The following is a 144,179-nucleotide window of genomic DNA, read 5'->3' on the forward strand; positions in this document are numbered from 1 at the left end:
CTCTTTTCTCCAGCAGCAGTTGTCCTCCCTATCATGTAGAAACAAAATTCTTTTCCCTGTGGGACTGAAATTTTTAAAAAAAGGATTGAAACTTGACCATTTCCTAAGCAGAATCCTTACCAAGGAAATACACTTACTTGGAGGGCAAATGAAAGATGAAAGGAATATAATACAGTAAACTGAGGCACTAATCAAACTTGCGAATTCTCTACATTTTCTCATTTCAGGAAGGTTCTCTATTCTTTAAGGTAATGACTTCAGCTATGACATGGCATTATGAATGGTACATGGAATCCCTGGAAGCAGGACCTTCCTGTTCCTTCTTTGAGAAGCCAAGGGAAAAAAAGCTAGATTAGCTATGAAGCCTGGTCTTCAGAGAAGAGATCTGAGAATGATTTGGCTGTGGGGCAGTAGGAATAAGCTGGGGTCCTAGGATGAAATGAAGGGTCAGCTGCTTCACAGAAGATGATTAGAGGAATGGGGAAGGGAGAAGGGTTAATTTCTCTTTTTCAGGAGTGAGTTGTTCTCTCTCCATCAAACACTCCCCAAAATTAAACCCAGTGCAGAAGCCCTGGACATAAGCACCATCAAGCTAAACTTCTTCAGTTTTATTTGGAACTCTTCTTGTCCTATTTCTCCTATTTGGCCCATTTAGTTTATCTTCTCTTGTCCTGTTGTGTGTGCACTTCAATCCTGAGGTCTTGGGTAAGAATTCTGTTTTTTATTTCCCTGACCAGTACTTAGCACATTTCAGATGTAGAAACTGAGTATAGCAATATAGGGAGCATTTCAGTGAAAGCATAATAAAGAATATTGGATGCATCTACACATGCATTAATGAGCTTTTCCTAATGTGCATTAAATTTAGTACCTCCAGGTGCCTGTACATGAGCATGAAGGCTGCTCTGGCTCACTGTAATTATAGCAATTGCCATGCTCCAGCAGACTCAAATTCCAGTGTGTCAAAGCAGCCTCTGCTCTCATATATAGGTATCCATAGATACTAAATAAATGCGTATTAGGCTGCCCTGATGTGCAGTAGCACAAGTGCATGCTTTTTAGGTAGACTATGTTACTGTGCTTTAATGCGCAGTAAAATAGGTTACTACACATTAAAGTGCATGTGTAGATGCATCCAGTATCTTTCAATATAGGCTTCTAAGGATTTAAAAGTTTTAAGAGCTGTTTAACCAAAACAAAATTTTACTTTTCATAATGTGTCATATTATCACTATTATGACTGCTTACCTGACTTCCAGGTGTTTTCACTTCAGGAAATTGTGATCATGTGTTATACCAGAGAAGTTTGATTTTTAAAATGGTATTACTATTTCTGTGCAAGGCAGATAACAGGTACTCTTCCCATGGGTCTATAATGAAAAGTAATTGTAATTATATTGTGGGTTTAAGTGATGTTCAGCCACCATAAACAAGGTATTTCAGTTTGAGAAGCACACCGTAGATGTCAGTTTGTGTTTCGTGTGTGCCTATTCCAAGATACCAAAGGAGTTGAAGTAGGTTCATAATGGATGTCATTGTTTGCTGTAGTTAAAACAAATAACTTTTTTAGTCCTCTGTGTATGAGCATAAAATATTGTGTGACACATCCATAGATAAGACATATGTAGCTGTTGCTCAGTATCTCAGGCATGGTACTATGCAAATAAGTTATTGATTTTCTTATAGGTCAGTAACAAGTCATGTATTAATAAGCTGAAACTCATTTCATAGTTACGTGCCATATGAAAATTTTCCCTCTGTGAAGCATACTGTGGTTGCTGGACAACTTGCAACATTTCTGTAGCAGTTAGTGTTCTCTTCTAAGTGTCAGTGTTGAGTTATTGATAACAACCCAAACCCTCACAAAGCATATGTCATTAAATCAACAAAAACTCTACATAAACTATAGTGCTTTGTTTACTATAATCCTAGTTCAGAAGGTTGCCCTTAATGACTGCATTTACTTGTACTTTCTGAACAATAACTCTTATGTTACAGAGTTACGGAAAGGAAAAAAAAGCCCCCATGAATAATAAGATTAATATAATTTGTTTCCTTAGTGTTGCATGAACACCAGTGGAGTACTGACTGCTGTCTTAGTAGGACAGCAGCTACAGCAAGGAAGATGAACCAGATCAGTTCTGGCTCTGTCCCAGGAGGAACTTCTTTAGACTACAGTAGAAAAGGGAAACCAAATCAGTCCACCTGGGTGACTGGGTTTCTGGGGAAGCAGAAGAAGACAGCACACAGGAGAGACTGAGCTCCTGTTTGGCAGGAGTTATGTGGTGCAGACCCTGCTGTACTCTCTTATCAGAAATTACTTGGATTACATCCATATATTCCAGAATAGTCTATTGATTATTCTAAGGAGATAAATATGCCATCAATTTTAGGGGCCTAAAATTTTCCATGATGTTTTTAAATCTCTCAAATTATGTAAAGCTTTTCCATATGTAGAGGTGTCACTGCTTTAAAGTGTTGTGAAAGTATGGCTTTCTACCATTTGGAAGCTAGATCGTTTCTTTCCTGATGGTATGGAAAATCTGTGTTTATCCTTGCAGACTTTGAGCCATGGACCCTTGAAAGGAGCCACAAAACTAGGATTGAATATTGCTTGTCCTGTCTTTCAGGTTACTGTAATTTTGTGGGGAAAGGGAAGAAAAAATGACACTCTTTGATGTTCCTCGAAGATTTGCAGGAATAAATTTGAATAAGCCCCAGGGAGATGGATTAATGGGAAGATTGTCAGAGAAGTTATCAAATGTGCATGACAAATGTAATTTATCAAGTATCTCTTCAGGTAACCACATGGCTCTGGCATTTATCACATGGCTATCATCACCATGTATGTAGTTCTTATATAAATTATAGAAAATGTGAAATAGACTGATTTTTTCCTCTCTCACCTCTTCAACACTGGTGTAATGGAGTTGCTCCCAATTTGCAGAAGGGAATCAGGCCTCATATGGATATACTTATATTTATTATTAACACTAGATGAGGACTGCTTTGCCCAGCTGGGAAAGTTTCCCCTTTAAAAAAAAAAAGATATATTTGAATGCCATCACCACTATTTTGATTTATTTATCATCTTTTCATTTATTCTTTCCTCTTGCATCTGCCTCAGAATGTCCTTTAAAAACAATTAGGAGCTATTCACTGATTGGTTTAATTACATATAGGATCTGTCACACAAGACTCTAAGTCTTTTACTTATAGAGAGAAAAGAGAATGATGGTAAACAAAGAGAAAATGGAAGACAAAGTAGAGTTGCACTTTATGGACTAATTCATTCAGAGATGCATGGATTTTGTAGGCTACAGCGAGTTTAGTCAGATACTATGAAGAGGAAACAGATGCTGAGGTCATATAAACCAGGGTTACTGCACTGAAGAGCACACACCAGCTGCTGAAACTTCCTTAGCCTGACAAAGGGTTTTTGAACCCAAAAGCTTGCTTAATAACTTTTCTCCAACTATTTGGGTTGGTCTAATAAAAGATATCAAATTCACCCAAGGAACCTTGTCTGCCTATGCACTGACAAAGAGATTCATACTGGTTAAGTGGCTGGGTTTCTGTTTGTGAAATTCTGTGGTTGCTTCAAGTATGTATTCATGCTACCTCAAAGGATATGTTCATTTTATTTTATTTTATTTTATTTTATTTTGTTAAGAATGTTTATAGGGCCCTTTTCACTCAAATTGGTATATTCAGGCAAAACTTATGCTATTATTATTATTATTATGTCTAGTATCTGTATGGGAAGGAGGAGAACATTCTCTTGTATTAGGGAGTGAACAACTATGCTGACAGGAAATAAAATCAAGAGGTAAACACTCAGTCCATGAAGGGATTTAAGTAGTGTAATGGTCAAGTGATTTACTAAGTATTTGTTGAAACAGGGACTAGAACCCAAGACTCACATCTTATAGGTGAACATGCCAAGCACTGTTGTGTTTTATTCACACTTGTGCTATCACAATAAATATTTAATTATTGCATGCAAAGTGGAATAGCAGTAAGAAGAGGGATTGAGAAATGTCAACCCTATTGTCTGCAAAGTAGAGCATTCACCTGCATAGCACAGGTTCAGATCATATGACAGAGAATGGATTTGAGTCTGAGTTTCCTCTATCTCTAACCACTTATTTTTTGTATAAAAACATGGAGAAGGCATCTCCCAGGCCACTCTGCTCAGCTTAGCTCCTGAGTGTTATGATAGATAGCACTCTGAGAATATCTATATGCTGGTACCCTGTAAGCACGATAGGCAGAGGAATGTATAATATATAGATTCTAGTGGGGCATCCATTTGAGCTAGGTACTCAGCCTTCCAGCCCTATCAAGATTTAGGTGCATAGAAGCAGATCTTTAGGTGCCTTGAGAACTTTGCTGTAGGAAAATTCTCAAGACACCTATGGAATATGGATGGTGTCTGCAGGGGTAGGTGGCTGCTGAGCAAAGAATTTAAAAAAAGAAGAAATCTACCTTCTAAAATCCTCTAAGAGACTTTGTATTTCAGTGTATTGGACTCTGGGGTAGCAATAAGGGAAAGCAGACTTGAGTCTCAGCTCTACCACTTTCTTGGCTTAGGGTAAATCTCTTTATATCTTTCTCTTTTAGTTCCTTTATTTGTGAAATGCAAGCAATAATATTCACCTCACTCTGTACTAGGACCATGGTGTGAGATAGCTAGTTGACATACTATCAAGGTTATCTGACAAGGAATAACTAAAAACCAGACCCTATTGCCCAAATAAGTCAAGTAAACATGAAATCAGACTCAAAAGATAGAGTATATTGCCTTATAAATGCACACTACATCAAACTGAAATGTACATGAAAATTTGTATATGAAAAACATCTCAGCACTGGGTAAACTTCACAAGTTTTGTTTTGAAAGATATATTTGGGAAATACATTTGTGCAATTTTGCCCCTTTGAAATATTATATTTTGTGAAATCAGCAGTACAATGATTTTCTATCAGAAACACAAGAAAACCTGTGTTTGCTACTTTTCATTGTGCTTGCTTCATCATCCTTCAAATATATGATTTTTTTAAAAAGAATTTTCATAGGATATGTTTCAGTCAAAATAGGCATATTCAGGCAAAGCTAATGCTGTTGCTGATATTATGCCTATTGTCTATACGGGAAGGAGGAGAAAAATCCCATGCAGCCTCCCTTCTCTTGTACATCAGTGCTAGCCAAAATAGTCCAGTCTGAAGAACAGGAAAGAAGCATGTTGCCTGTCTGTGAATGCCTGATGCATTAAAAGAGCCAATTTCATAAAACTGAAAATGATTGTTAAGCAAATCATCTAGAAGAAATAATTTAAAGAAAAACATGAATGATGGTAGAAAACTGTTTAAGAACATTTTACTATACATCTAAAAAGCTACAATCTCCCAATGAAGATAGGCTATGCTTAATTTAAAAAAACGCAGAAAACACAACAACAACAACAACAATGACGGTGTCTTGGATAGTTATAAAAACAGAGTATTTTTAATATATGAAACAGAAGGAAAAGGGGACTTGACAGTAAGAAATCAGAAAATAAGAATTGTAAAAAATTGATAAGAGAAGCAAAAGGACAAAAGGGCTAGGTACAGACAGTCAAAAAGGCCAAGGCTAAATCCATTCAGTCTTAGCAGGTTAGTCTAAGCTGCACAGATTAAACCAAAACAGAAGTGAACAGACATTTACCGGGGTTTGCCAGGGGGGTGGGGGGTGCAGTTCCCCCCTGTAGACTGGGCTGCATCCCTAGACCGGCTTGCCACCCCCCACCCCCTTGTCAGCCAGCTCTCACTGCTCCAGCTAGGGAGCAGAGGGGTGGGGCCAGCCCTGCTCTATGGAGTAGACAGCATGGCCCAGCCTGGGGCTGGAAAGCATGCTGGGATGCAGAGGGACTGTCATTTAACCTGGACCAGGAAGGGGTCTGGGACAGAAGTTTCATAAACTGGGTTTCATGGATTCATAGGTTCATAGATGTTAGGGTCAGTTAGGGTCAGTTCATAGATGTTAGGCACCTTAGTAGGTCATCGAGTCCAACCCCCTGCCTGGGCAGGAAAGAGTGCTGGGGTCAGATGACCCCACCTAGGTGCTTGTCCAGTCTCCTCTGGAAGACCCCCAGGGTAGGGGAGAGCACCACCTCCCTTGGAAACCCATTCCAGATTCTGGCAACCCTTACTATGAAGAAGTTTGGGTTGACCCATATAAGTTAAGTCTGATATTATATTCAACTAGGTTTATCTTAAACCAATTTCAGTCATTTTGAAACTGGTTTATGTACACTTAATTTCTGTTCTGTTACAGGTTTAAACTGGTTTCTGATGACTTAAGCCAGGTTATGTGTAACTTCTGTCCCTAGCCAAGGAGAAATCTATAGTCAGCAGAATTAAAGACCACAAGGATTTTTAAGTATATTAGAAGCAAAAGAAATCCAAATAATGTTCTTGGTTCATTACTAGATGGAAATGGTTAGATTGTCTATAAAATATAGAAAAAACCATAGTATTTAAAAAATACTGTTTCTTGTTTGAGAAACAGCCAGGTGGTGTGGACATAGCATGATGATGATAAAACCCTTTCCATTGCCAAAGAAACCAGGGAAGATGTTAAAGAACAGCTACTAAAGGGAGGCCTGCTTTACTATGTGCTCAACAGATCAACTATTAAGGGCTGTCTGACTGTGAGGGAAAGGGAGACAGGTAGAAAAGAGTAGGGAAAAATAAGGCAAAGATTTTTGTACATCATCTTGCTCAGTGAAGATTCTGTGCAATCTAAAGTGCTCCTGAGGCAAGCACACTTCTGGCTCTCCCTCCCTACTTACAAACTGTTACAGCCATGCACAGCTGTACACATATGAGCTTCCTCTCTTGGGGGAGCAAAGAGCAACAGAAACAGTGAGGACTCGTACCCTTGAATTGCCCCAAGCTCTACAGAGCATTTGTCCTTGAGTAGCAGAGCAGTTGTCCCTGTGTAAACATATTTCAGTAAATAACATAGCTAACTTAGCGTGCATGGAGTTTCTCGGGCAATGTGTTTACTGTAATTCACATGAATGCATATAAATCTGTACTAATACAATTTACTAGGTGCAGTGCTTGACTCAGTAGGTGTTAACTTTGATTTAATAGATTAAATATCCAATTCACCAGGTAATTCACATGTTTCAACAGGTTTATAACTGATTCAGACTGTGAGGTATCTGTCAGTGTTTATTTATTTTTTTCCAAAGGGTGATTTATCCATTTTAGGATGAACTGTGTCAAGTGCTCCATATGGTATATTAATTTCAATGTGCGAGATAAGCATTTTACCAGCAATGTGTACTATCTATTTTAAGATATTTATGCAAGCCTTTCTGAAATTTTAACAGAAGAATCATACTGAAAATAGGTTTTAAAGTGGATTTTATAAAGTTTTTCATTTATTACTTTCATTCTCCAAAATCATTCTGGGTTCTTTACAGAAATGTAAAGACTATGAAGAGCATTCGATATAATTTTAGTGATGCCCCAAATGGGTGACAAGCAACAAGGGGGAGGGAAGGCAGGATGAGAGTTACAAAAAATAAGATTGTTCTCTTCTGGGAAATGCAAACTTTGGTCTTCTCTTGCCTCTAACCATTTTAGTTTTCCTTTAACTCTGTGTCATATAGGAGATACATTAAGACTGAATTTTCTGGAGGTGTATACATTATGAGTAGGAAGTGGTTTGGCAGACAGATACTAGGAAGGCACTCCTTCCCTAATGTATTTGTCATGGAAAAAACAAAAAGACATGGAGGCAGGAGTGGACAAAAAAAAATTGAAAGAGCCATAAGACCCTCCTTTTTTAGAAGAGCCAAGGGGGAAATGGTAATGTGACAGGATGCAGGTTACAATTATACATGAAATGCTGTTAATCTGCAGGGACAACAACTTCACACAAATAAGATGTTGAGGTAATCATAGGTTTGGCTCATCTAGCCCAACCCTTGCAAAGTTGTAGGAATTGCTCTTAAACTACTACAGATAAAGGCCTGTGAAGTCTCTTCTTGAAGATGTCTAATGGAGGAGATCCCACAACTTCCCAAGGCAGGTTGTGCCATGCCACTGTCCTACTCTTCTTATAATTAGGAAGCTTTCTTTTTTGAGGCGTCTAAATCTGTTTTGCTGGAACTTAAACTAATTGCCATAGGTCTTACTCTTTGAAGACGTTAACAGTGATAGCATTTCATAGAACACAGCATTTAATAAGTGCATCACAGCTAACAAATAGGAGTTCATCAAGAGCTAACTCCTAAACATGAGCCACCAATGCGATGCTATAGCTGGCAAAGTGAACAACACTCTGGCATGCATCACAAGCAAGACTAAGGATATCATCCTCCTGCTCTACTCAGCATGGGTGAGGCTGTAGCTGGAGTACTGTGTCCAGTTCTGGGTGCCACACTTCAAGAGGGATGTAGCATGCATTACTAAAGCTAGAAAGAGTTTAAAGGAGGGCCACACAAATGATTACAGGTCTCGAGAACTGACCATATGAGGAGAGGCTGAAGGACATGGGACTGTTCAGCCTAGAAAAGAGAAGACTCAGGGGGAACTTGGTGGTAGCCTTTAAGTATATAAGGGGCAAACATCAGGGGCTAGGAGAACATCTGTTCACCAAAGCACCCCCAGAAGAAGACTAGGAATAATGGTTATAAACTAATAGAAGATGGCTTCAGACTAGACATAAGGAAAAAACTTATTTATGGTTTGTATGTCCAGAGTCTGGAACTAACTCCCCCCAGAGATGGTACAGTCACCTTCCCTGGAGATCTTCAAAAGATGACTGGACGCACACCTTGCTGGAGTCATCTGACCTCAGCAGTCTTTCCCGCCTTAAATCAGGGGGGCTGGACCTGATGATCTTGTGTGGTCCATTCCAGCCCCTAACATCTATGAATCTATGAATCTAAACATGCCACTATGTCTGCTCCATGGTAACAGCATCCCCTAGCATGCCTTACTCAGTATCCTTCTGCTGTCACTCCTGAGACCTCAGTCTTCAGCAGTCTCCAAAAGTCCCATTGAGGAGTCTCAGCATTTTGATTGGCAGACTGTTTCAGTTTTGAATGCTTCCTGATTACTCTAATTACTTTGTAAGAAGGGGGTAGTTTGTTATCCATTTTTGTTTCATTATACTTTTAATTAAATGACAGGGTTCAGAGGCACTCTGGTTTGTAAAAGTGCCCACTATATTTTGGGGTAGAAAAAATAATTAATAAATGCTCATGCAGAACTGGAAGTTCTGATATAATCTTGAAGGTACTTAAACCTGTACTTTTAACATTATCTTGCTATAATTTTGCATATCTACATGCCAACATAAATGTGAACTCACATACACATATGTATTAAGGACTGTGTAAATAAATAGCTATGCCTGCATTTTAAAAGCCCTCGCTTTCTCATTTACATAAAGTGTAGTGGTTGTTATAGACAGAATGGATTGTCTAACATTGTTTGCTTAAACAAACGTTTTCATTCAGATATAATTTATAAATATATATAATTTGTGCTATAGCGTGACAAACACATAAAGGTGATATTTGACATACTGCTGAGCTCTTGTGGTTAGATTATGCCAATATGGTCTAAGTTTTACCTTTTTTACTGTATGATTGAAGGTATTAAAGGTAAACAAAGCACGGATACCATTCTGTTTTTGTACTCAAAATGACCTCCGGCTTTATTAGTAATGGAATCTTATGACATCATCTTCTGACAGTCATGATCTTTAGCCCAGTTTGATCTAAACCAGACTCCTCTGGAATGATATCATTAAGGTAAATCCCTGAAAAGAGAGCAAACCGTTTTAGTATAAACCATTTAAGGGTATTAGGTTACTGGGAATGATTTCACTTTTTTTTTTTTCTTGTGAAGTACAAACAATTTCAAAATTGCTGTTAATGGAAAGGCATGACCACACTTTTATTTATTTATTTATTTATTTTGCCAGAGAACCCCCCCCCCCCCAAAAGCTTCTTAAATCATTTGTAAATATTTACCTCTTTTAAACTAATTTCAGCAGAGGTTTAAATTAATTATGATATTTGACTTAGTAAATGTAAACTAAGCTGGGTAACAATATTTGGGTAAGATAATAATTATTTTTTTCTTTTGTTTTTTTCCTTTTATTATGTGTGTGAAGCCAGTTGTGTGTGTGTGTGTTGATCTTTAGAAAAAAATCCATGGGTTTTGTGAGGATCTGTGATATTTCACCTCAGCTTTCCAAATAAGCAATTGGCCCAAGGGAGGTCACACAGGCATATCTTTGCACAGTGTAGTCTTTATTTTTTCCCCCCAGAACTGTCCCTAAGAGTCTAACTTACTTCCACTGATTAAGAATTTGAATGAGTCACCAGTGCTTTAAAAGAAAATATTGCCACAGGTGTTCAGGGCAAAGGAAAAAAAATATGTCCCAGAATTTTCATTGAAATCAAACCTAGATGCGAGACTGAAGAGCAAGAGGATTCTGGATTAAAAATCAAAAACCGCACTTGGTTCATAATTCCTTCCATTACCATTTGGGGGATAAAAGGTGCTATCAGCATAGGCACCTGAGTTCATCCAGGACACAAGCCTTTAAATCACCGAGTTGAAATGAAAATTATAGAAGAAAATAAACCCCCTTGACAGCAAATATAAACACATACAACTGAATAATTTTACATTTGCCCTCTGAGTAAGCATTAGTTTTAACTTGATTGATTAGTTTTGTCAACGTTTTTCCCTGTAAGCAAAGTGTATACTGAAGGTGTCAAAACGATATCCTCTTTAGCTTAACCCTGATTTTTTTGTCATTTTTATTTCTTTCCGCCAGGTGTTTCCAATAGTTTTGACTGTGAGATAACCCAATAATGCATGATTAATGTAGCCATCATAAAGAACATAAACAGTCCTGGAAACAGAAATCAAAGTTCAGATATGGATGCTACACTAATTGCTTTTAACAAGTGCAAAAGAGGGGTGAGAGGAAACCTGGTATTGAATTTTGTATTGCCAAAGAGAAACTGACCAGCGATAACAGAAGCATCAGAAACACAAAGTGCAGAGAGGTAGCACTTTGCACAGGAAGTATCATGAAACAGCCCATGTCAGCCCAGTAGTAATTGGTCCTTTGAAGTTTCAAATGTGAGAAGAGATGAACATTCATCTTTAAAGTGTGCTGAGTCTCAGGGATTGCTTTTGGTTAAAATAGGAATGTGCAGTTATTTGAAACCTGACCCTGAGGTCTCTAAAAAGTTTGGCTTAGGTTGTGCTAGTAGTGACCTTGTAAATTTAGACAGCTGCTAGACTACTGCTAGGAGCAAATTATTACAGCAATTGCGATTTTCATGACTAGCATAAAAGCAAAGGGCACCTATTTAAGACTTACAGGGTCAGCTTTCACATTTACAATGTTGCTGAGAAATAGAAGCTTTGAAACCTCGCGAGAATAAGACTCTAAAACTTTGAGAGTCTGCATAAGACTAGGAGGGGAAAAAGAAAAAAGACCCAAGAAGTGTGAAGTATTTTCTTTAAAAACCTGGCATTGCATAGCTGTAAAAATGTTCTAAACATTATTTTAAAATAATTTTGATATGAGAAATAGAAAAGATCTTACATAGTCCACCATCTTCCACTAACCCAGCATCATGTCCCTAGACAGTAGACATACTAAATGATGAAGAGAAGACAGAAAATATGAAGTGGTCATTTTTGTTGGAATATTTTTCCTGCTAATTTCCTGGAAGGGAAATGCCAAAGGAGAGCAAGGAAGAGTTTGATTTCACAATGAAATATTTGCAACAGATTACCAATGCTCTGTTTATTTTCTTTCACAATTGGACTCCAACAAGGCCTGGATGTGAATCTCATATCTGGATTCTGATCTGACTTAACAGTTTGAATCAGTGTTTTCATGGACAGAAATCAAACACTAAATCTGAACACTTGGAATGTTGAGTTTGGATCTAGATCCATTTCTTTTTAATTTCTTCCCCAGTTATGTGGCTTTGGCATCAAGGTTTATATATTGTGGCTATCCTGGAGACAGAAAGATCAAATCTATTTCTGTTTTAGAAGTCCAAATACACTGAGGAGGAGAAAGGATTGGAGGAGACAGCAAACCCAAGGAGAAAGAGTCCCCATTTTTTTTCTCCTTAGAGTTTCAGTTTGTCTGGTCAAACCAAGAGATTTCTTTACTTAGGTTTTTTTCCCTTCCAGTTTTCAAATAATAAAAATAAATTATTTTCCTTCCATCTCTTATCTCATTAAAATGTATTATTCACTACAAAATCCCTGGGTGAATTCTTGCCAAGATTTCATCACTTTCACACCAAAGTCCACTTGAGAACCACTGTAGGTGTTTTTGCATGTTTGCAATGCCCGTGCTGCTTTTACAGAACTGTGCAGGATTCCAAATATATTCTGATTGTACTTGCTCATCATCTCCACTGAAATGTATTGTTCATTGCCCCCAATAACTTCTACACTGTTATTTCAGCACAGTACATAGGATAATAGATTGGCAACTGTTTTGTATTTCAACAGTGGGACAGATATTGCCATATGTGGTGATTCATAAAAAGGTTTGGCCCCATTTAAATAGCTCAGCTATTGGCATGCTTCAATAATTCCTTGTTGATATTTTCCAATTTGTCAGCCGGCAGAGATTTTCTGTTTCAAATGACACGGGCTCTATCTGATAAGCATTGTTAAGGTATATTTGGTGGTAATTCTTTCCACACCTCTGCTGTCTCTTCCCTGAACCCAGCTTTGTGGTAGTATCTCTATGGCAATAAAATAGGCCAAGATAACATTAACTTTTAATTCCTTGGCCCAGTGAATTTTGCACTGGATTTATAAGCATGTCTTTCAATGGAAGCGCCCAAGCTCATGCCCAGTACCTTATCATGAGACAAGTTCTGTGAGCCAGGCATTGCATTCTCCTTATGGGGAAGGGATGAAGGAAAGGGCACAGGTGACTTTTTAAATACACGGCTGATCAGGTACAGGAATCAACTTCCCAGTGATTAATGTAGGCAGATAGATAATAGATGAAAGGCCTTTAAATTGATGACAAGTGACATGTCTGAAACAGTATATCTGCAGTGAGAAGGGGCAGTTAGGGGAAGGATGTATAGATAGGGGTGATGGGGCTAAAGCAATTGGCTAAAAAGTTGATCTGTGCAATGACATTCAGCATGGAGAGAAACGGAAATACTGCACTAATCAAAGGCATTGCAGTAATCAAAATGCTAAATGAAAGGTTGGATGAAAATTTAGCTCAGTCTTTGAACCGCAGAGGCCATATGTTAGAGATGCTCTGCAAATAAAAAAAAGCGAAAAAGAAAAAAAAAAGAAAAAAAAGAAAGCTATGTACCAGTGGACAGCACCGGTACTGGAGCTGCATCATCTGGTTGTGCGGATCTGGTTGTGTGTCACATCAAACTGTTTCCAAGTGACATATGGCCTACAAGCTATAAATTCACATCTTTGCTATAGAATGAGGTTTAAATTACAGGCTTGAGTGACAGGCAGGATAGTGATGTTGTCCCCCAGGACTGAAAAAGGAGGTGGCAGAGAAGGCTTGAGGAAAAACTGAAAAGTTCTATTTTAACCACATTGAGCTTGAAATATTAGTGGAACTCTTATCCCAAAGCCTCCCCTGAAAAATATTGCCTGGCTTACAAAATACGCATGGGAAGGGACATGCAGGTAATTTTTAGAAATGTTGGCAGAGAGATACCCTATAAAAAAAGGGACAGGCCATCCTTTGGATGCTTTCCCTGGGCATTGGGAGAAGCCACTGGAACCACTGGAGACTGTGACATTGAAAATAAAAGGTCATTAAATGAAGATGGAGCTTCTGGAAATGGGGTGACTGGTTTGCACATTGGACTTTGTTTTTTTGCTGTGTTCTCTATCCCACTTTTGCAAATTACTTCCTTTTCCTCCTTCTTTTATAGCTATCAGTCTTTCTTTGTGGAAGGAGAGATAGGGAGGTTTGAAAGTGGGAAGACTAAGGGAATGAAGACGATGCAGATGACAGAGCTTTCCAAGAAATATTGATCATATGGTGAGCCCATCACATGTGGTTATATATGATTCCGTGCTGACACCATTTCCTTCCTCCTTGTCATTTCTGGAGTAAATACTGGGAGCAATATGGAGAAATCTTTTCCTTCAACTATAAGTCACCTGAAACTGTTGCTACTGCTTGCTGATGGTTCATAGCAGAAACTGAAGAAATTCTACCACAGGTGAGGCAAGTCTTCTTCATCTACTCAGTAACAGTTCTCATGTTCCTTGGCATTACTCTTATTCCAGAACCTAAAATCTTGCAATGATATAATCATCTCAATTTCCATGATTATCATTCAAAACAGGTCATCAGGGGGAGGTAGGTGCATCAAGAAATGAATATTAGAACAACCTCTTACACTGCCTCTACTTTGATCCAAATGGGCAGAATATTATGGCAACCGTTGATCCTTCCAGATCATGGTGTATACATAAGAGGTCACGCAGACCTTCAATGCATATGCCTAGGTAGGAGTTGTTGGAGGCTTCCAAGACCTTCCATCCCCTTTAGGCCACTAAGACAGAACCCAAAGGCCAAACTGGGTATAGACATTTGGTGCCTCCATGCCTGTAGTTGTTTAAGTACCCAGGAATTGAACCCAGGTTTGCTGTGTGGCAGACAAGGAGTCTACTGCTGAACCACAGGGGATGGTGGATAGAGTAACCAACTGTAAAATGCATTTTGATCAGGAAATCTCTTCTGGCCTCATTCTACACACTAGACCTGCCTCCAGTTCTTCACAACAGAAAAGTGGTGTTATTTTTGTTCACTTGATGCTGGTGAAAACAATATTTCTTAACCATTTTCCACCTTAGTATCTTATAACTAAGACTCGTCAGACCAAGAGATATCTGCTTACAGAATCAGCTGTAAAATTCAAGTTTCTTCATCAATTTGTATAATACAATTATTTCAGACTATCAATATTAACAATACTATTCTGATACTGAATGCTGGTGAGGGAAAACATATGATATGTTAATATGGTTTTGGATTATTCTAGTGGAAGTGTGTGACACCTATATCTAGGGTTGCTTAATAACTGGTATTATAAGTTCTTATACTCAGTTAATAATATCTTTGTCAAATACTCACTCTTCAGACTAAAATGTTCCATATTTGACCTCTGCCTTAGAATGGATTTTTTGCAAGTTTTCAGCACAAAACAGGCAAAACCATTTCCAAGAATGAGGTTAGGGGGAAAATAGCTTTGATGAGGGTTCTCCTTCTTCCACCAACCATTTCTTTAAAGAGTTCTCTGGCACCTCTAAGGTCTGGAAGAGGAAATTATAATTTTGAAGGGTTTTAATGATGGGGTTGAAAACAGCTTTTTGATGTGCATGTTAAAACTCATAGAGATTAAGTTCCCTAAAATCAACATTTTTGCCAGCTCAGTAGAAATTTTAGGGGCTTTCACTTTAAGTCTTTGAATATTCATTAATTTCATGATTTTTTATTTTTATTTTTTTTTTGTATCAGAAAGGGCTCTAACACTTTTTTTGTTTTGATCTTGGCCAGTGATTCCTGCATCTAGGTCAGTACCTTGCAACCGAATTAGTGCTTTTAGACATATAACTACTCTTTATTTATATGCTGCATATGATCTGTTACATTCCAATGGTTAACTGTCCTGAGTTAAATATTTTCCTCTTGCTTCAAGTTTTAAATTTTCTAATCCAGCCACTGGATTGTTTATGTCTTTTTCTTGTAGATTAAAGAGTCCTCACATATAAAAAATCTTCCCACTTATCATTGGGTATGATTAAATTCTACTCTTAACCTCTGAAGCTAAAGAGATTAAGCTCCTTTGGTCTCTCATAGTAAGATGTATTTTCTTACCCTGGGATCATTCTTGTAGCTCTTCTTTAACCCTCTCTAGCCTTTTTGGAGTGTAGACACAGAACCAGACAGTGTTCCAGTAGTAGTCTCATCAGCACTGTATTGAGAGGTAACTTCACCTTTCTAATCTTAATTGGTGCTCCCCTGTTAATACATGTCAAATATCCTATACCGTAAGACTGTCTTCATGTATTTTGCACAAAGGCACAGAAATAATGTTGCAACACTGATCTTTGTTCTGACATTTTCTAAATTTTGAGTGGTTTGAGGGTTTTGTACCCCTTGCAGTCCTCAGTGTAGATTGTTTCCCCCCCTCTTAACGTAACAGGCATGGTATCTAGGAAAAATACTAAAGAAAGATTAAGGAATTCAAAAGTGCCTGGAGGAGTTAGCTCAAACACTCCTTTGCCAAAAGATTTTGGTTGAATACAAATGCATTTGCAGTAACACCACTTGTCAAGGCTGAGGGCCTAACAAGGCTGAGGAATGTATGCATGGGGGGTTGGAGTATGGGATTTGGCCTTTGTGCAACTCTTGTTGCCCAGAATGGAGCTCAGATGATGATCACATGTTCATTAAGGTGACACAAACTCCCTTCAAGTGCTATTTGCTCATTCTTTTCCATTTTAAGGAAGACATAATTTTATAGCAGGCTTGCTTCTTCCCTCCTACTGATGAAGTTATCACTCTAGCCTTTATGATTGTTTTATATTTGTAAGTGACACTAAGTAATGTGTATTCATATTCTGCTGTTTCTGACTGACACTTCACACACAGTCCTTTCACTCTCATCTCAGAAGTGTAACAACACTGTTCACTATATTTTGGTTGTCATTGGAGATGAAAGTCATTCCTAGCAAAATCTGCCATCAAACTGGCAGTCAGAGAATAGCTGACATCAAGCACAAGTCCTTATCTGTCAAAGCCCTTGCAAGTCACTATTTGAAAAACCTATAGTATTGCATGCCATTCACACCTTATGGTTTCACAACATATATCTGTACACTATTTTTGGCCTACTATTTAATACCTAAGGCCTGTCCTGGGATCTCTAGTTGGATATTCTCTTGAGATGATGTATGCATTTCTTTAGAACAAATTGGTTGACTAATTTTTGTTAAAAGTGAGAATTTGCTTCTCTGAAAATTGCATTTTATGTACATTTGATGTATTTATATAAAATGAAATTTGACTATCTTTCTTTGTCATTCATTGCTTTACAGAATGCCAGGCACCATATCATCTAGCTAATGAACGGTGTAAGAGGACAGAAGGACATCATAAAAGTTGGTGGTGCTGGAGTGATGTAGTCTAGGAACTATGTGAGAGGTAAGGATTTTTGTAGGTCATCTGATCAGATGAAGAATGCATTTGGTTTCTGATACAATGTGGTGGTGATGTAGCCATTGCAAACCTTCACTTTAGTGTCTAAAGAATGAATTTGCTGGTGGAGTATTCCAAAGTTAGGTTGATGGGATGGGTGGAAGTTTTTAAAGTTCTCTAAAGCAGTGGTCACCAGCTGGCTGATCCCAACTGACTGGTCGATCAAGGAGCCCCTGACAGTCGATCTTAGTCTGGGGGGCTAACCCAGGATGCAGTCTGGGAGTGGCAGGACTTAGGAGTGAAAGGACACACATGGCTGGGTTGAGCCACACTCCCTGCTCCCGGGGGCAGGCTGAGTGAGTGGAACAATTCCCCACTGTGCCCCCTGCCACCAGGTGAGTGGGGCTCTGGCTGGGCTGGGCTGGGCTGGGGTGTGTGTGGTAGATCCGGGATTGCCCTTCACTTCAAAAAGTGATCTTCACCATAAAAAAGTTGGAGACCACTGCTCTAGAGATGTGTCTCATGTGTCCATTCAATAGAGATGTAATTGATTTATCTTATGTAGATCAGAGGGATGCGAGGGCTGCTGTGTAGGAAATGGATTTCAAGGTCTGTCATAAATACGTTGGCATATTGGGGGTGTATCAGGAGGGTATGTCAGGGAGGCCATACTTGTGGTCATGGCAGGGTCTCCATGTCTCTATCCCTCTCTGCCCCTCCCTTTTATTTTTGTATTTAGATTTCCCCCTCTCCTTATACACAGCTTTGTGCACATCCTTTTACAGTATCTTATCAAGTGAGCTTCAACCCACAAAAGCTTGTACACACACACACACACACACACACACACACACACTTTGGTTAACCTATAAGGTGCTAATCGACCCTGTCTTCTACTTGACTTTAGACTAATATGACTAAGTACGTCCCTCTACCATCAGGTCCAGGTGACAACCCCCTCTCCCCCCCTCCCACGTCCACCTCAATCAGAACAGATAGATAAGCTGGTAATTGTTGCCTCAAAAACTGATTATAAACCAAACAGATTGCACAAAGGACCAGGAGGAGCTTCTCCATGAATACTGCCAAAGCTAGTTCAGAGTTGTGCCTTAGCCTGAGTCTTGGCTGTGTGACTTGTATAGTAAGCTATTAGTATTTACAATGATTAGGTACTCCTGGAGCCACATTATCACTGCTTACCTAGGAACAAGAAATTTAACATCACTGTTATTTTTTTTGTTTATAATGTTGGTCATTAGGAGAGGTGTATTAAAGTCTGTCAATACATTAAGAACATTACAAATGGAAAGAACCAATCCCAGCCTACCATGTTCTGTACAAGCAGCAATATGTGCCATGAACCATAATAAAAATAACTGTAATAAAACACAGCTCTTTCCTAATGGCTATATAAGGTATTCATTATAATTCAATATAAGCATAGTTCTTCTGCACTGTATTTTCTTGTTAGCTTTAAAAACAGGTGATTCACATTTTAGGAAAAAACACAGGTCATGCTTTTTTTTTTTTTCATTCGATTAGATTAGTACCACAAATCCTTAGGTTCTTCATACATATTGAACTACTTGAAGTTCTGCTGTCATATAACAAAACCTACTCAAATCTTTTTTACTGGTTTCTCAGGATTCCTACTTGGCTCTGTTTAATGTACATACTGCCAGTGTTATCCTAGGAAGGTTGTTATTTCTAGAAGTTTAACTCAAGAGCTCTGTGATGCCTTAAGGTCAAAACTCACCTAATAGTACCTCCCAGTCACAGCTACATTATCTTGGTAATTAATCACGGTAAACTCACACATTTTTCAATTAGTCTTCTAATAGTAATAATAATAATATGAAAATGCATCGAACTACTTATTCTTCAGATATTGTTTACATTTCTACTGCGGGCTTCAAATGAATGTAGATGACTATGACATATTTTATTTTGTTGCTACCAGTCTAAAAAACAATTTGTTTTCATCATTTTCTATACAGTTTAAAATAAATACACACAGATATAAATTTATATTTCTTAAATACAGTACAGACAAAAATTAAAATAATAGAACAGTGTGACACACACACACACACACACACACATATACAGACACACACATGTATGTAACCCTTCTGCCAGGGCACCGGTTGGCAGCAAAAAGGGCCGGGATCAAATTTCAGGGTACCTCATAAATTATACCCATGGCTCAAGTCCCCACCCAGAAAATCTGGGAATATTAAATTTGCTGGGGTGTCCTGTGTAAACAACCTGCCCCCCCCCCCCCCCCCCGCAAGCAGTATAAACACAAAAAAACTAATCCTTAGGTTCACTGTGCCGCAGGGAGCTGTGTGATATTGTGGGTTCTTCTGTGTTGCAAGGGGCCCCTTGTTGTTCCAGGAGAAGTGGTAGAGTGCCAGAGAAGTGGTAGAGTGCCCCGTTGCTCCCACAGACAGGCTGTGTGTGTATGTGGGAAGTGACTATGGCTCTAGCCAGCATGCATGCACCCGAAAACTTCCAGGGTGAAATATACGGTCTGCTGAAACAAAACTGGAGGACAAACTCCAAAAGAGGCCAGGTTGATTAATGGCTACTGCTGGCCCAACCACACAGCTTGACTCATGGGCGACTGGTGCCTCCTGATCCTTGGGGGGGCACAAGTGGCTGATCGCCGACTGAGGGGGCGGGGGGCCCCCCACCCGCTGATCCCTGCCGGCAGCAGAAGTGCTGGTGGCAAACCCAGAAGTGCCACCAGTGCTTCTCTCAGCACCCCACATTCTCAGGGAGGGCACTGACCGTCATCCCCCAACTCCTCAGCTGGCTTGACTGAAGCAAAGGACCATCAAAAGAAACAAAGGGGAAAAGCCAGGACTACCCCCTAGGCCTAGGCTATAGGTAGTTTGGGTCCACATCTCCACTGGGAGGAAAAAAAAGTTGCAAACCTCAACCCTGGCCCAAAGCTGTCAGGATCAGAAATTCTCAGATTTTACCTCTGTTTAAAACTGCCAGGCCTAATTTCTGGCCAGCTGACCCAAGGAACAATACTCTCTTCCCCAGTATTAATCCCTTAAAACCACAAAAAGAGGAAGAAAAGGAGGAGGGAAGGGTTCCCAGACACTGGGAGAATTCTCCTTCTTTCTCTCCTCTACCAGAATTTCTCTTTTTGCTATCTGCAAATTCCTTCTCCCTTGGAGGAGACTTCCCTCTTCAGTAACCCATAGCAGCTTCTCCCCTCCCCAAACCAACCTCACTTTATATCCCCCTGCATGACATCACCCCGGCCTTGTCCAGTCAGGGAATACCACAATCTTTCTCCTAACCAATCTGCCTGGAGGATCTTCTGTTTCCTCTGGCCAATGAGTCTAGAGGGTTTTACATACTTTGCTCATGCCCCAGGTTGCCACATGCTGAGCACATGGCCAGAACAAAAGGAACCATCTTGCCCATGTAAAAACACAATATACAACAACCCAAAGCACACACTTTACCATACACAACCCTGAGTGTATGTGGGTATTATATATATATATATATATATATATATATATATATATATGTGTGTGTGTGTGTGTGTGTGTGTGTGTGTGTGTGTATAAAGTAAAATACTGCATTCCAACCTTCTGGATATATTGTGAGCATGGCATGTGGTATTACAGGTTTCCTCCAAAGTTTTATATTCTTTTCTGGTCCTTTACTACTGGATTTGCCACTTTAATTTCTTTGTGCCTATGCACAGTAGCTGCAAAATTAAATAAGATTAATTAGGAAAAGGAAGTTTGTGGGTAAAGGATAACTTATCAGGTTACCAATTAGAATTTGTTACTGAAACCAAACACAAACATATTTCTTTTGCAATAATATTGAAAAGCTGCATGCATATACTTTTCAAAAAGTTAGTTCTCTTAGGAGCACTAGAATTCAGTTACTGCAAAAGAATGTACCTTTATGACAGACTCTGAACTGGTTAGCCTCTATATAGGAATTCATTAAATCAATGACATGTATTCCATGTAAAACTTCTTACTTCCCTTTTGCAGAAGTACTATCAATCTCTACCAGTGAAGGCAGGTAGATACAATTGTAAACATGTTTATTTTGGAAAAGAAATGGCTTGACTAATGGCAACGATAAATATTGATTTGCATTTTTAACATTTAATTTGTACTAATAGACTGTTTCATTTTATGAATATAAAAGCAACCATCCAAAAGTTAAGGTAGTACTGTGGTGTACTGGCATATTAATTCCTTGAAGTTCCCCAGTCAAAGACAGAACTGAGGTGTTTGCTTTGATATTTATTCAATGATGTGAGCCCTAACTGGACTTGAGTCAACCTCAAATATTTCATAGAGCAGTAGGTTTCTTTTGAAATGGAACAATGTAAACATGCTTTCAGGTGTTGTATAAATAGTGAAACTGTAACCGCATAATATTTCTTTAAATTAACATGGTGTTAATAATTAATGGAGAGAGGGGTCATATATAGGTTACCTGGCAGAACAACAAAGCTGTTTCTTAAAATGTAGGAAAAGGAATGAACACATGAAAAAGTGTGGAAAATATAGAGTTGAATAATCAAGCAGATTTAGAAACATCCCTGGATACCTAAGAGAGACTTTCAAACTCTCTCTTTCTCTTTCTCTCTCTCTCTCTCTCTATATGCTTCGCCTAAAGTTTTTTTTTCCCCCAGCACATACAGTCACCAGTTCCACTGATAACTATAAACCTACAAAAGTTAATTAAAATAATGCAAAATTTGAAGCCTCAATATACATTTGAAAATTATGGGACATTAGCTATTTTTATAAATTACCATCCAAAATCAATTCTGAAATTGCAGTGAAGAATCTTTATTTCTATATAGAAAGTACTGACTGAGTCAGACTATTTAGATGAAAAGGGTAACTCAAAAGTGACTGGAAAGCAAGCAGTAAAATGTAGTTATATATATATATACCCCCCCCCCACAAACTTCCTTTTCCTAATTAATCTTATTTAATTTTGCAGCTACTGTGCATAGACACAAATAAATTAAATTGGCAAATGCAATATTAAAGGACCAGAAAAGAATATAAAACTTTGGAGGAAACCCATAATACCACATGCCATGCTCACAATATATCCAGAAAGTTGGAATGCAGTATTTTACTTTGTTCCTGAACAACTTAAAGAGTTGTATTGTACTCCAATATTCAGGCCCTTCAGCATCCCATATTACTCTTCTAATGGAAATGTTCCTAAGAACTGATCTAGTCTCCTGTGATGGCTTGTGATAATCATTAATATATCAAAAATGGAAATGATTTGATCATTTAGGGTTTTTTAGGGTGCATAGAATGAATATGCAAAAGAGGGGAAAAGGGATTCCTTCCTTTCCTGATTTTCCTGGAGAATCCCTTGGCAGTTGAGGTTTTGTGCTTCCTTAGCATTGTTCTTCCCATTTTTTTCTCAAGATTTCAAATTATGAAGGAATTAATTCATTTCATCTGTGCAATAATTTCGTTGAAAGTGTGATTAATTCAAACAAAAGCCAGTGCTTACGACTGTTTAAAACTAACTCTCCATGTAAGTTAAGGTTCCTCTTACATTTTTTCTCTGGTGTCAACCCCTTCCAGTTTGTTTTAATGTTGCATATCTTTCCTTCAGCAGGAGTAAAGGACTGTTGACTATCTCAGTGTTATTATGAACCTGATGTTCCAAAAATCAAAATTCATATACTCAAGTGCAATGGGGAAAACTACTAGGATTCAGACAGTTTAATAACCCAGATGAAACCTTTCTAACAGAAAATGAGAAACGTGTTTGAACTCTTTTGTTACTTTAGAGAAATCTGCCATTGTGCTACAACTTGAAATGTGGAGTACAGTTGGCGTATAGGCTGTTTGTGTGGAATGAAATTTTCAGTTGTATGACTATTCCACTCATCATCTTTTCATCTGCACTGCAGATCAGCATTTCTGAATGTATTGCATACATATGTTTGAACTCTTGCTGCTCAGTGGGGAACAACCACATTTGCAAATAGGAAACTGGAACTGCAATTCTGACAGGAAACAGGTTTTATAAGAAAACTCACCAGTCTTTTTTCAAGCAGCTGACAAAACAAAACAAACAAACAAACAAAATCCCCACTGGGATTTCAATATATAAAGCTAAAAATACACAATAAAGGTCTGTTTCAAGGGAACACTTTTGCTACTGAATGACTTAGGGGAGTCAGTTCAATGGTGTTTTATTTAGTTTATTTCCCATGAATTTCTGAAAAACTTCTGAAACTGTGACCCAATTTTTGGTTTAATTGTAATGAAAAGACACCCGGTGTAAGGAAAACATAAACCTGAACACAAGATAAATTGTGCTAATTTCCCAGGATCTTTAGCACTACATCATTTTATACAGAGGTCAGTATTACCATCTTTACGTTGTTGCCCTGGTGAATATATAACAATCTTGTGGTGTTTGAAGTACTTGTTACATGGTATGTAACAAATTGCAAAGGAGTCCCTGCAAATTTTAGGCCAGAAATGCATGTGATATAAACTGTTATGCCTCAGTTAAAGTTGATGGACTCAATAACAGTTCTCTTGCCTAGCACTACAACTCATACCTGTTCTGTACAATTGAACTTTCAGTTCAATTTCCCTCTTCTTCCCCACAACTCAAGTCTAAATCTGTTGCTCCCTTTCAACTCTTGGTCCTAATTTACTCTCCTCACACTCCAGATCTGCTTCTACATTTGAATCGGACAGCTTCCTTCTTCATGTAGTGTGGGTGTCAGCAGGCTCATCACCCAGAGAGACTTCATGCTTTCAGCCTGGGCTCAGGCTACACCAACTCAGAGTTGTAAAGAAAGTCCTGATCAGCTTCAGGGTGGGGAGGGGCATGCTCAGTGTGGACAGAATATTCAGGAAATTAAGTGGGGATCTGTAGCTCCCAACTTAATACTACTTAATACTAATCTACTTAATGCTGATCATACAGAATTCAAAAGTTATTACACAGGTGGTCAATACCACTGAATAGATATGGGAAGTAGAGTGCAGAAAGATCAAGTGTTTTGGCCAAGCTGACCTAGCAGCCTGGTGGCAGATCTGAGAGTGGAAACTTGTTCACTTACATCTCAGCCCAGAGTTTAATCCACAAGCCCCATTGCCCGGTACTCCAATGAGCATATGAAAACTGATATTTCCTATGCTGATATAGACTGCTGTTTTTAAAGGCTCATAAGTTGCCAAATTTGGGCATATTTTCAGAAGAATCACCTCCTCACTAATGTTTTTTATTCCCTGATCTAAAGCATGTCAGTGCTAAGAGCTTCTTAAAGAAAAGGTCAGAAGAATTTATTATAGTCCAAACAACATATTTTTCTTAACCTTGTCCTCAGAAATAGTTGAAATGTTTTGACTGAAGTTTTCCAGTAAGCTTCAACCTGAGGCTGACACCCCACAGAGAAAACTTCAGTTTGAATGAAAGTTAAAGTCTGTTAGGGCTATATGCAACTGAAAACAAAACATCATAACAAGAAGTTCTCAGACCTAACTAGAAGATGTAAAACAACCCATTGCATTAGTCTCTAGTCGGCAATGTCTTAATAAATATGTACAGTTTTCAACTAACATGTATTAATTTTTGCTTAAAAATAATTTAAGCTTGATAAATTCCTATACAAACAATGGGACCCCAAGATAGCTAAATTATTTTTAGAATAATTTCTTGCAGCCTATCATCATGTGTTTTCTTTTTTACCATCCACTTCCCACAAAAAATATCTTCCTTCCAACCACAACATGCAGCCATCTTCTCTGACCAGGTATAGTATCTAAAAAAGTATGCTTTCTTGCTTCGTTATATAAAATTTCAAAATTCTCTGGTTATGAACCTATTTCAATTTAATCTCACCTTTGGTTAGGCTCTTCTTTGGGGTCTGTCTTCCCTTATTTTTGTCACCCCAATATCTACAATATCAGCTTTATAGATTCCCTCTACTGTTCTCTTTCTTCCATAATATCATTGTGCCTGAAAGATTCTTCTTGTTCTTCCACACCACAGGTAACAAGCATATGGCCTGTGGGCCAGATCCAGCCCCTGGAGCCATGCCATCTGACCTTCAGGACTTCTGGAGGGTCCAGGAATTCAGAGGTAGGACAAGACAAATTCTGGGGTAAGTAACCCCGTTGGAGACTTGTTTCAATGGCGTTGGAGCAAGCAACAGCTGCAGCAACCACCATGGACCTTTGAGCTAGCACGCAGCAGTTAATACCATCACCACTTGCCCCACTGCTGTGGGTGAATTCGGATCCAGGACTGGGGACCAAAGAATTGGCACCCCTTCTCCACACCATGCAACTGCCCTCTCTTTCAAATTTCTTCTTACAATCCCCTTCTTTTATCTTCTATAGAAAGTGGAATGAGACATATCAAAGCAGTACGTGAAAAATGTCCTGGATCAGGATAGGAGTAGTCTTGTGAATCCCTAGCTTTAGCTTCTGTGCAGGGATGAGGAGTGATCTTACTGAAGTAGTCTAAAAGTGGCCTTTCATGTGTTAACGGGAATAATATCAATGGAAGCATGCTATAGTCATATTTTATGTAAATATAGTGTGAAATTAAATATTCAAGGAAAGGAAGGCGTTAAAGTACATGTGAAGTTGACATTTTTATGCAATTTTGATCATTTTGGTGAAAATATTCTTTTTAACGTTTTAATGTCCTGTTTCATTTCCGTGTTTCCCCTCCCCTCAAATAAGACAAACAAAATACTATTTTGCTTTCCTTAAATTTTACACACATAATATAAAATAAATCTAAAAGGATTATAGAATCCTCCTCTAGTATCTTCCTTTTTAATTTGATTATTGATTCCTCCTCCCCTCTACCCCAATTCCTTCATCATCATCCTTTTCAGACTCTGAGACTAGCTAGCAGAAGGTGAGCAGGTTTTTCTAATTCACTGACTGCCAGAATACTTCTGCAAGCAGCTTACAAGTCACAGCGCCCTTGAATCTTAGGTGGAACTCCCACAGATACCATGAATTCCATGAAGTGAACATGTGTAGAATATATCCCAAGAGATCAAACATGTCATCATTTGGAACTAGGGACTCTCCATTGCAACTAAAATTGTTTTCTTGAATTTGCTTCCCAGGTGGCATCTTAATGATATTTTTAAATGAACAGACAAACTATGCTTTGCCCTGTTCTTGCACATTTCTATTTGTTGATGGAACAGGATCCAAATGAATTTATATGGATGTCATCAGACATGAGCAGGGTTAATCTACTTAGGCTCAGGTGAGTTCATTTTAGTCTTGATTCACTTCATTGCACATCTATAATGGTTATTAACAAGCTTAAGGACCTTTGGGAGCTTATGGATAACAATGCAGCACCACAGAAGGTGGGAAATCATTATCCTAATAAGGTTGGTGTAATAATTTGTAGTCACACACAGTTTCCATACTAATCCTTGGGGCTGGCATAGGTCACTAGGTCTGTAAACCTTTCATCAACTTTATACTTTTTTTGCTTTTGCTCTTTAATTAATGAATATATAGTAACATGAAAGTAAGATATAAAGAAGGTAACATATAAGTTTTTCATGCATGACTGGCAAATTTTAATAGCTTGATATCTATATTAATTTTAAATACCGTCTTTACATTGAAACTTGATTCTATCTTATTTATTCATTTTCTATCCTTTGACTTGATAATTAATGTGTAACATCTAAAACAGAATGTGATAAAACTCCACAATCATCTTTAAAATTAGTTACCACCTTTTGTCATGCTTCATAAAATATAAAAATAGCTCAATCTTCTTTTATATTTAATTATTTAATGGTTACTGTATTCAGAAGTGGTCTAAATGCAAATGTAGATATATCATTCTTAAAAATCTTTAGAAAGAGATTTTACTGATCACTGAAAAATATCTTAATAGAAAAGTTTGTGTTTATCTGGCATTCAGAGCACACATACATGCAGTACAGTACAGTAGTTCATCACTGACATTTGAATCATGACTCATGATATGAGGGCACTAATTCTATGCCACCTATTAGATGTTGAAGTGGAGTTAGGTGCCTAAATGTAATTCTGTTCCACCCTGTTCCAAGTTCCTGAAAGTCCATTAACGCATCCACTTTTGTAACACCTGCCATCTGACCACTAAGGCTGAGTTTCAAAAAGACGGTAAGGAGGAAAACGAACTGCCATTTTTTTTATATTAACTGTTTTTAAGGATTCCATCAGAGTAGAAAAGAATTGTGTTTAGGCATCTCAAGCCACTTACATTAACTGAGAATTATTGGACTATTCTTTTCCAAATGAATGGGCACAGTTGCATTTAGTTCACATTGCTGGGATTCATCTGGTACACACTGGACATGTCTACATGAGATGTTTTACTGCTTAGCTGACTAATTGCATGGTAAAACATTACCATCTATATGTGCCGATGCTACTGTGCAGTCAATTAGTCAACTGCGGGGTTAGTTTTCTACCTGCAAATACAGGCAGCAAATTAAGCATGCAGTAGTGACTGCACAGTAGCCCATGTGTAAATTTCCGATGGGGAGCAAATTTGCTCCTGGTCATTTCAGGCAACAGGGGACAGGAGAACAATTCCCTCCCACAAGAGCCTGCTGCCTGGGTGGGCTTTGAGCTCGGAGCCTGGGCCATGACAATGTCCCCTTGCCCTGGCAGCAGGCAGCTCCTGGCCCCAGCTCTGTAATCAGAGTGGGGGCTGGAAGATTGCTCCCTGCCCCTGGGAGCTGCCCGATTGCTGGGGTGGGCTCTGAGTGCAAAGCCCAGCTGGGATAATGTCTGCCTGCTCCAGCAGCAGACAGCTCTCAGCCCTGGCTGGGAGCTAATCAATGTGGAGACCAGATTCCCTTCTGCCCCCCAATCCTGGTGATGTGGGGCTCCTGGCTCCCCACAGGAGCAGGGAGCTGAGCAGTGCCAGGACTAGGGAGCTACTGGTGGGGCAGGTATCACGAAGCCCCTGGGTGGGTCACTGCTAACTGCCCTCCCCCAGTGGGACAGCTCCTGGCTTGCTGTTAGCTGCCCCACTGGTGGATCGGGAAAGGGGGCTGGGACCTGCCCCTCCCCCTCAGTTGTTTCCCAGCCCCATGTCCTAAACAGGTGATCAGAGCATGGGGGTTGGGAAACAGCCGCAGGGGAGGGGACTCTTCTGCCCCCCTGCCCTCATCACATGGGGCTGTGTAACAGCTGCAGGAGAGGGGACTCTTCCCAGCCCCATGCCCTGATTGCCTGCTCAGGACACAGGTCTGTGAAACACCTGCAGGGGAGGGACACAGACCAGAGCTGGCTGGGACCTGCCCCAGATGGGGACAGGCCCTAACCATCCACGGGGAAGCCCTGCTGGGCACACAGCATGTCCCCTTGTGCTCAGGGTGGGAAAGCTCTACAGCAGTAGCTCTCCTACCTCTTGTGCATCAGGACTCCTTCTGGTCTCCTGTCAGCTGTCTCCTGGCCCCCTGCTCCCTGCCAGCCCCTGGGTGCTGCAGGGGGGCAGAGCTGGGTGGGAGAAGCTGTCTCTGGACTGCTCCCATTGGGAGCAAATCTGCTCCCAAGAGGAAGCACATGTAAAAGTCTATTCAATTAATTGCATGTTTAGACACACCCACCACGGAGAAAATAAAATCCTGTGGTTGATATTTACTAATTTCTTCTAAAAAATTGTGTAGTATTATGTGACTCAACAAATGTTTATTTGAGTGAGATTCAATAAAGTACTTAAGGCCAGATCCAGATTGGCATCAAAGGTGTCTTCATATAAAATTAAGCACAACTGAAATATAGGCATCTTACCCTAGGAAAATGATTCAAATGGACAGGGTTAAGCACCCATGATCAATATGGAGTGAACAGGGAGAAAGAGGTGTCTCTAAAGCATAGTGCTGAATACCTGGATGCTGAGTAGGAAAGCACCTCAAGCTTGCCAGTAGGTAGCACTGAGGATGCACCTGAAGTCCCTTCCCTCTCTGGGGCTCAGCTACTTGACTCAGGGATGCACAGCAGGCACCTCATCTCATTCAAGACAGTGTACTCAGGGGTTATAAATCAAGGGCTAAATTCCATTTACCCGTATGCACCTAAATGGCACATGTATAGTCATGTAACTGTACATTGGGGCACTTCAGCACAGTTTGAGATTCTATTTCCATCTGTGGCAAAACAGGATTTTTTCAACTTAGAATGAAGGAGGGGCTTGCTACATATTTGTCCAGCATCTTAGTGACACTTGCTCAGGGATCTGGCAATTAAGACTGTAGGACACCAGACTCAAACTGGGCTTGAATCTCTGGGTATCTATACATGTGCTCCAGGAGTGTTTAATTAGGTCTGCTCCAATGCACTGGAATTACAGTGCACTGGAGCAGCCTCCCTGCTTGTGTATAGGCTTCCCAGTACAGTTTTTCCCGCTTCCCAGCACAGTGCTCTAACTACTGGACAATGCCTGGAGCCCCCTTCAACCCTTGTCTTGAAGCAGGACCATTACACTTAATATTCACTGGAGAAAACAAATTAAAAAAAACCCACTGGGATAGTTTCTGTCCCATTGGCTGCAGGGACCCAAGCTAGAATGTAGGGCTGCTCCCTTCCAGGGTCATGTCTATGTCACTTAACCAACTTCATTTGGCTTCCTATACTTGTGGCCCTATGCACCTTCCTTTAGCAGGGCAAGGGGAGTGGGGAAGGAGAATCACCCACTTGCCCCCTCCTCCTTACCTATAGCATGCCAAAAAGTCCCAGTGACACTGGGTGATGCTGCCAGAACACTAAACATGGCATGGTGAGTAACATGGCCCCGGTGCTGCAGCCAGGAAGTCTCCCCTGGGAAACAATGACTGCCAGTGAGAGAGGCCCTGTCCAGCAGTGCCCCAGCCAGAGCACTGAGCTCCGGGGAGCCTAGGACCCAGGAAGGTGGGATCCTTGGCTCTAATTCACCTCAGGGGTCTTCTTCCCCCATAGGGGGTATGAGCCACAGCTGGGAAGTGAACACAGGTGCTGACTGGCTGGACAAGCCCAATGACAACTTCTAAGGGAGGCCAGAAATGCTGTGAGGGACCCATGGACACCAGAGAAACTTGCTGGTGGAGTGGCAGCTAGGCTGCCCACATTTCTTAATTTTGGAAGTAAACACACTGCTAGGGATACCCGGCATGAACCCTAGGAGGTACTGTTAAGGTGCTCCAGCTGTGACACTCAAAGGGTGATCAACGTAGCAACTGGAGCCGAGTTCAGTGTGACCATGGAATATATGGAGGCCTGTGGTGAGGGTGTAGGGATGGAGGAGCTCCCAATCCGCACCCCATAAGAGTCTTGCCAAACATCATCTCTGAACATCACCAGTTTGATGAGGGGCTGCCCTGACTCAGCGAACATTGTCTTCCACTGAAGCAGAATTCTCCATAACTTCTTCCATCAAGTCATGACAGGGGAGTGCCTCAGTGGGATAAGTTTTTTTTTGTTTTGTTTTTTGTTTTTCCCAGAGAGGACAATTGGAGGGACAACCAGGCCTCAGAGCCAGCATTATCACACTTCTCTTTTTGGCTGCGAGCTTCAAGTGGTAGGGTGAAGGTAGTTTTAGGCTTATACCAAAGTTATGGTATAAGTGGCACTACTAGCTAGAGCACTTGCCCAGGGAGTGAGCGACCTCATGCCTAGATCCTCCTGAGCTTGAGGGAGGATATATCTACATTTCCTATTTCCCAGGAGGGTGCCTAAACAGCAGTTGATTGAACTGTTGGGAGAGAGATGCCTTGTGATGTTGTGCCAATAGGCCAAAAGATAAGCGATAGACATGGGCCCAGAAGACAAGACTTGGCTGGGCCCTAATGATAAGGGTACTCTCCTTTGAGGGCAATCTTGTGTTTACAAGCAAATATTATTTTGCTTGTTATCCGATATAAAATTCATAACCAGTTTAGGAGCAGGCATCAGATATTAGGACTTCAACCTCTCAGCTAAGGGCCTTAGTCCCTGGCCCTAACACAACAAGCCTTTCTGGGAGCTGAGACAAAGTGTAGGTGCCTACCCAGAGATAATCTTGCTCACAGAGCAACTTAAACAGGGTTTAGATTCATAGATTCATAGATGTTAGGGTCGGAAGGGACCTCAATAGATCATCAAGTCCGACCCCCTGCATAAGCAGGAAAGAGTGCTGGGTCTAGATGACCCCAGCTAGATACTCGTCTAACCTCCTCTTGAAGACCCCAGAGTAGGGGAGAGCACCACCTCCCTTGGGAGCCCGTTCCAGACCTTGGCCACTCGAACTGTGAAGAAGTTCTTCCTTATGTCCAGTCTAAATCTGCTCTCTACTAGCTTGTGGCCATTGTTTCTTGTAACCCCCGGGGGCGCCTTGGTGAATAAATCCTCACCAATTCCCTTCTGTGCCCCCGTGATGAACTTATAGGCAGCTACAAGGTCGCCTCTCAACCTTCTCTTGCGGAGGCTGAAAAGGTCCAGTTTCTCTAGTCTCTCCTCGTAGGGCTTGGTCTGCAGGCCCTTGACCATACGAGTTGCCCTTCGCTGTACCCTCTCCAGGTTATCCGCATCCTTCTTGAAGTGTGGCGCCCAGAATTGCACGCAGTACTCCAACTGCGGTCTGACCAACGCCCTATAGAGGGGAAGTATCACCTCCCTGGACCTATTTGTCATGCATCTGCTGATGCACGATAAAGTGCCATTGGCTTTTCTGATGGCTTCGTCACACTGCCGGCTCGTGTTCATCTTGGAGTCCACTAGGACTCCAAGATCCCTTTCCACCTCTGTGCCACCCAGCAGGTCATTCCCTAGGCTGTAGGTGTGATGGACATTTTTCCTCCCTAGGTGCAGCACTTTGCATTTCTCCTTGTTGAACTGCATCCTGTTGTTTTCTGCCCACTTGTGCAACCTATCCAGGTCTGCCTGCAGCTGTTCCCTGCCCTCCGGCATGTCCACTTCTCCCCATAGCTTTGTGTCATCTGCAAACTTGGACAGAGTACATTTCACTCCCACGTCCAAGTCGCTGATGAAGACATTAAAGAGTATCGGTCCAAGGACTGAACCCTGCGGGACCCCACTGCCCACACCCTTCCAGGTCGAGACCGACCCATTTACCACGACTCTTTGGGTGCGACCCTCTAGCCAATTCGCCACCCACCGGACTGTGCAGTCATCCACATCACAGCCTCTTAACTTGTTCACCAGTATGGGGTGGGATACCGTATCGAAGGCCTTCCTGAAGTCTAAGTATACGACATCCACCCCTCCTCCTGTGTCCAGGCGTTTCGTAACCTGGTCATAGAAAGAGACTAGGTTGGTCAGGCACGATCTGCCCGCCACAAACCCATGCTGGTTTCCCCTCAGCATAATTTGCCCTGCCGGGCTCTCACAAATGTGAGCCTTGATAATTTTTTCAAATACTTTACCAAGGATGGAGGTGAGACTGACCGGCCTATAGTTGCCCGGGTCCTCCTTCCTCCCCTTTTTGAAAATGGGGACCACATTAACCCTTTTCCAGTCCTCCGGGACTTGGCCCGTGTGCCACGAGCATTCGAATATTCCCGCCAGTGGCTCTGCAATGATGTCGGCCAGTGCCTTCAGCACCCTCGGAGGGAGCCCATCCGGGCCTGCCAACTTAAAGGTATCCAGTTCTTCCAAGTGAGTCTGCACCACCTCAGGATCTACGTATGGAAGTCTGGCGCCTTGCTGCTGCCTCTCTACAACCCCAGTGAGAGACTTGTCATGCCCCTCACTTAGGAATGCTGAGGCAAAGAACTCGTTGAGGAGTTCAGCCTTGTCCCCCCTATCTGTCACCAATTGTTTCTGCCCATTTAGCAGGGGTCCTATTCCTCCCTGGGCCTTCCTTTTACTCCCAATATATCTAAAAAACAATTTCTTGTTGTCCTTTACTTGGGTTGCCATCCTCAGCTCCATGGTAGCTTTGGCCCGCCTAACTGCCTCCCTACAAGCACGAGCAGAGGAGGTATATTCATCTTTAGTGATCTCACCCTGTTTCCACTTTTTATGTGCTCTCCTTTTGGCCCTTAGGCTGCCCTGGATTTCTCTGGTCAGCCATGGAAGCCTCCTGGCCCCTTTCCCTCTTTTGCCTCGCTCGGGGATCGTCTTGCTTTGTGCCCGAAGGATCGTTTCCTTTAGGCACAGCCACCCTTCTTGGGCACCCATCCCATCAAAACTCCTACTCTGCAGTGCGTCCTTGACTAATCGCCTGAGTGCATTGAGATCAGCTTTCCTAAAGTCTAGCACTTTCACCCTACTAGTTACCTTACCCACTCGCCGTCTTATGTTGAATTCTATTATAAGGTGATCACTGTCTCCCAGATAGCTACCGATCTGGAGGTCCCCTATCATGTCATCTCCCGTTGCCAATACCAGATCCAGTATGGCATTCCCCCTAGTGGGACCATGCACCTCCTGTGTCAGGTGGAGGTCCTGTACACAGGTTAGAAACCTGCGTGAGCGATGGGACCTTGCTGTCTGCGTCTCCCAGCAGATGTCCGGGTAGTTTAGGTCCCCCATGACTACCGCCTCTTTAGCTTTTATGGTCTCCGAGAGTTGCCTCAGGAGCCCCGCATCTATTTCTTCCCCTTGGTGTGGGGGTCTGTAACAGACCCCTACCACCAAATCCCTTTCTCCTTGCCCCCCATGTAGCCTAACCCACAATCCTTCTACTTCCTCAACCTCGGATTCTGTCTTGATGAGAGTTGATGTGTATTGCTCACTGACATAAAGTGCAACCCCCCCACTTTCTTCCCCGACCTGTCCTTTCTATACAATCTATAGCCCTCAATATGTACCGCCCAGTCATGGGATGAATCCCACCAGGTCTCTGTTAGCCCCACTAAGTCATAGGTGTTTAGTGCAAGCAGGAGCGCTAGTTCATTCTGCTTGTTCCCCATGCTCCTAGCATTAGTATATAGGCACTTGAGCCCTGCGACTGGTGCCTTTGCTGCCCCCCCACTCTAAGTCCCATGGGGCCCATTGTTTCTTACCTTCTTGTTTCTTACCTGTTCTGTAGTGCTGGCCTCCCCATGGCTTTCAGGTTCCCAATGTTCTCCTTCTTCAGGCTGGGCTGTCCTTGTGAATGCCACATGGTTTGGTGGTCCACAGCTTCCCCTGCCCTCGTACTCCCCTCCCCCCAACGAGCCTAGTTTAAAGCCCGCTGGAGGAGATCCGCCAACCTAGAAGAAAACACACGCTTACCTTTGGGGGACAGGTGAAGCCCATCCCAGCTGAGCATGTCCCTCGTCGTGATGTGCGGGTCATTGTCCAGGAAGCCGAAGCCTGCCTCGAGACACCACTGCCGAAGCCTCCAGTTGGTCTCTCTGATGCAGTTCTCCTGCCGTCTTCCTCGTCCGGTCACTGGTAGGATGGAAGAGAAAACCACCTGGGCACCAAACTCCTTCAGCACGCCACCCAGAGCACAGTAGTCTGCCATCAGGTGATCGGGGGTTCTCCTGGCCGCATCATTAGTACCCACATGGACTAGGACCATGGGGTAATAATCGGTGGGCTTGATCCTGGCCTGGATTACCTCCGTCACATCCCGAAGTTACCTCCGTCACATCCCGAATGTGACATGAGATGCCCAGCTGCTCATGTGAAGAGCCTCCAGGGAATCTTTTTTTTCCTTTGTGATGCTCTGAGGCTATGCAGCAAAGACTTCAGGAACCGAAAAAATGAACAAGAGAGAAATATTTCTTAGCTTAGTAGTTAGGGCACGTGGCAAGGAGGGGAGAATCCAGGGTTCTGCTCCCAGGACCATTTTTTCTATTGTATACTCAACAATCATTGGATATAATAAGCAATCCTCAGAAAAGGGACCAGTACCTAGGGTGTTTTTTTCTGTAAATTGAGTTTATTCCAAGGGTTCATACCAGTATATATCTGAGTATATGCCAAGGGTTCATACCAGTACGTATGAGTCTTAGAATAATAATTTATTCTATATTTCATGTCACCATTGCAGTAGTCAAAAATGGTTTTCACCATGTTATTTTGTTTTGAAGACCAGTAGCCAGATTATATTCTATCTACTGGACATCTAAATACTGCAGTTGCCAAAGCATGATTCTGTTCCACCCTGCCCAAGTCCTGGAACTCCATTAATGCATCTACTTTTGTAACACACCATCATCTGACCCTTAAAATTCAGTCACAAAAAGACCAGTGAGGTGGATGAGGACCCATCCACAACTACTTGAAAAGGGTGAATTAGAATCACACTTAAGCACCTAAGTCAACTTAGACACAAAATAGGTGGAATACAATTAGGCCCTTTGTGTTTGGTACAGAAAGTATCATGATGATGCTCCATATGGTGCAACATGTGGTTGCCTGTGTTCTAAATGACACAACCCATTAACAATACTTCCTTCAAACTCTGTAAAAGACACAATTTCTTTATCAGACAGTATATCCAGTATGATACAATGCTGTCACATATAATATGATGTTAAATGCACAAAAAATGTTCAACAGCAGATATTCCTTCTGTTTTTCACATATGAATTGTAGGCTGGATAAATACAACAGATAGCTATCAAACTCTGGCTAACCTATGATGAATTAATTTTTGTTTTATGGTGTGAAGTGTGATGTAGATGGCCAAATTTAGAACCTTAGATGACCAGGAAAAATTAGTATATCATACTTAGTAACTTAGAGTTGTAAAAACTCTATTAGAGCTACCTCTACCTCCTAGAAATGGATTAGAAGTATGCTTGTCTTTTCTAGAGTTGTAGACGCAAAGAGCTCTCAAATTGCTAATTACTACTGCCCTTGAGATTACCTGGAGTAAATTGCTCTAAGGCGAAGTTAATCAGGCTGAGCTGATTTGAAAATACCCAGCTTTTCTGAGCAGTCTATAAAATATTCTTTCCTAGTTTATCCTAAGTTCTCATGTTCTTCTCCCCATGCTAATTTTATTAGCTATGTCTCCCCACTGAGTAGTGAGCCAACTCTTCCCTTGGATTTCCTCCTCTTACTAATTGTATTTATAGAATGTTTCCTTGTTTCCTTGCATGTCCTTTGCTACCTGATTCCTGTTTTGTGCTTCAGTCTTTCTGATTCTGTCCCTATAGGCTCATGCTGTACCTTTATACTCATCCTTAATAATTTGACCTAGTTTCTAATTTTTGATGATCTATTCTTGAGTTTCAGGAAGTTCAACAGCTTGTGATTTGCCAAGCTTGGTCTCTTACTTAACTTCCTATTGTCCTTTCCATTGCAATGCTTTCTGCTTGCTTAACATTGTTTTTTTAAGAAATCACCAACACCCCTAAACAACTTTTTCCTTTAGATTTGCTCTCCGTGAGACCTTAAGTTCCATTTTTGTCATTTTTTCAACTCTTCTGCCTTAGTGCCCTTGCCAAATGTCTTTATTTGGCTTTATTATCCCTCCTTTCCTTCCTAAGACTCAAAAACTGTATAATTCCATAATTCCAAAATCACTTTCCTTTCCACTTTCTCATTCTCCACCAGTTCCTCTCGCTGGTCAAAGTTGAACTCAGACCTTTTGATTGCTTTTTCCTCCCTTTGTATCAAAAGAGTTGTCCCTGATGCATTCCAAAAAATCTTGTGAGACAGCATGGGTGGAACCTTGTTCATTTTATGTGTCCTGATGACACTTCCCCAGCTGTGTAACTTCTGTTTTTGGCACTTGGGCCGCATCCACAGAAGCATGGAGGTTTAGGTTTCCTGGGGACAACTAGCAGCAGCATACCTTATGCCACTGCTAGTTGTCCCCTGGTAAACCTATGCCACACACCCTCTGGGCTGTCCCCAGCAACCTTAACTTGGGTCCTGGGGGCCTCCCAGAGCTGCAGCAGCAGTGATCCTGCTTCTTAGAGCTGGTCAGCAACCAGTTGTGGGGGGCTCCTGGAGCTGCAGCAACAGCAACTATGTCTCTCAGTGCCCCTGCATGCACCACTCTGCTTTTGGGGTGGGGTTTAGCAGGTTTTTTTGACCCCTGGATATCTAGGGGCCAACCCCTTCCTCCCCACCCCCTGCTGCTCCCTTGCAGCATAGAAAACACCTGAATATGTGGTATGTGGCGCTGCAGACATGCCTGCGGTACCACATACCACATGACCAAAGTCTTCTGGATACAGCCCTAGGGTTTGAAGTCCCATTTCACATTCAGTGTAGATGCACAATCATTGACACAACTATTAAGCATATGCAGGAAATTGCTTTCTGGCTGGGCTGGTGTCTGGCTCTGCAGTCACATACTTGGCCAGTGTAAGTTAAGAGGTATAGGAGGACAACAGATAAGAGGACTCACTTGGAGTGGGAGACCCAAGTTATAGGTCCATGGGGTGGCCTACATGTGCAATTATTGCAGACCACTAAATGATGGAGCTTATTGCCTTGAAGTTTTTCATTCCTAGGCTCACCATTTGAACGTGTACCAGGTAGCAAAAAACTTTGGAGCAAATTGCTCTGCAGTTTATTCATGCACACCACATGAAGCCTGGTTGGAGCAGTCCAGGTTGGCAGGAGACTCAGGGGATCAGTTTGCCAGGCCAGGGCTGCTCCAGCCAGGCTCCATGTGCTGTTGGGGGTTGGCTGGGTCACAACATGCCTCAGTGCAGGGCTAGCTGTCAGATAGCCCCTACACTGAGGCACCCTGTGCTCCACCAGCCACAGAGCAGCACATGGAGACAGGGGACCAGGTGGCATGGACACCGCATGCCCCCGGAGGCTTGGGGGGGGGGCACGGTGAGATCCTGCAGGCAGTGGTGGCACTGTCAGCAGTGGGAGCATTGCAGAGGCAAATGGGGAGCTCCTGCAGGCAGCCACAGTGCTGTCGGTGGCAGGGGGGTTGGTGAGCAGTGGTCAGTGACCACCCGCAGACACCGCCGGCAGTGTTGGCAGTGGCAATCACAGACCACCTGCAGGCACCACCGGCATTGTCAGTGGTGGGGGGGTGGGAGTGGGGAGCAGCAACTGCCCACAGGTGCTGCCGACAGTGTCAACGGCACCTTTTCACAGGGGGCGCACCACCATGCTCATGGGGTGCACATGCACCCCCTACACATTGCCAATGCCAGGTGGCCCAATGCTGCTCCCCCATCCACGCATGCTGCAGAGCCCCTGCATGAGGCACACTGCACCCCAGCCAGCTTCAAAGCAGAGAGCCCGGCTGGGGCACAGTGTGCCTCAGTGTCAGGTCTCTTCAGGACATGAAGCTGCTCCCCTATCTCCATGTGCTGCAGAACCCTGTTACAGCAGCAAATTAGTCTGCTGCTTAGTAAAGCATCTCATGTAGATGTGCCCCATGTCACCCAGATGAAATTACATCTTTCCTACTTTCTAGCACAATACTCTGACCATGTTTGAGATATCTTTCCAGCACTCCTGCAGCTGGTCCCCTGGGCAACCAAGAGATGGGGCATCAGCCCCATGGCTCCAGCCATGGCTCAGACATCACAGAAGACCCAGGCATCTGGGGCTGTGGGGAAATGGAGCTACCAGCATGTGACATTCACTATGGAACTGGATCTACACCTGTATTCCACCTGTTAAGCATGTCAGTAGTATTAAGCACCTTAGTGTGATTCTATTTCATTCTGCTTGAGTCCCTGAAAATCTGTTAATACAAAAAGTGGGTGGATTTTCCTCTTCCTCATTGCTCTTTTGTGACTCAGTCTTGAGAGTAAGATGGCAGTTGTTACAAAAGTAGGTAACAGATTTCAGGGACTCAGGGAAGGTGGAAAAGAATCACACTTAGGCTCCTAAGTCTATTAGATGCCTAATAGGTGGAATCAAATATTTCCCTTAGTTTGCTCTTGCATTCAGCAACCTCTCTATGGAAAATAATTATGCCAGGCTGGTGGAGGGCCACTGTTCTCTCTGCTCATTGCTTATTTGTCTACTTGTACTTGCATTTACTCAATTTGCACACAAAATTGCAAGATGTACATAATTGCATAACTAAATTATTTAATCATCTGTCTTTTGTAGCACGGCCATTACATTTAAATTTTCACACCTCATGGAGATGAAGACTAATCTGCTTTCTGTCAGTTTAAGTTTGGATGGTTTCCTTCATAATCATAAAATGTAACATTTTGTAAACTAGAAGATTGCCTTTTGCAGAATTTTAGCCAACCATGGTGACTGAATGGATATTCACTGGGGCAGGATTTATCCTATTATCTAAAATATTTATAAGACATCTGTATATTTGTACAGATTGTATATGAGATTAAATTATGCTTCTTTTATCAGTATGTAGGAGGTAGAGGAGAAATAATTTCTAATACTTCTTGTTCAACAATGTTCATAAAGAGTCTCACCTCATTACCTCCCCTTCCTCCTCTTTAGCCAGGTTTCTCTGCTGCTCCTCAAACCTTACCCATATTTCTAAACATGGGAAAATTAAGTAAGCAGTTATTGGGAAGAATTCTATAGTTATGTCATTTTCAAGTAGCAAAATAAAGTAGAAATTGTCTAATTATATAACAAATCCATATTTTAGACCACATTCAAAGCTGGTGCAAATTTACACATGGTTCAACTAACATGAATGGAGCTACACTAATTCCCATCAGCTGAGAATCTGTCAGTTAACGCACATTTTAACTTTCAGCATGACACAGAATTTCTCCTAAATTCTTCTCTCAGTTAAATATGAACCAACAGCTAGAGTACAAATGCTCAGTGACACATTTCCCCTACTACTGGAATTTAAACTGGAGGCAAATGTAATTTAGTTGGTACTATATTTCACAGTTCAAGGAATTTGCTGAATGCTTACTATGGCCAAAAACATTTAGTTGAGATAGTGACACCAGCAGCACTGTACTCTGACAGAATATTCTAGTATACAGTACTTAACAGAATTATATTTGGGAAATAAAAATGAAGTGTAGATGTAAAATATGTTGATCCTAGTTCTGGGTGATATTTTAAACAATTACAGATGGTGGCGTACTAGCCAGTTATTGACAGCAGTATCAGCTTTAGAAAGCATTTTGACAGGTCTCATCGTACAATGATTAATTACTGCAAAGCATTCCAATTTCCTCTCTCGTACAGCTCATGGCTCAGGGTAAAATCTGTAGCTCTTATTACACTATACAACACAGGAAATGTCTTTTCACTGCTGTATCCAAGGACCAATCAGAAGTGCAAAAGCCAGTCAAATAAGACCCACTGTGGTAAGCTAGTGTTGGAAAGGCTTTTTCTCAAGGGACCAAAGAAGGAAGGAAGTTTACATGGCTTTCCGTTTCTGTATTTGTTTTAAATGACCAATAACCAGCAAACTTTCTGAGCAGGACAGGTGGGTATTGGTCAGGTCAACTCTCAGTTATATGTACAAAGGCAAAGGTGCGAGATAGGAGTAATTATGAGTAAAAGAGAAGGGTCCAAATGCCCATCCCTGAATTATTTCAGTCCTCCATCAGGAAAAGAAAATAAGCAAGAAACAGCATGAAATAAGCAAGGAATGGCCTATTTTGATCAGTTTAGTTTTAAGGAAAGAGAAAGGATGGTTTCTATGTGAAAAATTAGTCCTTTAAGCCTAGTTCTAGATATGGAAGGGTTTTGCATATCCTCTTTTCTGTTCAACCAGGAAGTTTCAGGAAACTCAAAAGAACATAAGAACAAAATAACTGCCATTCACTGGGTCAGACCATAGGTCCATCTTGTCCAGTATCCTGTGTCACATAGTGGCAGAGTGGATGGTGAAAGGGACAATGAACTTGGTATGGCCAGCATTTTTTTTCCACTGTTCCTTTCTCATTTGCAGCCTCCAGCACTTAAAGTTTTGGAAGTTCTAATTCAGAGGCTGTATCCCTAACTCCTACACTCAGTAGCTACCAATGCCCCTTTTCTCCAAGAATTTGTTCAATCCCTTTTTTAACATAACTAAACTGTCACCTTCCACAACATCTGGTGGCAATGAGTTCTGCATTTTAATTACATGCTGTGTGAAAAAGAACTTCCTTTTGCTAGTTTTGAATTTACTACCTACTACTTTCATCTTATGACCCTAGTTCTTGTATTGTGAGGCAGTTCCCTATTTACTTTCTCTTTGTCATTTAGTATTTTTTAAACCCTTATCATGTCCCTCCTTAAGCACTTTTATCTAAATTGAATAGGCCTAGCCTCTTTAGTCTCTGCTCATATGGAAGCCCCTCCATACCACTAATCATTCTTGTTGACTTTCTCTGGTTCTTCTGTATCTTTTTTGAGGTGTGGGGATCAGGACTGGGCACCATATTTAAGGTGTGGATGCACCATGGATTTATAAAGGGGCATAATGATAAACAAACCCCTGTAGTGTCAGGCACAATTATTACAGCCAGTGAGGGATTTACTTTATATTGAGTGTCTTAGGGGTTAGGGTCACAGGCCAACAGACCAACAGGAAGGGACAAATACAAGTACAAAGGCATCCAAAGTATAATAACATACACTTAGAGGACAAGTAAATAGGTAGTGGTCAGGACCGCTGGGGTACATACATTCAGCTCATAGAGTCCCATGCCCACCCCTGGGGATGTTCCCAAGAACCAGCCTTTAGTCTAGAATCGCTCTGTGCAGGTGTGTAGGTTGGGGATCTTGTGCAGTTAATCTGTGGTTCATCTGAGCTGTGCAAAATCTCCTCTCTCCTTCAGTCTAGCTCATAGCAGCACTATCACCCCCAGGGCTTATGGCACATAGCCAGCCAGGGCTCAGGGGTCACCACCTCTTCCTCCAGCCCCTAAGGTTTTCTGGGCTTTGCAGTTCAGCAGCAGGGCTCTACAGAGTTTTTTGTCACTTTCTCTTTCTGCTTCCAGGTGCCTCTGGGATTTGTAGGCCATGGTCAGTCAGCAGGCCTCCAAAAGGTTGCTCCCCTTCTGTCACACACTCATATCACATTTTTAGTGTACACAATGCATACATTACAATACTTTCCTCACCAAATCAGCACCAAGTCACTAGCATCAAGAAGAGGATATACAGGGAATGCTGATAGCAATGATGCAGTGTCAGGTCTGAATCTGTTTCTTCATTGGCAAGGTATGTCCACTGCAATCAGCAGAAATTAGCAGCAATTATTCAGTCTTCTTGAGAGATTGGCTGCAGAGATCCGTTGTGGGGGAAATCCCTCCGGGCATTGAGGTCTGCTGCAGGGACCACCCCCCTGGGGAATCAAGGTCTGCTGTGGGGAGACACCCCCCCCACCCAGTAAGCGAGACTGGTCGCGGGGGGCATGTGCCCCCCTGACTAAGATGGCACCAGTTGCCTATAGCCAAATTCCCAGCTTTTGGGAATTCTCACCTAACTATTTATCTACTAGTCCAGGGCCTGCAGGGATTAGTGATGGACTGCTTTGTCCTGTTCTTTGTCTGTAGCACCCAGTTTATGATTTTGAAGATTGGAATGCTTTCATGTAACTAAGATCTTTTGGTTTAACATAGGACTATCAGAATGCAATGGTCCCTCATCCAGTGAAGTCAGGCTAAATGAACTGGTACTCCTTTTTGGCCTTAAGCGCTATAAACAAAATAATAAAATCTTCTGTTTTAATGGATTAGACCAAAATGAAAAACCAGAAAAACTGATTCAAAATCATCATACCTCAGCCTCTGGCATGGATCTTTGAGAACTCCTGGCTCTCTGATGAAGTGCCTGAAGATAAGAAGAAGGCCAATGTGGTGCCTATCTTCAAGAAAGGGAGGAAAGTGGATCCGGCAAACTACAGGCCCATCGGCCTGATCTGTATCCCGAGGAAAGTTTTAGAAAAGATTATCAAAGAGGCCATTCTTAACAGACTGGCTGATGGCAACATCCTGAGGGATAGCCAGCATGGGTTTGTTGTGGGTAGGTCTTGCTTGACCAATCTTATTTCCTTTTATGACCAAGTGACCTATCACCTGGACAAGGGGGAAGAGATTGATGTCGTATATCTTGACTTTAAAAAATCCTTCAATCTGATATCCCATGATCACCTCTTGGCAAAACTGGCTAACTGCAGCCTCGGGTCCACCATGATCCACTGGCTGGGGAACTGGCTCTGTGGTCAGACCCAGAGGGTGGTGGTTGACCGAAGTCAATCATCGTGGTGCTCTGTGACCAGCGGGGTCCCTCAAGGCTCTGTCCTTGGACCTATTTTGTTCAACATCTTCATTAATGATGTAGACATTGGTATCAGAAGTGGACTGGCCAAGTTTGCTGATGATACCAAACTTTGGGGTAAAGCATCCACACCTGAGGACAAGAGGGCAATCCAGGCTGACCTTGACAGGCTCAGGAAATGGGTGGATGAGAACTTGATGGTGTTTAACACCAAAAAGTGCAAGGTTCTCCACCTTGGGAGGAAAAACCTGCAGCCAGCATTCAGGCTTGGCAGTGCTACGCTGGCTACCACTACGGATGAAAGGAACTTGGGGCTCACAATTGACCACAAGATGAACATGAGCCTTCAGTGTGATGTGGATGTTAGTAAAGCGAACAAAACGCTGGCTTTCATCCATAGATGCTTCTTAAGCAAATACCAGGATGTCATTCTCCTATTGTACTTGGCCTTGGTCAGCTTGCAGCTGGAGTACTGCATCCAGTTCTGGGCTCCACAATTCAAAAAGGATGTGGAGAAGCTTGAGAGAGTCCAGGGAAGAGCTATGCACATAATCAGAGGTCAGGAAAACAGACCTTATGACGAGAGGCTGAGAGCTATGGGACTCTTCAGCCTGGAAAAGCGCAGGCTCAGGGGCGATCTGATGGCCACCTATAGGTTTATAAGGGGTGTTGACCAGGATCTGGTGGAATGTTTGTTCACCAGAGCACCCCAAGGGATGACAAGGTCGAATGGTTATAAACTCCTCCAAGACCGTTTCAGGCTGGACATAAGGAAGAATTTCTTTACTGTCCGAGCCCCCAAGGTCTGGAATAACCTGTCATTGGAGGTGGTTCAAGCACCTACTTTGAATGCTTTCAAGAGAAATCTGGATGTTTATCTTGCTGGGATCCTATGACCCCAGCTAACTTCCTGCCCCTGGGGCAGGGGGCTGGACTCAATTATTTTCCATGGTCCCTTCCAGCCCTAATGTCTATGTCTATGTCTAAAATATTTAGATACATGATAAATGTTTTATTCAAGTGTTATTCTGTAAATGAACTCTGAGGAATTTAATTTTACCTGTGATACATGCTTTTTCCTAGTGGGAATGTGATGTGCAATTAATATGCATGAATAAACTCTGGATCTTATTGTTCTGGGGCACTGTGTCTTCACATGTGCCCAGGACCACAGCATATTGAGCTGGGTCAGAGCAGCCCTGGCTGGCAGGGGAGTCCAGGGATCAGCCTGCCAGCCTGGGGCTGCTCCCCCTGGTTCAATGTGCTGTGCAGGGGCTGGCTGGGGAACAGGGATGCTTCAGCATAGAACTAGCCAGCAAGCAGACCCTAGACTGAAGCACCTTTATGCCCAAGCCAGCCTGGGCAGGGTCAACATGTGCACTGCTGCAGAGTTTTTTTAATCTGCAGCAGGTTAGTTCTTGTAAATACAAGTACTATTCTGCTGCAGAGTAAATTCATTTACTCCAGCCTAATAGGAGCAAAGTGACATGTGACATTTACTGTGCAGCTAATTAGTCTATTGCACAGTAATCATCTCATATAAATGCACCCAGTGGGTGTCTCTACATACATGTGCATTTACATCGGCTTAAATTTACTGCATAGTAAATTACTGCACAGTAAGGGGGAATAGGTCGGCATTTACATGTGAAGGCATTAAAGTGCATTAATGCTGTGTGGACTGACTGGGATTAAAGTAAGTCCCAGAGCAGTCCCCACACATAGTGTTACTGTGCAGTAAGGTGTCTACACATGTGTTACTGCACAGTAAATAATTGGGCATAAATTTGATACCAGCATGATGCTGAAGGTGGCGTAAGTCACCATATTTACTGTGCAGTATGGGTGTGCACATGTAGACACATGCTCATACTGTGCAGTAATTTCAGTTACTGAGTCATAAATGCACGCATGTAGACACGCCCAATGAAAAGAATCAATATTACTTTTTCTTGTCTAAGAAAAGAGAAGAAGTAGGCAAGATATCATTGAGTTAGTTACTTGTGATGGTCTTTACTATGGAAATAGTCTAGCAAGAGGAAGATGAGATGATGTGAGACCCAGGTTTTCTCTCATTTAAGCTATTTTCATTCTGTCTCCAAGATGAAAATGAAAATACACCTTGGGAACGTATTAGAGGTGTGGGCTCTTGCATAACCTTAAAGCAGTTATACAACAGTAGTAAGTCAGGGTGCTCCTGCATTTCTTCATTGCATGGAGCAAAAGAGCCTCCCACAAATTTGTTCTTATACATCCAAAAATACAGTTTAATTCTGGGTAGGGTGACAATGTAGTGGAAGAACAGGAAAGTAGGTGCAGTCAGCAATAAAAACTTTTTCTTGTGGTGGGATCAGCCTGAAAATTGTAAGTGTCTGGCCAATAACATAGAATACACTTGCCAGGAGCTACTAAGAAGAGGAAAATAGTTAAAGAAATAGATTGATAATTCCTCAGTGCTGAAGAGAGAGTTAAGAGGTATATGGGAAAGAAGTCACTATAGAATGGCATTAAGAAAAAGAGATTTGTGAAAGTCACAAAAATAATTGTGGAATGAGTGTTCAGTAAAACCACCTATAAACAGGGAGTGTCAGGGGAGTTTGTTTTGGGGGTTTTTGTGCTGTAGAATACCCTATATTTCCAACATCCTTATTTAATTGCCTCCTTTGTCTATTGGATTTCAAACCCCCAACTATTTTGAGAGTGCCATAGCTGCCAACCTATAGAATCTTCATTGGTATGGGTAGGAAGAACTCCCCATCATTCTTTATGAATCTTGTCTACAGTTCAGAAAAGATATCAGAATTCATGGTGGCAGAGAAAGAACACTAGAATGAGCATACTTATCTAATCTCATGTTTTAGAATATTCACTGGTGGAGAGGGGAACTCTGGATTCCAGTCCCTCTGCCCAAAACTGTTTATGTGTGTTACATCAAACCATAGGTGACTGGTGCCACCTTAGTTGGGGGAGGGGGGTCACATGCCCCAGTGACCAGTCGGCACCCAGGGGGGGCGGGGAGTCCCCCTGCAGCCAACCCTGCTGACTGGGGGGGGTCCTCCCACAGCCAATCTTGCTGCCTGGGGGTGGGGGGGTCCCCCACAGCTGATCACAAAGTGGCCAATCGCTGTGGCCACTTCCAGAAGTGGCTGTGCCACTCCCTGGCTGGCACTCACATGGGGGGCACCCATGCTTCTGCCTGCCCCCCCCCGCCCATTGCCTATGTGGCAAGCACGGCCAGTCAGGGGCTGAACCAGTGCTCTCAAGGGGTGCACGTGCACCCCCATGCACTCCCTACACATCGCCACCGCATCAAACAATTGTCAGATAATGTACACCAGTAGTGGAAACCTGCACTCCCCTGATCCACTGAGTGTCCCAACCACTAGAGTAAAAAGTAAAATTCACTCTTTGAGCAGAATCCTATTTCACTGTATTTGGCTAAGTAGCACAAACATAAACATGTAAGTGGCACATTTCGGGCACTTTATGGTACAGTTTGGGAATTAATTTTGCCTAGAAGCAAAATGGAATCATCCTTTGTGCCTACCTGCCAGGAATAAAATGGAAGGAGGAGCTGTTATGTCATTCACCCAGGAAGTAGGAGAGCTAGGTTCTAGTCATCTCTTTCCTACAGAGTGTTTAAACTCGAATCTCCAACTGCTCTGTGCAGTTCCCAAACCAGTAGGTTCCAGGACACACACTTTCCAGAGACTTCTTCAAACTTCCTTTTGAAGATGACCCATCATACCTTACATTTAATGTTCTTTTAAATAAAATGTAGGGAGAGTAGTGAGGAAGTTTCTGCTCCCTTGGTAGTAGCAAGGTGCCACACCAGAAACCAGAGACCCCTCCGAGGCAGGGCAGTGGCTTCTTCACTAGAGCCACACAGACGCTGGTTTGGAACCTCTTCCTCCTGGCCTCAAATATCTCCATCTCTTGGATGAGCTATTGGGTTAAAACTTGGAAAGGCTTTCCTCCTCTTTTCATCTGGCATGTAACCACCTCCTAGTGAGGAGTTTTTGCCCAGCTACCATTTCAGGACTTACCTGACCTATCTGGGCAAACATACGGTATCATATACCTTCCCAGCCACAGCATAGCCCTAGTGAGCATACCTAGGGGATGTGTGGACATGTGTATGCTGGGAGCTAAATCACGAACTGTATCTAAGTGCCAAAACTTCAAGTTGTGTGGCTCTGTATGGGCTCTTTAGCGGCAGAAAGTGGAAAAGGATTTAGCTCTTTATCTGTCTCTTCCCACCAAAGAGTTCTGATTGTTTTCCTGAGCAGGGAAACAGCTTCAGTAAGGGGATTGGAGATGTCCCCCACCCCATGACTATTCCAGATGTATAGCCTAATGTCTATGGTGTACTCTAGGGAGGATGAAACTGTGGGTTTGAATCTACTCAAGCAGAGAGGGGAACTGAGCTATGTCTCCCACATCCTGGTGAATACTTTATTCCCTAAACTGTCATCTAACAAGGAAGAGAAAGAGCTCTTCTATTTGGATTTCAAAAGAAAAAAGTTACTCCCATTCTATTTTTGTAAAAGGTAGAGCACTTGCTCTCAGGAGTGTGTCTGAGCTTTGAATTCTGAGGACGGAGGTGCTTCCTCTTATGACTGAGTAAATCACCTTAATCCCATTGGAGGATTTAAGACAAACCATCTCTGGGAGTACCAAATTCCTTACCCAAAATATAAATCTATCCTTGTTCACCTGCTTGCAGTCATTTACATCTTGCTCTGCAAATATGTCAAAGGAGATAGCTGCAGTGTAAAATGCTGCTCAGGAACTATGTAAGTAGCAGAACCTAGTCTAGTTTCTAAAAATCATTTTTGCCACCCACTACATCAGTACATCAAAAAATCAACTGAACTGTAAAATAAATATTAAGGCAGTCAAGATTATATAGTAAAATATATATTATAAACCAGTACTGATTATAGCTCATGGTAACAGAGTGGCAAAGTTTAATGTTGCGTGGGCCTTAATGATGTGCTCTATTATTTCATCTGATCTAAAAGTTACACTTCCTTTTTTTTCACCAATTATTATCATCTGGATCAGTTGTTTTCCTCCTGCCTTTTGGTACCTCACAGGTTTTCTGTAACCAATTGTCAACTACTATTCTCACTGTCTGTCTGATAAGTCCCTTAGTTCTCAAGGAAGAAAATTTTCTAGACAAATCCACTTGTAATATTCCAAATATTCTCTTAGCTGTTCATGTACAAAATCTATTTTTGCATGGTCCTTTTCACTTTCCAAATATCTAAATTTCTATAAAGAAAGGAATTTTGTATCTGAGCTGCTGTTGAATGATCATTTATTAATGAGCCTAGTTTCCCTCTGGTATTTCATTTTGTCTTCCTATATTTACTTGTAAAAGATTGTTTCCTTTCACCAAAAAACAGTTCAACAACACTGATTGCCAACACTTTATTCATAAGCCTTTATGTTTGCCCTTATGTATCTGAGAAACCCTTTTTTTACATTTGTGCTTATTTTTTTCTACTTGGTCAATCATAGTAGTTGCAGCGTAAATGTTTGAGACTATGGGATTTTACCTATTTTTCTCACAAGTGTTTTTTGTATCCGGGTTGTCTGATCAGTCATCTCTGGTTAGTCACTATATATGGTTTCTACTCAGTGAACAGTTGGCCTAACCTTTATAAATAGGAGGGATTACTGAAAAAATATATCATTGACTCTTTCAGGGAGAGAGTGATGAACACAGTGGAGAGGTAAAGCTCTAAGCCCTAACCCTGCAACTTGTTATCTAATGCTAGATGCCTTCTAGGAGACATCCAGTATGTTTCAAGATATTTGAAATCTTTTGTTGTCATCTTTTACATGGGCCACAAATGTATATATAAAACACATTTATATTCAGTTATGTCTGTACTCACAATCCTTAATAGTGTGACTATTTAAGGGAAATACTTTCCACACAAACACTGGGTCACATACAAGTATCTGCTAAGAAGTAGCCTCATGATTTAAAAATGTCACTGCACCACCTGAAGAGATTTTATTTGGTTGATCTTTGGCAGTGTAGTGATGTGGCCAGGTACCTAGGGCACAGGACAGCAACAATTTATGATTGCAATTGGGCAGCTGGAGCTAATATGTGGTTACCAAGAGCAGTCTATTTTGCCCCCTGCCCTCCTCCACAATGGTACCCAGAGCAGTTGCTCTGTTGCCCTGCCTTAAATACACTGCTGTTGATCACTGTTTGGTAAGGAGAGCATTGTTATGGGGAAACTTGGTAGAAAAGCTGGGTATCTGAAAGGACCAAGGCTAGAGTACTTCAAACATTCAACAAATGTGTTCCTTGAATGTTCACAAAAAAACCAACTTTACAGGGGAAAAAAAAGACCCTGATTAGGACAAAATATTTGTGCAGCTGTACTATAAATTCAGCACCTTCTACACTTTTCAGAGGAGTTCCATTTTGTGTAATGTAGGTACATGAGGCTTGTCCTCTGTGGTGCCAAATAAACTGCCATCATCTTTTTTCTCTCTTTTTTCTCTCTCTTTGTTTTTCTTTGCTTTATCTGTCCTTTTTTTTCCCCCCCCTTTTTTTTTTAGTAAGATGGCTCATCTCCTTAGTCTCCTTACAGATATAATCGGACCTCTTTGGGGCAGGGTTGCATATTCTAATGCAGGTGATATTAGTGCACTTAGGACAAAGAAAAAAAAATAAGTCCATGTTCTACATGCTGAACCTTTGAGTTAGCATCTGCACACTATTTATGTGGCCAGGTGTATTAGAGGCCATAGAGGGGAATGATGTAGAAGTCAGGGAGATTTCAGAGAGATTTAGCAAACTGCAAACACACACATACGGTAGATCTGGGTTTTGATCTTGGATCTACACATTTTTCCTTCCCAATTCATTCCCCTTGCTTTGATGCATTGCATACATTATAATAACATGAAAGGGCTCTGTGTTTCTAAAAATCAACTGTTTCTTTATTAAAAGAACTATTTAAGGAGGTGCTACATCTACATCTAGCATTTCAGCTATGTGCAAACATGAACTTGCAGACCCCCCCCTCCAAACTTTTTCCTCCTAAAGCTTTCATTCTTTCCTCTGTGCTTCATGCAGTTTGGCATTTTTAATGTAACTGGTTCTGTTGTTGTTGCTGAATTGCTGGGGCCAGGATTTACTACTTCTAGGACATGGCCTTTACCTTGATTCCTTTGTGGCCTGTTCAGCTTTGTATTCTTTCAAACAGGTTAGTCTTTGAACCAGTCTCCAATTACTGCTTTGAGTTACTTCTGTTGACAAAACACTTCCTTCCACCACATTGCTGCTTTAATTCTTTTGGGTGGTGTCCTTCTCGTCCTCCTTGTTGTTCACATATCTCATTTCTTCTGACTCTCCTATGTTAGGCCAGTAGGTTATTGAAGCTCTTTCTATGCCCTCTTGTTCTCTCAATAGAGGATTCTTGCCTGGCTCGTATAATCATCGACAGGTAGGGCTAGAAGGGCTTTCAGTGTAGTGGATCAGGATTTAGGTGGTCAAAGTAGGTCACCTGTGCAGTGAGGAAGAGTCCTGAGTGGTCCAGAAGTCAGGGGGCAAGTGGAGTCATGGGGTAAGCCAGGTCAGATACCAAATCGTGAAACAAAGTTAAGAGGATGGAGCCAAGGTCAGAAGCAAAATTCAGAAGCCAAAGGCAGTCTGCTGTTCAGAGGCATTTGTACATGACATGAGGGTTTAATTCTCCCTAAATTGAAGCGGTGTTTTTTTTTAAATCACTGCTTCAATTTAGGGCAAAGTAAACCCCTGTGTTGTGTACACCCATGTCACAACCCAATCCTTACCTGCCTCTCCAGGAGCACATCTGTGATGGGCCAGCAGCAGGGATGATGCTCAAGGGCAACCAGCATGGTTTCATCAGGGGCAGGAGCTGTCAAACCAACCCAATTGCTTTCTACAATCAGGTCACAAAATCACTGGAAGCAGGTGTCGCGGTAGATGTAGTCTTCCTGGACTTCAGGAAGGCCTTTGACACTGTCTCCCACCCCATCCTCATTAAAAAGCTAGGCGACTGTGGCATTGATGCCTACACAGTCAGATGGATTGAAAATTGGCTGAGGGGTCATACTCACAGAGTGGTGGTGGATGGGTCATTTTCGACCTGGAGGGAAGTGGGCAGTGGGGTCCCCCAGGGCTCGGTCCTTGAGCCTGCACTGTTCAATTTCTTTATTAGCGACTTGGACGATGGGGTGAAGAGCAGCGTGTTTAAATTTTCAGACAACACCAAGATTTGGGGTTGAGGTGGGTATGCTAGAAGGGAAGAACAGATTACAGCAGGATCTGGACATGTTACAGGGGTGGGCAAATGAAAATAGGATGGGATTCAATACTGACAAGTGCAGGGTGCTGCACTTAGGCAGTAGGAGCCAGCAGCATACCTACAGGCTGGGGAACTCCCTTCTCAAAAGCACGGTGGCAGAAAGAGATCTTGGAGTCATTACTGACTCCAAGATGAACATGGGCCGACAATGCAAGAACACGGTCAGTAGGGTTAACTGTACCTTGTCCTGCAACCAGAGATGCATCACAAGTAGAGCCAAGGAAGTGATCCTCCCCCTCTATGCGACACTGGTCAGGCTGCAGCTGGAGAACTGCATCCAGTTCTGGGCACCCCACTTCAAGAGGGATGTGGACAGCATCGAGAGGGTCCAAAGGAGGGCTACTCGCATGATCCGGGGACAGCAGGGCAGACCCTATGAGGAGAGGCTATGGGACCTTAACCTGTTCAGCCTTTGCAAGAGAAAGCTGAAGGGAGACCTGGTGGCCATCTATAAACTTACTAGGGGGGACCAGCAGGCTTTGGGAGAGACCTTGTTCTCCCGAGTGCCTCCCAGAGTAACAAGGAATAACAGCCATAAGTTGCTAGAGAGTAGGTTTAGACTAGACATCTGAAGGCACTACTTCACAGTCAGTGTGGCTAGGACCTGGAACCAACTTCCAAGGGAAGTGGTGATGGCTCCTACCCTGGGGGTCTTTAAGAAGAGGCTCAACGTTTACCTGGCTGGGGTCATTTGAGCCAAGTTTTCTCTCCTGCCCAGGGGCAGGGGGTCAGACTAAAAGATCTACAAGGTCCCTTCTGACCCTACATCTATGAATCTATGAATCTATGAGACTGAGCTGCTGGTGGGCAGAGCGGTCCCTGAGCTATGCGGGGGAGGCTGGTGCTTCCCTCTGCAGCAGTGGCACCCCCCGCCCCCGGTGGCACCTTCCCGCAGGCACCTTGCTCAGTCATCCTGGGGGGCACTGCAGCCATGGAGGGAAGCACCAGGTCCCCACATGACTCAGGTAAGAAGGCAGGCTCTGGGGAAAAAGATCAGGCTTGCCTTCCTGGCTGCATGTGGCAACTAGCAAAGCCCAGAAGCTGAGATAACCAGATACCCTCCACTTGCACTGCAGTCTGGGGACTGCAAACACAACTCTACACATCACATACCCCAACCAGAAAACCAAAATTCCCTTTTCTATCATCCTATCCCCTCTGAAGGTTCATCTCAGCTCCTTTAATAGTTTTTCATAACCAAGCCAGTTGTGGATCTCTGCTTCATTCTCCTGCTTCTGGGCATGGTCCTTTCCAACTTTCACCTGCTTTGGGCTGCAAAACTCTTCCTGTGATCTCAGAGCAAAAGCATGTGTGAATACATTATCTGGTTTGTCTGAGGCAAAATATGCATCTATTTTAGTGTGTTAGCTACTAAATGTGTTGGAGATACCCCAGAGTTCTCCATCTTGCACACCCAGACTCATCCCTCATTTGGCATGTGGCAGAAGCACCATGGCATTTGCTCCTTCTCATTATTTTAATTCCTATATGCCAGCCCATTTGCTTATCACTGTTGGATTTTCTGGAGCTTCCCCTCAGAGATGTAGAGGTATTATAACATGTTGATGGATATGTACTTTATTCCACAGTTCTATTTGCCTTGCATACTGGAAAATATGCCTACTTGGTGCATCAGTCACTAGTAGCAACTTTCTAGGCAGTACCCTATCCTCATCTTATAGCGCAGAAGTCTTAGTAACAACTTTGTGGTCACTTAGGTCACTGAATAGAAAATTGTCCTTGATACCAATTTTACCATTTCTCTTTTGTGTCTGTCTGTTTTCTGCCTGTTGACTGCATCATGTTTCTTCTCCTCCTGAGGCTTCACATTATAGCTGTAGCTAATCTACAGTGGTGTTGTACTTTAGAACTGGTGCCTCATTTATAATTTTCTTTACTCTTAAATGTCTGTCTTGGGTTTCTGGTCACTCCTATGCTGCATCATTATGTGTTAATTGTCAACATGTTAACAGATCTTTGACTAGTATGAACAAAATTTGAGCAGGTAGTTTTCCATCCTCAAAATTTCTGGATTGCCCTCACATCCTTACATTTTCTTAATAGTTCTCAGTTTCCAGGGTGAGTCTAGAGCCCCTATAATTAGGAGACATGCTTTGTGGGGAGCCACAGTTCTCCTCAGCCTGTTTGAATTCACCTCCATGTTCTGCTCTCAGTCTCTGATCAGGAGTTGTTGCAGCTTACTGTCATAGTCCAATGATGTCTCTCTTGTCTATGCTTGCCCTCTAGAGCCAGATCCAGATGTGCAGCCATGTGTGTGGCTTGTGGTGCTGCAGACCTCTTTGTGGCACCACAAACTGTCTGTGCTGCACATTAAACTGTTCAGGGTGCTACTAATTTGCAACACTGGGGCAAAATTTGCTACTGGGATTTCCTGATAGCAAAAGAAAAAAAAAAAAAGAAAGAAAAACACAGTGCAAAGCACACCAGAGTGGCATGCACTGGGGCAAATGCAGAGATGGGACAATGCAGAACCCCCATGATGAGGCACCCTGTGCCCCAGTCAGCCACTCACTATTTGTGCTGCTGCAAACTCACACTCCTGCTCCGGTGGACATGCCTAGCTGTCTATGGTTTTCAGTCCCTTACTGCCCAGCTGTGGGGGATATTTCCCAGGTTTCAACTACTGTAAACTCCATGTAACAATAACTTTTGCTTCTCATTGATGCCCTACATTTGCCCATTGATCTCAAAATGGTTTTGATGGTTTCAGCACTTGGTAACATTTTATTTTAACTTTTCATTTTAATTTCTTATGTTTCTCTTAAATTGCTTGCAGGTGCTGGTGAGATTATATTATAGCTGGCTGCAGCTGGAACAGAATTGGTCACTGACCTAAGTTATTAGTTGCAAATATGCCAGAAAAATGTCTACCATCCTTCTTGTGCATCGCATGTACATTTGAGATCTACTGGGGGCATCTACATGTGCTGCTATGGCACCGTTGTTACTGCGCTGTCATTTAGTACTTCCTTTTGGAAGTACTAAAAGATGGCGCAGTAAGAGCCAGTACTGTGCCATGCATACCATGCATTTTTATTTTTAGGCACTACATCACCATAGCAACATGCTATAATGAGGGAACGTGTTGCTACAATGACATAGCTGTGGCATCACAGTTTTTTGACTGTGGATGCTATGTCATCAGAGTGTGTTGCTTTGGCAACGTAGCATCATGTGTAGATGCAGCTACTAGGGGGGTGCGAAGCAGAACCTGTTCGATTAGGATTCAGATTCAGTCCAAATCGGGGACAGTGATTTGATTAGTTGATTGGGATCACTGTCCCTGATTCGATTAGGCCAAATCCAAATCTGAAGATTCAATGCTGATTCAGAGAATCAGCAATGCAGCCATAGACACAGCTTTAAATGTTTTTTCTACATACCTCGAGGTACCAGCGCGGCTTGTGAATGCTGCAATCCTGGGGCAGATGGAACATCTCACAGGAGCATGGGGGGCCCCCCCACATGCTCGGCGGTGAACCCGGAAGTGGACCGGAAATCTGCTGCTGAGACAGCTGGGGAGCCCTCCGCACTCCTGTGGGACACTCCATGTGCCCCAGCATCGCAGCATTCACAAGCCGCCTGCTACCTAGAGGGATGTATAAAAAACATTTAAAGCTGTATCTATGTCTGAATCTTTCCAAATCTCCCCAAATTGATTCGGAGAGTTTTAATTTGATTCATACAGATTAAAGGGTCCTCTGATTCAATTTGGATTCAGAGATTTGTCCACCAAATCAGGCCAAATCTCCGTTGAATCGAATCAAGGACCAAAGCTTCACACAGCCCTGGCAGTCACTAATACCAAACTTCTGGCATCCTCCTCTTCATTGGAAGTCTCTATCTATTCACTCCTCTGTCCTAGAGGATGCAGAAAAATGTGGGGTTTTTTTATTTAGCAACATCTAAGTTTATACTCGACTTCCAAAAAACACGGTTTCATTTTCAGCCTTGGACTAAAATTCATATATTTACTCATAAAACATGGAATGACTTTTTCCATGAGGAATCTTTATTTGATTCTACAGAATATCTGTTTCCCATGAATTATGAGAACAGAAACAGATTTAACACTCCTCATTTAGAGTATATCTAAGTAGCTATCAATTATATCCAGTTATAATTCTGGTAGTCTGAATCTTTTGAATATGTTTTATATTAGTTCCTTTGTCTCACAGCCTATTTGATTAAAAAATAGAATGAATCCATGTTACATACTGATAGCAGACCAATATAACTTGGAAGACTGAAGTGCCTGCTGTTTAACTTATGTATCAAATAGGAAACTGCTGTTTAATGGCTTGCTGTCCAGAGGATTATAGTTTCCTATCTCTTTACAAGCAAAGACCAGTAGCCATTTGTCTACAGAAGACAGGGGAATTATAAATTCCTGGCTCTGAGCCTAGTGTTGGTGAATGAATGACTACTAAATATATAGACCTCAACTCTGAAATCTAATGTATGTTATTTAGCAACAGCTATAAGAGCTCTATGTCACGCCACCTGGCAGCAACTATATAGAGGAAAGCTTCCAAATCATTGTTTTTTCAAAAGTGAAGACTCCATTGGGAATATATTGGAAAGAATTTGTCTGAGTTGAGGATATTAGGATTTTTGGGACCATTCCACCCAATTTATAAGAAAAATATGCATAGATGACCTTATATACTTCACTGTTTTGCAACGGGAAATAGATGTTGAGAAGCTCTTTAGAGAATCTTCAAAACACAATAATGGATCTCTTCATAGTCGTTAGACCTTCAGTCTTTTTCTTCATTTTTATTGTCCTTAAAAGGTTTTGATTAAAAGTTCAAAGATGCCCAATAACTGTAGAGATCCAGTAATGTAATGTAGAGATTTCAGTATCCACAGGGATTCAAAATTTAGTTCTATTAGTTACATTATACTTTACTGTTACACTAAACTGCCACTGCAGTGTTTTTGTATTAGTTGTCAAAATAAGTCTTCACATTTGTATTTGCAGCAGAAAGTGAAAGAACAAGTGAAGCTCCTTTCTAATAAGGATGTCGTATACCATCCAGGGTTGGATGTCGTATACTTAGACTTCAGGAAGGCCTTCGATACGGTATCCCACCCCATACTGGTGAACAAGCTAAGAGGCTGTGACGTGGATGACTACACAGTCCGGTGGGTGGCGAATTGGCTAGAGGGTCGCACCCAGAGACTTGTGGTGGATGGATCGGTCTCGACCTGGAAGGCTGTGGGCAGTGGGGTCCCGCAGGGCTCGGTCCTTGGACCAATACTCTTTAATGTCTTCATCAGTGACTTGGACGAGGGAGTGAAATGTACTCTGTCCAAGTTTGCAGATGACACAAAGCTATGGGGAGAAGTGGACATGCCGGAGGGCAGGGAACAGCTGCAGGCAGACCTGGATAGGTTGGACAAGTGGGCAGAAAACAACAGAATGCAGTTCAACAAGGAGAAATGCAAAGTGCTGCACCTAGGGAGGAAAAATGTCCAGCACACCTACAGCCTAGGGAATGACCTGCTGGGTGGCACAGAGGTGGAAAGGGATCTTGGAGTCCTAGTGGACTCCAAGATGAACATGAGTCGGCAGTGTGACGAAGCCATCAAAAAAGCCAATGGCACTTTATTGTGCATCAGCAGATGCATGACGAATAGGTCCAAGGAGGTGATACTTCCCCTCTATCGGGCGCTGGTCAGACCGCAGTTGGAATACTGCGTGCAATTCTGGGCGCCACACTTCAAGAAGGATACGGATAACCTGGAGAGGGTCCAGAGAAGGGCCACTCGTATGGTTAAGGGCCTGCAGACCAAGCCCTACGAGGAGAGACTAGAGAAACTGGACCTTTTCAGCCTCCGCAAGAGAAGGTTGAGAGGCGACCTTGTGGCTGCCTATAAGTTCATCACAGGGGCACAGAAGGGAATTGGTGAGTATTTATTCACCAAGGCACCCCCGGGGGTTACAAGAAATAATGGCCACAAGCTAGCAGAGAGCAGATTTAGATTGGACATTAGGAAGAACTTCTTCACAGTTCCAGTGGCCAAGGTCTGGAACGGGCTCCCAAGGGAGGTGGTGCTCTCCCCTACCCTGGGGGTTTTCAAGAGGAGGTTAGATGAGTATCTAGCTGGGGTCATCTAGACCCATCACTCTTTCCTGCTTATGCAGGGGGTCGGACTCGATGATCTATTGAGGTCCCTTCCGACCCTAACATCTATGAATCTATGAATAGTAGCTTGCTTTCCTTGTACACAGGCACAAAACAGGTGCCAGAATAGGCCGTGACCCTCCATTAAGCAACCCCTCAAAACTACCTTAAAATACTAACATGCTTTTTTCAATATTTTAGCAGCTCTGGCAGAATTCCCAGCCACCGCTATGGAGCTAAATTTCACATGTCCTTAGCTACATTTGCTATTGTATGCAATGTTAGGTGGGATAGGGAGGGAAAGGGGCAGATCAATGGCACTGAAAGAAGTTGGGCTTCACCAGGAAACCTAGTGGGGCTATATTACTGGGTTAAATAGATTGGGAAATAAGAAGGTTGGTTGGGTTAGCAGCATTAGGTCAGGATCTTCAGTAAAAGAAATGACCCTAGGGCTTTTTCAGGAGGCAGAAAACTGGGGAGGAAAGGAGAGATAATTAACTGGCAGGTATTTAGTAAGAAGATGGAACCATAGACTTGTTGGAGGATAGGGAGAGGGCAAGAAGCTGTTAAGGAAAGTTTTGAAGAAGGCTCAGAAGGTGAAGCGTATCTAATCCATTTTCAGTTTGCAGGTGTAATTCATAAATATATGACAGCAGAGTGCATTAGACCCTCACATATTTGTTCTTTACTAATATGTACATCAACTACATCAACAGGAATATTGAATATATGACACAGGAGGTGATAGTGCCACTCTACTCAGCAGATTAGGCCTCATCGAGAGTACTGTGTGTGGTTCTGGGCTCTGCACTTTAAGAAGGCTGTGAAGAAGATGAAGAGTGTGTAGAGGTAGATGACAAAAACGATAAAGGGGATAGAAAGAAAGTCATACAAGGACAAATTGAAAGAACAAGGCATGTTCACTTTTAGAACAGATGCTTGAGGGGCTACAGGATAGCAGTCTTAAAATATCTAAAAAGCTGCTATAAAGAAAAAGGAGAACAACTTTTCTTAATTGCTGCAGATGGTAGGATACATACATTGAAGTTGTGGCATAGTAGATTTAGATTGGATACCAGGAAAAAGTTCTCCACTGTCAGAACAGTGGTTGAGTGGAATAGACTGTCCAGGGAAGTTCTGAAATCTCTTTCACTGCAGATTTCCATGAAGAAGTTGGATAAGTATTGGTCAGGGATGATTTAAAGGTAGCAATGCCTGCGGTATGTTATGAAAAGCAACATTCAGAAGCACACACATACGTTGCTCAGACACCATGAGAAGAGCTCTGCAGTGCAGAGCAAGTGACAATTCAAGAGGACCATTCGCAACAGCAGGAGAATGAAGCAGAGCTCCACAACTGGCTTGGTTATGAAAGATGATTACAGGAACAGGGATATGTTTATGCAGGGATAGGATTATAGAAGAGGAAGCTATGGCTCCCCAGTCAGGGTGGGAGATGCATGGAGTTGTGTTATAGTCTTCCAGTTGCAGTGTGGAATGGAGCATGTTTCTGGGCTTTGCTAGTCACCACGTGGAGCCAGGAAGCATTTTTTCCCCCTTCCAGGGGCTCAGGTATCAGAATGATTATTTATTTATTTCCCATCACGCCATGCCTTCCTTAGAAGCACTGAGTGGTGACCACAGCCAAGGCTGGGGATTTTGACTCAGGTGTGCCAATGCTTCTACTAGGACTTAAAAAACTCAGGTCCCAGCTAGATAGTTTTGTCCTTCTCTTAGGATCAGATTGATCACGCCTTTTTGGGGCAGGAAGATTTTTTATCCCATGGTCAGTTTGGCATGGAGTGTGGGTGGGTGGGTGGATGGGTGAGAGGAAGTTTGCCTTCTTCTGTACTGCTAGAAATATACAGCAAAATGAAGAACCAAACAGACAAATTAGCTCCAGTGTTCTTGAGGAGGGATCACAAGTGGTCCCTTCCTAGACTTACAGAGAAAAAGCAGAGAGCATGCTGGAACCTCTTTAATGTTCATTCCATTTTCACTTCCTTTAAGTCTGTCTACTGCACCTCCCTTCAACTAATTCTAATATCATTTGCTGCTTTCTTTATTAGAAATGGATTAATACGAATTATTGCCTGCTAGGGTAATAGTGGAAATAATGCACATTCATTTTTGGTCACTTGACCAAGTATTACCCAACAGAACAGTAATAAAATAAAGAAACCTAAACATTTACATTAACACAGATACACTATCACATTAACAACATTACCTCCACAAAATGGATCTTTGCTATTTTACCAGCCCTGTAGAATGGCGGACTTGACTAGATGAAGAGAGACACACATTTGGAGCTAACCGGGAAAGACTCTAATCTACTTCCTTCCCTTAGTTACAAGTGTTAGCATCAGGACACTAATGGTGACAAGAGTTAAAAAATATAATGATATGGAAAGAAAATAATAAATTATCTGAACAAAACTGAAGTTTACAGATATGTGTGTAAATGTAGGCGTCTGAAAAATATAGCAGGTGAGGCTGAGGTGAAGCTGTTGCTGCTGATATTTAGAAGAAGTGGCCAGAACCACATATTAACATCTGATCTGTAACTATGAATAAGCAGAGGTCAGTGGTATGTCTTGTGTAGCCTTGCAAGAAAATCATGGGACATAAGATCCTCCATATTTGTTTGTACCAGCTACCTGAATTCCAAGTAGCTGTCAGCTTCTATGGGACTTTTGACTCTGTTTTCCCCAATTCCTGATGCAAGGGGAATGGAGTTAATGGAGCTTTTACTCTGCCTTGTTCAAACATGACACTTATATACCAGTGCATAGCATAGATCCTACACCAGTATGACAAAAGAAATATTCTGTATCCCTTATAGATCTAGCACTGAATACCCCTTGGAAGGATAAAGAAGAAAATGAAAGACAGACTTTTCTTCAGAGTGACAAGCTAACTTCAGGTCTATTGTAGAGAACTGTGGAAAGCCCATAACCATAGTGTGTCATCTAAACTTGTGTCAGGACTTCTTACTACCCCTGGATGTCTAACTATGCTCTGCCCTTGGAATGATTTTTATCATCTTTAACTGACCATAATGTTGACTCCTTCCTGTTACATGTGACCCTTGGGCCTTTTTTTTATCAGCCCCAAGCATAACTACAGTGATGCACAGTTCCTGGGACTGAAAATGACTGCCATAAAGAAACATCATGCTGTTAAATATTCTGTAGCCTTTCATCTGACCAACCTCAGGAGTCAAATACTTACCTCTGCAAAGCTATGTGCACTGCACAGGGACACTTGCAAGCACATTTTTGGAAGAAGAGGGGATAGATTATAATCTGTGGACTAATTAACTGGTATGTTTTCTTCAATGTGGTAGCACTGGCACCATGGGCCAGATTCCATTCCACGTATTGGGATCCTAAGTAGACTTAGGAACCTGAGTGTGATTCTATTACACTCTGTTCAAGTCCCTGAAAGTGCATATTGCATCTACTTTTGTAATTCACTGTCATCTGACCTTTATGATTAAGTCACAAAAAACAGTGAGGAAGAGGAGGGCCCATAGAACTTTTGCATTAACTGTTTTTCAGAAACTCAGATATGGTGGAGCAGAACTGCACTTAGTTGCCCAAGTCTACTTACATGCCTAATTGGTGGACTAGACTGCCCAGTGGAGTTATCCACACAATAAGGAAGTTACTGTATAATGTAATCAGCCAGTTATGTTATGAAGTGTCTATTTGGTGCAACAACATAGTTTCAAACCATTTCATTGATCTATTGGGAGCCAATGATAGTCTTGAATAAGTGTAGTTCTAGTATGTATAGAAGATGCACTGTACTACACATGTTCTTTTAAATGGTATAAGGAAAAAGTGAAAAGAAGAAAGAATTACAGATGTCTTGGTCTAAAGTGACAAAGACAGACGTTTGATACTCTCTATACACATGAGGCAAGGTAGGTATCAGTCTTGCAAAAAATAAAAAAATAAAATTCAAATGATGATAAGAAGCCTTGACAAAATGATTGATGTGCTCTTTAAGAGAAAGGTCTGAATCAAAGGCTCAAAAGGCTGGGCACATGCTATGACCATCAAAGGGGATTTTCATTGGGGACTCTAGGAAAGAGGACAGCTGACAAGAGAATAAATAATAGAAAGTTCAGATTTTTCTTCATACAGCTGAATATCAGAAGTGTGGTTTTTTTTCCCTCCAATGAACTCAAATTGGACCAATGAGGAATATTATAGATAGATGACACTGATGTATATAGGTGGATACAATGTCATTTACAAGATACTTGGATTCAGAACAGATTCTTAGTAATCTGAATCGTTACTGTTGTGTGCATTCATCCAGCTAGTTGACAGTTATTATAAACCAGCCTTGATTCTAATCCAAGATATAGTTCTCTTTAGACTCAGACTACAATTTTTTCAAGTATTACATGTAGGACAATACTAGATTATAACTCTTCATTCACATAATTTGTTGAGAGATATTTATGAAGCTGAGTGGTTACCACTCTTTTACTGACCTTTGACAAGTAGGTTGCTGAGATATGGTGGGGAGGGGGGAGGGAATAACAAGGATTTTAATAGAGATGCTAAAGTTCATAAAGGTTAAGTGGACTGCTACTATTTTAGGTAAACTAGAAGAGTATGCTGATTAGGAATACTAGTGATAATAGGGATTACAGCACTCACAATCTTTAAGGAGGCAGTGTTTTGGCAAAACGTCAAATGAAAACTTGGTATTCAGTAGCTCAAGGATGGCATCCTCAATCTCTGCAGTAGTTAACAAGAGCCCAGGTGCCTTTGGTGAAGATGTATTAGAATGGAAGGGGGGTGGGGGGCGCAAAGAAGGGTGACTAATGGGAGATAATTGAGTATAGATATTGGATATGGATTTCATTCACACTATACAATAACTATGATGTTTTTTCATTTGCGTTTGAAAAATTGTCATAGGAGACAAGTGTCTGCTGCTCAGGATTTAAGCTAGAATAGATCTGTACAAAAACAAATTTACACAACTGGTGAAACCAGTGAAAATCCTATTTTTGTGGAAAAGCAAAGCCCTCCATCGCCTAGGTTCTTATCTTACATAATTTCTATAAGAGAAATATATGCAATTATTTGGCTGCTTGTCCACATATCTGTGGTAAAATGCATGACTTTACTTCTGGTCTGTCTGAGAGAGTTCTACTTTGGTATTTTTATAGGCAGGACTACAACAGCACCTATTATTATTGGCCAACACTTCTCATTATAAGACTTTATTTTCAGTTGCACATTATTTTACAAAACCTTAACTGTTTTGGCTGAAGTTTTCCATGTTAGGATAGTACTTGGTCAGATATATCACACACAACTAGAAATATTGAAAGGTTTCTAAAACAGAACAACAAGGCTAGGAGAAAAATACATTGTATCTTCCATGTTAAAAAAGCTTGAGATCTTTATCTTTCAACAGGACTAATAGTCCCATCCTCTGGAGCAGGGACATGGAATTTGAATCAAGGATGTGCCCATTTCTGTTCCCAGTTACATTTTCTCAAATTGTAAGCCTCGGAACAATCATAGTTTGCAATAGAGACGACTTAAAAGTTGAATCCTAAATTATCAGCAATGTTACTCCTTAACGAGCATACATCTTCCCCCACAGCTCTTAGTATGGACTAGACTGTACATGCACTTTTTCTACAGAGGGATTCCTTGTGTTCCAGTCATTGGTTATGAAGGTTCAAAAGGATATTTCCCATAATTTCCCCTCCTTTCAGGTGTTCTGGGCCAGGGTGGAGCCAGGTATTGGAATTCACAGCAAGAATCCTTTTTTTTTTTTTTTTTTTGGACTTTAAAAGTTGCTTTGGCAATGACCTCTGTGTTGGTGATTCTGTCTTACCACTTGATGTCAAAGATGTTTTGTAAGCAGTGTAGGTGAAATCTATTCAGCTTCTTTTCTTGATATGTATATGTTGGCCATGTCTCACTGCTATACATAAAGATACTGAGGACACAGGCTTTGTACATAAGCAGCTTAGTTTTGATTGTGAGGTTTGTATTGTTCCAGACTTGTTTGGATAGTTTAGTGAAAGTGGTAGCAGCCTTTCCAATGCGCATTTAGCTCTTCATCCAGTGAAAGATTGTCACTTACTGTAGATCCAAGATAGCAGAACTTGTTCGCCGCCTTGAGAGGTATGTTGTCAAGACTGATAGATGGTGACTGGTGAACACCTTGTCCCAGGACTACAGTCTTCTTGATGCTGATGGTCAGGCTAAACATCCTGCAAACATGGAGGAGGCAATTCATGAGTATTTGTAGTTGGCCTTCTTCATGGGCATTGAGTGCAGCATTGCCAGCAAAAAGAAGCTCCCTAATAAGTATGTGCCACACTTTAGTCTTGGCCTTTAAGTGTGATAGATCGTACAGTTTGACATCTGATCTTGTGTGAAAGTGGATGCCTTCCTCCATGCCATCAAAAGCATAGTGCTGCAGCATAGAGATGAAGACCCCAAAGAGTGTGGGTGCCAGAACACAGCCCTGCTTCACTCTGTTCTTGAGGTTGACCCATCAAACTGAACTGTGGCTTGCATGTTTTCATGGAAGGAGCATATCATGCTGAGTAATGTTGCGGGGCATCTGATTTTTACCAGGACCTTGAACAAACCTGCTCTGCTAACAGTGTCCAAGGCTTTTGTCAGGTCAACAAATGCTACATACAGTGGCTTCTTTTATTCTCTGCATTTTTCTTGCAGTTGTCATAAGAAGAATATCATGTCCACTATTGATTTCCCTGCTCTGAATCCACACTGATTCCAGGTAGACACAGTCAGCAAGTTGTTGCAAGTATTTCAGGGTGACTCTGGCAAAAGCCTTATTTGCCTGTGATGCTGAGGAGAGAGATGTCTCTTATAGTTGTTGCAGTCACCCTTGTCTCCTTTGTTCTTATAGAGAATGATGATGTTAGCATCACACATGTCCTGGGGTACTTGACTTTTCTTTAGCAGCACAGTAGGAGTTGATGAAGATGCGGTAGAGGCTAGCCTTCTCAGTCGGGAACTTGAGAACCTCAGCCAGGATGCCATCCTCCCCTGATTTTTTCTGCTTGTTAGAGAGTCTGTGGCCTTCAGGTCTTCACTTGTAGGCTCTTTGTCTACCTGTACCAGTTCCTTACAGTTGGAAGTTAATCCTTGCCTCTTCTGAAATGCCTGTTTCATGGGAGTAAAGCTCTAAGTAATGTTCAACCAGCATGACATCTGCTTGTTTTTTTCAGCGATTTTTACTTTGTCATCTCAAGACTTAAGGGGGGCAACTTTAGTGACAGTTGGGCCAAGGGGTTTCTTCAAGCTGTCATACATTACTTATAGGTTTTTTGTGTTTAAGGCAAACTGTATCTCTTGTCATAGGTTAGTTTAGTACTGGTTTGTGCAGTGTCTGGCTCTTTTCTGTACCATTTGTTTCACAGTATACAGTTTGTTTTATAGTGGTGCAAATGACACTACATTACAGGTTTGGGAACTGTAAGGAGGAACCTCATTGAGTCTTCCTTCTTCTGTTCAACTTTCCTCTGTTGTTTTGGTGGTGGTTTTCTTTTCTGAAGGAGGAAGTGACCAGACTCACTTTCATTAAGTACAAAACTGGGCTAAGTGTGATCTGGCATCCTACTGCTGAAAACACTGTATATCCTGTTCTTGATTCGTCAGAATATTTGAGCTCCATAAGACAGTGGTTAAAACCCAGAGTGCTGCATAACAAAACTGTTGTGGAAGGTGCCAACAACAAGCAATCAAGTTGGGAGAGACCTAGATTTCTTCATACTCCACTGCAATTTGATGTTTCAAAGCAACTTTTGCATCAACCAGATTTTCAGAAGAGATCATTCCAATGTGTCAAGCATTCGATGAAAGCAAAATATATCTAAAATAGCATATGCAAAACATTTGTATTCTGTTCTCAACTTGGAGCCCACAAATTCTTCTAAGAGACTGGTACTTTAATACTAGTCCTTCTGTCATAAAAGGTGATTTAATCATGGATTATCTGCTTCAAGAATAAGAAACTATGTTGCTGTTTTATCATCAACCTTTTCTTCTGTTAAAATTCTTTACAGGCTACATTCAAATTTAGAGGGTTGCTTGATAAAACTGGAAAAACCCAGATATGAGCAGCGTTGGGATAAGGATGCAACATTAAACTATTTGTCATAAATTGAAAATGTTGAGTACCATGTTTAACAGTTTCCAACATAGTTAACAGCACTAATTGCTCGAGCTTGGAACTTGAGAGTCTCTGAACTGAAAATGATGAGGATTGACGGAGCCAGGCTTCACAAAATTCCCTCAGGCTTTGCAATACTTTTGTGTAGTAGAAATAAAGCACAGTCAGCTAATGACTCCACAATCTTATATTTAGTAAAGGGGCAAGTGTGCAAGGTTTATATTCAGTCTTGCTAAAAAACCTTTTTGTTGTAAGTCTGTGTTTCAGAGGGAAACATAAATACTGATTCCCTACCACTCACATCTATTGCATCTAAGCTGTTAGTACCTTTCCCTCATGGTCATCTCAAAAACAGATGCAAATAATTCTGATTTTTTTAAAAACATTATTTTGAAAGAAATTTGGCCAGCAGTGTTGCACTTACTGAGAATATACAGGAGGCATACAGTGTTTGGGAAGGTGCTGTGTAAGTTCTTTTACCAATGTGCAAAGATAATGGATGGCAGCAGAAAGCAGTTTTGTTCCTTGTTACCCATACCTTCTCTTCTCTTGATGTTTCCCCTCACATCCACTGCTGCTGTTTTGCTTATCTCCTCCCATTTCTGCTGCTGTTAGTCTTCTGCCCTTCCTTTCCCTACTTTAGTGGTGTTCTAAATCTGTCAACCAGATGTATGTTTCAGGAGTGCTGATTACCAGCAGATTTGCAAGCTCTTATATGTTATTTTCTATTTTAAAAAGTTGACTTGGGATTTGGAAAAAAAAAACAACCCTCTCCATTCAGTTCTTTAAATAGAAAGCAAATATTATAACCCAGTATTGGCTGCTCATAAGCACCGCTGAAACTCAGTCATGACTGGAAATATCTTTGTAAACTGTTTGATTTTATATATGATCATATAATTTATTTCTGGTCATTCATTTAAAAAATATGGTTTTTTTTCTTTTTTGTTGTTTTGGAAGTGCCCTGCCTTGAAGGGTGAGAGAGAAAGCAAGCCTAGAAATCTGGAGCCAGAACCCTTGTGAAAATCAAATGCCTGTTCAGACTTTGTATTCCCACTGTATTATGTCTGTAATAGAAAAAATAGGTCTGTTCAGCAGCTTAACAGCTTTCAGACATGCTCTGTAGCAAAACGGCAACCACTTCATTGCCACAGTCGCCAGCAGCTGAATTGTGTTTCCAAAACCACTTCAAATAATTTAGTGGCCTGGATAGTTTTGTGCATATACAGGTGAATGTAAAGGGATTTTAAATGTAATTACCAAGATTAAAAATACAGGGGACAGAACATTTCTCCATAATTTGCATCCTTCTCCAAAACTATAGATTCTCTCCACAAGTTTCATAATTATCCATTTCCCACATCAACGATACCTGACATTATTATTATACAGTCCCATCATTTGTATATTTATTATTATTATTATTATTATTATTATTATTATTATCCAAAATCTTCCATTGTAATTTTAAGTGAAGACTGACTTTCTGGCCCCATGAATTTTGTACGACTTGCAGCATGGGGCATATGCTTCAGTAGGAGGGTGGAAAGTCCTTCCTTCTCCCCTCCCCACCTCCTCTCCCCATACCACAGGCACACAACAGGAGATAGCCTGGTGGCTAGGACTCTTCTGACAGATCAGACATGGTGGTTTGAATAGCCACACGCTAAGGAAAGCCTATAGCCTGTCTCTCCCACTTCCTGGGCAAGTGCTCTTACAAGTAGATTATTCTGTACAAAGTAGATTCTACCAATTATGGCTGTGTTTTAGGAGGAAAAAAAGAGGAGCCCTGGTCAGTGTTTTTCAAATTAAATTCTTAAGTATTTACTCTCAGGAGACAATTTCAGGTTCTGAAACCTGAGTAAATGGAGGTACCTGCCCATAGCCCCGGTTTAGCACTAAGCTTTGGAGATGGGTGCAACTTCAGACTAGGTGTTTCCCATCGGCTTTTTCTAACCGCACCCAGTACAGAATGTTTTTTCAGGCACTTAAATTGCCTCATGTACTTTATGGGGATCCTTGCCCAACTCTGTTTTGGATTTCACTCTAAACACCAGTCCCTGAAAATGTAGATTCTGGCATGCCTAACTTGGAGGCACCTCAGTCCTTCTTCGGATCTATCCTTTGATTTACTTTAGAAACAGGAGACAATTTGAGATAGTGAGATAAGTTGAATGTTTTAAGTAAAGGATGAGCAGTGAAATAGTTCAGGATGTTGACATTTCAGGATGAAGAATGCCTTGCATTTGAAAGCTTGTCTAACTTTATCCCAACTATCTTTTAAGGGACCATAAAAGATATCACCCTAAGAAATCCTTGTCTTTCCCGACATTTCAGTTGTCATCTTTACTTTTCAGACTTACATCATAGAGATGAGTTGTGGCAGGTCATTTGGCTCAAAAAGTTTATATCTGTTTCTAAGGTGTTTTTTTTTCCTATAACTAGGCTTGACAGAATTCTTTTTTTTTTTTTTTTTTAATTTTGATGGCTAAAATTAATGTTTATTTTTAAGCATTTTAATTTTATCAATTGACATTTTCAGGATTGTGTGAAATTAGGGGTGTTTTTCAATTTTTATCAATTTAGTGTGTAAATACACACACATGCACATGCATGCATGCACATACGTATGCAGAGTGGCCACTGCAGGAGCTTGGGGGCATGCTGCTGAGGCTGTGCCAGGAGGGGGTGTTGGAGGGGCAGGGCTGAAAACACCTGGTAACCCAGTGCCACCAGCCCCTCTCTCTGCCCATGTCCCAACCAGGTCAGGGGCCAAACTCCCATGGAGCCTGGCCCAGCCTCTGCAGGAGTTTGGCCACTGCCTTGATCATGCAGGAGCCATGCTGGGCTGGACCCGGCTCTCTGGGAGTTTGGCCCTTACCCTGTCTGGAATCTAGTCAGTGTGAGGGGCTGGTGGACCCTGTCTCTCCAGCTTCCACCCCTCCTTGCACAGCCTTACTGGTGCAGCCCCTGGCTCCTGCACTGCCTGCTGTGTGTGTATGCACATGAAGCACCCCCTGGCCCAGATTTCCATACCTCCATTCTAGATTTTGTTTTTAACATCTTGTTTATGCAAATTTCGATGACTGCTGGTGGAAATGGTTTTCCATCCGTCCATGTGTGTCAGGTGAGGTCGATGTTTATCGATGTCTACTGATAAAAAATCAAATCCTGCCAAGATTATTTAATGGTAAATTCAGTGATAAATTGTACCATCTTAGAGTATACAGGGCTATTAATGTATTTGTGCTTGTACACATGTGGGGCACCTGCTCTGACACAGTCTGATTAGAATGCATTGGAGCAGACTCGATTAATCGATTAATTGAGTTTACTGGAGTGTTCTAATTAGAGTGCTCCAGCAGCCTTGCCATCACATCTGTTAAGTGCCCCTGCATTTCAAAATGGTGGTGGGGTGCTTTAACTAAAGGTAGTCACGTGACTAGCTTAAAACGCCCCCCTGCACCTCAGAGCATGTGTATAGATGCCCTTTAAACCCTCTTTCCTGCCTTTTCTTCTCTTTCTAACACAATTAGCTCTGATTGCTCCCAGTCTCACACTAACATTCCAATCAAGAGGATGAAGACAATTTTAACAACAAGTAACTATTACACTATAGTGTGTGACCAGTAGTAATCTAGAATGCATCCAGTTCATAACTACAAATACACCATATAGATAACCAACAGAACTTTAGCTAAACAGAGTGATTGCAATGTAAAATAGTACTCATGATACATAGTTAGTGTGTAGATTACATGCACTGACTTCAGTGGGGCCCACATCTCAGCCTTTGCTTTTAAAGTACAACCCTAGGCTGGTGGAAAACTTCCCTAACCTAAGGGAAGCAGAGGAAGGAAATTTACTCTTTTCCCACTTAGGGGCTTCAGGAATAGGGGCATATAAAAAGTGGAAACGGGGAGAGATTACTAAAGAGGAGTATACCTCCTCTGCTCGCACTTGTAGGGAGGCAGTTAGACAGGCCAAAGCTACCATGGAGCTGAGGATGGCATCCCAAGTTAAGGATAACAAAAAATTGTTTTTTAGATATACAGTAAGTAAAAGGAAGGCCCAGGGTGGAATAGGACCCCTACTAGATGGGCATAAGCAACTGGTGACGGACAGGGGGGGACAAGGCTGAACTCCTCAATGAGTTCTTTGCCTCAGTGTTCCTAAGAGAGGGGCAAGACAAGGCTCTCACTGGGATTGTAGAGAGGCAGCAGCAAGACACCAGACTACCAAGCGTAGACCCTGAGATGGTGCAGAGGCACTTGGAGGAACTGGATGCATTTAAGTCGGCAGGCCCAGATGAGCTCCATCCGAGGGTGCTGAAGGCACTGGCTGACGTCATTGTGCAGCCACTGGCGGGAATATTTGAACGCTCATGGTGCATGGGCCAGGTCCCGGAGGACTGGAAAAGGGCCAATGTGGTCCCCATTTTCAAGAAGGGGAGGAAGGAGGACCCAGGCAACTATAGGCCAGTCAGTCTCGCCTCCATCCTAGGCAAAGTCTTTGAAAAAATTATCAAGGCTCACATTTGTGAGAGCCCGGCAGGAAAAATTATGCTGAGGGGAAACCAGCACGGGTTCGTAGCAGGTAGATCATGCCTGACTAATCTAGTCTCTTTCTATGACCAGGTTACAAAACACCTGGATGCAGGAGTAGGGGTTGATGTCGTTTACTTAGACTTCAGGAAGGCCTTCGATACGGTATCCCACCCCATACTGGTGAACAAGTTAAGAGGCTGTGACTTAAATGACTACACAGTCCGGTGGGTGGCAAATTGGCTAGAGGGTCGCACCCAGAGAATTGTAGTCGATGGGTCAGTATCGACCTGGAAGGGTGTGGGCAGTGGGGTCCCGCAGGGCTCAGTCCTTGGACTGATACTCTTCAATGTCTTCATCAGCGAGTTGGACGAGGGAGTGAAGTGTACTCTGTCCAAGTTTGCGGATGAAACAAAACTGTGGGGAGAAGTGGACACACTGGAAGGCAGGGAACAACTACAAGCAGACCTGGACAGGTTGGACATCTGGGCGGAAAACAGAATGCAATTCAACAAGGAGAAATGCAAAGTGCTGCACCTAGGGAGGAAAAATGTCCAGCGTACCTACTGCCTAGGAAATGACCTGCTTGGAGGCACGGATGCAGAAAGGGATCTTGGAGTCCTAGTGGACTCCAAGATGAACATGAGTCATCAGTGTGACGAAGTCATCAGGAAAGCTAATGGCACTTTATCGTGCATCAACAGATGCATGACGAACAGATCCAAGGAGGTGATAATTCCCCTCTATCGGGAGCTGGTCAGACCACAGTTGGAATACTGCGTGCAATTTTGGGCGCTGCACTTCAAGAGGGATGTGGAGAACCTGGAGAGGGTCCAGAGAAGGGCCACTCGTATGGTTAAGGGCTTGCAGGCCAAGCCCTATGAGGAGTGACTAGGGCACCTGGACCTCTTCAGCCTCCACAAGAGAAGGTTGAGAGGCGATCTTGTGGCTGCCTATAAATTCATCACGGGGGCACAGAAGGGAATTGATGAGGCTTTACTCACCAAGGCGCCCCCGGGGGTTACAAGAAATAATGGCCACAAGCTAGCAGAGAGCAGATTTAGACTGAACATTAGGAAGAACTTCTTCACAGTTAGAGTGGCCAAGGTCTGGAATGGGCTCTCAAGGGAGGTGGTATTCTCCCCTACCCTGGGGGTCTTCAAGAGGAGGTTAAATAGGCATCTAGCTTATTGAGGTCGCTTCCAACCCTAACATCTATGAATCTATGAATAGTGCATCCTTCTCCTGATGGTGAACTTCATCCATTCAGTGGCCAGTGAAAAGGGGAGAGGATAATCATGACTTCACCCTGTCCTTGCTATCTCTGCCCCGCCTTCCCTTCCCTACTCTAGTTTTTTGTTTTCCTAATTTCTGCCTATTTACATTCTCACTGACATCCTATCACACTTTTAGCTTCTTTCATCCCTTGGAGTCTCAGAAAAGCGAGACTTCTATGCCTGAAGAACAGTGATTGCATCTGAAAGCTTGCAAAGAACTTTTTTCCAACTACTCTGTTGGTCTAATAAAAGATATCACACCTACCCAAAGAATCTTGCCTGCCTATGTCCTTAGACCAACACGGCTACAACCAAAAACCCAGCTTCATAGAGTACTGACGTTCAGGAGGACACTTCTTCACTCTCCTCCCTTTACATCCCCAGAACTCCAGTTGTTATTTAACCTGGTATGCTGATCATATTCTTAAATTACAAATACTGTATGAACTCTGCAGCTGTTCCCACAGTCTTGAGCACAGTAGAATAATGGTGATTATGCTGCATTTAGGGACTACTTCTGCCTGAAAAAAATACATCTATTTCTATTTTAAATAGCAGTATTCTTCATTCTGTTGGTACCTTTTGCATAATTATTTGCAGGGCCAGCTATTCATGCATTTCAGGTCTGTCCAGTTGGTGGCCCACAAGGGGTTAACATGCAGCGCTGAGGATGCCCTCCCTCCATCTGCCACTGCTTCCCTTATCACTCCAGCTGCAGCAATAGCTGGGGTCTCAGATCTCCCCTCCCTTCTCTATTTTCCACTGCTTGTTCCCTCCCCAGGGAGAGCTGATGGGCTCTGCATGCCTATGCAGCATTATGCAGCCAGGGAGTCCACAGCTGGGGAGCTGAAGGTTGGGTGCTGTACCCACTGCAGCAGGAGGAAAAGGCAGGAGAGGTGCATGCATGTGGTCTCCAGATTTGGGGGCCATGGCCCCTGCTGGAGCAGCCCATGTAGCATGTGGCCCCTGACTGCTGAGAAAGTTGGACAGCCCTGATGTACATGACAAACAAATGTGTTTACCAACATGTTATTGTTAAATATGAACCTGGGATTATATCTGTGTAAGAGCAACTGCAAAATGCTTGTACAAATAAAGTTATATTTAAATGTGATCTACAAAGAATAAGCAATATATAATTGGTTTTGAAACTCAAAATCAATGTACCTATTCCCATTGTCAGCCCAGGATTAAACAAGTGCTTCATTGAAAAGATGGTTCATTATTCATGCTATACATGAGAACACCTACAGAAGTTTTACATCTACAGTTATTAATCATGATTATTCTTGATCACAGGAGAAGAAGTATATTTTGACTTTGTACAGTTTTATCTAATTATTTTATTGGATTTTCTGCATGATATATGATTGTGCCTTGCACTCTTTTGATTAATTGTTCATACAATTTAAAGATTTATGCATGTTTTCTAATATCTGGCAATTAATATGCAGGGTTTTAAAAGAAAATAAAACCATATTTTTATACATTATTTAAAACATTGATACTAGAACTTGGAAAATGTTCCCAAACATGAAAGACCTGGAAAAATAGTTATTACCAAATTCTTGAATATTAAAAATAATTCAATTCCTTGCAGAATTAAATGACAAGCTTCATGAGTCTTGCTTAGAAGTGGTCTAAGTCCTAGCTAAACGAGAATGTGTATCTCTGGAGGACCTTGAACTTTTCTTTACCATATAGGTCTATTTATATTTTATGAGAAGAATATTTTATAAAGCTGCAGCTCGCCACACTATTTTGGAGTATTAAAGATAATGACAAACACAGGACCCAATCCTGAAAATACTTTAATTAATTTAACACACATGAATAGACCAACTGAGTTAATAAATTCATCATGTCTGTAAGTCTTTGCAGGACTTGCTCCACTAAGTTCATTGGAACAATCAATGTAAGTAAAGGCACAGGTGTAAGGAATGTGATGAAAATTATATGTAAGGGTCAGATTCTATTTAATCAATTAGGTAAGTGAACTTAGGTGTCTTTAGTATGATTCTAATCCACCTAAAACTCTGTTAATGGAAAATCTGAGCAGGGCCTACTCCTCCTTCGTGCTTTTTTATGACTCAGTGGCCACAGCTACATGAGACGCTGACTGTGCAGTAGCCTGTGACTGTTGCACAATAGAGTTGCATCATGATGTGATGCTACTGCACAGTAGTCTCGGGCTATTGTGCAGTCAGCATCACGAATAAAATGTTCGGCAGCACTTCTGTGCAGCAACTCATGTTACTGCACAGTCAATGTCTCGTGTAGATGTGATCAGTCTTAAGGGTCAGAATCTGGCCCATGGTGTTTTTAAAAGTTTAAGTCAGAGCCTTGTTGTACAGGACACTTAGCAGATGTTTTATTTAGATTGCAGTAAGCATTATCATGCCAGATTCAAAGTTAGACTGTATTCTGAGCAGTTGTATGATAATGCTTGCTGCAATCTCAACCTAATCTGCACAGGGCTGAAGCCAGCTGTGCTCCTCCCTCCTCCAACACTGACCCCAGGAGCTCACACATCCTTACAGGTGGATGTGAAACCCGCACACCCAGACCCTGTGCCATCCCTACTGTGTGCCCAGCACTGTCCAGCTCTGGAAAGCCTGTCATATCAGGGCAAACTAAGTTTCTGCTGCTGGCAGAAGGAGGAAGGAGGCACTGGGAGCTGGGAAGATAGTGCTGCTTCTGCTGCTGGATCCACACTTGCTACTGGCTCCAGGGGGCAAGTTGGGTCTCTGTCATTGGCAGTCTCGAACCAACCCCAGTGCAGTGCTGGTGTGCTGAGGGGTGAAACTGCCTGTGGTGCACAGTTTCTCTCCTCCCCCTATAGAGCAAGACCAGGACATGTGTTAAGGCTTAACTATGTACAAATTTAATAAGATATAAAAGGTAAAGGGTTAACATATTTACACATAAGATGTAGGACATAAAACAGCTTATATACAGTGAGGAATCAAAAGGGGATCAAAGTAACAGTCTCATTGGAAGTCATGCAAATCTTATACTCTAATGGAATGCCACTTTACAATGTGTGAGGTGCAGGATTCACAAAATATGAGGCATGGGGTTCACACAATATGAGGTACAGGGCCCAGGGGGGAATAAAGAAGAAAAAAGCAATAAGTTATATTAAAACAATAGCAATGTCCCAGGAGAAGGAGTGGCCCTAAATGAGAGTAGGGAAGTGGGGAGCCCCAGATACTCTACCTGCCCCTTTAACCAACTTAAATACCCCAACTGCTCATCACAGGAAAGACCCTCTTCCTCAGGCAACTCACAACTCCTCCAAGGGACTGGTGAGGCTGTCCTTGTCTTCCAGGGTGAGTCGTCTCTTCCCTCGGCAGGGCACCCTCAGCTGATTTGCGGATTTCCCACCCTCCAACCAGCTCGGAGCCCTGTGCATTGCTCCATACACTGTTGGCCCTGCCTTGTGCCAAGTGTTGGATACTTAAGCCACCTCATGTGTCATCGGGGTCTCAGCACCAGCTGTGCACTGCTCACCCTGCCTCATGCAGGAGGTTGGAGACCGGAGCTGCCTTGTGCAGCTCCAGGATTTTAGTCCCTTCTGAACCCTCTGTGCACCACCTGTGCACCGACACCATGCCTCCTCATGGTGGGGCTGGGAAATGCGGCCACTTGCCACTCCCATATGGTGATCCATCTTCAGGTTCTTCTGGGGCTACTGCACCACCCTGCTGGCCAGCTCTGCCAGCTCTTCTTCTGCCCTCTTCTTCATTCCTCGATGCGGCCACCCATGTTTTGGGCATGCTACCTTTTTATTCCCTCCAGAGGCTCCACCCCCAGATTGCAAATGGACCACTTGGAGAGGGAGGGTGTTAGTCCTTTCTCAGATTCAGCTCTTCACCTTGCTCCTGGGTAGGAGTGGGGCAAGCCTGTCCCCTGTTATCACCTGATTGGTGGGAATGCCCCACCAACTGCTCGGAGCCCTTCTGAGCTGGCAGGCCAGGCTGGTTCCAGCAAGCCTGCCACACAGCTAAAATACCTTCCCCCCCCCCCCATAAACTACACCATTGTATGTAATATGCATGCTGTTTTTTAAGAGGCAGGATGAAGAAAGAGAGGATTCCTTGAAGAAAACAAGTAGCAGCATCTAGGGAGCTGAATCTGCTCCTGAGCCTGTTGCCAGCCCTGTACGCTGGATGGATCCCATGGACTGACCCTACACATGGGGCCTGGAGCTACATGCTGGCTCTGACCCAGCATGCTGAGTCCACCACTGCATGACATGCTGGGTCCAGGTCCATGTGCTGCCTCCAACCCAGCATGCTTAGTCTGACCCTACATGCTGGGTCCAACCCCATGCACCATCCCAAGTCAGTACACAGGGACATGTCATCCAACTGGGGGCTTCACCATGGGTCTGGAAATTTGGTGGCAGGGGATTGGTGGCAAAATTAATTGTTGTAGCTCCCAGAGTTGCGGCAATTAATGCAGCCACTGCTGCTCTGTTGCCAAATTTCCAGACCCATGCATCCCAAGTTTCATCAGTTGGTTTTGGTTTCAAAAGGCCTACTGTATTTTCTTCCATATAACCCACAACTTTTTTCTATCATGTGGATTCAATATTGTCAACTGCATGCCCTCAAGTCCTGTCAGTCAGGCGTCCAAAATTCATACAGTTGATTCATAAATCCTATCATTTTAAAATAAATAATATTTTGTCAGTTCTTTACATTTACTATCAGTTTTCTGAGCTTTAGGATACATTCAAGACTCACTTTTAAGGTTGGCTCCACCATGAGAGTTGGGAAGATACTTTCAAAAGCATGGACAGACAGGATTTTTGTATGAGCACTTGACCGAGCTAAATCCATCCTAAAAATGTTCTTGTTCTTCCTCTGTATTTATTTAACAATCATATAATTAATAAACCAACTTTGCTCTCTTCCATTTCTGTAGCTCTTCAGTGGAAGCATTTCCCTTTTCCACCTTTACTGACTATAACATTAATGAAGAGTGCATGTGTGAGCCTCAGAGCACTTTGAGAGCCGGTAGATGATATGCTACTTTAGGGACTGCGAGCACCTGCTTGCGTGAACCAATCCCTCTTAACCTGCCTAGCAAATAACCTGAAAAATAATGGAGAGTTTTGGACACTATTTGCACATTGGTACACTGGTGCTACTTGGAGCTTTGTAGAGTGTTACTGATGTCAGAAACCAAGGGATAAATTATTTTTTTTAATATGCTTGGTGTTCCCTTTAACATATACTGCATTCCACACCAGATTTCCAATAACTTTATTTAACCCAAATAGTTTCATCTTAAAAAGAAATCCTGGAAGGCATTCACAAGCAGGCTTTCATTTACTGGCTGAGGGGGAACAAAAAGGAAGACATCCATGTAGAAAGGTGCAGGAAGTCTGGGAATGTAAATAATGGCAGAGAGCAGGGGGAAGCATGCCCCTGACCAAGAGCCAGTGAAAGCTTGTAGGTGCATTCTCCAAACACGTGTGTGAAGTTAGCTGCAGTTCTGCAAAAGTAACTCTTGAAGATTCCAATGTCCTTCTTTTGCTGCAACCCCTTCTAGAGGTCCCTGATGTTACCCTCCTTCCTTCCACTCAAACTCACTGATCACTGTAGCACAAGAGAAAAATAGTGATTGTGTGGAGGTGAGTGCCTGGTTTCTGGCTGATGACAAAGTGAGAAGGAAAGTTCTTGTCCATTGTGGTGGGGTGTGGAAGAATAGGTATAAATGTGAAGAATGTGCATAAAAGAAACCAGTGGGTCTGTGGTCAAGGAATAAAAGTATGGGAGTAACCGGGAGGATGCAGGTGAAGAAAAGAAGATTCCCATGGAAAATGAGTGACTGAATGGAAAGGAGATGAAGAAAAAGCAGATGGTACCAAAGAAAACAGTCCTTTCAAGGTAGAGCAAATTACTGGGCCTTGTAAATCATTTTCCCATTGGAGGAGAGATTGGTGGCATAGTCAAGGTTAATTTTAGGATAAGTAATTTATTCACAGAACATATTCACTCCTTTTGCCTGAAAGAGGTAGGGACGAACAGCGCACAGGCAACTATCATCTGCAGAAGCCTCAGGTGAGGCACTTCTGCTCTTACAAGCCAATCAGAAATCCCCAAATTAAAACATGTAATCTAAAGCTTTTTTCAATTAGGCTCAATAAAAACCCCTTGAAATTCAAAAGTGCAACATAAAAGTCTGCATGAAAGTTTTGGTTGACATCCAGAAAATGGGGAAGAGACAGAAAAGGGATGACACAATTCAACTGTCGCTCTACTAAGAGCTTGCAATAATCATTGAATTTCACACAGTTTCACAAAGGACTCAAGATGTGAATGTGGCATGTTATATTCTGCTTAAAAAATTGCACGCTTTGGGGAAAATGACAAAAAGAGACATAAAAACAAAAATTTCATTGAAAAGAGAACACATTATAGTAACAAAGTTTAAATATAGCAAGATGAATAGCAATTAGATACTATAGAGAGCAATGTATATAAAACCCTAAAATACAAAAACTATGAATATGAATTACTCATTTTACACTGAGTAAAATAAATTATGTTCCAAGATTTCTCTTCCTGAAGTCATTAATATTTTTACAAACACTCATTTATATTTGTATCTAAATGTCTGCCTTAAGGGTGTAACCAAATACAGATGGGAAAAATATAATTAATATAGAATTATAAAGCTAACTGTGAAATTTATTTTCTGTATTTCCACATGATAATTGGGGGGAAAAGAAAAGCAAAGGGTAGGACTGACACTCCTTGTTTAATGCTGCTTACTTAGTGACTGGCATAATGATAAGTGATGGTAATTTACCTTAAAAACCTTAATGAGTGGGTCATTACTATAGAGAAATGGGAAGAAAACTTTAATCCCACAGAGGCAGAGCTCCATGGTCGGCTGTGCAATAACCAGACAGAACTCTGAATGAGATTCCCAAGCTTCTGTTCCCTAGATAAAATTTTCTCTCACTCCACTTTTGCAAAGGTAATGAGGAGGTAATGAGGCTTGACTTGAATTTTTTCAGCACTTGATTCCCTTCATTCTCCAGCAGGTTCCCATAGGATAGAGTAAGATGTTGGATTTATATAAAAGCTGTGCTGATAGATAGGTGGAGGAGGTGAGCCATGCTGTTTGGTTTTGGATTCTGCCTGTATGAGAAAGGGTTCAGATAAATTCAAAGTTCTTTCAGCACTGTCAATTCATTCTGATAGTTTCCACAGAATAAGACAATTTGACAACATGCAGACCTGGTCAGGCCTGTTGACTGTTTATTTTGTCACTTTATTGATACCAAAATACTGACCTTTCTGTGCCACCTTTTCTTCCTCTTTTTTTTTCCCTATTTTTCACTGATTTGATGCATTCATCCAGTAAATAATAAAACCCAAAAAGGTAGGCAGAAGTGTTGTATTAGATCATTAGCTTAATTTGAGCTGAAAGGTCTTTGTTGTAAGTTGGGGGTGGGAAGGGACCTAGGGACCTTTGCAAAGTATTTTGCTGGCAAGCTTGTTGAGATTTGATTGCCTTTGTTGTGATAATCTGAAATTAATTTGCACTTGAACCCATCTTTCTTCTGGGCTCAATTTAAACACAGTTATAATTATGCACCCTGCATGAAATTGAGAACAGACACTGATATGACAAGTCTGAATTTTTTAATTCCCCAGGTACTAAAGGCTTTTTTCCCCACTTATCTCACAAGGTAATAAAACAAAATGTTCCAGTGAAGCACATGCTTAAGAGAGAGGTATTTGCCTGAGGGGAAACAGTAATAATCAGTGTATTGCTACACATTTACTCATGTACTTTCTCAGTAGGTCAATCTCTTTCTTTTAAAGTGATGTTAAACTTCTGCTAATATTGGTTGATTTGTACCTGGTACAATATAAAACGGTAAAAATGATATGTTTTATTCCATTTTAGCAGTTCTTCATCTAAGAGGCTTTGTCTCAAACACCCATTTTGCTAGATATTAAAAAAAAAAGTATTAAAGAATGCCTCCTAATATCCACAATTGATCTTAGCAGTGCACCTTTCTTGTTCTCAGTATGAGCTGTAATATCCTTATCAGCATTCTTTTAGTTTTAACCCAGATTAGTGTTTTTTGGTGAGGAATCTCATTAACTACAGTAAGCCCATCTTCTTTTGTGATTTCCTTTGGAATTGTAATGTACAAAAAGGCCACTAAGGTCATTGCCCAGGGCACAAATTCTTTAAATCATCATTCAGCTTAGAGTAACAACAGTCTTCTCAGAAAGAGACATTTTTAAATAGCTGGAACAAACTGTACAGTTTCCCTTAAGTGAAAAAAATCTTCAAGGAAAAGTATAAATTGGGAGCATATGACATTGAGGGTTGAAATCCAAGAAGCTAATATTTGTCCAACACTTCCATTCTGCATTAGCAATATGTGATTCTTATCCTCTCCACCCTCCAAGCTCACATTCTGAGTATGTCTTCATGGGCAAAAAAGGCTATATCCTTCAGGAACATTAGCCTCCATCTTAACAAGACTTTGAAGCAGTGTTAAGCTAACCCTGTTAGCTAAGCATATTGTAATGTAGCTTATCATAACCTCCATTTTTACAGGGCCTTTCAGTCACATGAAGCTAACTTGAACACCACCCCCCCCCAAAACAAACAAACAAACATTTGTGCATTAAGACAGAGCTACAGTTACAGCCATTACAACTTAATTATTTAACCCTAATATTAAAAACAAATGTTAAACACAATAATGTGTGGAACTTGCTCAAATTACCAATACTTAGGTGAAATAAGGTAGTGTTAGGTAACGCAAGAGAATCTCACTAAAGATGGGAAATTTGACTCATCTCATGTAACTAAGAGAAGATTTTTTTTTCCTATTTTAATGAAACATTTAACATTCAATTAGGTAATTCTCATGTTGGAAAAAAGCAACATATTTTTGATTAGGTGGTTGTACAAATAATCAATTTGTTCAGCTCTAGTTTACCAACCACTAGGTAGTGCCCAGATGAACCATGGTTTTAAGTTCAGAAAGTGAAATTAAGAAATGTATTATGATACAGTCATTGCAACTCTACTAGGAAACTGACTTTTTAATTGGTTAGAAATGCATTCTCCATTTTTGTAAATGTGGATTTTAAACAAATTTAAGTATAATTCTGTGCAAATTAAAGGAAAGATTTTGTTGGAAAATCAAAATGATAAAAATTACAAAACTATCCCATCAGTTTTTGTGAAGCTATGCCCAAATGCAATAGACCCAGTTTCTATTCCACCTGTTAGGCATATGAATGGCTTTAGGCAACTAAAGGTAATTCAGTTCCACTCTGCTTGAATCCCTGAAAATGCATTGATGCATCTTCTTTTGTAACAGATCATCATCTGACTTTAAAGACTGAGTAAAAAGAAAAACAAAACAGTGAGGAAGGGAAGGACTCAACCACATTTTATATTGGCACTTTTTCAGAGGCTCAAGGAAAATGAAATAGAATCACACTTAAGTTCCTATATCTACCTAGACACCTAATACATTGCATAGAATCTGGTCCCATATAAATAAAACCGGCCACGTCTCCATGAGATGCTGACTGTGCAGTAGCCCAAAACTATTGCACGGCAAAAACCATGACACAACACTGCTGCACAGTAGTGTTAGGCTAGTGTGCAGTAGCATCAAAAAAGGCGTTGATCTGCACTACTGTGCAGTAACTCATGTTACTGCGCAGTCACTTAGTACTTGCACAGTAATGAATGCACAGTCAGCGTCTCGTGTAGACACGACCAGTATGTAATAACTCAAAATGAAAAACAAAGTGCCAAGAAAAATAAATATTTTATTTAATTTTATTTTGTATAGCGTGTAGCCTAATATCCATGCAAGCTTCAAAATACAAGGTAATTATGGATAAGGCATGTGAGTGATCATTAAATATCTAAGTAAAATCAGAATGGGATTGGATTATACTATGGGCAGGGCATATATGGTGATAGTGGTGTGGCCACACATGGTGCTGTACATTTTCACCGGTTAGTTTATGTGTTTTGCTTTTCAGTGCCACATTTTCTTGTGACTTTATCTACACTCATTCAATCATGCTGTGCACATCACAGTCACTTACTGACAACCAGTCCTGGCTGAAGCATTCAGAGAAACAACCTTCCACAAACAAAGCAGGCAAGTCCTGTTTCTCTTAAGATAAAATCTCCTGATCTCATTATTGATTGTCTGCTTTCAGGGGTTTTGTTTCCTGAAAGTTTGATATGGGGCAGCAGAGGTGACAAAAGATTGGCACTGGGACCTGGAAATTAAATGGCCGACTATTAGATCAACGTCAAAAAGGGTGAGGCTGAAGTGTTTGGCAAAAGCATTAGATGCTGTCTTGACTTAATCTCTTTCTCCTTTATCTTGAATCTGTTTTGAACCCTCCCAGGCAATTTACTATCCTTGTCATTGATTTTTATCACCTGAATGTGCCCCTATGAAGAATTACTTTTTGAATGATAAATCAGCTTCTTCATTTAAACAATTGTGCGCTTCATCTTAATGTGAAAATAGCTACTGAAAGAAAAAAAAATTACAGTAACTGTTTACATTAATCATTGGCCAGGAGGAACTTGGGTGATTTGGAATGTGAGATGGGCAATTTTGTAATGAGGGGCTGCAGGAGAAAAAACTTCTTCCACCTGCACTTTTATTATGCAGCTAGCAATGAATTACGGTTACTAGACTGAATTCTAACAGCTGGCAAGTTGGAGAGAATTGCCAAATAAAGCAAGCAGGCTTTCTGTAAAGCAAATAGAACAACAGTGGCAGATACATGATTTGCATATCTGTTACCTTATAATCTTTGGATATGGGCTTTTAAAAAGATTCACTTAGAATGAGAAAAAGAGAGTAGTTCAGTTCTAATAACCTCCTACTAAAACTGATTCCAATTCTATGGATAGCCACCATCCTTCACCTTTCTTATCCTCTGTACATGCATGCTTCTGGATCCATTTAAGATCTTCTACTCTTCTTTTCAGCTGGAAGCTCTGAGCAGAAAATTATTTCAGTTGGAATTAAGGGAATGCACCTGATATCATCTGCTACAAATCCATCAGTTTATACTGGACATGGAAAAATTCCCTGGCTTTAAATGGTACAAGAGATGATAACAAACAGCATTAGATGCTAATTTGTTTCTCACAAAGCCAACCATAAATATATTAGAGGAATCACTGTTTTGATAGAATTTTTATATAGTATTAACATTTGTCTCAGAGTGGATAATTTTTTATTAATGAAAATACTAGAGCTATTGTTTTGGTGTTTTTATTTAATTGGAGGAAGGAGCTGCAGGGCAGCCCATTTCAGAAAAAAACCCTGTGGTTTTGGGCACAGTACAGGGCCAGAACCCAGTGGAATAAATCTTTAGTTCTACATTCAGAAGAAAATACCATAGGAATAGCACCCAGTTTCTAGCTGTGCCAAGCCTAGACATTACCTTACTCATCTAGAGTTGTTAGGTGTTTTTCTTGAAGCTTCATTCTTTGATCCCTTTGAGTAGGAAAGATTGTTTTGACTTTCTAACTTTCCTGTTGGTGAAAAAAAGCTCTACAGGATGACCCAAATGCAACCAACAGCTCAAAATCTGAAGGGAAATAAAAAGTGCACAAGCCTTGGGTGTGTCTACACATGCAATCAGTGCATGTGAATAAACTCTGGAGCTCATTGCACCACAGTTTTTTTGCTCCTGGGCACATCATTTGAACGTGTGGCCAGGACCAAATAACTCTGAAGCAATTAGCTTTGGAGTTTATTCATGCGCAGCACATGGAGCCCAGTCAGAGCAGGCCCGGCTGGGAGGGGGCCCCAAGAGTCAAGCTGACAGCCTGGGGCTGCTCTGACCAGATTCACTGTGCTGCGGAGGGGCTGACTGGGGCACAAGGGTGCTCCTGTGTCGGGCTAGCCAGCAGGCAGCTCCAGTACTGAAGCACCCTCATACTTCAGCCAGCTGGTCAGCATCTACACATGCACTGCTACACACCAAAAAACTCCAAAACAGAGTAGTACTTTTATTTACTGAGTTTACTAGTTTTGTACACCCTATTAGGGGTGCACATATAGACACTGAGACATTTACTGCACAGTTAATTAGTCAACTGCATAGTAAACATCTCATGTAGATGCACCCAAGATGTATTAATTATTTCTAAGCAAGCATCATCATTGTCCAAGGATCATTTTGCTGGATCAGACCCATGCACTGAAAGCAGTGTGTGCCCTGACAAGGCCTGCATGCCACATGCAATTTACACCCTTCACTGGCTCTGCACACTGCATGCAGCATGCCCCAGACCAGACCTATGCATTGCATGAAGCTTCAACCCCAGACTGGCACTGGGCAATGGATGCAGCTCATGTGCCAGCTCCAGCCCTGCATGCTGCAAGCAGCAGGCCCCAAACCAGCCTCATGTAGCATACATAAGACCAGCTCAGCATGTAACATGTGGGGCTGGGAGCACTTGTCTATTCCGAGACCCACAGGCAGCACTGTGGGACAGATGATAGGGCTCTGAGAGCCAGTTTTGGTCCATGGAGTATTTTTGACACCCCTAGCATACAGCTAATCACACTCATCTCAAATCTTGATAGCTCTACCCAGCCTTGCCTTCTACTACTGCACCCTTTGCCAGCTTCTTCTTGGCCCCTGGTCTCTCTCCCTAGTCTCTTGGTGTCTTTGCACAGGGAGATCCAGTGGTATTCAGGACTGAAAGGAGGCAAATAGCTTTGCTTTACTTATCTCTGGTGTGTGGGTGAGAAAGACAGTAGGGATGTAGGACTGGAAGGGACCTCCTCCATCATCAAGTTCAACCTTTTGCTACTGCAGACATGCATGGGGCATGGCAGGCATCCTCTCACAAAATTAGTCCATATTAAAATTAGTTGGGTGGTTTTTACTTCAGCAACTTTTATTCATAAAAGTCATTCTCTTTTTTAGGTCTTTGGAAGTATCAGTCCTTTCTGTCCAAGGGTCACTTCCACAGGCTCTGGAATGATTGCAAGAACATTGTGTAGTTCGTCTATCAGCTGCAGCAACGGAACGGAGCCTGTTGCTTTCCAGTGGCTACACTTGCAGCAACTTTAGAGACCTCTACTGTGACAGAGTAAGACTAGCAGTTACTTCTAATAGGGATGAGCAGCTTCCTTCTTTGATGTGTGTATACAACTGTGTTATATGAAACACATTATATTCTATGCCAGATTCCATTCTGCCTAGTAAGTATATCAGTAGATTTAGGTGGCCACATGAGTTAGTCCCAAGTTAGTCCCAAGTCAGTCCACACACAGTGTTACTGTGCAGTAAGACATCTACATGTGCATTATTTTGCAGTAACTAATTGTGTGTAAATTTGATACCTGCATGATGCAGATATCAAATTTATGCCCAAGTTGGCATAAGTCACCATAGGTACTGTACACTATGGGTGTGCACATACAGCCGTGTGCCCATACTGTGCACTCATTTTTGGTTACTGCACAGTAACCTAAATTAGTGCACAGTAAATGTGCACATGTAGACACACCCAGTCTTAAGGATCCAAGGTTGCAAAAATAAGTGCATTAGTAGATATTCAGGGACTTGCATAGAGTGGAATAGAATCACATTTAGGCACCTAATAGGTGGAATAGATTTCAGTTCTATATGTCTGATCCATGGTGAAGCAGAGAAGCGGTGGGTGGGAAGGGAAGGGAATATACCTAAAATTATCTTCTTTAGTTTTAGCATATAGAAGCTTTTCCTTTTTTTTCTTTTAATGGCTCTTGTTTTCATGTTCTCAAGAATACTGTCTTAGTATTCTCTGTCACATCATGTAATGCAATAGATTTCCATAATGAACAGAACCTGTGCTGTAAAAGAGTGTTATAATCAGGCCATAAATTTACCAGAAAGCTCATAGAATATTGTTTTTAGAATAAATATTTGCAAATCAACAAGTTGAAACTAGTTCAAATCTGAACTAAATGAAACTAAATTCCTGAAAGTTTGGAAACAATCATTTAAGGTAACATCATCTACCTGAACTCTGACCTTCACTTACACTCACTTTTCTGGCGGGAAAACTCCATTAGTTGCTAATGAAAGAAATATAAGCCTACTCTGATGTGTATATCAGATACAAATAGTATGATCTCTTGTTGAATGATGCACCCACCTTTTGACCTATATTAAATTCTGTGGGTACTCAGGCTCTCTTTTTAAGAGTATGTAGGATGTTGTTTCTGGCCTCCATCCAAAAGGTAAAATATTGAGGAAGGTAGCCAGCCAATATTGGCATGTTTGTGGGAGAGATGCAGAATGTAGATTCCATTTAGAAGGTAATAAGAGCATCCAAATATACTGCAAGTACAGTGCTTCCTGTCTTGTTGAAATGATGAAGGCAAGTCAGTCAGGCCTCCAGCCTCTAACTGGAGGGATAATGAATGTAACTTTCCACAGAAATATATAGCGTTGTCTTGGAACAGCAGTCATCAGAAACATGAGGTTAAAGTTTATGTGAGAATTAGTGGCTAAGGCGTGTATAGCTGCTCCAAAAAGAGGCTGCTCTCCTTCTAGCCCTCTTGGAAACATTCCCTGGTCAGAGGAAGGGTAGATCTTTAGTACTAACATACCCATGCATTCCCATGAAAGGTTAAATGTACTGATGTATAGTTAGAACCAATAAAAGACTTAGGGCTATGTTCTGTTCTACCTTACTGATCAGATGATCAGCTACTACAAAATATTTGAATTAATAAATTTTCAGGACTTGAACATGGTGGAGTAGAATCTGGCCCTTAGGCACCTACAAGTTTGGTGATACAGTGCACACTTTTGTTTCGGTGCCTGTCTTTGAGAGCAGAATTCTGAGCCCAGACTCGAGCTCCTGCAACAGGGCATAGGGAGACCTGGGTTTGTCACAGTACTGATCCAAAAATCTGCACAGTGTCCCCTAGCAGATAGTACACTGTTGTCTTATATGGAGGTACCATGTAACAAATCTTAACATGACAGGTGTTAAACTAGTTTATCCCTGGACAAAATAGCAGATCAGCCATAGAGAAGTTGCTTGTTGAAGCAGCAACTTTGTGGCATGGACGTATCCCACAATAATTTTATCATGTTGCTAGTTAATATGTTATGATTTGTGGCATGATACTAACATGTGGGCCACATCTACATGTCGCACTGTGGTGATGTAGCAATGCACCACGTTGCCATATGGCGCGCTATGGCAACATAGCAATCACATGTGTCTACATGCGATTGTCAGCTACATTGCCATAGCAGCATGCTCCCTAGGTGTAGTGCTCTGCTACAGCAATGCAGTGGTGAAATTTACCCATGTGCCTTGCTCACAGTATAGTAACCACCCATACTGCACTGTGCTTTAGTACTTCCAAAAGGCACCATAGCAACAACTAAAGCATGGCACCATAGCAAGATCACCATGCAGCAACATATAGACATGCCCATAATGTGCAACAAATGTAACATCTGCCAAGGTACTGAATTGAAAGCCACCTAGTGCTGAGGATAGGTAACTTTTATTTCAAATAACAGAACAGGGCTTACTGTTGTTCTTTTGAAACACAGTCAAAGGAAATAGTGTTACATACCTTTTATATAACAGCTTTGTGGTTATAGCACTCACCCAGAGAATGTTAGGTTCTTGGTTCTGTTTTTTTCCTTAGCCTATACCTCCTATTTCCCAGGGTAGTGCCTTAATCACCAGATGGGAAGCAATTTCCACCCTGTAGGCTTCAGCTGGGTCACTGTGCAAAAAGGAAGGTAAGAGTAATGGAAGCATAGACAGAGCACGAGATGGTGCCTGGCTCTATCACCCAGTGTTTTAGGTATTGCTAGGTTAATACACTCTCCTGGCAGGTGAGAGCTATGAGTTTGCACACACTACTGAGACTGAGAACTAGATCTCCCACTTTCAGGGCAAGTGTTGCAATCAGTAGGATATTATATAAAAGGTGGGCAGCAGCTCTGATTTAATAGGACTTTATTTTGTGAGGGACCTGATCCATCAGTGTGTGTTAGATATTCTCTGAGCTTGATTATCAGTCAGACCTATATGCCATTCCAGCTAGCTTCTGGATCCCAGTGGGACTTAAGTGGAAGCTAAGCATCTAACTGTTCAGACTGGGACAATTTTGCACATTCACAGAAGCAGTTCTGCAGATGCTCTAGGAACTTTCATGTCTGCTAAGGTATGGTAGCTCCTGGGTAGGAATTTTTGGATTATTGTTTTGCACTTGGGTGCTTAAAGTCTGCCTAAAATCTGTTCCAGGTTCCTAAGTCCTTTTTTATGTTCATTAGACCATTAATATAGACACATGATTAAATTATATTTGTAGAGGCCTCACATTTCAGTTTTTCAGTTCACAGAGAACACAATAATTCAGGACATATCAAAAGACAGAAATCAGAAAGACTGAAGAAGAAGCTTCAGGACAGTTAGCAAATTTTGTCCACAATTTACTGAAAATTTTTGTCATACCAAGCTTTGAGTCATTTTTCCCTACCTTCTTTCTTTCTGTGTTTACTTTATAAGAGCTAAATTATGTCTTTTACCTGCAGTTCAAGCAGGAAATGAGAAGCCCATATGCACCCAAAGGCAAGTTTGGGTTGATAAATTATGCCATCATTATACATGAATGAATAGTAACTCACTTATCTTGAGCCTGTTTCTTGGCTTGCACTAGCCCTAGTATATTTGGGAGCAGCCTTCAGGCTTTTGAAAGATGTTCTGGTTGAAAAGAGTCCCTAGGAGTATCTGCCAGCCAGGGATCATCCAAAGAAAAGGAATCTTGCTATCTTGATTTTCAGTTCTGAGCTCCTACCAAACTCAAGAACTTGTAAATGACTCTGCCTGGCATTTCTGAAAACATTTATTTAGGAGCTTCAGTCATATTTAGGAGTCTGACTTTAGGCTTCTATTTTTGAAACACATACCTTTGTTTTCTATCCTTTATTAAAAATCAAGAATAGCTATTTTTTGGTCGTTCAGTGTTTTCATGTTGTAATATTAAGTACTAGATTGTGGCAGTCTTAATAATCACAATGAGATATATCCAACTTCACAAGCTGCAATAATGATTTCAATAAAATATTCCGGATGTGGGACACTCTTTTTCATGTGTAAGAATACAAGGTTTGTTCCTTGTAATTTATCATTCTAAAAAGGTTGGTTTACCTCCATGAAGGCAGGATAGGAGTTGAAATCTGGACCCAGGGGGAGACATTGTGGCCAAGAGTGCCTCATAATTTTGATGCAGCAGTTTTAATTGCTGCCCTCATCTGTAGCAAAGATCTGTTTAGCTAACAGCACCTACATAGGAGCCTGGTACTACTGTCCACTTTCAGAAAGATGTTCTGTTCCATCAGCTCTTCAGCATGGGTTCTTTTCAAGGAGGCCCTGCAAGGGTTTGTATCTGTGTCTCTGTCCATATCATACTCATAATCCAAATAAGTTGATATAAAAGTAGAACCAGAAATGTAACAATGTGGCTGGGAATATGGAACAGCAGCCACATAGAGGACTGCTTTTAGCTGCCACTGCACTACATAATATGACTATAACAGCAGCTGTATTATTACATTCCCTCCCACCACTAAGTTGGTGCCTGGGTGCCAGTTGCCCCACTCTCGTTATGCCACTGAGTAGAATAGAAAGATCTATATGTTAACATTATTTCCGAATAGTGTTCAGGTTGGTTTGGCAATTATTAATCCTTCCAGATCTTGGCATATGTGTGAGAGGTCAGCCAGATCTTCAATGTATATGCCTAAGCAAGAGTATGGAGGAGTGGAGACTGCCCAGACCTTCTGTCCTCATGTTAGGCCAATGAGACAGAATCCTAAAGCCAGACTGAGTCCAGATGTTTGGTGCCTCCATGGGGAGAAGGTTCAGCATATATATTAATTGAAATTTAACAAAAATGACCATATAGCTATATCACCTTGCTCATACTGAGCCACCTGAGGAGTAAGATACTTCTCAGAGCAGAGGAAGTAGAATTGAGTGCTAGATTTGCAGCATATAGAGTGCTTGGTGGTGCACAACAACTAAACTGACCTAAAGATGGAATTTAAGATTAGTCCTTTCATTAACTAATTCTTAAAAAAAAAAAAAAAAATTACCTTCTCTGAGTTCTGGAAGACAAGCTGTCTTTTGAGTGAAGAAGGGTCTTCTTGTTACAGCAAGTCATGTCCATTTTACTGTAATTCTTTTGGTCAAAGGGGGTGGGTCACACGAGTGTGCACATGCACTTTGCAGCTCCTCAAAGGTTTTCGAGGCACTGCAAAATGCACCCCATGCATGTGATTTGGTTCTCCTTCTAGTGCAAATATAGAGACAAATATTGATACTGAGAAATCCTGGTATAAAAAAAAGCGCACTGAAAAAAAGTGGGGCAGCACACATGGCAGTAGTGTAGGCTGCCCAAAACTGGAGCCTGGCTGGCCAGGGCCATGCTCCACCTGCTGGCCAGGCTCTACGCACCCACATAGCCACTGCTGCGGCCCCAGAAGGCCCTCAGGAACCCGGGTGAGGCTTCTGGGGCCAGCCCAGATGCTAGCCCCAGTCTCTCCTACCCCACCTGGGGCAATTTGTCCCATGCATGAAGGGGTATTCCCCAGGGACAAATAGCAGTGGCACAAATATGTGCCACTGCTATTTGTCCCTGGGGAAATGCACGTGTGCTCATCTGGATGTGCCCTGGATGTTCTTTTATGAGTAAATTTAATGAGAGCTAATATAGTTATAAATACTGAAATGGCCAAATATAGACTTGGGAGGTCATTTTTCAAAAGAGAAAGCAGCATTTAGTGGCATCAAATGAATTATAGGATGAAAAAAATCTGTTTCAAAGAGCTTCTTTCCAATACTTTTAGCGAAGACAAAGTGACAAATACATCTCATTGGGACAGTAGGTGAAGCATTAGTTATGGAAGAAGTGGCATACATAGTTATCTAGCAAGTTGTATAAACCTTTCAGTAGCTGATGAAATACATGTTGAAGCTGACGAACATTTTCTCACCTTCTACCTCTTTCTAGTGCTGTTTTTTTACACTATTTCAGCATTTATCCTTTTAAAATCCCAATTGGACCAAGTGATGAAAAAGTAATGGAAAAAATATTCAGCAAACTTTTCTGTCCTTCTGAAACATTTTAGTTAGAAGATTTGTGCAAATAACTAGGTTGTTTATTAGTACCAAGATCCTTATTTTTAATGCTACCTTATATTTCCACAACTACACTGATTGTTGTACTTTCATGGTATGGAATTTAATAGGTTCAATATCATTTATAATGTTTTGTTAGGTTTTCTTTTCATTTTTGTGAAATCTGATGTATTCTAATCCTCAATTAATTACTAGTATCTCAAATATTTAACATATTGAAATAAAACACCAAGTAAATGTTGGAAGAGAAGAATGACACTGAACTGATTCTCACTGTAAAGGCAAAGAACCAAGAGATTTTGCTGGCTGTTTTGCTTCAATGCTGTTTCAACTCATTTTGAGCTCAAAACAGCAAAATCAAAACAGAATGAAGGGCTTTTGAAACAGCCTCAAAACAAAATGAGGGCAGTTGAAATGTTTCAAAAGTTTCAAAATATTTAGAGTTTTGAAGCTGAACCTGGGCTTGCTTGCAGGGAAGCAGAAAGTAAGAAAAGGGAGGGGGAAGAGGGGGGAAGGGTGGCTCTTATATTGACTGTGTAGCTGTCCAGAGACTGATCCTTCCCTAAATTCCCTTCCAATCCCAGTGCTCTGGGGGACAGATGGAAAAACAGCATAAAAGGCAGCATTGTTTGAACTGGCCTGCTTTCTGCCTTGGGGTCTGATAGTTACTGAGCTATCTTCCAGCAGCTCAGGAGCATTAGACAACAAAAGCTACTACTAGTATTGATCTGAAAGATTTCCTACTTGCTAGCCTAGCCTAGCAAGAATACCTTTTCCAGAATACCTTTTTGTTTCTGCTAGACTCTTTTATTTTATTATTATATTCACTGATTTATTCTTTTTAATTTTATAGTTATATTGGATATTACAATATAGAATGTATATAGGAAGGGAGATGCATGTATATTTTATTTCTATACGTTTGTACCTTGTGGCATATACATACATTATAGAATGTATATAGGAAGGGAGATACATTTACATCTTGCAGTATATATTACACACCTTATAGAATTTATATAGGAATGAAGATACATTTATATAGTTGTATAAAAACAAGACACTATGAAATATACCATGAAGCATGGTGGAAAGACAGCTGGCAATCCTTCAGGGCAGAAGAGGGTGTAGAGGGAGAGGTGTAAAGTTCCCACCTGCTCCCCCCAAACTGAGACTCAGCCACTTTCCTACAACTAGCAGGGATGAGACTTCCAGAAGCAGTAAGGAGAGGGGAGCAGTGCCAGTGCCACTGCCTGTGTCTGAGTCTGTATCCCTTCCAAGAGCACCAGACATAACCCCCTCTACCACCACTATGACAACAAGCAGCAGCACCAGCATGACAGTCTCCTCCACCCCCATTTCACTTCCCATGCTGAGCCTTCCATTATCAGAGGAAGAGCTGGATCTGGATCTGGATCTGAGTGCCATAGCAAGGGAAACAGCTGAGTTTATGCTCCACATTCCTCAAGTTTCCCTTAGAGCCAGGTCTCCTTCCCCAGAAGGTACTTTGGAGGAGGCTGAGGTAGAGATTGCAAAGGCAAGCGGCTCAGCTGAGTCTACTCCTCCTGTTGCTGTGCCTCTACCTGCTGAGGAGGGGGAAATTGCAGCATCCATACATGTACCTGCACCCCAGAAATGAGTGGGTAGTATAGTCTGAGATCATTTTGAGCTGGCAGATGATCCCACATATGCTATCTGCCTTCACTGCCAAGCCAAAACCAGCCAGGACAAGGGAACAAAACACATGAGCACCACGGGGATGCTGATGCATCTCTGCAGGCACCACCCCCTTGCCTTTATTTTTCCTCAGGCTGGCACCAGCAGGAGTGTGACCAAAGGGAAGTCCCCCTCTTACTCCAAAGCCCCTGTCCCCCCAAAGCAAAGGCAGGCCATCCTGGAACAGTGGGGGAAAGGCGGACAGAAACCAGGGCGTGTGGCAAGGGTGAGCGACATCACCCAGAGCACTGGGGAGATGCTTGCTGTTGATGGCCAGCCCTTCTCCTTAGTTGAATGGCCAAGGTTCAGGTGGCTCATGGCACTCATGGCCCCATCCTACCAAGTGCCTGCATGCAGTACCTTCAGCAGGATGGTGGTGGCCTCCCTGTATGAGGCATGCAGGGAATACTTGAGGGAGGAGCTGCGCAAGGATCTGGATTTGCGCAAGGATCTGGATCTGAGCAAGGATCTGGAGTTAGATGTGAACTAGCCAAGTTTGCGGACGATACCAAATTATGGGGGAGGGCGATCACACCACAGGACAGGGTGAGGATACAGGCCGATTTGGACACGCTCTCCAGGTGGGCTGACCAAAACCCAATGGCCTTCACTTCAGAGAAGTGTAAGGTGCTACACCTTGGTAGGAAGAACCCTCAGTCTATTTACAGGCTCGGCAGTGCTACACTCACTAGCACCATGACCAAAAGGGACTTGCGGGTCTTGATTGACCATAAGATGAATATGAGCCACCAGAGCTATGCTGTGGCTGGCAAAGGAAACCAAACTCTGGTGTGCATCCACCAACGCATCTCAAGCAAAACCTGAGAAGTCATCCTCCCGCTTTACTCAGCCCTGGTGAGACCACAGCTGGAGTACTGCGTCCAGTATTGGGGCCCCTACTTTAGGAAGGATGTGGAGAAGCTTGAGAGAGTCCAGAGGAGAGCCACTCACATGATCCAAGTCCTGGAGGGCAGGCCATACGAGGAGAGGCTGAGGGACTTGGGACTCTTCAGTCTGAAGAAAAGAAGGCTTTTCACGAAGTAGTTTGTAAAGGAGGCTTTTTACAAAGTAGTTTGTAAATTCCCTTTCAGATAAAAAACTCTCAGAGCTGGAGTGGGCACTCACTGCATCACCAGCCAGCAGGGGAAGAACATGTCCCAGCTGAGCTTCCATGACAGGATGAACTTGGAGGTATGAGCTGGGGCTATGGGGGAGGAGAAGGCCCCAGGTCCTGGGGATGACCACTAAAACTGGACTCTGCCAGGGATGGGGAGACCTGGTGGGACAGCTGGCAGTGTGGGAGCCCCAGGAAATGCCAGAAAATAGGATCCCCCTGGTGAAAGGTGGGTAGGAGGCACCATAACCTCCAGCTACTACATGCATGCATGCAGTCTTGGCTGGGGAAAGCCCAGACCTGTCACATCTTTAACAAGCCTAAGGCTTGCTGGTTGCAGTGGAGTTGTGAGGCTCCAGGTGAGCTCATCTTAGCTGCCTGGGATGCCAGCTGTCAAGTTAAAAACCCTTTGTCAGGCTGAGGAAGCACCTGCAGTTGGTGTGTGTGCTGTTCCTGGATGGAAGGAATAGTAAAGGAGCCAGAGGCTGGCATGCAATACAGGCAAGAAAGCCAGTCAGTGAAAATGGAAATGGAGGCATCAGGGGGTGAGGGATAGGCTGGGGTGGGGGAGAGAAGGGGGATGTAGCAGCACAGGTAAAAGTGGAGAGGTACTGGGGGAGTCAGATGTCTGGCAGGTTGCAGTGTGCCAGAATTCCACTGTCTATATTGAGTCCATGAGTTTCTGTACCTACTACCTAGGAGGCTGATGAAGTGAAGTTCATACGCCCGGCTGTGAAAAGTAGTTTGTAAATTCCCTTTCAGAATCAGGCCTGAGAGATTGGAGACAGAGTGTTTTTTTTGTGAGAAATGTGCCCCAACAGGTAGTTGGGTATTCTTGTCTTTCATAGATTCTTGTGTGCAGTTTGTGGGGGTACTGGAGATTGTTGATAGGTTTTGTGATTTGAGCTGTAGGAAGTTGTCTTCTGGTGATGAGGTTAGGTTAGCAAGATTTGGCGCTTGTTTGAATTTACAAACCACTTTTCAGAACCAGGCCTATGAACTTCACTGCCTCAGCCTCGTAGGTACAGAAACTCATGGACTCAATGCAGACATTGGATTTATGACACACTACAACCTGCCTGACATCTGACTCTCCAGGTACCTCTCCACTTTTACCTGCACTGCTACATTCCCCTTCCCCCCCCTACCCCAGCCTGTCCCTCACTCCCTGACATCTCCATTTCCATTTTCAGTGACTGGCTTTCTTGCCTGCATTGCATGCCAGCCTCTGGCTTCTTCATTATTCCTTCCATCTAGGAACAGCACAGACACGACAACTGCACGTGCTTCCTCAGCCTGACAAATGGGCTTTCAACCCAAAAGCTTGCTAAGATAGATTTCTGTAACTATTCAGTTGGTCTGCTAAAACATACCAGATTAGATTGAGCCAAAGGAAAGGGTCTTGTCTGCCAGTGCTTAGACCAACACCCCTAACCATGTCCTTAGACCAATACCCCTAGCACCTAACTGGTAGGATGTAGGGTCCTGAGCACATCTAAGCTGCGGGGCTGGGGCTGGCAGGGAGACTCCTCTGTCAGCTGCTTGAGAAGAAGCTCCTACAAAGGGGAAAAAAAGACTCTGTGACAGTTTGGTTGCCTGAGCTGCTGCTGGTGCTACTGTGCTGGTTACTATGTTATTACCTGTTGTCATTTAAAGTGGTGGACCAGAATGTGGCTGTAGGGGAGGAGGAGACCTCATTGGGGCACACTACCATGTCATATAGAGGCCGCAGTGCCAGCAAAGGCATGCCTTAACACACACATGGTGTCACCCATGTCACAAGTTTTGCTTGATAGCAGCCTGAGGTGCAGCTTCCCAGAAACCCCTGCACCTATCTCCTTAAAAACTGGCAGGCTCCATGACCTCAGCAGGGTCTAGCATGCCTGCAATTTTCACCCTGCTGGACCTCAACACACACAATGTCACCCATGTCACGAGTTTTGCTTGTCAGCAGCCTGAGGTGCAGTTTTCCAGAAACCTCAGCACCTATCTCCTGGAAACTTAGCAGGCTTCATGGCCTTATCAGGGGCTACCATCCCTGCAGTTTTCACCCTGCTGTGCCCTAACACACACATGACATGAGTTTTGCTTTCCAGCTGCTTAAGGTGCAGTTTCCCAGAAACCCCTGTACCTATCTCCTTAACACTTAACAGACTTCATGGACTCAGAAGGGGCTACCATCCCTGTAATTTTCATCCAAATCAGGCAAGAAATGACAAAGTTATAGGCAGTTTTGTGTTTCCCCATTAAAGCCTATGGGCAAAATATCAAAACAGCATCGAAACAGTGAAACAGTTTTGATGAAACAAAACAGAACAGTGCTTTCAAAACAAAATGAAATGAAACTTGAAATGAAACACTGTCCCATCAAAATGTCGAAACTGAAGTTGAAATGGAACAGTGCTGTTTCGCACAGCTCTAATGCCTTTGACGGAAGATAAGTACAGGCTCAGTGCAATAGCACCGATGTCAATGAAAGTTTGACCACTGATTTTGGAGGGTGTTGAACATACTGCCATCAGCGCTCTGAATGAGCGGGTAAAGGGCTCTCCTCTTGAACATTTGTTGAAGCAGACAACTGAATTTAGGAACTATGAAAAAGGTAGTCAAGAAACAATGACTAAAGATTTGACCTGTTCAAAATGCAGTACGAACAGGCACAAAATCCAAGTTTGCAAGCCAGTGTAGCTGACTGCAACAGCCCCAAAATAAGACAAATCAAATACCCAATAAGGAGATGAAGCAAAAATTCAGTAATCATGCAAAAAAATAAAAAAAAATAAAGAGTAATTCCACAATGCAGGGTGTAGCAGTTGCTTAGACATACACACTGACATCTGCCACTGTGCATGTTTGTTTCGCACTGACTCCACCTGTTCTGCTTCATGCACACAGCATATGTAATCAGAAGGCAGGAGAGAATAGAAGAAACTAACCAATCTTGATCTGTATTATAATGTTTCTGGCTCCTTCTAAGAGATTTTGAAAACTGTTATGGATTCATGATCATACAACCCACATCCTCACTGCTTAGTATCAGTTGGCTTTAGACTTTCATTAGGACAGAATGCTGAATAATAGCATACCTATGCTACTTCAGTTTTTTTTTGGGGGGGGGGGGGGGTTGATTGTAGGTTTTTGGCACCTAATTGCACATGGTGCTTTCAACCAGAAGGAAGATAACATCCTATATCTGTAGGGTGACCATATAATTGTTAAGGAAATCCAGGATGAGGGACACCACTGTGTGTGCAGAGACACACATATGTACACACACCTGTGTGGCTCCCAAGAGCCCTGGTGGCAGTGTGAGATGGTGCAGGGGCCAGTGGCCAGGTTCCATCCCCCACATGCAGAGACTAAACCCATGAGTGGTCCATCCCCCTTGCCGCTGGCAGCTGCCCATAGTCATCATATGCAGCCTGGGCCTTGGCAGCGGCCATAGTAGCAGGGTATGAGACTATAAGTGGTGGGTGGCCATACCAGCTCCCCCATGGAAGTGCCCAAACTCCACCCCAGCCCCCTTCCTCAGCTAGCCTCACCACAACCAATCCCTGCCCCCAGAAGGAGGAGTGGTAATCAGCCCAATCTGAACTCCCTGCTCCAGCTGCTGCTCAGCAGGAGCCAGGCCAGGCATTAAAGGTGGCAGCAACCTCTGCCTCTGCCTGCATTAGCCAAATCCAGAACTTTTGCTTCCATTTACACCAACCAGCCAGGGCACAGAGACAGCATATGAAATCTGGGACTGTCCCGGCCAATCTGGAACATATGGTCATCCTATTTATCTGCAATGTTTCATTGGTAAAGTTTATTGCTCACACTGAGCCAAATTTCTTTATTCAGCTGCAAATTATTTTGGACTCTGGATCAGGCTGCTTGTGCCATAAGGCATAGAAAACTCATGTCACGTGGCCCAAGAAACTAAATGTTTCACAGGGATACAACTCAGTTTGAATGTGGTCCTTTGGTATTCTTCGCTGATCTCTACCAGTTCACATTAGTATTTAAATTTATGTTAATTTCATCAAGGTGTGAAAAGATCCTTTTTTGCATATACATGAACTAACCATATTACTATTCAATCAGCTATTTTTTTTCTTTTTTTACTCAAGAGAAGTTTGTTGTATGTTAACTAAAGAAGAAGAAAAATATGTAAGAGCTTAAATTTGAAAAGTTAGTGGTGTAACCAATGAGACTGATTATTTAGGACCAATTTAGTATTCCCTTCATGACCAAGAGGCAGGACTGCTGGATTGGGTTCTTACCTACACAGCATATTGTATTTCTGTAAAGCACACTTGTGACTGAGGCAACCATTCAGTAGCACAAATTTATTATTTTATAGATGTAACCACTTAAACATGAACTGTCAAAGTATACCTGCTAAAGTTCTGTAGACAGGCCATTGAATCAATGAATTATAATACTTATTAGATCTCAGATTTGAATAAACACTGGCTCACAAATTTTAATGTTTTGCATTTTTCAGAAAGTTGGCATGCAAGTTAATATTTTAGAAAACAGCCTATACATTTAAATAGCAAGCAACGTTAATATTCTGTGGCAGGCTCTCAATTCTAAATAGAATTAGTACACAGCCACTATTACAAAAGGGTCAAAGTTGGTCTCCACTAATCGCAGTGGGTGCATTTACATGTGCAGTTAGTGCTCCTGAATAAACTCTGGCTCAGTTTGTGCTATAGTCAGCTGCTCCTGGGTGCAGCATCTTCATGTGTGCCTGGAACCACGGAGCAGCCCTGGGCTGGCAGGGGACTCGGGGGGGGGGGGGGGGGGGTAGCTCTGGGCTCCAGATGCTGATGTCAGGCAGCAGAGGGACTAGCTGGGGCATGAGAGTGCTTAAATGCAGGGCTGGGAGGCAGGCAGCCCCCCCACACTTTTGGACCCTCATGCCCCAGCCAGCCTCAGTCGCCATCTAACAAGCATTTAGCAGAGTTAATTACTATAAGACAGTACTGTCTTACAGCAGAGTCAATCTGGTGTGCCCTACTACTGGTGCCTGTGTAGAAACTGAAGAGCTAATTAGTCAGCTCCGCAGTAAAGCACCCAGTAGTCATGTCTACACAAGATGCTGACTGAGCTATGACCCAATACTAGCATCACATGGCAAAAACTGTGATGAGATGCTGCTCTGCAGTAGTATTAGGCTACTGCGCAGTAGTGTCACAAAAAAGGTGTTTGTCATTGCTACTGCGCAGTAACTTGGGTTACTGTGCAGTCATTTAGTATTTGTTAGTCACTGTCTTGTGTAGACAAGGCCAGTAAGTAGCATTGCACTATTTTATTTCACTTGCAGCATAAGGTGCTACTCAGTATAAGTAAAGGTAACAAAAAATTTAATCAGACATAGGTATGGAATTACTGTTTACAAACTGGATCAATTTATTAACTTTCTGAACCAAAATAAAAAGTATATACAGAACATTTCCAAAAACCTTTTAAGTAGCTCAGCAAAGCACATAATACAGGCCTTGTCTTACATGTCTGCCATGATACAGTTTAATAGTGTTATAAAGCTACGTGGTGTGTAGTTGTCATGATGTTAGATTGTGCAGGTTTGTATAGATTTACTGTCATTCTTTAGGCTTTTCATACATGACAGAGGTTGTCTGAAGCACAGCAGGAACATGAAGCTTGCAGGGGTTAAGTGTTACTTGCCTCCTGGCTTGCTACATAGTCCTCTCTGCACACATACAGAGATGAGGTGCGGGGTACATCCGTCACTGGGCTGATGACATGATGGATTACTCATGTCATTGTCAGCACAGTCAAAATCACTCTGCTACTGATAACCTGGTCCCATTCCTTTACTCCTGGTGAATGAAGCTATTTTTCCACCAGATTTTAAAAGTATAGCTCTTACAAGTGTTCCCTAAACTGGGCCTGGAAATGATTATTATTCATTTTGAACATAACCACCAGGCCATGTAATAAAAAAAAAAGATAGGCATGCTTTCCAAAATTAATTTCAATGGGGAAAAATGGAAATGTACACATGGCAGATTTCACATAGTTTGTTTTCTTTTTGCTCTGACATGCTCAAGAAATGCTGAAGAGTGGAAGAGAAGGGAAAATGATGAGCTAGTTTGCATTTTACTAAGCTGCATATTACTGTACTATATTAGAACTTTAACCTCATAAATAGTCTTGAGTCATTAACCCCCAATTTAATTTTTTTCTTTCCTTAATGTAGAGTGTACTAGAGATCACACTAAAGAAAAACAAACTGGTGGGCACTGTAAGTTCTTAGGTGAATTGAAAAGGGTGTAAAGGGAATTACAGAACGGCCGAGCTATGCCAGTACCGAGGCCTGATTCTCTTTGCCTCCAAATTAATTGTTCCAATGTGCCCTTTGATGGCAGAAGCGCTGCACTGTGGCTCACAGTGCAAAGGTACAGTACAGAGAAACATTCATGATTCTCAAGGCTAGGAGCCGAGATTCACACCTGCCCCCACAGCCCACAGACACAGCAGTACATAGGGTCCAATGGACATCTCAAAGGAACAAACAAAGCATGGATGGAAATGGTGTTGAACCCACATCCATGCCATTGAAATGATAAGCACAGTCATAGTCATTAAAAGCTGCTGTCTCTGGGCACTGGAGGACAGATACTGCCATCTATTGCCAACATGCCATTGCACTGAGTGACCCTTCCGGCCACTCAGTGGCAGGAAATAATGCATTTCCTATTATACTTCTTTTGGTCCTCATGCAGGACCGAGACCTTAGTTTGTTCTTTCTTGATGTTCCATAAGGGACACCAACACTTGACTCTTTTAACAAACAAACATATTGTGAAGGAACAGAAATATTCTCAGTCGAAATTAGCAGCTGTATTAAAGTTGATATTCTAAATCTTCATTGCCCTTGCACAAATACTGGCAAATCTCTGAACTTGGTCTATATACAATGGGTGCGTAGAAAAGTAAGGCTACATTGCTATATTCTATTCCTGACATCAGAGGGTGCCTATACACATTCAGGGAGGCTGCTCTGACGTGCTGTAATTACAGACTTGATTAATCGAGTCTGCTGGAGTGCGCTAATTAGCATGCTCCAGCCAGCCATTGTGTCTTGTGTATCCACATCCTGTGCTTCAAAATGACAGCAGGGGTACTTAACTAAAGCCCGTTTGATAAGCTTTAGTTCAAGCACCCCTGCCACCATTTTGAAGCACAGGGATGCCGATACACGAGACTCTGCGGGCACTTTAATTAGAGTGGCTCTCAGAGCCACTCTAATTAAAGAGATTCCCTCCCCCACCACTGAAGCACCTGTAAAAACTCCCAAAAGGCTCACTGGAGTTGTTCCCCTGATAAAAGTAATGTAAGTTATGGCTCCACTTATTGAAATACCTTACAGTGGGTACATATTTGTGTATATTAACTGTATAATACTCTTATTACATCATCCAAAATAGCCATTGAGAATAATCTGGATAATATAAAATGAATTCTATCAAAAAGTTGGTCTGATAGTCAAAAATTACTGCTAGAAATAGGTGTTTTTATCTCTGTAAACAGCCATCGGGAAGTCTCTACTTTTCTAAATTATTTCCAACTTAAAAAAAAAATTCTTTAAACACTCAAAAGATGAAACCATTCTAAATACAATAGCTATGACTTTCTCATTAAAATCACCAGTTTACTGAATTAAATAATAAAAAGTGTGTCTATATTGGATAGGATAATTGTTTTAAAAACACACAGAGATATTTGCCCTCAAATGTATAAACACATATATACTGATACATCTAACTATCTTTGTTTTGAAGTTCTAATCAGGTTTAAATGGAAAGTTATTGAGGAGAACTGTGTGGTCTGAATTTTAATCCCTGAACCCACCGGCTTCTTCTTTATTGCATGTGGTGTGGCCTTGAATTGCAGAATGTTTTAAACATACATAATGAGCTCAATGTCAAACTGTTGGGCCTTTTGTCTTTAACAATAAGCACTTAGCTCAACTAAATGAATAGAAATTGCTTTAGTGAATTACAAAAGCCAAGCTTTTTTCAGTGCACTAATACTGACATTAATTAATTTAGACATTGTCGTATTTTTCAAATATATTGAATTAAAATCAAACTTTTAAAAATGTAAAGTACATTAGTAAAACAAAAAAAAATTGCTATCATAAAAGCTGAATAAAAATACTCCCAGTGTCAAATAAGAAAATTCACCCACCTCTGACTTGTTAATTTTTCATAGGGTACATTTAGAACATGCCTGGTACAAATTTGATGACTGGAGTATGAAGGAAATTATATAAATAGTATGCATAATCTCTCTAACTTGGAAAGAGATTAGATCTCCAGTTCATAACAGATACCTTCTCCTGTCATGTTTCCTAAAGGGTGTTTATAATAGGATAACTTTTCTAAAGTTAGAAAATAAGTGAACTTATTTCCTTCCACTAAAACCAAGAACAATATTCAAAAATTTACAGTGAATGGCAATTCATCCTTTAGAAATCCCTTCAACCCAGTATTAGAGTTGCTGCCAGAGATCTGAATGTTTTTTCCTAAATCTCTGTAATCCAATAAGCTTTTGTGTTTAGCAGCTTGTTTTGAAACTTGTATAGCACCCCAGCCTGTGTCTCCGTATGTTCGTTTGCAGGCAGGTGAGTGCCCGAGGGCCTGATTATTATTCAAGCCAGGAGGCCTTCACAGCCCCAACCAGAATGTAATTTGTAATTAACTGTCATTTACTTCTGTCTGCACTGACTTGTTGTTCAAAAGACAATGTATCTGAGCTGGTCACTAGCTTCTCTTTGTTGTGGATAGAATGTCTCTCAGATCTAGTTGTATTCATTATGTCTAGAAAACCAAATACTTGCTCTCCTTAAAACCAAAGTGAGAAGGGAAATTCACTGTTTTTTTCCTAAACAAATCTACCAAAAATAATGTTGTATATTTAAGTATATAAAAAAGCAGAAGTTTATGTACTGGGATAAGCTTTCATATAGAATAAGCAAGTTAAACTGTGAGTCAGATTTTTAATTGAAATTTGTTGCAGAAAGTGTGTTTATTATCTCAACTTCTTAACTTTGAGATCTGTAAGAAAATAATGCAGATTAAATTGGTTTTCAGAATTCTGAACTTTGCAACCAGTCTTTCTGATGAGGAAGTGCCAATAATGTATTCTGAGAATGTGCCCATATCATGAATTTGTAATTGTCCCAGTGGTAATCTTTTGTTAGCTGGAAAAAGAAAAACCAAAATGGAAGCATAACATAGTGCTGGAAATTATTCTTGTAAAAAAATATTTTTGTTGTATTATTGTGAAAGTATCTAAATACAGGGGCAAGTCCTTTTACAGAAAAAAAAATATATATACTTAAGCCCTTTGTATGTGTGTGTGAATATGTGTATAGTGTTGTCCACCAGCGGTATGTATTAATACAAAGCCACCTATAAAAAAATAGTGTAAAACTTTTTAAAAGTATGACAAATTTGGTTCAAAGGGAACTTTTTTTTTTTTTTACCTAATTTTATTTGTTGTTGTTGTTGTTGTTGTTGCTTACTTCCTTCACCCTCTTAGGCAGAGGCACCTTACTTCTGGGAGTGTGGATGAATGCCTCTTTGGTATCAATACCAATGCAATGATATGTATATCTAATACATGCAAGCACATATATGCATACATAAAAGGAATCCACTCCTAACCCAAAGCTCCATGCAGTAAAACTCCTGACTTGTTCTCATTCTCCTAGTACTGTCAGGCCAAACTGTACCCCTAAAATTACTGATTTATTCTGGACAGAATATACTGGTCAAGAAGCAGGTTACTTTTAACAGCCTTGATAATATTTTGTAACACTTTAAACAAAACAAAAACACCCATGTCTACAGGAACCACTTCCCCCTTTGTAATTTGCATAAAGTTGGATTAAATAGTGCTTCAAGCCCCAAAAGGCTGATTACTTACATGGGAGTCTTATTAATTATTTCCTTCTTTATTTGAAACAATTAACAAGAGAAAACAAACATTATGCAGCTATCTCTTTAAGACTTTAAGTAATAAAAGCATAAGACCCGAAAGAAAGCTTTCTTTTTGTTGAGTGTTTTCTGTTCTTGCCAGTAGTAAAAGGGATAGCAATTCCCATGTGTTATCAAAAGAGACAAGAAGCAGCAGGCTTTAGCACCTAGCTGAGCAGGATTGCTACATGCCACTCTAAGTGCGATTAAGCTTCCTTTAGTGCACCAGTGACATCACTGATGGCTCAAAGCTGCAGCTACTCAAGAGTATTAGAATGCATTTCATGCTTGGCTTACTCAAAACTGCAGAGCTAAAATTTACACCTTATTTGATGTTCTTCTCCCTGCTGTTAATTGGTAAAGGGATCTCTGACCCTTTTGATCTCTGCTACAATCCTCTAAATGCCCAGGTCTGCTAAACTGTTCAGCAGGAGATGCTCAGCAGTTGCCCAGTAAATGTGAAGTCTTTTTTTTTTTTTTTTTTTTTTTTGGCTTTCTTGCCTTTGGTTTACATCCAAGTTGCACAGAAATAAGAGATGACAGTTGTTATAGATATGCCGGTTTAATTACTTGTCAGCTTATAGCTGATATCTCAGCTAGCCAACGTGGAAGCTTAACTTTCTTCTAGTAGCTTAAAGCATGACCAACTGCTAGTGCTTTAGTATTTAGCCATAAAACTCTGGATACATTTAAGATAAAAAAAAATAAAATAGAAGACCAGCCTTTCTGATTTACTAGCAAAAGTGATCAGCTTTTGATGCTCTTGATTTCATGTAGATCTTAAGGTAAAGTAAAATTATTTTGTCATGTTGACATCTAAATGGATCTTAGGTTTGTTTTAATTCCAATTTATAATTTCATTGGGGATACTTAATGCACTTTGTATTCTAGTCCCTTTGAAATGAGGGAATTAATATCTTCCTGGGGAAAAAAGCAGATATGTATTGTGTGAAATACAAATATTATTTTATAATAACAATTTGCCCACCTCTGTTATACATCCCCCCACTTCCAGAGCAGCTCAGACTATATAATCTTAATGCATATGTTATTAAATGTGATCAGCATACATACACCTCTGCACTTTGCTGAATTAATTACTTTGAATGCTGAGAATTTAAAAGGAAGCAGAAACACCCACCATTAGACCCTTTAGAGGATGTTGGTTGGTTAAGGATGGAACAGAAGGCCATAATTATTATTGCCTATAGGAAGGGATCTTGGAGTAGGCAGGCTGAACATCAGTCATGTGTTTGGACACCGCATTCTCCCCCTCCAAACCCTGTCAGAGGTTTTCAGTGTTTATCCCAGGCTTTGTTATCCACCAAGATACATAGTTTCCATTGAAGTGAAGCAGATTATTGGTTACTATAGTTTCCCTATTGCTCAATTCAGTGCTTTGAAAAGCTGGGCACAATAGGTTTAAAAGTCCAGTTAGGACAAATAAATCCATGTTGTGAAGAATGAGAGAGAAGATACCTGTTCTTGTGTCTTTGATGTATTTTTTATTTTGTAAGATAGAAGGAGAATTAGTGCAGGGCTAATTGTTCAATACTTAAAGCTCTCTCTCACCAGTAGACTACGGAGTTAAATATGGTGCTATAAAGACATAGTACATATTGCTTGCTTGTTTTCAAAATGAGGTAGATACTGTAACTACATATTGGAGACAATACTATAGATTTATATTTTTATTCTTCTAGGATTGCATTTTTCAGGTCCTACGCCATACCAGTACACATCTTTCACTCTCAGTGTAGCAAACAGATATATGTCAGTTTCTTAGCCAGTTTGTAACTCTATATATGTGGAAGATAAAAGATAATTTACATTAAAGAAACTGAAAATTTCAGCTTTCACAAGAAGAGACATCAAGAACCAACCTTCTGAACATGTTGGCAAAGCTAATGTATTCTAGAAGGCCAACATACAAATGTTAAGAGGGACTTGATGATACAGTGCAGATTAAAGCAGTGGCTTTTGTGCCTCTGTAAGCTATGTTTGCATTCAAGCCCCTATGACTAGAAACAAAGTTAATTTGATCTGATAGCCGAAAAGGTCACAGATTTTGTTCAGGGCCTTGCATGCTTTTTTTTTTTTCCTTAACTAGATTTATCCACTTCAGCCACTGCTCACTTTTAAGGATTTCTACTTTGCTGTAGCCCAGGTTGATTCCTACCAAGAAACAAGTTACAGACAGCATTTTACATGTACAGTATAATAGTAAAATGTAAAACCACTTAAGTCACACTGTGTTCTAAGAATATTGGTTTTCATTTAAGAAATATTTCTTATTCTTTCACCTAATTAACTGGAAAGAACATAGAGTTGACCAGTTTCAGCTGGCAATATACAACTTAGGTAGAAATTATACAAAAAGGTTAAATGTCCCTACAGAAAGTACAACCTTGTTCCCGAAAAGTATTATTTGACATTGCTGAAGGTTTCATCTTGATTACTTTCAATAAAATCCAAAGTAAGGATGACTGTCTTGGCTCACTAAGCAACAAGGTTTTATCACTAATTACAATCCTTTATTACCAGTAGTTTAATAGGTTTATGATAGGTCATAAAACAATTCAGCATGGGAGTACATAAAAAGAATAGGTTATACAGCTGTGACATCTTAATATCTATTCATTGTAATAATTTTAAGATCTTTAATGATAGTTTTGTTTTTTTTTAAATAAGTTTGTATACCTTCCCATGGACTATATAGCCACCAAAAATGGGAGGTGGAGGAAAACCACATAAATATACAGTAAAATACTTAATGAGCCATTTTGAAAACTTCTAATGTCAAAAGCATGTAGACTGTATCACACATGTGGAGTCTCATTATGGGTAATTATAATAAAATTATAAGTGCTATAATAATTCTAACCTTGAAGGCACAATAAAGGATAGTTATATTTGCTTTCCTAGCCCACACATCTGAGACATTTTCCTCATTAATTATATTTCATGTAAGTATAATTATGTTGTGTAAGACTGAAATTCTTAAGCATTAGTTAGATCACTGTTAACTGCAGCCTTATTCTTCTGAGCTTTAATATTGCTAATTATATCTAAAGTTATAGACTGAAATAAACTTAAGTAAAGTTTGTTGTGCATGGGAATCTATTTTTCCTATTGGCTTTTTATTTTGTAATCTAATTAATAGAGAAAGTAGGTTGGTGAGGAAAAAACTGATTATGTCTTGAGACTGTCAGAGGCCAGTCCTGTTCTACTTCACCCAGTAGATGTGTCTCTTACTTAACTTGAAGCAAATACAGGTTGGCAGATTCTGAAAATTATATAATTGTCATTTTGTTTAATTTTATTTATTAAAGCTTACATTGTTGCACTCAGGCACTCACGCAGGCACCTGGCATAGAGAAGCCAAACTTAAAATGACATTGCAAACAATTTGTTTTGTGCTTAACACTTAACCAAAGTTGCCCTAGTAAATTTCAAAATACACCCTAGCCCAGGGGCAGGCAATTATTTTGGGCAGAGGGCCACTTACTGAGTTTTGGCTAGCCATTGAGGGCTGCATGACAGGCAGCCCAGGGCAGATAAATATTAATTTTCTAAATTTTTTAGGGGCCCCTCAGGCCAGATAGAATGGCCTGGTGGGCCGCATCTGGCTCCTGGGCCACATTTTGCCCACCCCTGCCCTAGCCAATAAGAAAGTTTCTTGAAGTACTGTAACAGTTCCGTTCTTAAAATCTGAATGGCCATATTTGTTCACAAGTCAGAACCTTTATGCATGTGTTAATGAGAACACTAGTAGTTTTTATTGTAATATAGAAGCATAGAAAATTTGGTTTGGAAAGGACCTCGAGGTCATTTAGTCTACCCCCCTGCTCAAAGTAGGACCATCCCAAACTAGATCATCCCAGCCAAGGCTTTGTCTACCCAGGTCTTAAAAGCCTCCAACAATGGAGATTACAAAACCCAGGGTAGCCTGTTGCAGTGCTTTACTACCATACTAGTGAGGACGTTCTTTTCCTAATATAATCTAACCTAAACATCCCTTGCTGCAATTTGAGACCATTGCTTCTTGTTCTGTCATCTACCACCACTGAGAACAATCTAGCTCTATCCTCTTTGAAACCAGCCTTCAGGTAGCTGAAGGCTGCTATTAAATCCCCTCTCAGTCTTCTCTTTTCTAGACTAAATAAGCCCATTTCCCTCAGCCTCTCCTCATAAATCATGTGCCCCAGCCCCTTAACTATTTTTGTTGTTAAAAAAATAACAATCAAATGTATCCACATCCTTTCTATAGTGAGGGGCCCAAAACTGGACACAGTACTCTAGATGTGGCCTCACCAGTGCTAAAGAGGGGAATAATCACTTCCCTTGATCTGCTGGCAACACACCTACCAGTACAGCCCAGTATGCCATTAGCCTTCTTCACAAGAAAAAAAACAGTGCTGGCTCATGTTCAGCTTATTGTCCACTGTAACCCTCAGGGCCTTTTCTGCGGAGCTGTTGCTTAGCCAGTCGGTCCCCAGCCCGTACCAGTGTATGGGATTGTTCTGTCGTAAGTTCAGGACTTTGCACTTGTCCTTGTTGAACCTCATGAGATTTATGTTGGTCCAATTCTCCAGTTTGTTTAGGTTTCTCTGAATCCTAGCCCTACCCTCCAGTGTACGTACTGCTCCCCGCTGCTTGGTGTCATCTGCAAACTTGCTGAGGATACACTGCATCCCATCTTCCAGGTCATTGATATAAATATGCAACATTTATCTTGAAAGGGAAAACAAAAGTTAAAATAGCTCAATAAAGAGGTAACAAATACACTAAATTGTCCTTTGTACCTGTTATTAAAATGACAGTAAATAAGACCAAACTTTTACTATTTTTTTAAATTCTTTATGGATCACAAATGTTACTGATGAGTGATCACTGACTTTCTGCCCACAGAGAGATATCCCAGTAATCACCAAACTACTGACTTCATCTGTGCCACTGCTCAGAGGTAAAAGTGGAAAGATTGTCTAAGAGAATAAGGTAAAACTATCCTTTTAGTACTGGGGGCTTTTGGGTGTTTTAACAGGCTACAAGTTAACTCATCAGACTACTCATTCAAATAGATATCAGAGCTTTATACACCTTTCATTTTCTAGGGAGTTAGATGTCTACCAAAGGGCAATGTATTGTAGTACCTTGAAAGTAAAATACGTCAGAATTAATAAATTCCCCCAATCTGCTGAAGGAGTGCTGTAAGCAGAGAAATTAGCTAAAAATCAGATGACCATCTGCTTTTGCTGGAACCTCAGTAGAAAAATCTCATCTTAGTAAGGGATGAAAAAAAAAAAAAAATCAATGTTTCTGTTGATACGGTTAGGCCTATCAGTGATCTTCAGTACCCTGGGTAATGAAATGTTGATTTACTTGTGGATTACCCCTAGAGTTCTCAGTGCTGCTTTAGGATTGCTGTATGCTTTCCTTTTTGTGTTTTCCCAGATGGTGTATGAACCAGTTGCTCTCTTGCCCCAAGATATAATTGTGTGTAGTTCCACAACAATATATTTTGTCTCCACTTCCTGTTCAGGATGTGTATAATGCCATTTAGAAGCATTACAGTTAGATTTGAATGCCAAGTCATGGGCAGTTGCAGGGATTACATCTCTCCAAAAATGGCACACCCAATCTTAGTTTGCCTCAGGAGGGCAATTAATTTTAGGTGGATAAAGGGTTAACCAGATCTATGAATGGTTAACCTATTCTTGTGAATGCCTATATGCATTTAAAGCACAGCCCTGGGGTTGGGAAAGCTCAGCCACTCACCCCAGCCCTGACTATGTCCGTTGACTATGCCTCCCCCAACCCTCAGACTCACCAACCACCCCACCTCCTGTATCCACATCTCCTGGACCCACCAACACTCTTGCTGGCTGCAGTCTGGCATTGGCAGCTCGTGTTCATCTTGGAGTGGGGGGGTTGTGCTCTATGTCAAAGAGCACCTCACATCATCAAGGATTAGCTTCAGGTTAGAGAAGGGTCAGGCAGAGACACTATGGGTCAAACTACAAGGGGGCGTGGCGAAAGGGACCTTACGGTGGGTGTCTACTACAGACCACCCAACTAGGGGGGAAGAGCTAGACCAGGACTTCTCCAGTCAGCTTATGGAGGCAGTTAAGTCAAGGGGTGTTGTCATGGGTGACCTAAACTACCCAGACATTTGCTGGGAGGAACAGACAGCCAGGTCTGACCACTCTCATAGGTTCCTGGTTGTATTACAGGACCTTCACCTTATCCAGGAAATGCACAGCCCCACTGGGGGTAACGCCTTGCTAGACCTGGTCCTGACCATGAGAGATGACCTGGTGAGGGGACTGCAGGTCCTTGACCACCTGGGCAATAGCGATCATCACCTGCTGGATTTCATTATGCAACGCAGGGCGTCTAGGGCTCACACCAAGGCTAAAGCCCTTGACTTCAGAAGGGCCAACTTCAATGAGCTTAGGAGACTAGTGGGGGAGGCACTAAGGGCCCAGAAGGTAGAGGAGATGGGAGTCCATGAGGGAGGGTTGTACCTTAAGGGGGCGATCCTCCAGGCCCAAAGGATAACAGTCCCTGAGAGAAGCAGCAGAGTAAGAGTGCTCAGAAACCCCCTTGACTCAGCAAGGACATTCAGCAATGCCCGAGGACTAAAAGGGAGGCGTACAACCAGTGGAAGGGAGGAACTATCACCAAGGAGGAGTACTCCTCCTCGGCCCGGGAGTATAGGAGGGCTATTAGGAAGGTCAAGGTAGAGTTGGAACGCAGGCTAGCGTCCAGGATTAAGGACAACAAAAAGTCATTTTTCAAGTACATTGGGAGCAAGAAGAGGGCACCAGGCAATGTAGGGCCCCTGCAAGACACAAACAGTAATCTTGTGGCTACACCAGACAAGAAAGCTGATATTTTTAACAGTTTCTTTGCCTCTGTTTTCTTGAACAGGGACTGGGATATCCCACCTACCAGAGGTAGGGACAGTCTTGGGGATAGCTCTATCAAGCCTTCAGTCAGCACAGATGTAGTTAAGGATCTTCTGGAAGGGCTAGACATTTTTAAATCTGCAGGTCCAGATGCCCTCCACCCAAAGGTGTTGAAGGAGCTGGCAGGGGTCATTGTGGAGCCCTTGGCCCGGCTGTATGAGCATTCGTGGTCATCTGGCCAGGTGCCAGGGGATTGGAAACTGGCTAATGTGGTCCCAATTTTCAAGAAGGGGAGGAAGAAGGACCCAAGTAAGTATAGGCCTATAAGCCTCACCTCGGTGCTCGGGAAGATCTTGGAGAGAATCATCAAGGAGCACATCTGTGGGGTGCCTGCAGGGGAGATCATGCTCAGCGGCAATCAGCATGGGCTCATCAAAGGCAGGTCCTGCCAGACCAATCTGATTGCCTTTTATGACCAAGTAACTAAATCCTTGGATGATGGTGTCGCTGTGGACGTAGTCTTTCTAGACTTTAAGAAGGCCTTTGACATGGTCTTTCACCCCATCCTCATCAATAAATTAAGTGACTGTGGCATTGATGCCTGCACAGTTGGATGGGTGAAAAATTGGCTGATGGAGTGCACCCAGAGAGTAGTGGTGGACGGGCTGTACTCAACCTGGTGAGATGCGAGCAGTGGGGTACCCCAGGGCTCGGTCCTCAGGCCCACACTGTTTAACATTTTCATCAGCGACTTGGACGAGGGGGTGGAAAGCATGGTGTCCAAGTTTGCTGATGACACTAAGATGTGGGGCGAGGTGGACACACTTGAAGCGAGAGAGAGGCTGCAACTAGATTTCGACAGACTACAAAAGTGGGCAGATGAGAATAGGATGGGGTTCAACATAGACAAATGCAGGGTGCTGCACCTTGGGAGAAGGAATCCACAGCATACATGCAGGCTGGGGAGTTCTCTTCTTGAAAGCACAGAGGCAGAAAGGGATCTTGGAGTCATTATTGACTCCAAGATGAACATGAGCCGCCAATGCCAGACCGCAGCCAGCAAGGCCAACCATACCTTGTCATGCATCCAAAGATGCATCTCAAGCTGGTCCAGAGAAGTGATACTCCCCCTCTATGTGACTTTGGTTAGGCCACAGGGGGTCTGGCTAGATGATCTGTTCAGGTCCCTCCTGACCCTAGCTACTATGAAACTATGAAACCCCTTCACAATCTGCCAACCCCTGCCCCACCAGTTACTTACTTCAGGCTGCTTGCACCACTCTTGGCAGTGGCAGATGCCTGCATGCACTTCTCCCAGGTTAGGTTAGGTGGCTATAAGTACCTCAGGCCATCTAAACCTAAATTGGGAACGGTGAACATTTGTATATATCCTTAGAGGGTTGGAAATGGGACAATGATTGTGAAGCTTTTAGTGTGCAAACACTGAAATCTCCTCACCTGCATCTCAAAAAAATGTCAGTGGTGTTGAATTTTGGGACTAGTGTTTTGTAGCGGTGCAGTACACATAATTAGATGGCAGACTTGTAATCCAAATAGGACTGAAGTAATTCTGATAAATTGTCAGGAACAATAACAGTATATATCAAGGAGTTCTTTTTTCTTGAGTTGAGGTGCAGGTCATTTGTAACACAGATGAGCAACCTGGGAGTTGTTTTGGATTCTCAGCTCCAATTAAATGATCACATGAGTGACGAGGCTATGAGTGTTGCTTTTCCATCTGTGTCTGGTTATACGATCTTGTGTATCTTTCAGATACAGACCTTACAACCATCATCCATGCCTTTATCACATTAAGACATAATTACAGTGTGCTCTGTATGGGGCCACCTGCTAAAAACACCTAGAAAAAAATGTTAGATAATACAGAACATCTTACTGAGTGCAGTTTCTGAGTTGTGGCACATCACATGACTGCTTTTTGATGTGCAATGGCTGTCCATCATTTTGTGGATGGAGATTAAAGTTTTTGTTCTGATATATAAATACATAAATAGCATGGGACTTTTCTTATTCAGAAATCCTTTCCTTTCCATGCCTTCCTGGAACCAATGCAGTCAATGAAGGCAATCTGACTGGGGTCACTTGAGCTAAAAAGGGGATTGTTGTAAAATATTTCTACTGACGATTCTACAGTTTTTCAGCACGCTTCTTGTCATAGTTCTGTGCTGTTCTTCCAGATATGCTGTAAATCATATCTTTTTAAATAGGCTTCATGTGAAGGATTGTGCTCTGGTGGGAAACTCCATGGGAGTTCTGTTCTGGCTTTAATTTTGTTGGTGGGATTAGATATTAATTTCGGATGATTCATTTTTTTGTAATTCAACTTAAAGGTATTGAGAAAACTACACATCTTTGTATAATTTTATACATCAAAAGAATGCTATAATAATGATGTCAATTATAGACCTAAATCCAGTCTCATCTGCTTCAATAAGAGAGGACCCCTTTGTCTCATTCAGCATATCTCCAGAAGTAGCAAATGCATGTATGAAATGGTGATAATTATTTTTCTGCTGAATTCAATCTTTTCTTTAAATAAATAGTTAATGATTGAAATACATTTAGTAATTGTGATGCCAAGTTGGCAGTTCTTTCTGTTTATTGCAAATAGTAATGACTGAAGTTATTTTTAAAATAGTTTTAACAAGGATTTTGCATGCAGAGACAGTAAAAACACCTATCTGGCAAATTATAGGGAATGAATGACTTATATTTACAAACATACAAAGATAGATTAGGGTAATAGGTTTGCTGCTGAGTTCCTATTACCCCCCCCTCCCCCCATTTCTACATCTAGTTTTTCATTATGGGGAAGCGTGGTCACGCTTGAAGATAGGCTACAGATACAGGCAGATCTAGATAGGCTGACAAGTTGAGCGGATTGAAACCAGATGAAGTTCAACATCGAGAAATGTAAAGTGCTCCACCTGGGGATGAATATCCCCAGCACCAAACTGACCAGCACCATGAACGAAAGGGAGCTGGAGGTAATAATAGACCACAGTATGAATATGAGTCGGCAATGCCATGCTGTAGCCAATAGGGCAAATAATACTCTGGCATGCATCAATCAATGCATCTTCAGCAAAACCAAGGAAATTATTCTTTCACTCTACTAGGCACTGGTGAGACTGCAACTGGAGTACTGCATCCAGTTCTGGGCACTGCACTTTAACAAGGATATGAAAAAGCTTGAGAGAGTCCAGAGAAGGGCTACCCATATGATCAGAGACTTTCAAGGTAAGCCGTATGAGGAAAGACTGAGGGACCTGGGACTCTTTAGCCTGAAAAAGAAAAGGCTGACAGGGGACTTGGAAGCAGATTAATGCTACATTAAGGGAGTACATCAAGGGCTTGGTGAACAACTTTTCACCAGAGCACCCTTGGGGGAGACCAGGAGTGATGGCCACAAACTCCTGGAAAACCATTTCAGACTCAACATTAGGAAAAGCTTCTTCACAGTCAGGGTGTCCAGACTGTGGAATAAGCTCCCTCCAGAGGTGGTGCAATCACCTACCCTGGAGGTCTTCAAGAGGAGACTGGATGGTCACCTTGTTGGGGTCACCTGACCCCCAGCTGTCTATCCTGTCTGGTGCAGGGCTGAACCTAATGAACTTCCAAGGTCCCTTCCAGCCTTACAATCTTTTAATCTATTAGCTGTCCACCTTTTGTTGATATTGTGTTTTCAGCATTTCACAGTATCAATACCCAGCTTTTCTGGGGACTATTTTCACTACCTTGCATAATATAGCTTAAGGGCTGGATCCAGTGAAAGGTTCATATGATAAAAATATTAGATATTTCAGAACTTAACTTTTATGTGCTTTGACCTAGATCAGATAAATGAGTCAGGGCCCTTGGTATCTGAAGGATATAGGTAACGTTGAGATCTCCAAGGATAGAATTGTACTTTTCTTTGTATCTAAAAGGCAATCTGGTGGGCTGTTTTTGAGTCTAGATTTATGCTTTGGTTGCAGAAGCCCACCCACAGACTGAGCATGCTTGGTAAGGCTACACACTAGCTAGATAGGTACTTAAACTTAAGGCCCAGAAAAGTGAGAGGTAGGGGCAGGAGAAGGGCTCTTAAGTATTTTGGGCTCACTTAGTTGCCATGATAATTGACCGTAGTCCAAAGAAAACTGTTCTAGGCTTCCTTAAATGGGGTGTTGACTCTTCATCTCCCTGGCTTCTGCCCACAACACCCAAACCACTGTGCTATAACTTAGTGCAACACATCGGGGTCCCAGGGGTGGCAGTGATGCCCCCTGGTAGCTCCATAGCCATGCCTCACTCTGCCCCAGGGCTCTTTCCCATCTCACCTACTAAACCTTGATGATATGATGATAAGTAGGGAGGCTGCCTGCAGGCCTTTGCATGGCCCCAGTTAAATTGAACTCTTGCTAGGCTTCCTCAGCACCCTGCTTGACCTCACTGGTCCTCTGGCCTCTAGCTAGGCCTTACTCTACAAATGTGCTGCCACAGGGCAGAACAAGCCTCAGGGGCTAGTTGCGTAGCTCCAAATCCTTCCCTATCCCTACACCATGTCTCAGGGGTGCTACAGACCCAACATTGAGGCATTAGCTTCAATCTATCCCCTCCAGTCACCAGGCCCGTATCTGCTGGGCCCCTCTCAGGCAGCAGGCCCCTGTGTGACTGCACTCTTCTTGAGCCCTAGGCCCCTGTCTGCTCTACAGTCTTGCACTCCACCCCTCTCTAGTCTCAACAATAGCTCAGGCCTTGAGCTTGCCCCTGGCAAGGCTCAAGGTGATTGCAACCCCTTGCTGTCCCAACCCAAACCACTGGTGTAAACACAATATAAACATAAGCCCCTGGATTATAACATAAATATAAAGGGATAACAATCCTCTGTCCCTTTAAGAGAGTAAACCATAACTTACTAATACAGTATACCTCTTATCTTGGACTCCTTGTGACCTTCCCAAGCCTCATTGTTCTTGCAGACAGAGAAGCAGTCACCCTAACATCAATGGGTAGCTCTCTTGGACAGAAGCTCCTTCCCCTGCAGCTGCGAGAAAGAGCCTACCTTGCTAGTCCCAGCCTTGTTCTTATATGCTCCCAGGGCCCTGCCTACCTCTGGTCAGCTGACTGCCTGCAGGTGCCTGCTAATTGCTCGATTAGCCTGTTGCCCCAGCAACCTGCAGCTGCTGTGTCCTGCCTAGCCTGCAGTGCTTCCTGGCTGGGCTGCTTTTATCTTAAAATAAAAGGGACCCCCAGGCTCTCTATTACAGTTCGGTAATATCCATATATTTCTTAGGTGCTCTGTTTGAAGCTGGATGAAATTAACTGAGAGCAGCACAACAAGGAAGTGTCTACCCTAGTGAGAACAAGGATCCAGACTAGAACTGAGGCTCTGCTCCTTTCTTGGGTAATATCTGTCTGACCAAGCCACACATCCTCTGTCTTGCTCACAACATCCTGGTCCCACATATATCCTTTTCGTGGCTGTCCAAGTGGTCAGTTTGATGGAGCTCTGGAATAATGCCTGACCTGAGGTATGATAGAAAAGTAAGAAACATGGAAGTTTAAACCCCTTCTGTGTGAGATGGGGGGAGGGGGGGAAAGGGGGAGGGAGTTTAGAGCCCAGGTCCCTGCTTTCTTGGTTGAGTGCTGTAGCCACTGGGACTAAAACATTGGAGACCCCCTTTTCTCCAGTAGAGAGAAATAGCTGGTCAGGTTTCTAGCCATCTACATTTTCAGGACTTAGACTCAGGTACACTTTGAGAATGGGAGCATGCACATAGTCACATACTTGCCCAACCAGTGCATGGCCTTTAGTGTCTGCTTAGTCATTGCACATGTACTTCTGCATCTATATTGAGGGGAAGTTGAATTGCTTCCTAGGTGGAAGTGCCAAAATTGCCATTGATACAGCCAAAAAGCTGTCATTTAGATGGACAAAGAAAAGCAGAATTTTACCCTAAGTCTGTAAGTGTGATCAAGATGAATGATCTTACAGGTCTGTGCCACTTCTCTGGACATTGCACAAGTGAAACTGCATCTTGCTTCTCCTCACATAGATTGAATTTTGGTTTTTTGAATCATTGACAGTTATGAGTCTGTGCTCTTCTGAGTGCAGTGGGGTGAGGTTAAGGTAGAAATTGTAAATAGAGGGTGGAGCCTATGAGGGGAAACATGCTTGAGGTTGATATTTAAGATGTCTGCATATGTGGGCAATGGACTAACAGCTAGACACATGCCTTGGTGAACAGGATCCTCCTACCCACGTGATATCTGTGACTTCTCATGTTTGAAGATCACCCTGACTGCATATGCCTGACACAGAGGAAAATAATTGTGCAGCTTCATGATCCCACACACTGCCATTGATTATATGTACCTCTTCTTGAAAAGTTTGATTAGCATTGGAGACTACTCCCATTCCCCTCGCCACAGCAGTGGTCCCTCTAAGCATTTCCACAACCTACATACTTTCCTTGTGGTATGGTGCTGGGGTGCAACTGGATGTAATGTATTCTTTGAATGAGAAGAAAACCACTGACACTGTGGGCTTGGAGCTCCAGGGCTGTGGGCCTGCTAGTGAGAACAGGAGATGAACTAGTTATGGAGGTATGCAGCCATGAGGCAAAGCATAGCCTTTCAGGTCTGTCTACGTGGGCTGCATGCATGCACATGTACTGTATTTAGGAGTTAAGTGCCTCACCATCAATTGCAAGCAATGGTCTGTATACTCTGGGGTTTCCCAGGGACTTGTGTCTACCTGTATGCCCAGAGCTGTTGCTGGGCAGAACCTCTGGTGTGGAGGGAAGACTCTTGTTATGTTAGTTTCCTTTGAACAATGAGTGTTTTGTGTCCAAGCTTTTAATTTTTTTTCCTTCCATCCCTGGGCCTGAGGGCAGCCTGTAATATAAGTGCTTTTTTGAACAATGCTGGTTTTCTCAGCAACCTTATGAGCATGTTTCAGTCCTTCCTTTCAGAAGGTTTGATGGCAAAACCCCATTCCACACTTACCTGCTTTAGCGTGCATGCCAATTTTGGGTGTTTGATGACTGCTGACTCTTTCAGGAGCCAGGAGCTTTTGTCTCAGAAAGGTGTTCCAAAAATCTCATACCGAGTGAGAAGACACTTAGAGTTAGGCAATAGGAAACAATAAGCCTTCACTAAGGAAGAGGGTTGAATTTTGAACTTGTCCCCCTTCAGAGTTAAAAGTTAGAATCAGGGCTGCAGGTAGGATCCTCCATTCACTCAGGACTGAGAGTCTGGAACCCACTAGACTTGAGAGTAGACCTCTACAGCTGCTCTTTTCAAGAACGCTGTAAGACTCTACTACTTTTTCAAAGTAGTGATGTCCTCATGGAGTTGGACAATACCTGTGAAGTTATATATCTTATATATATATATATACATATATATATATAAAGGGCTTAGTCTGTCTGTCTGTGTCTATCTGTAAACCTGTCTGTCCATAATGCTTTTGGCCAAGTGTCCATGCGCCACTGGGAGGGCAGGCAACAATTGGCTGCATAGGCCTGGGCTGCATGGTCCCAAGTTTGAGCTGCTGCTGGGGAAGTTTGTGGTGGCAGTGAACATGCTTCAGCTGCCTGAGCAGAGGGGCTTCCCTGCAATTCCCTGCCTGAGGGTAAAGGGCAGGGTCATGGTACTGGTGCCCTCTGCCGCCCAGCCCTGATGCCCCCAAGAACAGCCAGCAGGGAAGGGGAAGTGGTGACCAGGAAGGGAGGCAGGGGAATGGAGAGGGGAGGGGAAGGGAGGCAGGTGGATGAGGGCCAGGTGGACATGGAGAGGGGTGGGGGGTGCAGAAAGGCAGATGTGGGACTAAGCACGGAGTGGTGGGGGCAGGGGGTGGAGCGGGGCCCAACATGGAGCAGCAGGGGGGAGGGGTGGGGCTGGACATGGAGCGATGGTGGGGGCAGGGCCAGATGCAGAGTGGCGGGGGGCAGTGCGGGGCCAGACGCAGAGTGGTGGGTAGGGGGTGCGGGAGGCAGCGGCAGTGCAGGGTGATGGGTGGTAGGGCTGTGTGAAAGAGCACCATTTTGTTTCAACTTCTGTTTCACCATTTCAAAGGGATGGTGTTTCATTTCATCATTTCGTTTCGAAGCACTGTTTTGTTTCGTTGAAACTGCTTTCCTGTTTTGATGCATTTTGACGTTTCACCCATAGGCTATAATAGGGAATCAGGAAAATGCCTAAAACTTTGTCATTTCTTGCTTGTTTTGAATGCAAATTGCAGGGCATTGAGGGCACGAAGCCTGCCAAGTTTCAAGGAAATAGGTGCAGAGGTTCCTGGAAAACTGCACCTCAAACAGTTAAAAGGAAAACTTGTATCACTTGCTGGTAGCAGCAGCCTCTTGTCATCCCGTGCACAGATCTGGGGGCCTGCACCCCCAGGAGAGCTATGGAGCTGTGCCAGACTCCTGCCAGGGGTGTGTGTGGGATAACAGGAGGCTGCTGCTGCCACGTGGAACCAGCGCTGGGCACAGCCCGCAGACCGTGCCCAGTGCTGGGAAGATTTCTGCTACCACCAGCCCCAGGCAACAGTGGCAGCCTCCTGTCATCCTGCATGCAGATCTGGGGGCCCGCAACCTCAGGAGGGCTGTTGCAGCCTCCTGTCATCCCATATGCAAGTATATATGTATGTATGTGTGTATACATATTAATATGTGTGTGTGTATGTATATGTACGGATGTATGGATGTGTGTATGTATAAGAGCTTCATAGTTAAAAAACTGACCCAGGAATGTGAGCTAGCCCAAAGGGGTTCAAGCTCTCAACACCAAATTCCCAGGAGATAGTCTAAGGTACCAAGATATAAGTTGGTGGGCTGGGGACACTTTCCACTATTCCTGAAGAAAATGAGCCACAGAGCAGCAAAGAATTCAAGATTCACTGGGTAGGGAGAGGGGAAGTGGAGATGCACAAGAGAGTGAAAGAAAGAAACGGAGAGTGAAAGCATGTGACCTTGTAACCTAAAGGCTAGGGCACTTGTGTGGAGAGTAGTGGGGTTCAGTCCTTTTTCTCAGAACTATTTATAAACTTTATTCAGTGATGGTTTAAAGTAATATTTTTAACCAGGATTTCATGACTAGCTTTCTCAAAGTCTAAATAGATATTATTAGTGAAAAATTTTCTTTTACACATTATTGTTGCTCCTCAAAAATACAGTAAACTAGTTAGACTGGATTTTCCTTTGCAGAAAGGATTTTTGTTAATCCTGAACATACTGGGATTGCCTAAATGTTTTATAATTATTTTTGCATTAATCTGGTAATCACATACCATCCTATCCTGAAACAAGTAAGAATGAGCCTCAAACTATACTGGAGGAAGACACACCTTGAGAGAAAAAGTCCAAATCCCTACACAAGCTATTTCAAACAACCAACTTTGTTCATTTCATCCTCAGAAGCAAACTCCTTCTTGACTAACAATCACAAGCACAGTGAACATGACCTTGCCTAAACAACAAATGCAAAACCTGCCAACACATGTCTGCTGTCACCACAAGAAACACACTTCATAATGAAACCAGAAGCTATGGATTTTACACAATCTATCATAGAAAGAGATGTATCTTATCTGGTGCACCAAATGCCATCATGGATATTATATGGGTTAAAATGAACAATCACTATGCTCCAGAATAAACCCTTACAGAAAAATTATATAGGACAAGAATACTGAGTCCCCAGTGGGAGAACACTTTTCACAGAACAAGCACTGTGGGTACATGCCCATGACTGCAGGCCATGATCTACAATCACATGGCTTAAAGTAAGTAGATCAGGTCCCACTTTTTGCCACTTACTTTACACTTACTTGCTGGCGTGACTCTGGCACATTTGCCAGTAACAGAAACCATGGCAGGAACATAATCTAAGTAAATTGGGATGCAGGCCACGAAGCCTACCAGCTTACAAGGAGATAGGTGCAGGGGTTCTGGGGCCTGCGCCTCTAGCTACTGACAGGCAAAACTCATGGGTGCTTGTGGGACTGTGTCTGTCTTGGGGTGGGGTGGGAGAACTACTGCAGGCCTGACTGCTAGGCCCTGCTGTGGTCACAAAGCCTGCCAGCTGTCGAGGAGATAGGTGCAGGGGGGTTCTGGGGCTCCGCACCCCTAGCTACTGACAGGCAAAACTCATGACATGGGTGCCTGTGCAACTGCTGCCTCTCAGCAGGCAGCAGGATTGAAGATCCCTCATCACTTGCCCCCACAGACCTGGGAGTAATAATTGACCACAGTATGAACATGAGCCAGCAGTGTGATGCTGTAGCCAACAGGCCCAACAATACCCTGGCATGCATCAATTGATGCATCTTCAGCAATGACACAAGTTTTCCCTGTCAGCAGCCAGAGGTGCAGGGCCCCAGGACCCAGAACCCCTCCACCAATCTCCTCGACAGCTGGCAGACTTTGTGGCCTCAACAGGGGCTACCATCCCTGCAGCTTTCACCCTGCTGTGCCTTAACACTCACAGTGTCACCCATGTCATGAGCCTTGCTTGTCTGCAGCTTGAGGTACAGTTTTGCCCAAACACCTGCATCTATCTCCTTGAAACTTGGCAGGCTTTGTGGCCTCATCAAGGGCTAGCAAGCCTGCAGTTTTGACCCTGCCAAGAAATGACAAAGTTATAGGCTGTTTCAACCTTCCCCATTATAGCCTATGGGTAAAACAGAAACAGCGTTGAAATGGCATCAAAACAGCGAAACATTTCTACTTGCCTTGTTTTGTTTCGCGGCTGTTTCAACAATATCTGTTTCATTTTGATTTTGCTGTTTCAACCTCGAAACGAGTCAAAACAGAGTCAAAACAAAACTGGTGGCAAAATTTCGCACAGCCCTAATGTTCAGTAGATCAAGTTAGCCCATTCCTGATCTAGCTTAGTTCACCTCCTCAAAGCTACCCATTCTTTTGCCCTATCTAACCTCCCTGAATCTCTGTACAGATCAGCACTAAGACTGACCTAACCCAAGTTAGGTTGATCTAAGTGTAACTTTTGCATGTACCTGTATCTGACTTCTCAGTGTTTATATTCAATGGATATAAACCATTATACCAGACCTTCAGAAGATGGGCCTGGGAACCAAAATTCATAACTTTATTTGCCATGGACTCAACAAAGAGAATTGTTTTATGGCTCATTGCAGTTTACCTGTTCCCTGTGCTAACCTCTCTATACTCCTCAGGTAATAAGGACCCTCTTTCTTTCTGAATGGTTCTATTCTTTTACATAATTAGATTTATCTTTTTCAACTGCTCTTTGCTTGGTCTGTAGCTACTTCTGATAACTCCTTTTTGCTCCACAGGTTTACTGCCCCCTTCTCTTCTTAAGTGACCACTCCATTTTCATAATGGGTTTAAACAAAAGTAATTGTTCTTCCTGGTATTTAGCTTAGGCTGTATCTGCTTCTTTCCCAGACTCAAGGAAAGACATTTTGTCCCTGAAAACTTGTCTAGCATGTCTCCTAACTATAGAATTGGTCCAATAAAAGATATTATCAAACAAACCTGCTTTTCACATTTTCCCTCAACCAGCAGAGTTACAGCAACACTACTACTCAGTAATAAAGTTTCGCTTATCTAGATCACAGTGTTTGTTAACCTCCAATAGATTGACTGATTTTATTGAGAGACTGCATATTTTTGCCAAGAGCTCAGTTACTACCGTTTTAAAAGTTCTGTTATTTTTTTTCTGTTTATCATCTGGATGTAGCAACAAGTTGCTCCTTGGTTTTGCAAATTTCTGCACCTATATCTATAATAGCACTTCATCTTTACTACATGAAAAGAACACCAGCTTTTCTGTTACAATTACTAAAGGCAAAGAAATCATCATTCTTAATTGCTCCATTTACTCTTTTTACTCCCTAGGGGTTGAGCAGACCTACCAATTCACACAGATTTCTTGCTTCTGACTAACTTAAAGAATGTGTTTTGTGCTTTTGTATCTTTTTTTCTGCTTGCTGCTTGTTTTTAGCATGTGCTTATCACTTATAAGAGCCTAAGGGATGTGTAACACTGGAATTTTGCATTGTAACCAAATTAGTCTCAGAGGGCCAAATTATCCTCCTGTGTACTGGTCTCTTATAGTGTGAAATGCTCACTGGGTTTTTTTTAGCTGTATTAGATTAGATTTATACAAAAGTGGAAAAAGTGGCATCTATCCATGCTCCTGCCAAAAATTATGGAAAGGAAAGGAAAGGAAAGGAAAGGATTAATTGGATGACCATAACAAACTTCTCCCTGCTTCTCTCTTCTCCTGCTCCATAGATTCACTTCCCTTGCTTCTTCTTGAAAATTATTTTTAATGGAGGCGAGATGCCAATGAAGCTGCTACCCATCTATTTTGGAGAAGAATTTGAGCTCATTACTCTATGATAATCTTTTCTGATTCCATGATTACAAAGTTTGAGGGGAATTTGTCTATATAAGAAAGAAGAAAAGTTATAGCCATCAAACTTACTGGGTATAACTTTGCCAGAAAAAAAATGTTCAGACCTTATTTGTGATATCATTTGTTCCAGTTTTTGCTCTTTTAATTGGCGCCCAGCCTCTTAAATTTCTAAATCTCTATTTAATTGTTTTTTGAGGCTTACCTGGATCGTATTTTGTATTCCTATCAACCACTTTTATTTCATTGCAATCCCCACTGTAAAACCACTTTAAAAAGTCCATTACTTTATTTTGTACGACTACTAAGAAAACATTATAGTCTCTATGGTAAGTATAATTGCCATCTGCTTAGTATGTAATGTTAAAATGTATGTTAGATTTTTTGTTTGGTTACACTAAATAATAATTCTATTCAATGCTTTGTGACTGGCTTAATTTGAGAATTTTTCTTACACATCTTACAATAGGTCTTTCTTACATATCTGGCTGGTCAACCAGTAAGGGATCGAATTTTTTGTTTGTATAAATAAACTAAAACTACAGCATGTAAAATATATTGCATTAATCTGGAGGTTTTTGACCTTTATGTACAACCTCACTTTTTTTTTTCTCCACAAGAAAATGGCATATAAATTTGCAAAGCTAGCCTTTTATAATTTAAGCAAAAAACAAAAAAAAACCTTAATGGACCATCAATGTGTAGATGGGAACATTGACCTTTAAAAAAGTAAAAGGCTGCATCCAGACATGTGTGGATGTTTGGTTTCCAAGGAGCAACTAGCAGCGGTGCACCTTGTGCCACTGCTAGCTGTCCCTGGGGAACACCCATGCCACGTGCTCTCTGGCTTATAACAAGTTACCCCAGATGGGGTAGGGGAGGGCCCAGCAGCCTTACCTGGGGTCCTGGGAGCCTCCCGGGGCTGCAGCTGCATTGTTTCTGCTGCATGGAGCCTGGCCAGCAGCAGAGCACAGGTCTTTCGGCTTTGGGTGCACACTGCCACCGTGTATGCCACTTCACTTCTTTTTTTTTTTCCAGCAGAAACCCCCCATGCTCCTCCTTTGCAGCACAGAGAACAACTGAATGTGTGGTATGTGGCACTGCAGATGTGTCTGCCATGCCACACACCACACAGCCGTGCTCATCTGGACATGACCAGAGTGCAAAATAAGTTAAAAGTACAAATAACTTGGCTTAAGCAATAGATTGCATCTCTCCTCTTCCTCAAATCTCTTTATTCAAAACTGAGCATGAAAGTCACAAAGCTGAATTCTTTTCTTTGCCATGTTTACAACCTATTGACATCATGCCTGTAACCATAAGCCCTGTCACATCACGAATACAATCATTACTTTGAGCATCTTGACTGTCAAAAACAAGAAACTAATGTCTATGTATTATTATGGCTGAGTATTTAAAACATACAGTGTCAGGAGTTAGAAATCTAAGGGTGAATGCTCAAATTTGATTCCACTCCAGTGTCTGTACTAATATGTCTGAAAATACAGGGCCATACTGTGAACCCATTCTGCTGATGAGTAGCTCCTCACATAAGTAATTCCAGTTAAAATAACCACCAATGTAAGTACAAGGATATCAGTCCCAGAGGTGTCAAATACATGGGGGCCCAAGGGCCCTGGCCTCCCTTGGAAAGAGGGCTTCCACCTGAAATGCATCATACCCCCCCTTCCCCCCCCCCAAGCAAAAATAAAAGTTGGTGCCTATGATCGATCCACCATGTTGTGTGCATCATCAATTATTTCTCTATATTGGAAATCTCAAACTGCTTTGGAGGAAATAATTCCCCCAAAAGCTCTTGTCCAGGGGCAGAAGTCACAATAGATTGGAAGCAGGTGTAATAGGAAACAGAATCTTGGAAGTCCTCTCTCCATTACTGAACAGAGCAGAGTCCCAGAACTTTCTCTTCTAGATGTCAGACACTATTGCCATGCTTTCTGAAGGCTGTTAGGAGATTCAAACTCAAGGTAGCTTTATTATTAATTAGAGATATTTTATATTTACATCATTTGTTCCTAGTAGAACCACTCCACCTCCCCAACACTCTTTCAAATGCAGACCTCTCGGCAAGAGCTGAGCCAAAAGCCATCAAGCTAGGTCTCAGGGGATTCATATAGTATCATAAGTTCATAACATTATGGCTTTAATCTTGCTGCCCATTAAACAGCATGAATAAAACAACATGAAGCTACTGGAATAATGTGTGATTACACCTGCATAGAGAAAAACAGACAAACTGAGTCTGAAACTTGAAAAGCCATCCTTAAAAATTGCATTGATTTTTTTTCCTGATATGCACATATTAGAGGGAGGAATGTTATGAACAATTTCTCAGTGAACTTGTACTGACCTGAACAATCCCACATGAGAATCTGAGGAATGTTTGCAAGCTCAAGGTGGGCAAGCCATGTCTTTAATCGCAAGTTAAATGTTTCGCACAACTCACCTTGCAAATTTTACCCTGATTATTATTTAAGGGTAAATGCTGTATTAATCTGTTGCAATCTGACTGGCACTACACTATAGTTTTGTCAAGGATGAGCATTTTCAATAATTACAGCAGGCCACTGGGTTAAATCCCACCCCAGCCACTTACTATTTTACCTGGGCAAGTAACAGGCAACAATCAATCCTCTGGATCATGTTAGGTCCCTGATGAATGTGTTTGTGGCTGACAAGCCCAATTTGAGAGTAACACAGATTGTGACAAGTTTCACATATCCATGTGTTGTCTAAGTTGGAATCTAAGTTTGCAGCATGCTGCTTTCTTCTTTCTGGCTTTGCTTCCATCCTCTGGATCAAAACCGCTTCATGTTGAATTGCACCCAGTGCTAGATGTTCCCTCCAGATCAGATGGGATTCTGAGCCCGCCTCCCAGCTTTCCACATTGATGCTGAATGACTTCATATAATTTTTGCACCTATCATGGTACCATGATAGAGGGCAACCCCTCACTTTCTAGAGCTGTTTTGAATCTCACTATACAAAATATTCTTGGGGGTATGGTCTCCTCCCATTCTCCTGATGTGGCCAATCCATAATAACCTTGTCTTCTTGATAGCAGTTTCTAAATATGTCAGTCTTGTGCACTTCAGCACCTCTGTGTTAGGTATTTTGTCTTCCCGATTTACTTTCAGGATCTTGTGCAGGGATCTCATGTGAAAACTGTTCAGTCTCTTGTTGTACCTAGCATATACAGTCCACATTTCTGAACCATAAAGCAGGGAGGACAGCACACAAGTCTGGTAGGTATGCATCTTCATCTTAGCTGATAGTGTGCTATTATTCCACGCACGTTTCTGTAATAGCCCGAAATTCTTAGCTGCTTTTCCAATTCTGTCAGTTCAGTTTAGTCTGAAGGTCAAGATTTCTGCTGATCCTGGAACCCAAGTAGCAAAAACTGGCAATGACACCAAGAGATTTATCTTCCAGACTGATGCCAGGTATTGCTTCTTCCATCCCTTCGTACATGGTCAGTCTTTTTGGGTGCATCTAGACATGTGTGGATGTTCAGTTCACCGGGGACAACTAGCAGTGGCACACTTTGTGCCGCCACTAGTTGTCCCCAGGGAATGACTGTGGCATGTGCGCTCTGGAGAGCAGCAAGTTACCCCAGGTGGGGCAGGACTGGCTGGGGTTAGCACTGGGCTGGCTCCAGCAGCCTTACCTGGAGTCCTGGGGGCTTCTCAGGGCTGCAGCAGCACTGATCTTGCCATGCAGAGCCTGGCTGACAGTGGAGTGCAGCTCTGGCCCACCAGACTCTGGCATTGGGCAGTCTGTGCTGCTGCCATGTGCTTCACTCCGGTTTTTTTCCCACAGGTTTTTTTGACCCCTGCATATCCAGGGGTCAAAAAAATCCTCTGAGATGCTTTCTTGCAGCACACAAAACAACTGAATGTGAGGTGTGTGGCACCACAGATGTGGCTGTGGCATCACATACCACATGGCTGTGCTTGTCTGGATGCACCCCCTTGAGACTACTGGCCTTCCCAAAGCTCTTGCATGACTCAGAATATCTGCCCAAGAGACTTTGCAAGAAAGTTTCACTCTGAGCAAACAAGGCTGCATCATCTGCAAACAGGAAGTTTCTCACTACCAGTTATTTCACCTTGGTTTTTGCTCTAAAACTTGCTGTGTTGAACAAGCCTTCATCTAGTCTGGTTTGAAGATAAATGCTATCATTGCTGTCCTTAAAGGTATGAAAAAGCAGGAATGAAATATAGATGTTAAAAAGCACAGGGGCTAAAACACATCCCTGTTTCACCCTGCTGTTGATGTCAAAGTCATTTGATTCTTTGTTTTCATATACTACAGTTGCTGGGGCAAGACTAATATTCTTTATAATTCAGTTTCCTCATCTGAATGTTTAATATAATAATACATAGTTATTATTCATATATTACAGGGGTGTCATAACATGGGACTTAATGAATTATTGCTTTCATAGCATTTTGAGAGCTCTGACTAAAAAAGACTATATCAGTGTTAGTATTATTTGTAATAATAATAATAAATGTTAATGCTATGTAAAAATCTTTCAAACAGTAGTCTCTGGTATTACATTTTCTTTCAGAGCTCTTAAACTGAGTTATCGAAACAGTTGGTAATAAACTACTTGTGCAGAAGAGGCAAGGAGAGGGGTAGTTACTTTTTTAAAAAACAGAAGTTTTAAAAGAAATGTGTAAAATTCACCAAAAGTAAGGTGTGGATAAGGGTTTCTGTCAGAATGGCATGATAAATGAAAGGGCTCTGGTGGCCCTTCTGTTTGTTTAGACCTCTTGTTTCTGGTACAACTCTGCACAAAACTAGCATTGAAGTGTCTACTGTTAAAACATAACATAACCTGACAATGATCAGCCCACAGGGCTTTTCCAAGAGAAGGCCATATTGTTCTACTTGGGGAAGTGCTCTAGCACTCCATGTCCTGAGACATGAAGAAAAGCACAGAGTGCGGAAGACTTTCCAGTACATTAGTAGTATATGAAAGGAGCTGACCACTTGTACATTAATATTGCCTTGTCGTACAGAGTGACATATGGGAAAGCGCTGCATAAGATTCTCTATAGAGAGATTGTTTCTTCCTTCCTTGTTTTCTACCAGTAAGCACAATGTGAAAAAGACACCAGCTTTAATAATATAGGGTAAGAATGCATTTTGTATACCCTTTTGTAGATACTTAACTTTTATATTGTGCAGATGACTGAACAATTACAGCTCCCATTATTTTTTTACTATGCACTATTTGTAAAACCACTAGAGAATATTTACCTTGTGAACTGTTTTCACATTAACTATTTTGTACGCTGTCGGCCATTTTTAGTTAAGCAATTTTCTGCTAATGGCTTCATTTAAAGTGGTCTTACTTTTGTTACTGTTGATGATCTTTAAATGTCACAGAAAAGACTTACATTTATAATGCATTTAAGATCTTTATTCACATTTTGCATTTTAAATACATTGAAGCAATATTAAATCAGTAATGAAAAGCTTGTATATGAAAAAAAAGATTATGTGGCAGTATTGTGGAAAAGGAAGCTACACAAATATTTATATACACTTAAACAGTATGTTGTATTGACTTTATATTTTATTTTTAGAATACCAACATGCAAATACAATCCATTATGTTTTTACTTATTTCTTTGTCATACTTTTAAAATATATATAATGTTCCTGGGAAAGCAGTGTAAAAGCAATGTAAACCATTTACATTATTTAACATTATGGCATTTGTCTGTGGAAACTATTTATGGTGAAACTGCCCTTGCTTGGGTTTTTTCATGCTAACCCTGAAAGTTGTCAAAGTCTGCACACCACAGAGAAGATTTAAACGGAAACCAGCAGGTTTCTCACTGCTTCACTATTAGGCACCTGATTCATTGGCTCATAATAGCTCTTTTTTGCCAGCTCTACTAACATGAAAGAACTATGAGAGGTCCATAGAGGAAATGCCTGGCAGGCATAGCGTTAGCTTAGTTACCTCTGCCACACAGTCAAGAGAAGTTTCTTCTACAGGGAGCATGTAGGTGTATTCATGGGGCAATGGGGCATGGCTAGGGTGTTCCTAGCCAAAACTGTTCTTGCCTGTTGGAAAAGCTCATAGAGCATTTAGAAGCAAGACACAAGTCAGGGCACCCTTGCTCTAGCCTGCCTCTGGTCAGAATGAATCACAATTGCTTTTATCTTATACAATATCTCTCCATAAATTATACCCCAAGCTAAGTATGAATGTAAACTGGTATGATTTCAATGTGGATATGTGGCAACTCTCCTATCTTACACATGAGTTGCAAAGGTAGCCAGTTCCCAAACAACATTATCAAAAGATGAATGCAGTTATGATTATTGCATTGATTATTGTATTTATTAGGTAGTATTTCTTTGGGCATTACTTTATATTGTATTGCTCTGGGGAATTAAAAAATAAGAGAAAAATTCTTACCATTTTATGACCTACTCTCTTATTTTTCTACGCTATCAATCTACAAAACAATTAACATTTAAAAAAGATCCCTATGAAAAAGAGAAATTTCCCTACAAATAAATTATATTCCCTCTATCATTTGTTAGGTGATTGCAATCAAATGCATATAAGTTGAACCTACTGTAAAGATATTTGTGATAAGAACAAATCAGCAAACCTACCTTTATGCAGCTAACAGGCTGCTGCACATTCCCTCCAGTTTCAAGGTGTGCATAAGCATATGTTTTCTCTTTTCCTGTTCCCTAGAAAGCACTCCTGGGGCCTCTCCAAAAGTAGCAGGGGATAATACGCATGATGAGTTTGCCAACACTTCCCTGTGCAGGTGCCTTATTCAATTCATGGACACCATATGATGTGAACCATTCAGCCTGTTTGAAACTACCTGACAACAGTGCACAGTCAAGGAAAGTATCTATGCTATTGCTGGTTTTCCCCAATGTCCTAGAAATGATTAAATGTTCCCATTGAAGCAGATAATGAGGAACTCTATGGGAACAGAAAGCTTTTTTTGCAACATTTACATGCAAATTGTTTGAGATGCCAAGAATAGGATTATTAATGGGCATGTAACTACCCTAGATTCACACAACATATTCCAGATATATGCATTAACTTGGATGTTGGCCTCATGACCACTAGCTTGCAGGTAGTGACCAAATTAACTATGTGTAAAATAATGTGTTAAATGTCATTTTATTAATTGTAGCTTGATATCAAATTTAGAGAGCATTTACCAAATATGTTCCTTAATGATGGAAGTGACAGTGATTCTAGTTCTTTTTAAGGACCATGCTGAATGTCTAATCTTTGGCATCCAGATTAATTTTACGAACATGCACCACACCGTAATTTAATTGACAGCATTTACTAGGGATTGTAGAAAAGGGTTTAGGAGCCTACCTGTACAGCAAGTGCACTGCAGGCTATGGTATAGAAAGTCTACCACAAGTTGGCAGCTTTACTAATATTGTGTAATATTGTACCCAAGAGACTTGCTGTCATTGGTCTCAGTTCAAAAAGAGACTTATGCAGCCTTCTGCTGAGTGGGATCCTTAGCTCTCTGCCCTTTAGCACCAAGGATCCCGAGCCAATAAATGAGGAGCATTAGGCATGTTAGGATAGGGTTCCTTGAAATGAGCAGACTCAATGGAAAGTTAACAATGGAGCTAACAATACAAAATGCTAAGGAGAAGTGGTAAGAGTATCTTAGCACGACACCTTAGAGGTTGTTGGTTGCATCTACGTGAGACACTGACTGCGCAGTTATTTGGTACTTGTATACTAAATGACTGTGTGGTAACTAGAGTTACTGCGCAATAGCATTGATGTTGAGCATTGACTGCGCAGTAGCATTGACAAGCTTTTTTGTGACACTACTGTGTAGTAGCCTAAGACTACTGTGCAGTAGAGCCATGTCACAGGTTTTGTCATGCCATGCTACTGCACAGTAGTCTTGGGCTACTGTGCAGTCAGTGTTTTGTGTAGACACAGCCAATATGGATTAGAGCAGGGATTAAATCTGCCTCTCCCACACTTCCAGTGAGTGTGTTAACTGTCAAGCCATGGAGTAACTGTGTGTGTGTGTGTGTGTGTGTGTGTGTGTGTGTGTGTGTGTGTGTGGAAAAGGATAAAGAATAAAATATGACTCTCCCAGGGAATTTCCCCTGTTACTGTGCCCTTTGTATAGATAATTAAAGGTTTATTGGAGCAGGGAGATGAATCCAGGTATTCCCCCTCCTGCTGAGTCTCTCTCTTTCTCTCTGGCCAATTAATGTTTAATTATTCCATGTCAAGTGGAACAGATTCACCAAGAAAGACTGAGAAAACCCTACCCTATAATCTAGTGGCCAGACAACTCTTCTGGGTGGGAGGAGTTGTTCACGTCCCTTCAGCAAGGAAATGAATGCAACCTCTCCCATGTTCTAACCAAGTGCTTTGAACACTAGGTGAATGGCAGTATCTTTGTTTTGGGGCATGGGGGGGTGTATGTGTGTGTGTGAAAAAGGACTTTCCTGACGTAAGTGCCAAATTCTAAAAGGGTTTTAAGTGATATTTTCAAAAGAAAGGTTGTTAGCTGTGTTAGTTTCAAGTCAGGCAGAGGCCAAGGTAGATATGCAACCTATAGACTAATTATAACAGAAATACATAAGCTTTTCATATGCATTGGTTTACTTCATCAGGTGCTAACAGCACATGATGAAATAAACTGCTGCTTATACATCTTTGATTTCAGTAGTCATAGGGTAAAATGCTACCTTGCCCTCTGAGACAAGTCACCAAAAAATAATTGTTACCAATTTTGGCAAAATCCATGGTTGGATCTTTTTGAAAAAAGCATGGAAGATGTAAAAGTTTTCATTTCTGTTTTCTATCACTTAAGCTTTATAGCTCTACTCTAAAGCCTCTTGGTTTTGTCTGAGGAACATCAGGATTTCTCCAGCTTACTTGTGCCAACATACAGCAAAACCAAGTACATTGTGGGTACATCGTGACTGTCACTTTTGGCACTGTATTATTTTGAAACAATATAATTCATGCACGGTAGCTTATGCTATGTCTTTCTTTGTGTGCCATCTATTTTGCAGGCCAAGATTCTGCTTGCCTCACTCATACAATAGTATTTTTTTTTTGTATATTCTAGCTCTACCTTCCTGTGTCACCTTAAGTTATTGTAAATAGGGCTCTTAAAAATAACTGTCCAAAAGTGTTACCTTCTTAAACCATCTGTTCCTTCTATTCTATTACATTTGCCAACTTCAGTGAGAAAATTAAATTTTCCTGCTTTTGTCCTATTAGCTGTGCCAAGCCATCCCAGTTAAAGCTGAATGAGTAGCTTGTGCATTATTTTTAAAAAAGTCTTAAGTTGAAGATGCTGCACACACATAAATACAGTGAAGGAATTCTGACTGAACACATGTCACTGGGCAGAATTTGAAATCAATGCATGCATACAGATGCACTGAAAGGCTTAATTTTGCCTGTAGATCCTATATTAATAAAAGGAAAGAATCCAGCATTAACCTTCACAGTTTCAGCTATGTTGCAATGCTAGTGGTGTTACTTGTAAACTGAATAAATTTGAGAAGATCTTCATTGACAGATGATGAACAGGATTCTCCAGAATTCTACAGATTTTGTGAAGAATAAGTGAAGAATTAAATGTAATATTATGAATTAAACTAAAAAGGCAGAAGTTGCTTTTCCTCTTAGATTTGTAGTGTATATAATTCTGGTAACATTCACTGAGTTTAGTATTTTATAAGATAATGGCAAATGATATTTGCATACTGTAGCACTGGAATATATTGTTGGTGTGCATAGCAAAAGCAGAAGGATGAGTCATACAATCTGATTTGAGTGTTGAGTCTACCACTTTGAACTTCACATTGTAACAGGAACTGGGTATTCCTAATGTTCTATTAGAAGCCCAGGACTTAGCATGTCCTTCAATAAAATGACTTAGATTTATGCAACTGGAATTTATTGCCAAACTACTGAAACAGGGGTGATTTACACTTAATGTAAAGAAATCAAGAAATGAGAGAGTCACCCTCTACTTCTAACCCCCAATATTTTCTTCGTTATCATTGAACGTATTTAACAACAATGCGGTGAATCAGATTGTTGAGCAAAGCTCTTCAGTGGTCAAATGTATGTTGTCAGAGAGTTCATGAAAAAGTCATTAGCTTTCCTCCCCTCCTCTTTCACTGTCAGGCAGAATCATGTCATAAATATAGTCACTTGTCGAGCAGGATATCAATCTATCCAGGTATCACCAACTTCCTGTCTCTGGCCATATGTTTCTGTTATTTATGTCAAGAAAATAGCATTTACACAACCGCTGCTAGTTGTTTACAGAAGTTTAACTCCTGTGATATAGTCCCGCTTGTGTTGCATGCTTTTAGCCCATAGATAATACATGAGCTTGTACATTTTAAAATATGCTACCACATGCATGATAGAATAAACACAGAACTGAACTGACAGCCCCATCTGCCAAACACAGTTGATGTCAGGGGAATGGTCTGTGCACAATATTCTGCTGCTCCCCCCTGAGATTAGTCTATTTTTGTTAAGGTACAACTATACTAAATTTGACTAGTTTATTGATTACTCAAATTGTTAAAAATCTTGGAAACAGACATTATGAAGAAACATTTTTATCTAAGGTGATGAGCCTCTCCACAGGAACAGTTGCAACCTGGTAATTTTAGCATGCATTTGCTTCTTTCTCCCACATCTTTTCACAGTCTCGTTCACATGCCTATACCAGAATCAAGCTAGTCAGTAATGTATTCAGTCTACCTAGGCAGACATATGTTATGGTCTGAAGTCATAGACTATTTATAATAACTAAACTTTAAAGTCAAATCTGAAAAGTAAGTAGGGCAACGCGCCTTTAGCTGAAGTGTTGATATTAGTCCTGAGGGATGCTAACAAAAGTTTAAATAACCCAAAGTACACACAATTCCTAACAAAACAGTCACAGATACAGAGAGCCATTAAACGTTTTTACCTTTAATACTGTAAGTATTCAGAAAGATTGCCTTTTTACAGATTTCATCAACTCAGGGCTCTCTCTTCACTCCTGGGTACAGTCTCTATACTGAGGGCCTTATTACACATTAATTTTAGGCAGCTCTTAGAGCTCTTAACCCCAGGATTGTCCAAGCATTAACACCTGAAACTAGTTTTAAGCACTAGTTTTAACTTTAGGCAGCTTAAAGTTAAGCCACTCCAAGGCAGTTTTATCTCTGATCTGTGTTACCCAGCTCGTGTCCCATTAATGTGTGGTCAGTCCCCACAGAGGAGCTGCCTGAGTTGCAGTCCTCCAGCATCCCAGGATGCAGTGTCCCCTCTCGCACCCTCCTGGTCTGTGTGGAAAAACTTTCCACCCCCAGAACTCTACTACCCAGAGGGCAACTCCCCCTCCCACCCCAGGAGTATGAACTTCCCATCCCTGGGGTGTTGCCCCATGCAAACAGCCTGCAAAAGCATATGCCAGCCAGCTAGGTTGCAGGCCATAGAAGGGTCCAGAAGTGGGGTATAAGGGGCATGGCAGGGTACAAGTAGGGGGCTGGATCAGATCTCCATGACCTGAGGCTTCCTTCCAGGGGCAGAGGTAGTGGATCCCACAAAAGTGCCTTCCCCCACTGCTCTCACCTCCCAACCACCCCGGGAAGCACAACCAGCACACCTCAAACCCTAATCCCAAATCCTACTATATTAAAATGTGAGACCTTCTTTAATTTACTTCCACTTTATTTCTTTTAAAATTATTTTTATTATTTCTTTTTATTTTATCCTTCAATGGTTGACCTTCATCTCACCACCCTTTGCCCACCCCCATTTTCTTTTCACTTCCCATTTTAATCACCCTCTTACCATTAACTCTCTACCTTCCACTTCATGTTCCATGATCACCCCCCCACCCCCATCCTAGAGCAGGGAGAGAAGCCTGTCTGGGCTCACCAGCCCTTTAGTGGCAAGTCACAGCTGTAGGCAGGACTACAGCTTCTAGTCAGGCCCCTGCTTGCCAGTCTTCTAGTGGCAAGTCACAGCTGTGCAGGTGAAGGACAGTCAGAGAAGGTTTTTAGCCTTAAGGTGTGATTGCTCCAAACTGTAATCACACTAAAACTGATCAACATTTGAGCAGCTCAAAGTGCAATGTGTAAGAAGGCCCTGAGATTGCCTGCTGGCAAGAGTCATTAGGACCCAGCATATAGAAATCCTCTCCCAGAAGTCCCTCTGCTGCTGCTTAACTGATCCACTGTGATTAGTGCAAGCTCTGAACTGCAATAGTACCCATACACATAGAAGTCTTCATCTGCAGGGGAGGTAGCCAGAGGATATACACAGTCAATTTACTATACTCCTGCCTCCTGCATGATGAGGATCAGTAACCTGGACAGAACTCAGTTCCACAGCTTGCAAGGGCATAATATCAACTTCATGGCTTCCCAAGGGGGCTGGAACACATTTTTTTTTAATGATAAAACCTTTGAGGGTTTGGAACATTTGATTCTGCATTGGGCTAAACCCCAGAGCTGGGGAAATATTGTGTGGAAAGAGAAGAGGAAGGAGAACTGGCCTAGGCCATTGTCCTTTTGTGGGCAAAGCACTGACCCAGGGGGTGAGGTCCCAGATCACATCTACTGGATTTTGAGCACAGCCTTAACACTAGCTTTCCCACAGGTGAGTGTCCTGACCACCACACACTGTCTTAGTCCTCCTGTTTGGAGCTGCTGCATTTTGCATAAATAATTAAATATTCCTTGAGTTTCAAACAGTTGGACAAAGTTGCATGTATCACTGATGAGTAGTCTATTCCTCAGCCTAGCGAAAACTCAAGTCTTTTTAGCCTCTGGTTTTAGTTAGACATTCCACCCTGGACCTGAGTAACCTCAAAATACCTCACCAGGTCTGTTTGTTATTATCCAGCTTTCCATTTTACACAATGAAATCATCTTCATGTTGCTCCTGCCAAAGTCCTCCTGCTGCACATGGTAATGGAACAAGATTTGTGCCTTGTTGTGTTATTTGATATAATATAGAAGGATTTTAATGTAATATTTCATTCAATGTTGCACATTATTTTCTATTTACTGAAATATTACATTAACATCCAGTGAGTTTATTAGGAATGGATAGCAAATGCAACTCTTTAGCAATTCTCTTATAATGCACTTTTCATTTGTTATTGCATTAAAGTGGTACTTATGAAACATAATACCCTTTAAAAATTAAATGTGAAATCTACCATCCTTCACCTAATACATTGTCTTAATGTCATGTATAGAAGATCTAATTCCAAGGAAAAAAAACAAAGCAAAAATGTCTGGTAGCATGTTTTGGCATGAGGAAATAAAGTGTAAAGGTAGGAAATGGAAACAGATGCATATTTTATTTGAAATATTTTTTAGTTTTTGAATGTTTTAGCAGCTGTATTCAAAAATTTTATACTTGAGATCTGAATTTTGCCTTTATCACTGTACAATTATCTTTGGCAATATCTGCATCACTTTATAATATACTTTTAGAGGCCACTGTGGGTTAAACTAAAATTGAATATAGATCAAATCCTTTGCCTTCCACTGAGACAAATCAAACTGATTACATGGGATTATATGGTGCATGAATTTTTAAATTAAATAGTTTCCTGACCTATTAAATGATGTCAATAAAGAATTGTTGTAGTAAGGAATTTTCATGTTTGATATACTTGATAAACAATTACTTTTTTAAACTAATGAATATTACTTTCTGTAGTTATGCTGCTATATTGGTTTAATAAGGTTTCTGATTTTTGATACTGCAACATATTAATGATATAAAATGTTATACTAACTAGCAGAATAAGCTATATGTTATGTCCAGCTTTGGGTTTTTCAGATTTTTTTTCTATCAATGAAGCCTCCTTGCACTCTTCATTTCCATATTATTTATATTATTTATGTCCTAATTTTCAGTAATGAAATACATGAAATGAAATAAGAAAGTAACCTTCATACTCACATTTCTTGTCCTTTTCCTGATTAATATATTCTTTAAACTGATCTTATTATGTATTGGTTCTGTTATTTTCTTGCTTCCCCAAGTTCCCTAGTTCCTATTTGCTATCATTATTCCCGATGGCTGCATCATTCAAAGTGCCATACAAGTCTGACTGGCGCATTAACAGTTGACAGCAAAGAAAAAGTTATCTGGTTACCTGGAGCTGACAATAGTAAAGATGGAAGGGGTGATCAGCAGGTTTGTCCACATCTGCTGGATTAGTCTTTCCTAGAACTCATTACATATGTACACACACACCACATACAATGTAGATTAAATGATATTTCTGTCCATCTGGTATACTGTGATTTCAGTGTAGTAACTCAGGAGTCATATTGCACAGGTATGTTACTCTATATGTGATCATCATTCAATATACATTTTTCTAACATCTAGACTTTATTTATTTCCATGAATTATTTCAATGAAAATAAAGGAAAAAATTCCAACCAAGTTTAAGCTGTGCTATCTCTATTATAGTAAGGAATCTCTACCCATATAGACTTAATTTGATTTTGAACCAGTGTCTTTAAGTGGTATGTGGATGTGCCCCACTACCATTGGGCACATCCACACACGCAGGTATGTGCACTTGCAGCAGCTCAAATTGGAGTGGCACAAATTTGGACCAGGGATTTTTGCCTGAGCGCCTGTGCCCAGACACACGTTGGTGTGGGACAAGTTGTGCCACTTGGGGCAAAATAACCCTGCCCAGCTCCTTCTGGATCTGCAGCCAGGGGGAGCTAGAGCTTGGAGCCAGTACCTGTGATGGCCCCAGAAGTATAAAAAGCTGTCCTGGCAAGCAACTTAGGGCTACTCGCTCTCAGGAACTTCTGGGGGTGGATGGACCCTGCTGCACTGGCCCAGTGCATGGGCCTACCCACAACATGTGCAACCTGCCATCTGGTCCAAGAGATGAAATCTGCCCTATCTCCTGACACCCTTGCCTTTGTTGACCAGGTCCTGTGCAGTGGCAGTCCCTGCCATACCATTTGTTGTGGGGCCAGCTCACCCAGCCTCATGGCACTCTCCTCTCCACCACCTGAGCCTGCTGGAGGACACCAAACCAGTCTGCTTTTTCACTGTCTGTTACCGCCACCTTTACACGCTCGTGCGTCGCACTGTCCATCATGCTGCCCTTGTGTACTGCCCAGACACCAAGTGGTGGGACCTGCTTAGTGAGGGAGTGGCTGGGGCACCCCACTGGCTGAGTCTGTTCTCTACCCTCATCCCAGAAGACACTGGGGATCTCAGCTGGTGGCCCCTCCATGGAGCCATTGCCATGGGCATGTATGTAGCAAGCTTCATGGACACTCTGGTCTCCTGCCCCTTCTGCAGGCAGAGGAAGACCCTGGCGCACATGACCCTCGAGTGCAACAGACTGGAACCCATCCACCTCCAGAACCTCCTCCTGAGGTTCTGGTTCAATTTCACCCCCACCTTTTTATTTTTGCTACCCCATCTGTGGCCCCACCAAGTCCCGGGGCCTCCTTGCAAACCTCTTCCTGACCTTGGCCAGGTGGGTCATGTACTTGACCAGGAAGGAGGCTGTGGCCAGGAAGGTGCCCAGAGACTGAGGGGCTGTTTTCCTCTTACTTGTCCATTCACATTTCTGGGTAGAGCACCAGGGGGTGACATCCATCAGCTCTTTGGATACTTTTGAGGACTAGTGGGTGCGGCCTGGGGGGATCTGCTCGGTGTCCCCCTCAGGCACACTTACTTTCACCTTTTCACCTTTTGACCCACACAATACTCTTATCCTGTTTTTTTCATTAGTTGTCCCAAGTATTTTGTAGCATTCACTCATTAGCCCCCATACAATAGGGGCTACTAGTTAGCTGGGTGGGCCTTAGGGCCCATGGTATTTGAATATTACTAATAGACAGGAACTTCCAGGGCCCAGCCAATTGGTATCTGGGGACACTACCCCTTGTGCTAGCTGGACTGCTGAAGCATCCCTAACTGAGAGTTCTCTGCACCCTCTACCCACTACAGCAGTTTGGCAATTGGGGCTGCTGCCTGGCTGTGACCTGCTGCCACCTGCAACAGCATGTGGCCCCAAGGCTGTGCACCTGTCAGACCTGGATGGGGACTGCACAGCTACAGCAGAGGCATCTGCACCTCTGAGCCAGCTGCCAGTGGGCTGTGACTGCACAGTTGGCCTTTGTGCGTCACTACTGCCATGTGTGCCACCGCCCTGCTATCTGGGCAGCTATTGCCAAGATGTTCTCAATGTGGCAGCCTGCTCTGAACTGTCAAAGCATGTCCTTCTGGCCCCAAGTGTCCAGGACATCAGTCACCTCTAGCTGGGTCCCGGGTGCCAGCCCTGAGCAGGCTTCTCTGCCTAGATCCTGCCACTTGGCTCACTAGCAGGAATTCTAGTGTTCCCTATTTAAAAACTGCAAAATCCCTGATAAAAAAATCCCAAAGTCACTGATTAAAATACCCCAAAATCCATGTTCTTCCACAAATAGAACAAAATACCAATATATATATATAGAGAGAGAGAGAGAGAGGGATAGAGAGAGAGATCAGTTAGACAATGTTTTAATACTATATTTACAATGTTAAAGCTGTTTGGAAGCCTACCAGTGTCTCCATCATGATAATAAAATCAATTCTAAATATCTATGTTTTAATGCTTAGTTTTGGTTTTCTTATATGATGGGAGGATGTGGGGTTTGCAGGAGGAGGGTGGGAACAGGTGTCACGGGATGTGGGTGGGTGTATGGGTAGGTGTGGAGGGATGTGGGTTGGTATGTGGGAGGGTTGTGGGGGGACTGTGGGTGTGGGGGGACTTTTTGGGGGGCTTCTCAGGAGGGGTGGGTCCCCTGCCCCTCACAGGCACAGCCCCCCCAACAGCACATGGACTACCCCCCACCCCCGCAGGGCCCCAGCCCCCCCTGCAGGGCCCACAGCTCCCCTCCACAGGGTCCCAGCCCCCCCCAAAGGGCCACAGCCCCACCCTGAAAGGCCCCAGCCCCCCCACAGGGCCCCAGCTCCCCCTGCAGTGCCCACAGCGCACCCCCACAGCAGGGCCCACTGCTGTCAGAGCTCCCCAAAGCATGGCATGGCCCTGATCATCTCAGAGCTGGCGCTGCCTGTGCAGCTTGCCACAAGTGTGGCCTGGCTAGGTGCAGCACCATGCGGAGTCATGCACTTTTCTGTAGCCCCGGACCATTCATGCTGTTACCTGGGGGCCGGGGCTGCTCTCGGGGAACACGTGTTGTGCCAGGCCTGGCCTGGCAGCATGTGGGGCCCATGCATGCAGGGCCTGGGATGACACGCAGTCTTTCCTAGCAGTGCCAGCCTCTGGGTGACAGCATGAGTAGCCCAGGGCTGCAGAAAGGCACACAGTGCCATGCCAAGCTGGGCCACACACTCCATGAGCTGCACAAGCAGTGCCGGCTCTAAGGCAGTCAGGGCCACACTGCTCCATGAGGGGCTCTGACAGCAGCAGAGCCACTGCTGTGACAGGGGTGGGAGCTATGTGTCCTGTGGGGGAACCATGTCCCCCAACCAGCCCCCCATCCACACACAACCCCCCCAACAGTCCCCCTACATGAGCACAGACCTCCCCTACACTCACAACCCCCACCATACCCACAACCCCCCACCCCAGTCCCTATTTATTGCCAACAATGGTCCCGAACCTTGCTGCGCTTCTGCTTGCCCAGCACGCTAAGGGTGCATGCCTCATGTGCTGGAGCAGCAGAAGCACACACAGCTACTCTGGCCAGAAACCAGACAGTCTCTCTGGAGGTCCAGGATCATACCCTGCCCTGCTTTTTTCCCCAGGGTATTTTTTGATACCTGGATATCCAAATATCAATTTTTGAGCCCCCGCTGCAAATATGCAGCACAGGGAACATTTTTTCATTCATAGAGTGCCTCTTACAGCGTCTTAAACTGGTGTGGGACACTACAAGAAGCATGTGCGCACTCATCTGGACACACCCATTATGTCTTTCCTGATCACAGTCCATTAAACTCTTAGATTCAAATTAATGTTAATCAAATAATTATTACTAAAAAAACACATTCTCCTAAAATTGTTGTTCCTAAACATGCACACCTCTTGTTAAAATTAACTGGATTTCTGAATGTGTTAGAAATAAAGGACTGAGGCTATTTTGATTTATAGATGTGTTAACAGATTGGTATTACACACAAAACATTTCATTTGGCAAATCCCATTTCTAGGCAAGACATTTTTTCAGTCCAAAAATGGTGACTAATTCTAATGCAGGCCCCTGTCTGGTATTGCCTTGCCTCTCATTTCCCTAAGACACTATCGGTACCTGAAGCCATGCTCCTATTGGATTTTTTCTGCGTACTTAGCAATACATCACTCTTTTGCAAGAAGCAGTCTTAACTCCTGTATTATGAGGTCAAGATTGCAGTGTATAGAACAGGTATTCCTCAGCCATGATCTGTCCCATTTCCAGTGCCTTTTGCAATCCCTGGACTTTCAGTCCCTCAGAGTTGACATGTTGACACAGGGGAGGTTTCACAGTCCTAAGACATTATAAAGTGGTAGAAAGAGTTTGCTGAATGGTGTAGCATTCCCACCCTCCATTTTTGTAAAAGTTCTCTTTCGTAAAAAAAAACAAAAACAAAAAAACCCCAATCCTATTCTCCCCACCACTTACATCTGGAACTGTACAGATCTAATGAGCATGAGTAGTCTTCCTTGTATTTTTTTCTAAATAATATATTTCCGTTTAATTTTTTACACAGTTTAACATTCAAGATTGAGGAAGCCTGGTTTGAGAAACTGCATGGTCACTGAAATTCTACTGAATGTAGATAATTGAAAAGGAATTCAAACCAAAAATCACACGTCTGTGGGTGTATTTTATATTTGTACATACAAATCATATACTGCTTGAATAATTTTCACTTGGATTGATATACGTTTACTATAGAGTGAACTGTAAATAAATTCTTCTAACCACAAGAAACAATGTTAGAATGGTTCCTTAACAGATTATGGGTTATACCCTTGCCTTTTTCTGTATGTGAAAATCTTAGTTACACACAGGTCATTGGGTACGATATGACCCTGAAGGGTCATATTTTTGAATAGTGCCTCATATTTTCTGGTTTCAGTTGACAATAACAGAAGTTATACTAGCGATATGGTGTAGCAGTGATGCTCCGGGGAATATGCAGACAGTAACATTTGTTGGTAATATTTTTTTTAAGCAACTGTATGGTTGGAGGAGATTTTAGACAAGCTTTTGGGCACAAATTGCCTTTCCTCAGGTGGGAAAATACAGACTAAGCAACTGGTGTTAATCTTTGTATAATCAAGGTATCTATCAAGTTGTTCCGATAACATATATTACCAAACAAATCTTGCTTCACACTAAAACTGCACTAACATTCTTCTACTCATAATTTAATCTCATTATGTAGATCTCCATCTATCCAATTTTAGACATAGTTACTGATAGACATAGTTACTCAGATCTGACCTGTGCCTAAAATTCACTGTTAACAGGCAACATTATTATTTAAATCTAAACACACAATATATATAGTGGTGCATAACATGCAGAGCAAACAAATGATTCTGAACACAGGTCCTGGCAAGTAAAGAAAAAAAAAAAAAACAACCTTGAGAATATGAAATACATATAATGGATGCAGCTATAGCTAGAAAAAAGTACAAGCTGCCTGGAATGTCTTGATGGGTTGTGAACTTGAATTGCCATTTAAAAATCAATATTGGCAACTATTTCATGAAAATGTGCAAATGAATAAGGGGATTGCAGATCTCCACAGTATCTTGAGAGTGACATCTTCAGCTAGCACTATGACTGGATGGTATTTGGAAGAGATTTTTATCACTTGTTTTTTTCTTGTCATGGAGCCAACTCAAGGATTTCACAAGAGTCCCCAAGTCTCCCAGTCTCACCACGATCTTCAAACCCTATGGTAAAGCAGCAAAATTCCTGGGGTCTAGAGAGCAGCATAATCAAGTTTTGAACATCTATAAAATTCATGATACCTCTTTTGACTGTGGGCAGGGAGCAAGGCAGGCCAGGGCACATCTTGGTTTGCTTCCTCTTTTTTCCCCTTACCTTTCTGACACTGCACCAGTTCTCCCCTTAATCCTCTGTTCTCCAGCTGAACAGAACCCTACAGGTTCTCTTTCCTAGCCAAAAGTTTTAAAGGACTTTATAACCTATAACTTGAATTAATTCACTATTAAAATACAGCATTTAATTAATTGATTAATTAAAAATTAAACACCAGCACATGCAAATATCTTTTGTATTAAAAGAATGGAAAGTTGCAAAAGTTAAGCACTCACCAGTTATTAAATGGCAGAATTCATGTAGCCTATGCACCCTATGGACATACCTTTTAAATTGCATGATTAGGTACTCAGCTTTCTATGTGACCCCTGCCTCATTCAGCACACAAGATAGGTGGTGCTGACTGAATGAACAACTCTTTAATATTTTGTTTTACTGTTAATGTCCAACATGCAGTATCACAAGCATGAATGCCGCATGCTCCAGGAGGCTGGGGGGACATGGCAAGCTCCTGCAGGCATTGGTGGTGATGTCGGCAGCTGGAGCATGGTGGAGGCAAGTGGGGAACTGCCACAGGTGGCCACAGCACTGTTGCTGGTGTGGGGGGAGGGAGGTGGCGAGCACCGACCAGTGGTCGGTGACCACCTGCAGACACTGCCAGCAGCATTGGAGGCAGCCAGTGGCGATCACGGTCCGCCTGCAGATGCTGCTGGTGGTGTCAGCAGCAAGGGGGGGGGGGTGGTGGGCAGTGCCCGCAGATGCTGCCAGACATTGTCAGTGGTGGCTTTTCACAGGGGTTGCACTGCCATAC

The sequence above is a fragment of the Alligator mississippiensis genome, chromosome 3 (genome assembly GCF_030867095.1).
Source record: "Alligator mississippiensis isolate rAllMis1 chromosome 3, rAllMis1, whole genome shotgun sequence".
Taxonomy (NCBI): domain Eukaryota; kingdom Metazoa; phylum Chordata; order Crocodylia; family Alligatoridae; genus Alligator; species Alligator mississippiensis.